Source organism: Chiloscyllium punctatum, chromosome 38 (genome assembly GCF_047496795.1).
Source record: "Chiloscyllium punctatum isolate Juve2018m chromosome 38, sChiPun1.3, whole genome shotgun sequence".
In the NCBI taxonomy this organism is placed as follows: Eukaryota; Metazoa; Chordata; class Chondrichthyes; order Orectolobiformes; family Hemiscylliidae; genus Chiloscyllium; species Chiloscyllium punctatum.
In genome coordinates, this window is record NC_092776.1 from 64,981,329 (window position 1) to 65,125,507 (window position 144,179).

Consider the following 144,179-nt stretch of genomic DNA (forward strand, 5'->3'; position numbering starts at 1 on the left):
TGATGTCCATTCAATGCGTAGAGCATTCAATGTGTCAATCTTATCGCTTTCATTCAATGAAATAATCTGCATTAATTGAATCATTTAATTCAACTACAATCAATGATTCAATCATTCAATCCTTATTCCTTGTTTCAATGGAACAAACCTATCTCCTTTACTTAGTGAACCAAACTGCACACGCTCATTTAATGAAAAAGGCTGCACTTGTCTATTCAATGAGTACTCTCGATCATTCAATGGCACAAGTTTCACGCACTGTCTCTATCAAACTGCGCACTATCACGACATGAACCAAATTGACCGTCTTAATTCAATGAGTAGAGGTAATCTCATACATTCAATGTGTAACGCTCACCGTTTTCATTTAACGAAACAAACTGCATTCTTGATTCATTGAATCAAACTTTAAAGATTGATTCAGTGAATCCAACGTTATTCAATCTTTCAATGAAACAAACTTAACACGCTTATTTCGTGAACGAATCTGCAAGCGTTCATTCAATGAAAGAGGCTGCAATTGTCTATTCAATGAGAAGAGCTCATTTCATTCACTCAATGTGTCAAGCATAAGGCTCTCATTCAATGAAACAAACTGCATTCATTGAATCATTAAATCAAACTAAAATCATTGATTCAATGCATCAAACCTTATTCCTTGGGTCAATGAAACAAATCTATCTCCCTTATTTTGTGAACCAAGCTGCATACGTTCACTCAATGCAAGAGGCTGCATGTTTCTATTCATTGAGCAGAGCTTCTCTCGTTCATTCAATGAGTGTCTTTAATTCAATCAATTTAATGAAACAAACTGCATTCATTGAATCATTGAATCAAACTACAATAATTGATTCAATGATTCAAACCTTATTCCTTGTTTCAAACGAAAAAAACCTAACTCACTTATTTAGTGAATCCTACTGCACTCGTTCATTCAATGAAAGAGGCTGCTCTTGTCTATTCAATAAGTAGAGCAACTTTCATTCATTCAATGTGTCAAGCTTAACGCTTTCATTCAATGAAACAAACTGCATTCATTGAATCGTTGAATCGAACGAAAATCAGTGATTCAATGAATCAAACCTTATCCCCTGTTTCAATGAAATAAAGCTATCTCCCTTATTTTGTAAACCAAACTGCATATACGTTCATTCAATAAAAGAGGCTGCACTCATACATTCAATGAGTAGAGCTACTCTCATTCATTTAATGCACAATTTTCACGCATTGTCTCTATCAAATTGCACATGTTCACGACATGAAACAAACTGTCCGTCTTAATTCAATGAGCAGAGCTTTCTCTCATTCATTCAATTTGTCAGTTTAATTCATTCAATTTAATGAAACAATCTGCATTAATTGAAGCAATGAATCAAGCTGCAATGATTGATTCAATGAATCAAACATTATTCCTTGTTTCAATCGAACAAATCTAACTCACTTATTTAGTGAATCCTACTGCACTCGTCCATTCAATGAAACAGACTACAGATGATAATTCAATGAGTAGAGGTAGTCTTAACATATTGATTCAATCAAACAAATTGCACACTTTTAGATCATGAAGCAAACTACATTTGTCAATTCAATGAATACAGCTACTCATTCATTAAATGTCACAAAAGCTTCACTCATGTCTCAATCAAATTGAACACATTCACTCCATGAACCAAACTTGTAGGTCTTCATTCAATGAGTAGAGCTTCTATCATTCATTCGATGTTTCAAGCATAACGCTTTCATTCAATAAAACAATTCGCATTCTTGATTCATTGAATCAAGCTTTAATGATTGTTTCAATGCATCAAACGTTATTCAATGTTTCAATGAAACAAACTTTAACACGCTGATTTAGTGAATGAAACTGTACACGTTCTTTCAATGAAAGAGGCTGCACTGTCAATTCAATGAGTAGAGCTACTCTCATTCATTCATTGTGTCAAGCTTATCGCTTTCATTCAATGAAACAATCTGCATTCGTTGAATCACTTAATCAATCTACAATCAATAATACAATGATTCAAACCTTATTCCTTGCAACAATCCAACAAACTAACTCACTTATTTCGTGAATTCAACTACACTCGTTCATTCTATGAAACAGACTGCACATGATATTTCAATGAGTAGAGTTACTCTTAAAGCATTGATTCAATCAAACAATTGCGCATATTTACTTCATGAAGCAAACTAGATTGGTCAATTCAATGAATACAGCCAGTCATTCATTCACTGTCACAAGCTTCACACATTGTCTCAATCAAACTGCACACATTCACTCCATCAAGCAAACTGATGTCCATTCAATGCGTAGAGCATTCAATGTGTCAATCTTATCGCTTTCATTCAATGAAATAATCTGCATTAATTGTATCATTTAATTCAACTACAATCAATGATTCAATCATTCAATCCTTATTCCTTGTTTCAATGGAACAAACCTATCTCCTTTACTTAGTGAACCAAACTGCACACGCTCATTTAATGAAAAAGGCTACACTTGTCTATTCAATGAGTACTCTCGATCATTCAATGGCACAAGTTTCACGCACTGTCTCTATCAAACTGCGCACTATCACGACATGAACCAAATTGACCGTCTTAATTCAATGAGTAGAGGTAATCTCATACATTCAATGTGTAACGCTCACCGTTTTCATTTAACGAAACAAACTGCATTCTTGATTCATTGAATCAAACTTTAATGATTGATTCAGTGAATCCAACGTTATTCAATCTTTCAATGAAACAAACTTAACACGCTTATTTCGTGAACGAATCTGCAAGCGTTCATTCAATGAAAGAGGCTGCAATTGTCTATTCAATGAGAAGAGCTCATTTCATTCACTCAATGTGTCAAGCAGAAGGCTCTCATTCAATGAAACAAACTGCATTCATTGAATCATTAAATCAAACTAAAATCATTGATTCAATGCATCAAACCTTATTCCTTGGGTCAATGAAACAAATCTATCTCCCTTATTTTGTGAACCAAGCTGCATACGTTCACTCAATGCAAGAGGCTGCATGTTTCTATTCATTGAGCAGAGCTTCTCTCGTTCATTCAATGAGTGTCTTTAATTCAATCAATTTAATGAAACAAACTGCATTCATTGAATCATTGAATCAAACTACAATAATTGATTCAATGATTCAAACCTTATTCCTTGTTTCAAACGAACAAACCTAACTCACTTATTTAGTGAATCCTACTGCACTCGTTCATTCAATGAAAGAGGCTGCTCTTGTCTATTCAATAAGTAGAGCAACTTTCATTCATTCAATGTGTCAAGCTTAACGCTTTCATTCAATGAAACAAACTGCATTCATTGAATTGTTGAATCGAACGAAAATCAGTGATTCAATGAATCAAACCTTATCCCCTGTTTCAATGAAATAAAGCTATCTCCCTTATTTTGTAAACCAAACTGCATATACGTTCATTCAATAAAAGAGTCTGCACTCATACATTCAATGAGTAGAGCTACTCTCATTCATTTAATGCACAATTTTCACGCATTGTTTCTATCAAATTGCACATGTTCACGACATGAAACAAACTGTCCGTCTTAATTCAATGAGCAGAGCTTTCTCTCATTCATTCAATTTGTCAGTTCAATTCATTCAATTTAATGAAACAATCTGCATTCATTGAAGCAATGAATCAAGCTGCAATGATTGATTCAATGAATCAAACATTATTCCTTGTTTCAATCGAACAAATCTAACTCACTTATTTAGTGAATCCTACTGCACTCGTCCATTCAATGAAACAGACTACAGATGATAATTCAATGAGTAGAGGTAGTCTTAACATATTGATTCAATCAAACAAATTGCACACGTTTAGATCATGAAGCAAACTACATTTGTCAATTCAATGAATACAGCTACTCATTCATTCAATGTCACAAAAGCTTCACTCATGTCTCAATCAAATTGAACACACTCACTCCATGGACCAAACTTGTAGGTCTTCATTCAATGAGTAGAGCTTCTATCATTCATTCGATGTTTCAAGCATAACGCTTTCATTCAATAAAACAATTCGCATTCTTGATTCATTGAATCAAGCTTTAATGATTGTTTCAATGCATCAAACGTTATTCAATGTTTCAATGAAAGAAACTTTAACACGCTGATTTAGTGAATGAAACTGTACACGTTCTTTCAATGAAAGAGGCTGCACTGTCAATTCAATGAGTAGAGCTACTCTCATTCATTCATTGTGTCAAGCTTATCGCTTTCATTCAATGAAACAATCTGCATTCGTTGAATCACTTAATCAATCTACAATCAATAATTCAATGATTCAAACCTTATTCCTTGCAACAATCCAACAAACTAACTCACTTATTTCGTGAATTCAACTACACTCGTTCATTCTATGAAACAGACTGCACATGATATTTCAATGAGTAGAGTTACTCTTAAAGCATTGATTCAATCAAACAATTGCGCATATTTACTTCATGAAGCAAACTAGATTGGTCAATTCAATGAATACAGCCAGTCATTCATTCACTGTCACAAGCTTCACACATTGTCTCAATCAAACTGCACACATTCACTCCATCAAGCAAACTGATGTCCATTCAATGCGTAGAGCATTCAATGTGTCAATCTTATCGCTTTCATTCAATGAAATAATCTGCATTAATTGTATCATTTAATTCAACTACAATCAATGATTCAATCATTCAATCCTTATTCCTTGTTTCAATGGAACAAACCTATCTCCTTTACTTAGAGAACCAAACTGCACACGCTCATTTAATGAAAAAGGCTACACTTGTCTATTCAATGAGTACTCTCGATCATTCAATGGCACAAGTTTCACGCACTGTCTCTATCAAACTGCGCACTATCACGACATGAACCAAATTGACCGTCTTAATTCAATGAGTAGAGGTAATCTCATACATTCAATGTGTAACGCTCACCGTTTTCATTTAACGAAACAAACTGCATTCTTGATTGATTGAATCAAGCTTTAATGATTGATTCAGTGAATCCAACGTTATTCAATCTTTCAATGAAACAAACTTAACACGCTTATTTCGTGAACGAATCTGCAAGCGTTCATTCAATGAAAGAGGCTGCAATTGTCTATTCAATGAGAAGAGCTCATTTCATTCAGTCAATGTGTCAAGCATAAGGCTCTCATTCAATGAAACAAACTGCATTCATTGAATCATTAAATCAAACTAAAATCATTGATTCAATGCATCAAACCTTATTCCTTGGGTCAATGAAACAAATCTATCTCCCTTATTTTGTGAACCAAGCTGCATACGTTCACTCAATGCAAGACGCTGCATGTTTCTATTCATTGAGCAGAGCTTCTCTCGTACATTCAATGAGTGTATTTAATTCAATCAATTTAATGAAACAAACTGCATTCATTGAATCATTGAATCAAACTACAATAATTGATTCAATGATTCAAACCTTATTCCTTCTTTCAATCGAACAAACCTAACTCACTTATTTAGTGAATCCTACTGCACTCGTTCATTCAATGAAACAGACTGCAGATGATAATTCAATGAGTAGAGTTACTCTTAACACATTGATTCAATCAAACAAATTGCACACGTTTAATTCATGAAGCAAACTACATTTGTCAATTCAATGAATACAGCTACTCATGCATTCAATGTCACAAAAGCTTCACTCATGTCTCAATCAAATTGAACACATTCACTCCATGAACCAAACTTGTAGGTGTTCATTCAATGAGTAGAGCTTCGATCATTCATTCAATGTTTCAAGCATAACGCTTTCATTCAATGAAACAATTCGCATTCTTGATTCATTGAATCAAGCTTTAATGATCGTTTCAATGCATCAAACGTCATTCAATGTTTGAATGAAACAAACTTTAACACGCTGATTTAGTGAATGAAACTGTACACGTTCTTTCAATGAAAGAGGCTGCACTGTCAATTCAATGAGTAGAGCTACTCTCATTCATTCATTGTGTCAAGCTTATCGCTTTCATTCAATGAAACAATCTGCATTCGTTGAATCACTTAATCAATCTACAATCAATAATTCAATGATTCAATCCTTATTCCTTGTTTCAATGGAACAAAACTTTCTCACTTGTTTAATGAACCAAATACGTTCACTTAATGAAAGAGGCTGCACTTTTCTATTCATTGAGTAGAGCTACTCTCATTCATTCAATGGCAAAACTTTCACGCATTGTCTTAATTCAATGAGCAGAGCTTCTCTCATTAATTCAATGTGTCAATTTAATTCATTCAATTAAATAAAAACAAACTGCATTCTTGATTCATTGAATCACACTTTAATGATTGTTTCAGTCAATCAAATGTTATTCAATGTTTCAATGAAACAAACTTAACACGCTTATTTCGTGAATGAAAGTGCAAGCGTTCATTCAATGAAAGAGGCTGCTCTTGTCTATTCAATAAGTAGAGCAACTTTCATTCATTCAATGTGTCAAGCTTTACGTTTTCATTCAATGAAACAAACTGCATTCATTGAATCGTTGAATCGAACGAAAATCAGTGATTCAATGAATCAAACCTTATCCCTTGTTTCAATGAAATAAAGCTATCTCCCTTATTTTGTAAACCAAACTGCATATACGTTCATTCAATAAAAGAGGCTGCACTCATACATTCAATGAGTAGAGCTACTCTCATTCATTTAATGCACAATTTTCACGCATTGTCTCTATCAAATTGCACATGTTCATGACATGAACCAAACTGTCCGTCTTAATTCAATGAGCAGAGCTTTCTCTCATTCATTCAATTTGTCAGTTTAATTCATTCAATTTAATGAAACAATCTGCATTCATTGAAGCAATGAATCAAGCTGCAATGATTGATTCAATGATTCAAACCTTATTCCTTGTTTCAAACGAACAAACGTAACTCACTTATTTAGTGAATCCTACTGCACTCGTTCATTCAATGAAACAGACTGCAGATGATAATTCAATGAGTAGAGTTACTCTTAACACATTGATTCAATCAAACAAATTGCACACGTTTAATTCATGAAGCAAACTACATTTGTCAATTCAATGAATACAGCTACTCATGCATTCAATGTCACAAAAGCTTCACTCATGTCTCAATCAAATTGAACACATTCACTCCATGAACCAAACTTGTAGGTGTTCATTCAATGAGTAGAGCTTCTATCATTCATTCAATGTTTCAAGCATAACGCTTTCATTCAATGAAACAATTCGCATTCTTGATTCATTGAATCAAGCTTTAATGATCGTTTCAATGCATCAAACGTCATTCAATGTTTGAATGAAACAAACTTTAACACGCTGATTTAGTGAATGAAACTGTACACGTTCTTTCAATGAAAGAGGCTGCACTGTCAATTCAATGAGTAGAGCTACTCTCATTCATTCATTGTGTCAAGCTTATCGCTTTCATTCAATGAAACAATCTGCATTCGTTGAATCACTTAATCAATCTACAATCAATAATTCAATGATTCAATCCTTATTCCTTGTTTTAATGGAACAAAAGTTTCTCACTTGTTTAATGAACCAAATACGTTCACTAAATGAAAGAGGCTGCACTTTTCTATTCATTGAGCAGAGCTACTCTCATTCATTCAATGGCAAAACTTTCACGCATTGTCTTAATTCAATGAGCAGAGCTTCTCTCATTAATTCAATGTGTCAATTTAATTCATTCAATTAAATAAAAACAAACTGCATTCTTGATTCATTGAATCAAACTTTAATGATTGTTTCAGTCAATCAAATGTTATTCAATGTTTCAATGAAACAAACTTAACACGCTTATTTCGTGAATGAAAGTGCAAGCGTTCATTCAATGAAAGAGGCTGCTCTTGTCTATTCAATAAGTAGAGCAACTTTCATTCATTCAATGTGTCAAGCTTTACGTTTTCATTCAATGAAACAAACTGCATTCATTGAATCGTTGAATCGAACGAAAATCAGTGATTCAATGAATCAAACCTTATCCCTTGTTTCAATGAAATAAAGCTATCTCCCTTATTTTGTAAACCAAACTGCATATACGTTCATTCAATAAAAGAGGCTGCACTCATACATTCAATGAGTAGAGATACTCTCATTCATTTAATGCACAATTTTCACGCATTGTCTCTATCAAATTGCACATGTTCATGACATGAACCAAACTGTCCGTCTTAATTCAATGAGCAGAGCTTTCTCTCATTCATTCAATTTGTCAGTTTAATTCATTCAATTTAATGAAACAATCTGCATTCATTGAAGCAATGAATCAAGCTGCAATGATTGATTCAATGATTCAAACCTTATTCCTTGTTTCAAACGAACAAACGTAACTCACTTATTTAGTGAATCCTACTGCACTCGTTCATTCAATGAAACAGACTGCAGATGATAATTCAATGAGTAGAGTTACTCTTAACACATTGATTCAATCAAACAAATTGCACACGTTTAATTCATGAAGCAAACTACATTTGTCAATTCAATGAATACAGCTACTCATGCATTCAATGTCACAAAAGCTTCACTCATGTCTCAATCAAATTGAACACATTCACTCCATGAACCAAACTTGTAGGTGTTCATTCAATGAGTAGAGCTTCTATCATTCATTCAATGTTTCAAGCATAACGCTTTCATTCAATGAAACAATTCGCATTCTTGATTCATTGAATCAAGCTTTAATGATCGTTTCAATGCATCAAACGTCATTCAATGTTTGAATGAAACAAACTTTAACACGCTGATTTAGTGAATGAAACTGTACACTTTCTTACAATGAAAGAGGCTGCACTGTCAATTCAATGAGTAGAGCTACTCTCATTCATTCATTGTGTCAAGCTTATCTCTTTCATTCAATGAAACAATCTGCATTCGTTAAATCACTTAATCAATCTACAATCAATAATTCAATGATTCAATCCTTATTCCTTGTTTTAATGGAACAAAAGTTTCTCACTTGTTTAATGAACCAAATACGTTCACTTAATGAAAGAGGCTGCACTTTTCTATTCATTGAGCAGAGCTACTCTCATTCATTCAATGGCAAAACTTTCACGCATTGTCTTAATTCAATGAGCAGAGCTTCTCTCATTAATTCAATGTGTCAATTTAATTCATTCAATTAAATAAAAACAAACTGCATTCTTGATTCATTGAATCAAACTTTAATGATTGTTTCAGTCAATCAAATGTTATTCAATGTTTCAATGAAACAAACTTAACACGCTTATTTCGTGAATGAAAGTGCAAGCGTTCATTCAATGAAAGAGGCTGCTCTTGTCTATTCAATAAGTAGAGCAACTTTCATTCATTCAATGTGTCAAGCTTTACGCTTTCATTCAATGAAACAAACTGCATTCATTGAATCGTTGAATCGAACGAAAATCAGTGATTCAATGAATCAAACCTTATCCCTTGTTTCAATGAAATAAAGCTATCTCCCTTATTTTGTAAACCAAACTGCATATACGTTCATTCAATAAAAGAGGCTGCACTCATACATTCAATGAGTAGAGCTACTCTCATTCATTCAATGCACAATTTTCACGCATTGTCTCTATCAAATTGCACATGTTCACGACATGAACCAAACTGCCCGTCTTAATTCAATGAGCAGAGCTTTCTCACATTCATTCAATTTGTCAGTTTAATTCATTCAATTTAATGAAACAATCTGCTTTCATTGAAGCATTGAATCAAGCTGCAATGATTGATTCAATGAATCAAACATTATTCCTTGTTTCAATTGAACAAACCTAACTCATTTAGTGAATCCTACTACACTCGTTCATTCTATGAAACAGACTGCACATGATATTTCAATGAGTAGAGTTACTCTTTAAGCATTGATTCAATCAAACAAATTGCGCATATTTACTTCATGAAGCAAACTGGATTGGTCAATTCAATGAATACAGCCAGTCATTCATTCACTGTCACAAGCTTCACACATTGTCTCAATCAAACTGCACACATTCATTCCATCAAGCAAACTGATGTCCATTCAATGCGTAGAGCATTCAATGTGTCAATCTTATCGCTTTCATTCAATGAAATAATCTGCATTAATTGAATCATTTAATTCAACTACAATCAATGATTCAATCATTCAATCCTTATTCCTTGTTTCAATGGAACAAACCTATCTCCTTTACTTAGTGAACCAAACTGCACACGTTCATTTAATGAAAAAGGCTGCACTTGTCTATTCAATGAGTACTCTCGATCATTCAATGGCACAAGTTTCACGCACTGTCTCTATCAAACTGCGCACTATCACGACATGAACCAAATTGACCGTCTTAATTCAATGAGTAGAGGTAATCTCATACATTCAATGTGTAACGCTCACCGTTTTCATTTAACGAAACAAACTGCATTCTTGATTGATTGAATCAAGCTTTAATGATTGATTCAGTGAATCCAACGTTATTCAATCTTTCAATGAAACAAACTTAACACGCTTATTTCGTGAACGAATCTGCAAGCGTTCATTCAATGAAAGAGGCTGCAATTGTCTATTCAATGAGAAGAGCTCATTTCATTCAATCAATGTGTCAAGCATAAGGCTCTCATTCAATGAAACAAACTGCATTCATTGAATCATTAAATCAAACTAAAATTTTTGATTCAATGCATCAAACCTTATTCCTTGGGTCAATGAAACAAATCTATCTCCCTTATTTTGTGAACCAAGCTGCATACGTTCACTCAATGCAAGACGCTGCATGTTTCTATTCATTGAGCAGAGCTTCTCTCGTTCATTCAATGAGTGTATTTAATTCAATCAATTTAATGAAACAAACTGCATTCATTGAATCATTGAATCAAACTACAATAATTGATTCAATGATTCAATCCTTATTCCTTGTTTCAAACGAACAAACCTAACTCACTTATTTAGTGAATCCTACTGCACTCGTTCATTCAATGAAAGAGGCTGCTCTTGTCTATTCAATAAGTAGAGCAACTTTCATTCTTTCAATGTGTCAAGCTTAACGCTTTCATTCAATGAAACAAACTGCATTCATTGAATCGTTGAATCGAACGAAAATCAGTGATTCAATGAATCAAACCTTATCCCTTGTTTCAATGGAATAAAGCTATCTCCCTTATTTTGTAAACCAAACTGCATATACGTTCATTCAATAAAAGAGGCTGCACTCATACATTCAATGAGTAGAGCTACTCTCATTCATTCAATGCACAATTTTCACGCATTGTCTCTATCAAATTGCACATGTTCACGACATGAACCAAACTGCCCGTCTTAAGTCAATGAGCAGAGCTTTCTCTCATTCATTCAATTTCTCAGTTTAATTCATTCAATTTAATGAAACAATCTGCATTCATTGAAGCAATGAATCAAGCTGCAATGATTGATTCAATGAATCAAACATTATTCCTTGTTTCAATCGAACAAACCTAACTCACTTATTTCGTGAATCCTACTGCACTCGTTCATTCAATGAAACAGACTACAGATGATAATTCAATGAGTAGAGTTACTCTTAACATATTGATTCAATCAAACAAATTGCACACGTTTAGATCATGAAGCAAACTACATTTGTCAATTCAATGAATACAGCTACTCATTCATTCAATGTCACAAAAGCTTCACTCATGTCTCAATCAAATTGAACACATTCACTCCATGAACCAAACTTGTAGGTCTTCATTCAATGAGTAGAGCTTCTATCATTCATTCGATGTTTCAAGCATAACGCTTTCATTCAATAAAACAATTCGCATTCTTGATTCATTGAATCAAGCTTTAATGATCGTTTCAATGCATCAAACGTCATTCAATGTTTGAATGAAACAAACTTTAACACGCTGATTTAGTGAATGAAACTGTACACGTTCTGTCAATGAAAGAGGCTGCACTGTCAATTCAATGAGTAGAGCTACTCTCATTCATTCATTGTGTCAAGCTTATCGCTTTCATTCAATGAAACAATCTGCATTCGTTGAATCACTTAATCAATCTACAATCAATAATTCAATGATTCAATCCTTATTCCTTGTTTCAATGGAACAAAACTTTCTCACTTGTTTAATGAACCAAATACGTTCACTTAATGAAAGAGGCTGCACTTTTCTATTCATTGAGCAGAGCTACTCTCATTCATTCAATGGCAAAACTTTCACGCATTGTCTTAATTCATTGAGCAGAGCTTCTCTCATTAATTCAATGTGTCAATTTAATTCATTCAATTAAATAAAAACAAACTGCATTCTTGATTCATTGAATCAAACTTTAATGATTGTTTCAGTCAATCAAATGTTATTCAATGTTTCAATGAAACAAACTTAACACGCTTATTTCGTGAATGAAAGTGCAAGCGTTCATTCAATGAAAGAGGCTGCTCTTGTCTATTCAATAAGTAGAGCAACTTTCATTCATTCAATGTGTCAAGCTTTACGCTTTCATTCAATGAAACAAACTGCATTCATTGAATCGTTGAATCGAACGAAAATCAGTGATTCAATGAATCAAACCTTATCCCTTGTTTCAATGAAATAAAGCTATCTCCCTTATTTTGTAAACCAAACTGCATATACGTTCATTCAATAAAAGAGGCTGCACTCATACATTCAATGAGTAGAGCTACTCTCATTCATTCAATGCACAATTTTCACGCATTGTCTCTATCAAATTGCACATGTTCACGACATGAACCAAACTGCCCGTCTTAATTCAATGAGCAGAGCTTTCTCACATTCATTCAATTTGTCAGTTTAATTCATTCAATTTAATGAAACAATCTGCTTTCATTGAAGCATTGAATCAAGCTGCAATGATTGATTCAATGAATCAAACATTATTCCTTGTTTCAATTGAACAAACCTAACTCACATATTTAGTGAATCCTACTACACTCGTTCATTCTATGAAACAGACTGCACATGATATTTCAATGAGTAGAGTTACTCTTTAAGCATTGATTCAATCAAACAAATTGCGCATATTTACTTCATGAAGCAAACTGGATTGGTCAATTCAATGAATACAGCCAGTCATTCATTCACTGTCACAAGCTTCACACATTGTCTCAATCAAACTGCACACATTCACTCCATCAAGCAAACTGATGTCCATTCAATGCGTAGAGCATTCAATGTGTCAATCTTATCGCTTTCATTCAATGAAATAATCTGCATTAATTGAATCATTTAATTCAACTACAATCAATGATTCAATCATTGAATCCTTATTCCTTGTTTCAATGGAACAAACCTATCTCCTTTACTTAGTGAACCAAACTGCACACGTTCATTTAATGAAAAAGGCTGCACTTGTCTATTCAATGAGTACTCTCGATCATTCAATGGCACAAGTTTCACGCACTGTCTCTATCAAACTGCGCACTATCACGACATGAACCAAATTGACCGTCTTAATTCAATGAGTAGAGGTAATCTCATACATTCAATGTGTAACGCTCACCGTTTTCATTTAACGAAACAAACTGCATTCTTGATTGATTGAATCAAGCTTTAATGATTGATTCAGTGAATCCAACGTTATTCAATCTTTCAATGAAACAAACTTAACACGCTTATTTCGTGAACGAATCTGCAAGCGTTCATTCAATGAAAGAGGCTGCAATTGTCTATTCAATGAGAAGAGCTCATTTCATTCAATCAATGTGTCAAGCATAAGGCTCTCATTCAATGAAACAAACTGCATTCATTGAATCATTAAATCAAACTAAAATTTTTGATTCAATGCATCAAACCTTATTCCTTGGGTCAATGAAACAAATCTATCTCCCTTATTTTGTGAACCAAGCTGCATACGTTCACTCAATGCAAGACGCTGCATGTTTCTATTCATTGAGCAGAGCTTCTCTCGTTCATTCAATGAGTGTATTTAATTCAATCAATTTAATGAAACAAACTGCATTCATTGAATCATTGAATCAAACTACAATAATTGATTCAATGATTCAAACCTTATTCCTTGTTTCAAACGAACAAACCTAACTCACTTATTTAGTGAATTCTACTGCACTCGTTCATTCAATGAAAGAGGCTGCTCTTGTCTATTCAATAAGTAGAGCAAATTTCATTCTTTCAATGTGTCAAGCTTAACGCTTTCATTCAATGAAACAAACTGCATTCATTGAATCGTTGAATCGAACGAAAATCAGTGATTCAATGAATCAAACCTTAACCCTTGTTTCAATGGAATAAAGCTATCTCCCTTATTTTGTAAACCAAACTGCATATACGTTCATTCAATAAAAGAGGCTGCACTCATACATTCAATGAGTAGAGCTACTCTCATTCATTCAATGCACAATTTTCACGCATTGTCTCTATCAAATTGCACATGTTCACGACATGAACCAAACTGTCCGTCTTAATTCAATGAGCAGAGCTTTCTCTCATTCATTCAATTTGTCAGTTTAATTCATTCAATTTAATGAAACAATCTGTATTCATTGAAGCAATGAATCAAGCTGCAATGATTGATTCAATGAATCAAACATTATTCCTTGTTTCAATCGAACAAACCTAACTCACTTATTTCGTGAATCCTACTGCACTCGTTCATTCAATGAAACAGACTACAGATGATAATTCAATGAGTAGAGTTACTCTTAACATATTGATTCAATCAAACAAATTGCACACGTTTAGATCATGAAGCAAACTACATTTGTCAATTCAATGAATACAGCTACTCATTCATTCAATGTCACAAAAGCTTCACTCATGTCTCAATCAAATTGAACACACTCACTCCATGAACCAAACTTGTAGGTCTTCATTCAATGAGTAGAGCTTCTATCATTCATTCGATGTTTCAAGCATAACGCTTTCATTCAATAAAACACTTCGCATTCTTGATTCATTGAATCAAGCTTTAATGATTGTTTCAATGCATCAAACGTTATTCAATGTTTCAATGAAACAAACTTTAACACGCTGATTTAGTGAATGAAACTGTACACGTTCTTTCAATGAAAGAGGCTGCACTGTCAATTCAATGAGTAGAGCTACTCTCATTCATTCATTGTGTCAAGCTTATCGCTTTCATTCAATGAAACAATCTGCATTCGTTGAATCACTTAATCAATGTACAATCAATAATTCAATGATTCAAACCTTATTCCTTGCAACAATCCAACAAACCTAACTAAATTATTTAGTGAATTCAACTACACTCGTTCATTCTATGAAACAGACTGCACATGATATTTCAATGAGTAGAGTTACTCTTAAAGCATTGATTCAATCAAACAAATTGCGCATATTTACTTCATGAAGCAAACTAGATTGGTCAATTCAATGAATACAGCCAGTCATTCATTCACTGTCACAAGCTTCACACATTGTCTCAATCAAACTGCACACATTCACTCCATCAAGCAAACTGATGTCCATTCAATGCGTAGAGCATTCAATGTGTCAATCTTATCGCTTTCATTCAATGAAATAATCTGCATTAATTGAATCATTTAATTCAACTACAATCAATGATTCAATCATTCAATCCTTATTCCTTGTTTCAATGGAACAAACCTATCTCCTTTACTTAGTGAACCAAACTGCACACGCTCATTTAATGAAAAAGGCTGCACTTGTCTATTCAATGAGTACTCTCGATCATTCAATGGCACAAGTTTCACGCACTGTCTCTATCAAACTGCGCACTATCACGACATGAACCAAATTGACCGTCTTAATTCAATGAGTAGAGGTAATCTCATACATTCAATGTGTAACGCTCACCGTTTTCATTTAACGAAACAAACTGCATTCTTGATTGATTGAATCAAACTTTAATGATTGATTCAGTGAATCCAACGTTATTCAATCTTTCAATGAAACAAACTTAACACGCTTATTTCGTGAACGAATCTGCAAGCGTTCATTCAATGAAAGAGGCTGCAATTGTCTATTCAATGAGAAGAGCTCATTTCATTCACTCAATGTGTCAAGCATAAGGCTCTCATTCAATGAAACAAACTGCATTCATTGAATCATTAAATCAAACTAAAATCATTGATTCAATGCATCAAACCTTATTCCTTGGGTCAATGAAACAAATCTATCTCCCTTATTTTGTGAACCAAGCTGCATACGTTCACTCAATGCAAGACGCTGCATGTTTCTATTCATTGAGCAGAGCTTCTCTCGTTCATTCAATGAGTGTATTTAATTCAATCAATTTAATGAAACAAACTGCATTCATTGAATCATTGAATCAAACTACAATAATTGATTCAATGATTCAAACCTTATTCCTTGTTTCAATCGAACAAACCTAACTCACTTATTTAGTGAATCCTACTGCACTCGTTCATTCAATGAAACAGACTGCAGATGATAATTCAATGAGTAGAGTTACTCTTAACACATTGATTCAATCAAACAAATTGCACACGTTTAATTCATGAAGCAAACTACATTTGTCAATTCAATGAATACAGCTACTCATGCATTCAATGTCACAAAAGCTTCACTCATGTCTCAATCAAATTGAACACATTCACTCCATGAACCAAACTTGTAGGTGTTCATTCAATGAGTAGAGCTTCGATCATTCATTCAATGTTTCAAGCATAACGCTTTCATTCAATGAAACAATTCGCATTCTTGATTCATTGAATCAAGCTTTAATGATCGTTTCAATGCATCAAACGTCATTCAATGTTTGAATGAAACAAACTTTAACACGCTGATTTAGTGAATGAAACTGTACACGTTCTTTCAATGAAAGAGGCTGCACTGTCAATTCAATGAGTAGAGCTACTCTCATTCATTCATTGTGTCAAGCTTATCGCTTTCATTCAATGAAACAATCTGCATTCGTTGAATCACTTAATCAATCTACAATCAATAATTCAATGATTCAATCCTTATTCCTTGTTTCAATGGAACAAAACTTTCTCACTTGTTTAATGAACCAAATACGTTCACTTAATGAAAGAGGCTGCACTTTTCTATTCATTGAGTAGAGCTACTCTCATTCATTCAATGGCAAAACTTTCACGCCTTGTCTTAATTCAATGAGCAGAGCTTCTCTCATTAATTCAATGTGTCAATTTAATTCATTCAATTAAATAAAAACAAACTGCATTCTTGATTCATTGAATCAAACTTTAATGTTTGTTTCAGTCAATCAAATGTTATTCAATGTTTCAATGAAACAAACTTAACACGCTTATTTCGTGAATGAAAGTGCAAGCGTTCATTCAATGAAAGAGGCTGCTCTTGTCTATTCAATAAGTAGAGCAACTTTCATTCATTCAATGTGTCAAGCTTTACGCTTTCATTCAATGAAACAAACTGCATTCATTGAATCGTTGAATCGAACGAAAATCAGTGATTCAATGAATCAAACCTTATCCCTTGTTTCAATGAAATAAAGCTATCTCCCTTATTTTGTAAACCAAACTGCATATACGTTCATTCAATAAAAGAGGCTGCACTCATACATTCAATGAGTAGAGCTACTCTCATTCATTTAATGCACAATTTTCACGCATTGTCTCTATCAAATTGCACATGTTCATGACATGAACCAAACTGTCCGTCTTAATTCAATGAGCAGAGCTTTCTCTCATTCATTCAATTTGTCAGTTTAATTCATTCAATTTAATAAACAATCTGCATTCATTGAAGCAATGAATCAAGCTGCAATGATTGATTCAATGATTCAAACCTTATTCCTTGTTTCAATCGAACAAACCTAACTCACTTATTTAGTGAATCCTACTGCACTCGTTCATTCAATGAAACAGACTGCAGATGATAATTCAATGAGTAGAGTTACTCTTAACACATTGATTCAATCAAACAAATTGCACACGTTTAGATCATGAAGCAAACTACATTTGTCAATTCAATGAATACAGCTACTCATGCATTCAATGTCACAAAAGCTTCACTCATGTCTCAATCAAATTGAACACATTCACTCCATGAACCAAACTTGTAGGTGTTCATTCAACGAGTAGAGCTTCGATCATTCATTCAATGTTTCAAGCATAACGCTTTCATTCAATGAAACAATTCGCATTCTTGATTCATTGAATCAAGCTTTAATGATCGTTTCAATGCATCAAACGTCATTCAATGTTTGAATGAAACAAACTTTAACACGCTGATTTAGTGAATGAAACTGTACACGTTCTTTCAATGAAAGAGGCTGCACTGTCAATTCAATGAGTAGAGCTACTCTCATTCATTCATTGTGTCAAGCTTATCGCTTTCATTCAATGAAACAATCTGCATTCGTTGAATCACTTAATCAATCTACAATCAATAATTCAATGATTCAATCCTTATTCCTTGTTTCAATGGAACAAAACTTTCTCACTTGTTTAATGAACCAAATACGTTCACTTAATGAAAAAGGCTGCACTTTTCTATTCATTGAGTAGAGCTACTCTCATTCATTCAATGGCAAAACTTTCACGCATTGTCTTAATTCAATGAGCAGAACTTCTCTCATTAATTCAATGTGTCAATTTAATTCATTCAATTAAATAAAAACAAACTGCATTCTTGATTCATTGAATCAAACTTTAATGATTGTTTCAGTCAATCAAATGTTATTCAATGTTTCAATGAAACAAACTTAACACGCTTATTTCGTGAATGAAAGTGCAAGCGTTCATTCAATGAAAGAGGCTGCTCTTGTCTATTCAATAAGTAGAGCAACTTTCATTCATTCAATGTGTCAAGCTTAACGCTTTCATTCAATGAAACAAACTGCATTAATTGAATCGTTGAATCGAACGAAAATCAGTGATTCAATGAATCAAACCTTATCCCTTGTTTCAATGAAATAAAGCTATCTCCCTTATTTTGTAAACCAAACTGCATATACGTTCATTCAATAAAAGAGGCTGCACTCATACATTCAATGAGTAGAGCTACTCTCATTCATTTAATGCACAATTTTCACGCATTGTCTCTATCAAATTGCACATGTTCATGACATGAACCAAACTGTCCGTCTTAATTCAATGAGCAGAGCTTTCTCTCATTCATTCAATTTGTCAGTTTAATTCATTCAATTTAATGAAACAATCTGCATTCATTGAAGCAATGAATCAAGCTGCAATGATTGATTCAATGAATCAAACATTATTCCTTGTTTCAATCGAACAAACCTAACTCACTTATTTAGTGAATCCTACTACACTCGTTCATTCAATGAAACAGACTGCAGATGATAATTCAATGAGTAGAGTTACTCTTAACATATTGATTCAATCAAACAAATTGCACACGTTTAGATCACGAAGCAAACTACATTTGTCAATTCAATGAATACAGCTACTCATTCATTCAATGTCACAAAAGCTTCACTCATGTCTCAATCAAATTGAACACATTCACTCCATGAACCAAACTTGTAGGTCTTCATTCAATGAGTAGAGCTTCTATCATTCATTCAATGTTTCAAGCATAACGCTTTCATTCAATGAAACAATTCGCATTCTTGATTCATTGAATCAAGCTTTAATGATTGTTTCAATGCATCAAACGTTATTCAATGTTTCAATGAAACAAACTTTAACCCGCTGATTTAGTGAATGAAACTGTACACGTTCTTTCAATGAAAGAGGCTGCACTGTCAATTCAATGAGTAGAGCTACTCTCATTCATTCATTGTGTCAAGCTTATCGCTTTCATTCAATGAAACAATCTGCATTCGTTGAATCACTTAATCAATCTACAATCAATAATTCAATGATTCAAACCTTATTCCTTGCAAAAATCCAACAAACGTAACTCACTTATTTAGTGAATTCAACTACACTCGTTCATTCTATGAAACAGACTGCACATGATATTTCAATGAGTAGAGTTACTCTTAAAGCATTGATTCAATCAAACAAATTGCGCATATTTACTTCATGAAGCAAACTAGATTGGTCAATTCAATGAATACAGCCAGTCATTCATTCACTGTCACAAGCTTCACACATTGTCTCAATCAAACTGCACACATTCACTCCATCAAGCAAACTGATGTCCATTCAATGCGTAGAGCATTCAATGTGTCAATCTTATCGCTTTCATTCAATGAAATAATCTGCATTAATTGAATCATTTAATTCAACTACAATCAATGATTCAATCATTCAATCCTTATTCCTTGTTTCAATGGAACAAACCTATCTCCTTTACTTAGTGAACCAAACTGCACACGCTCATTTAATGAAAAAGGCTGCACTTGTCTATTCAATGAGTACTCTCGATCATTCAATGGCACAAGTTTCACGCACTGTCTCTATCAAACTGCGCACTATCACGACATGAACCAAATTGACCGTCTTAATTCAATGAGTAGAGGTAATCTCATACATTCAATGTGTAACGCTCACCGTTTTCATTTAACGAAACAAACTGCATTCTTGATTCATTGAATCAAACTTTAATGATTGATTCAGTGAATCCAACGTTATTCAATCTTTCAATGAAACAAACTTAACACGCTTATTTCGTGAACGAATCTGCAAGCGTTCATTCAATGAAAGAGGCTGCAATTGTCTATTCAATGAGAAGAGCTCATTTCATTCACTCAATGTGTCAAGCAGAAGGCTCTCATTCAATGAAACAAACTGCATTCATTGAATCATTAAATCAAACTAAAATCATTGATTCAATGCATCAAACCTTATTCCTTGGGTCAATGAAACAAATCTATCTCCCTTATTTTGTGAACCAAGCTGCATACGTTCACTCAATGCAAGACGCTGCATGTTTCTATTCATTGAGCAGAGCTTCTCTCGTTCATTCAATGAGTGTATTTAATTCAATCAATTTAATGAAACAAACTGCATTCATTGAATCATTGAATCAAACTACAATAATTGATTCAATGATTCAAACCTTATTCCTTGTTTCAATCGAACAAACCTAACTCACTTATTTAGTGAATCCTACTGCACTCGTTCATTCAATGAAACAGACTGCAGATGATAATTCAATGAGTAGAGTTACTCTTAACACATTGATTCAATCAAACAAATTGCACACGTTTAATTCATGAAGCAAACTACATTTGTCAATTCAATGAATACAGCTACTCATGCATTCAATGTCACAAAAGCTTCACTCATGTCTCAATCAAATTGAACACATTCACTCCATGAACCAAACTTGTAGGTGTTCATTCAATGAGTAGAGCTTCGATCATTCATTCAATGTTTCAAGCATAACGCTTTCATTCAATGAAACAATTCGCATTCTTGATTCATTGAATCAAGCTTTAATGATCGTTTCAATGCATCAAACGTCATTCAATGTTTGAATGAAACAAACTTTAACACGCTGATTTAGTGAATGAAACTGTACACGTTCTTTCAATGAAAGAGGCTGCACTGTCAATTCAATGAGTAGAGCTACTCTCATTCATTCATTGTGTCAAGCTTATCGCTTTCATTCAATGAAACAATCTGCATTCGTTGAATCACTTAATCAATCTACAATCAATAATTCAATGATTCAATCCTTATTCCTTGTTTCAATGGAACAAAACTTTCTCACTTGTTTAATGAACCAAATACGTTCACTTAATGAAAGAGGCTGCACTTTTCTATTCATTGAGTAGAGCTACTCTCATTCATTCAATGGCAAAACTTTCACGCATTGTCTTAATGCAATGAGCAGAGCTTCTCTCATTAATTCAATGTGTCAATTTAATTCATTCAATTAAATAAAAACAAACTGCATTCTTGATTCATTGAATCAAACTTTAATGATTGTTTCAGTCAATCAAATGTTATTCAATGTTTCAATGAAACAAACTTAACACGCTTATTTCGTGAATGAAAGTGCAAGCGTTCATTCAATGAAAGAGGCTGCTCTTGTCTATTCAATAAGTAGAGCAACTTTCATTCATTCAATGTGTCAAGCTTAACGCTTTCATTCAATGAAACAAACTGCATTCATTGAATCGTTGAATCGAACGAAAATCAGTGATTCAATGAATCAAACCTTATCCCTTGTTTCAATGAAATAAAGCTATCTCCCTTATTTTGTAAACCAAACTGCATATACGTTCATTCAATAAAAGAGGCTGCACTCATACATTCAATGAGTAGAGCTACTCTCATTCATTTAATGCACAATTTTCACGCATTGTCTCTATCAAATTGCACATGTTCATGACATGAACCAAACTGTCCGTCTTAATTCAATGAGCAGAGCTTTCTCTCATTCATTCAATTTGTCTGTTTAATTCATTCAATTTAATGAAACAATCTGCATTCATTGAAGCAATGAATCAAGCTGCAATGATTGATTCAATGATTCAAACCTTATTCCTTGTTTCAAACGAACAAACGTAACTCACTTATTTAGTGAATCCTACTGCACTCGTTCATTCAATGAAACAGACTGCAGATGATAAGTCAATGAGTAGAGTTACTCTTAACACATTGATTCAATCAAACAAATTGCACACGTTTAATTCATGAAGCAAACTACATTTGTCAATTCAATGAATACAGCTACTCATGCATTCAATGTCACAAAAGCTTCACTCATGTCTCAATCAAATGGAACACATTCACTCCATGAACCAAACTTGTAGGTGTTCATTCAATGAGTAGAGCTTCTATCATTCATTCAATGTTTCAAGCATAACGCTTTCATTCAATGAAACAATTCGCATTCTTGATTCATTGAATCAAGCTTTAATGATCGTTTCAATGCATCAAACGTCATTCAATGTTTGAATGAAACAAACTTTAACACGCTGATTTAGTGAATGAAACTGTACACGTTCTTTCAATGAAAGAGGCTGCACTGTCAATTCAATGAGTAGAGCTACTCTCATTCATTCATTGTGTCAAGCTTATCGCTTTCATTCAATGAAACAATCTGCATTCGTTGAATCACTTAATCAATCTACAATCAATAATTCAATGATTCAATCCTTATTCCTTGTTTTAATGGAACAAAAGTTTCTCACTTGTTTAATGAACCAAATACGTTCACTTAATGAAAGGGGCTGCACTTTTCTATTCATTGAGCAGAGCTACTCTCATTCATTCAATGGCAAAACTTTCACGCATTGTCTTAATTCAATGAGCAGAGCTTCTCTCATTAATTCAATGTGTCAATTTAATTCATTCAATTAAATAAAAACAAACTGCATTCTTGATTCATTGTGAATCAAACTTTAATGATTGTTTCAGTCAATCAAATGTTATTCAATGTTTCAATGAAACAAACTTAACACGCTTATTTCGTGAATGAAAGTGCAAGCGTTCATTCAATGAAAGAGGCTGCTCTTGTCTATTCAATAAGTAGAGCAACTTTCATTCATTCATTGTGTCAAGCTTAACGCTTTCATTCAATGAAACAAACTGCATTCATTGAATCGTTGAATCGAACGAAAATCAGTGATTCAATGAATCAAACCTTATCCCTTGTTTCAATGAAATAAAGCTATCTCCCTTATTTTGTAAACCAAACTGCATATACGTTCATTCAATAAAAGAGGCTGCACTCATACATTCAATGAGTAGAGCTACTCTCATTCATTTAATGCACAATTTTCACGCATTGTCTCTATCAAATTGCGCATGTTCACGACATGAACCAAACTGTCCGTCTTAATTCAATGAGCAGAGCTTTCTCTCATTCATTCAATTTGTCAGTTTAATTCATTCAATTTAATGAAACAATCTGCATTCATTGAAGCAATGAATCAAGCTGCAATGATTGATTCAATGAATCAAACATTATTCCTTGTTTCAAACGAACAAACCTAACTCACTTATTTAGTGAATCCTACTGCACTCGTTCATTCAATGAAACAGACTGCAGATGATAATTCAATGAGTAGAGTTACTCTTAACACATTGATTCAATCAAACAAATTGCACACGTTTAATTCATGAAGCAAACTACATTTGTCAATTCAATGAATACAGCTACTCATGCATTCAATGTCACAAAAGCTTCACTCATGTCTCAATCAAATTGAACACATTCACTCCATGAACCAAACTTGTAGGTGTTCATTCAATGAGTAGAGCTTCTATCATTCATTCAATGTTTCAAGCATAACGCTTTCATTCAATGAAACAATTCGCATTCTTGATTCATTGAATCAAGCTTTAATGATCGTTTCAATGCATCAAACGTCATTCAATGTTTGAATGAAACAAACTTTAACACGCTGATTTAGTGAATGAAACTGTACACGTTCTTTCAATGAAAGAGGCTGCACTGTCAATTCAATGAGTAGAGCTACTCTCATTCATTCATTGTGTCAAGCTTATCGCTTTCATTCAATGAAACAATCTGCATTCGTTGAATCACTTAATCAATCTACAATCAATAATTCAATGATTCAATCCTTATTCCTTGTTTTAATGGAACAAAAGTTTCTCACTTGTTTAATGAACCAAATACGTTCACTTAATGAAAGAGGCTGCACTTTTCAATTCATTGAGCAGAGCTACTCTCATTCATTCAATGGCAAAACTTTCACGCATTGTCTTAATTCAATGAGCAGAGCTTCTCTCATTAATTCAATGTGTCAATTTAATTCATTCAATTAAATAAAAACAAACTGCATTCTTGATTCATTGTGAATCAAACTTTAATGATTGTTTCAGTCAATCAAATGTTATTCAATGTTTCAATGAAACAAACTTAACACGCTTATTTCGTGAATGAAAGTGCAAGCGTTCATTCAATGAAAGAGGCTGCTCTTGTCTATTCAATAAGTAGAGCAACTTTCATTCATTCAATGTGTCAAGCTTAACGCTTTCATTCAATGAAACAAACTGCATTCATTGAATCGTTGAATCGAACGAAAATCAGTGATTCAATGAATCAAACCTTATCCCTTGTTTCAATGAAATAAAGCTATCTCCCTTATTTTGTAAACCAAACTGCATATACGTTCATTCAATAAAAGAGGCTGCACTCATACATTCAATGAGTAGAGCTACTCTCATTCATTTAATGCACAATTTTCACGCATTGTCTCTATCAAATTGCACATGTTCACGACATGAACCAAACTGTCCGTCTTAATTCAATGAGCAGAGCTTTCTCTCATTCATTCAATTTGTCAGTTTAATTCATTCAATTTAATGAAACAATCTGCATTCATTGAAGCAATGAATCAAGCTGCAATGATTGATTCAATGAATCAAACATTATTCCTTGTTTAAAACGAACAAACCTAACTCACTTATTTAGTGAATCCTACTGCACTCGTTCATTCAATGAAACAGACTGCAGATGATAATTCAATGAGTAGAGTTACTCTTAACACATTGATTCAATCAAACAAATTGCACACGTTTAATTCATGAAGCAAACTACATTTGTCAATTCAATGAATACAGCTACTCATGCATTCAATGTCACAAAAGCTTCACTCATGTCTCAATCAAATTGAACACATTCACTCCATGAACCAAACTTGTAGGTGTTCATTCAATGAGTAGAGCTTCTATCATTCATTCAATGTTTCAAGCATAACGCTTTCATTCAATGAAACAATTCGCATTCTTGATTCATTGAATCAAGCTTTAATGATCGTTTCAATGCATCAAACGTCATTCAATGTTTGAATGAAACAAACTTTAACACGCTGATTTAGTGAATGAAACTGTACACGTTCTTTCAATGAAAGAGGCTGCACTGTCAATTCAATGAGTAGAGCTACTCTCATTCATTCATTGTGTCAAGCTTATCGCTTTCATTCAATGAAACAATCTGCATTCGTTGAATCACTTAATCAATCTACAATCAATAATTCAATGATTCAATCCTTATTCCTTGTTTTAATGGAACAAAAGTTTCTCACTTGTTTAATGAACCAAATACGTTCACTTAATGAAAGAGGCTGCACTTTTCTATTCATTGAGCAGAGCTACTCTCATTCATTCAATGGCAAAACTTTCACGCATTGTCTTAATTCAATGAGCAGAGCTTCTCTCATTAATTCAATGTGTCAATTTAATTCATTCAATTAAATAAAAACAAACTGCATTCTTGATTCATTGTGAATCAAACTTTAATGATTGTTTCAGTCAATCAAATGTTATTCAATGTTTCAATGAAACAAACTTAACACGCTTATTTCGTGAATGAAAGTGCAAGCGTTCATTCAATGAAAGAGGCTGCTCTTGTCTATTCAATAAGTAGAGCAACTTTCATTCATTCAATGTGTCAAGCTTAACGCTTTCATTCAATGAAACAAACTGCATTCATTGAATCGTTGAATCGAACGAAAATCAGTGATTCAATGAATCAAACCTTATCCCTTGTTTCAATGAAATAAAGCTATCTCCCTTATTTTGTAAACCAAACTGCATATACGTTCATTCAATAAAAGAGGCTGCACTCATACATTCAATGAGTAGAGCTACTCTCATTCATTTAATGCACAATTTTCACGCATTGTCTCTATCAAATTGCACATGTTCACGACATGAACCAAACTGTCCGTCTTAATTCAATGAGCAGAGCTTTCTCTCATTCATTCAATTTGTCAGTTTAATTCATTCAATTTAATGAAACAATCTGCATTCATTGAAGCAATGAATCAAGCTGCAATGATTGATTCAATGAATCAAACATTATTCCTTGTTTCAAACGAACAAACCTAACTCACTTATTTAGTGAATCCTACTGCACTCGTTCATTCAATGAAACAGACTGCAGATGATAATTCAATGAGTAGAGTTACTCTTAACACATTGATTCAATCAAACAAATTGCACACGTTTAATTCATGAAGCAAACTACATTTGTCAATTCAATGAATACAGCTACTCATGCATTCAATGTCACAAAAGCTTCACTCATGTCTCAATCAAATTGAACACATTCACTCCATGAACCAAACTTGTAGGTGTTCATTCAATGAGTAGAGCTTCTATCATTCATTCAATGTTTCAAGCATAACGCTTTCATTCAATGAAACAATTCGCATTCTTGATTCATTGAATCAAGCTTTAATGATCGTTTCAATGCATCAAACGTCATTCAATGTTTGAATGAAACAAACTTTAACACGCTGATTTAGTGAATGAAACTGTACACGTTCTTTCAATGAAAGAGGCTGCACTGTCAATTCAATGAGTAGAGCTACTCTCATTCATTCATTGTGTCAAGCTTATCGCTTTCATTCAATGAAACAATCTGCATTCGTTGAATCACTTAATCAATCTACAATCAATAATTCAATGATTCAATCCTTATTCCTTGTTTTAATGGAACAAAAGTTTCTCACTTGTTTAATGAACCAAATACGTTCACTTAATGAAAGAGGCTGCACTTTTCAATTCATTGAGCAGAGCTACTCTCATTCATTCAATGGCAAAACTTTCACGCATTGTCTTAATTCAATGAGCAGAGCTTCTCTCATTAATTCAATGTGTCAATTTAATTCATTCAATTAAATAAAAACAAACTGCATTCTTGATTCATTGTGAATCAAACTTTAATGATTGTTTCAGTCAATCAAATGTTATTCAATGTTTCAATGAAACAAACTTAACACGCTTATTTCGTGAATGAAAGTGCAAGCGTTCATTCAATGAAAGAGGCTGCTCTTGTCTATTCAATAAGTAGAGCAACTTTCATTCATTCAATGTGTCAAGCTTAACGCTTTCATTCAATGAAACAAACTGCATTCATTGAATCGTTGAATCGAACGAAAATCAGTGATTCAATGAATCAAACCTTATCCCTTGTTTCAATGAAATAAAGCTATCTCCCTTATTTTGTAAACCAAACTGCATATACGTTCATTCAATAAAAGAGGCTGCACTCATACATTCAATGAGTAGAGCTACTCTCATTCATTTAATGCACAATTTTCACGCATTGTCTCTATCAAATTGCACATGTTCACGACATGAACCAAACTGTCCGTCTTAATTCAATGAGCAGAGCTTTCTCTCATTCATTCAATTTGTCAGTTTAATTCATTCAATTTAATGAAACAATCTGCATTCATTGAAGCAATGAATCAAGCTGCAATGATTGATTCAATGAATCAAACATTATTCCTTGTTTAAAACGAACAAACCTAACTCACTTATTTAGTGAATCCTACTGCACTCGTTCATTCAATGAAACAGACTGCAGATGATAATTCAATGAGTAGAGTTACTCTTAACACATTGATTCAATCAAACAAATTGCACACGTTTAATTCATGAAGCAAACTACATTTGTCAATTCAATGAATACAGCTACTCATGCATTCAATGTCACAAAAGCTTCACTCATGTCTCAATCAAATTGAACACATTCACTCCATGAACCAAACTTGTAGGTGTTCATTCAATGAGTAGAGCTTCTATCATTCATTCAATGTTTCAAGCATAACGCTTTCATTCAATGAAACAATTCGCATTCTTGATTCATTGAATCAAGCTTTAATGATCGTTTCAATGCATCAAACGTCATTCAATGTTTGAATGAAACAAACTTTAACACGCTGATTTAGTGAATGAAACTGTACACGTTCTTTCAATGAAAGAGGCTGCACTGTCAATTCAATGAGTAGAGCTACTCTCATTCATTCATTGTGTCAAGCTTATCGCTTTCATTCAATGAAACAATCTGCATTCGTTGAATCACTTAATCAATCTACAATCAATAATTCAATGATTCAATCCTTATTCCTTGTTTTAATGGAACAAAAGTTTCTCACTTGTTTAATGAACCAAATACGTTCACTTAATGAAAGAGGCTGCACTTTTCTATTCATTGAGCAGAGCTACTCTCATTCATTCAATGGCAAAACTTTCACGCATTGTCTTAATTCAATGAGCAGAGCTTCTCTCATTAATTCAATGTGTCAATTTAATTCATTCAATTAAATAAAAACAAACTGCATTCTTGATTCATTGAATCAAACTTTAATGATTGTTTCAGTCAATCAAATGTTATTCAATGTTTCAATGAAACAAACTTAACACGCTTATTTCGTGAATGAAAGTGCAAGCGTTCATTCAATGAAAGAGGCTGCTCTTGTCTATTCAATAAGTAGAGCAACTTTCATTCATTCAATGTGTCAAGCTTAACGCTTTCATTCAATGAAACAAACTGCATTCATTGAATCGTTGAATCGAACGAAAATCAGTGATTCAATGAATCAAACCTTATCCCTTGTTTCAATGAAATAAAGCTATCTCCCTTATTTTGTAAACCAAACTGCATATACGTTCATTCAATAAAAGAGGCTGCACTCATACATTCAATGAGTAGAGCTACTCTCATTCATTTAATGCACAATTTTCACGCATTGTCTCTATCAAATTGCACATGTTCACGACATGAACCAAACTGCCCGTCTTAATTCAATGAGCAGAGCTTTCTCACATTCATTCAATTTGTCAGTTTAATTCATTCAATTTAATGAAACAATCTGCTTTCATTGAAGCATTGAATCAAGCTGCAATGATTGATTCAATGAATCAAACATTATTCCTTGTTTCAATTGAACAAACCTAACTCACTTATTTAGTGAATCCTACTACACTCGTTCATTCTATGAAACAGACTGCACATGATATTTCAATGAGTAGAGTTACTCTTTAAGCATTGATTCAATCAAACAAATTGCGCATATTTACTTCATGAAGCAAACTGGATTGGTCAATTCAATAAATACAGCCAGTCATTCATTCACTGTCACAAGCTTCACACATTGTCTAAATCAAACTGCACACATTCACTCCATCAAGCAAACTGATGTCCATTCAATGCGTAGAGCATTCAATGTGTCAATCTTATCACTTTCATTCAATGAAATAATCTGCATTAATTGAATCATTTAATTCAACTACAATCAATGATTCAATCATTCAATCCTTATTCCTTGTTTCAAACGAACAAACGTAACTCACTTATTTAGTGAATCCTACTGCACTCGTTCATTCAATGAAACAGACTGCAGATGATAAGTCAATGAGTAGAGTTACTCTTAACACATTGATTCAATCAAACAAATTGCACACGTTTAATTCATGAAGCAAACTACATTTGTCAATTCAATGAATACAGCTACTCATGCATTCAATGTCACAAAAGCTTCACTCATGTCTCAATCAAATGGAACACATTCACTCCATGAACCAAACTTGTAGGTGTTCATTCAATGAGTAGAGCTTCTATCATTCATTCAATGTTTCAAGCATAACGCTTTCATTCAATGAAACAATTCGCATTCTTGATTCATTGAATCAAGCTTTAATGATCGTTTCAATGCATCAAACGTCATTCAATGTTTGAATGAAACAAACTTTAACACGCTGATTTAGTGAATGAAACTGTACACGTTCTTTCAATGAAAGAGGCTGCACTGTCAATTCAATGAGTAGAGCTACTCTCATTCATTCATTGTGTCAAGCTTATCGCTTTCATTCAATGAAACAATCTGCATTCGTTGAATCACTTAATCAATCTACAATCAATAATTCAATGATTCAATCCTTATTCCTTGTTTTAATGGAACAAAAGTTTCTCACTTGTTTAATGAACCAAATACGTTCACTTAATGAAAGGGGCTGCACTTTTCTATTCATTGAGCAGAGCTACTCTCATTCATTCAATGGCAAAACTTTCACGCATTGTCTTAATTCAATGAGCAGAGCTTCTCTCATTAATTCAATGTGTCAATTTAATTCATTCAATTAAATAAAAACAAACTGCATTCTTGATTCATTGTGAATCAAACTTTAATGATTGTTTCAGTCAATCAAATGTTATTCAATGTTTCAATGAAACAAACTTAACACGCTTATTTCGTGAATGAAAGTGCAAGCGTTCATTCAATGAAAGAGGCTGCTCTTGTCTATTCAATAAGTAGAGCAACTTTCATGCATTCATTGTGTCAAGCTTAACGCTTTCATTCAATGAAACAAACTGCATTCATTGAATCGTTGAATCGAACGAAAATCAGTGATTCAATGAATCAAACCTTATCCCTTGTTTCAATGAAATAAAGCTATCTCCCTTATTTTGTAAACCAAACTGCATATACGTTCATTCAATAAAAGAGGCTGCACTCATACATTCAATGAGTAGAGCTACTCTCATTCATTTAATGCACAATTTTCACGCATTGTCTCTATCAAATTGCACATGTTCACGACATGAACCAAACTGCCCGTCTTAATTCAATGAGCAGAGCTTTCTCACATTCATTCAATTTGTCAGTTTAATTCATTCAATTTAATGAAACAATCTGCTTTCATTGAAGCATTGAATCAAGCTGCAATGATTGATTCAATGAATCAAACATTATTCCTTGTTTCAATTGAACAAACCTAACTCACTTATTTAGTGAATCCTACTACACTCGTTCATTCTATGAAACAGACTGCACATGATATTTCAATGAGTAGAGTTACTCTTTAAGCATTGATTCAATCAAACAAATTGCGCATATTTACTTCATGAAGCAAACTGGATTGGTCAATTCAATAAATACAGCCAGTCATTCATTCACTGTCACAAGCTTCACACATTGTCTAAATCAAACTGCACACATTCACTCCATCAAGCAAACTGATGTCCATTCAATGCGTAGAGCATTCAATGTGTCAATCTTATCACTTTCATTCAATGAAATAATCTGCATTAATTGAATCATTTAATTCAACTACAATCAATGATTCAATCATTCAATCCTTATTCCTTGTTTCAAACGAACAAACGTAACTCACTTATTTAGTGAATCCTACTGCACTCGTTCATTCAATGAAACAGACTGCAGATGATAAGTCAATGAGTAGAGTTACTCTTAACACATTGATTCAATCAAACAAATTGCACACGTTTAATTCATGAAGCAAACTACATTTGTCAATTCAATGAATACAGCTACTCATGCATTCAATGTCACAAAAGCTTCACTCATGTCTCAATCAAATGGAACACATTCACTCCATGAACCAAACTTGTAGGTGTTCATTCAATGAGTAGAGCTTCTATCATTCATTCAATGTTTCAAGCATAACGCTTTCATTCAATGAAACAATTCGCATTCTTGATTCATTGAATCAAGCTTTAATGATCGTTTCAATGCATCAAACGTCATTCAATGTTTGAATGAAACAAACTTTAACACGCTGATTTAGTGAATGAAACTGTACACGTTCTTTCAATGAAAGAGGCTGCACTGTCAATTCAATGAGTAGAGCTACTCTCATTCATTCATTGTGTCAAGCTTATCGCTTTCATTCAATGAAACAATCTGCATTCGTTGAATCACTTAATCAATCTACAATCAATAATTCAATGATTCAATCCTTATTCCTTGTTTTAATGGAACAAAAGTTTCTCACTTGTTTAATGAACCAAATACGTTCACTTAATGAAAGGGGCTGCACTTTTCTATTCATTGAGCAGAGCTACTCTCATTCATTCAATGGCAAAACTTTCACGCATTGTCTTAATTCAATGAGCAGAGCTTCTCTCATTAATTCAATGTGTCAATTTAATTCATTCAATTAAATAAAAACAAACTGCATTCTTGATTCATTGTGAATCAAACTTTAATGATTGTTTCAGTCAATCAAATGTTATTCAATGTTTCAATGAAACAAACTTAACACGCTTATTTCGTGAATGAAAGTGCAAGCGTTCATTCAATGAAAGAGGCTGCTCTTGTCTATTCAATAAGTAGAGCAACTTTCATGCATTCATTGTGTCAAGCTTAACGCTTTCATTCAATGAAACAAACTGCATTCATTGAATCGTTGAATCGAACGAAAATCAGTGATTCAATGAATCAAACCTTATCCCTTGTTTCAATGAAATAAAGCTATCTCCCTTATTTTGTAAACCAAACTGCATATACGTTCATTCAATAAAAGAGGCTGCACTCATACATTCAATGAGTAGAGCTACTCTCATTCATTTAATGCACAATTTTCACGCATTGTCTCTATCAAATTGCACATGTTCACGACATGAACCAAACTGTCCGTCTTAATTCAATGAGCAGAGCTTTCTCTCATTCATTCAATTTGTCAGTTTAATTCATTCAATTTAATGAAACAATCTGCATTCATTGAAGCAATGAATCAAGCTGCAATGATTGATTCAATGAATCAAACATTATTCCTTGTTTCAAACGAACAAACCTAACTCACTTATTTAGTGAATCCTACTGCACTCGTTCATTCAATGAAACAGACTGCAGATGATAATTCAATGAGTAGAGTTACTCTTAACACATTGATTCAATCAAACAAATTGCACACGTTTAGATCATGAAGCAAACTACATTTGTCAATTCAATGAATACAGCTACTCATGCATTCAATGTCACAAAAGCTTCACTCATGTCTCAATCAAATTGAACACATTCACTCCATGAACCAAACTTGTAGGTGTTCATTCAACGAGTAGAGCTTCGATCATTCATTCAATGTTTCAAGCATAACGCTTTCATTCAATGAAACAATTCGCATTCTTGATTCATTGAATCAAGCTTTAATGATCGTTTCAATGCATCAAACGTCATTCAATGTTTGAATGAAACAAACTTTAACACGCTGATTTAGTGAATGAAACTGTACACGTTCTTTCAATGAAAGAGGCTGCACTGTCAATTCAATGAGTAGAGCTACTCTCATTCATTCATTGTGTCAAGCTTATCGCTTTCATTCAATGAAACAATCTGCATTCGTTGAATCACTTAATCAATCTACAATCAATAATTCAATGATTCAATCCTTATTCCTTGTTTCAATGGAACAAAACTTTCTCACTTGTTTAATGAACCAAATACGTTCACTTAATGAAAAAGGCTGCACTTTTCTATTCATTGAGTAGAGCTACTCTCATTCATTCAATGGCAAAACTTTCACGCATTGTCTTAATTCAATGATCAGAACTTCTCTCATTAATTCAATGTGTCAATTTAATTCATTCAATTAAATAAAAACAAACTGCATTCTTGATTCATTGAATCAAACTTTAATGATTGTTTCAGTCAATCAAATGTTATTCAATGTTTCAATGAAACAAACTTAACACGCTTATTTCGTGAATGAAAGTGCAAGCGTTCATTCAATGAAAGAGGCTGCTCTTGTCTATTCAATAAGTAGAGCAACTTTCATTCATTCAATGTGTCAAGCTTAACGCTTTCACTCAATGAAACAAACTGCATTCATTGAATCGTTGAATCGAACGAAAATCAGTGATTCAATGAATCAAACCTTATCCCTTGTTTCAATGAAATAAAGCTATCTCCCTTATTTTGTAAACCAAACTGCATATACGTTCATTCAATAAAAGAGGCTGCACTCATACATTCAATGAGTAGAGCTACTCTCATTCATTTAATGCACAATTTTCACGCATTGTCTCTATCAAATTGCACATGTTCACGACATGAACCAAACTGTCCGTCTTAATTCAATGAGCAGAGCTTTCTCTCATTCATTCAATTTGTCAGTTTAATTCATTCAATTTAATGAAACAATCTGCATTCATTGAAGCAATGAATCAAGCTGCAATGATTGATTCAATGAATCAAACATTATTCCTTGTTTCAATCGAACAAACCTAACTCACTTATTTCGTGAATCCTACTTCATTCAATGAAACAGACTGCAGATGATAATTCAATGAGTAGAGTTACTCTTAACATATTGATTCAATCAAACAAATTGCACACGTTTAGATCATGAAGCAAACTACGTTTGTCAATTCAATGAATACAGCTACTCATTCATTCAATGTCACAAAAGCTTCACTCATGTCTCAATCAAATTGAACACATTCACTCCATGAACCAAACTTGTAGGTGTTCATTCAATGAGTAGAGCTTCTATCATTCATTCGATGTTTCAAGCATAACGCTTTCATTCAATAAAACAATTCGCATTCTTGATTCATTGAATCAAGCTTTAATGATTGTTTCAATGCATCAAACGTTATTCAATGTTTCAATGAAACAAACTTTAACACGCTGATTTAGTGAATAAAACTGTACACGTTCTTTCAATGAAAGAGGCTGCACTGTCAACTCAATGAGTAGAGCTACTCTCATTCATTCATTGTGTCAAGCTTATCGCTTTCATTCAATGAAACAATCTGCATTCGTTGAATCACTTAATCAATCTACAATCAATAATTCAATGATTCAAACCTTATTCCTTGCAACAATCCAACAAACCTAACTCACTTATTTAGTGAATTCAACTACACTCGTTCATTCTATGAAACAGACTGCACATGATATTTCAATGAGTAGAGTTACTCTTTAAGCATTGATTCAATCAAACAAATTGCGCATATTTACTTCATGAAGCAAACTAGATTGGTCAATTCAATGAATACATTGAATTCATTCAAGTCATTCATTCACTGTCACAAGCTTCACACATTGTCTCAATCAAACTGCACACATTCACTCCATCAAGCAAACTGATGTCCATTCAATGCGTAGAGCATTCAATGTGTCAATCTTATCGCTTTCATTCAATGAAATAATCTGCATTAATTGAATCATTTAATTCAACTACAATCAATGATTCAATCATTCAATCCTTATTCCTTGTTTCAATGGAACAAACTTATCTCCTTTACTTAGTGAACCAAACTGCACACGCTCATTTAATGAAAAAGGCTGCACTTGTCTATTCAATGAGTACTCTCGATCATTCAATGGCACAAGTTTCACGCACTGTCTCTATCAAACTGCGCACTATCACGACATGAACCAAATTGACCGTCTTAATTCAATGAGTAGAGGTAATCTCATACATTCAATGTGTAACGCTCACCGTTTTCATTTAACGAAACAAACTGCATTCTTGATTGATTGAATCAAGCTTTAATGATTGATTCAGTGAATCCAACGTTATTCAATCTTTCAATGAAACAAACTTAACACGCTTATTTCGTGAACGAATCTGCAAGCGTTCATTCAATGAAAGAGGCCGCAATTGTCTATTCAATGAGAAGAGCTCATTTCATTCAGTCAATGTGTCAAGCATAAGGCTCTCATTCAATGAAACAAACTGCATTCATTGAATCATTAAATCAAACTAAAATCATTGATTCAATGCATCAAACCTTATTCCTTGGGTCAATGAAACAAATCTATCTTCCTTATTTTGTGAACCAAGCTGCATACGTTCACTCAATGCAAGACGCTGCATGTTTCTATTCATTGAGCAGAGCTTCTCTCGTACATTCAATGAGTGTATTTAATTCAATCAATTTAATGAAACAAACTGCATTCATTGAATCATTGAATCAAACTACAATAATTGATTCAATGATTCAAACCTTATTCCTTGTTTCAATCGAACAAACGTAACTCACTTATTTAGTGAATCCTACTGCACTCGTTCATTCAATGAAACAGACTGCAGATGATAATTCAATGAGTAGAGTTACTCTTAACACATTGATTCAATCAAACAAATTGCACACGTTTAATTCATGAAGCAAACTACATTTGTCAATTCAATGAATACAGCTACTCATGCATTCAATGTCACAAAAGCTTCACTCATGTCTCAATCAAATTGAACACATTCACTCCATGAACCAAACTTGTAGGTGTTCATTCAACGAGTAGAGCTTCGATCATTCATTCAATGTTTCAAGCAAACGCTTTCATTCAATGAAACAATTCGCATTCTTGATTCATTGAATCAAGCTTTAATGATCGTTTCAATGCATCAAACGTCATTCAATGTTTGAATGAAACAAACTTTAACACGCTGATTTAGTGAATGAAACTGTAAACGTTCTTTCAATGAAAGAAGCTGCACTGTCAATTCAATGAGTAGAGCTACTCTCATTCATTCATTGTGTCAAGCTTATCGCTTTCATTCAATGAAACAATCTGCATTCGTTGAATCACTTAATCAATCTACAATCAATAATTCAATGATTCAATCCTTATTCCTTGTTTCAATGGAACAAAACTTTCTCACTTGTTTAATGAACCAAATACGTTCACTTAATGAAAAAGGCTGCACTTTTCTATTCATTGAGTAGAGCTACTCTCATTCATTCAATGGCAAAACTTTCACGCATTGTCTTAATTCAATGAGCAGAACTTCTCTCATTAATTCAATGTGTCAATTTAATTCATTCAATTAAATAAAAACAAACTGCATTCTTGATTCATTGAATCAAACTTTAATGATTGTTTCAGTCAATCAAATGTTATTCAATGTTTCAATGAAACAAACTTAACACGCTTATTTCGTGAATGAAAGTGCAAGCGTTCATTCAATGAAAGAGGCTGCTCTTGTCTATTCAATAAGTAGAGCAACTTTCATTCATTCAATGTGTCAAGCTTAACGCTTTCATTCAATGAAACAAACTGCATTCATTGAATCGTTGAATCGAACGAAAATCAGTGATTCAATGAATCAAACCTTGTTTCAATGAAATAAAGCTATCTCCCTTATTTTGTAAACCAAACTGCATATACGTTCATTCAATAAAAGAGGCTGCACTCATACATTCAATGAGTAGAGCTACTCTCATTCATTTAATGCACAATTTTCACGCATTGTCTCTATCAAATTGCACATGTTCACGACATGAACCAAACTGTCCGTCTTAATTCAATGAGCAGAGCTTTCTCTCATTCATTCAATTTGTCAGTTTAATTCATTCAATTTAATGAAACAATCTGCATTCATTGAAGCAATGAATCAAGCTGCAATGATTGATTCAATGAATCAAACATTATTCCTTGTTTCAATCGAACAAACCTAACTCACTTATTTAGTGAATCCTACTACACTCGTTCATTCAATGAAACAGACTGCAGATGATAATTCAATGAGTAGAGTTACTCTTAACATATTGATTCAATCAAACAAATTGCACACGTTTAGATCATGAAGCAAACTACATTTGTCAATTCAATGAATACAGCTACTCATTCATTCAATGTCACAAAAGCTTCACTCATGTCTCAATCAAATTGAACACATTCACTCCATGAACCAAACTTGTAGGTGTTCATTCAATGAGTAGAGCTTCTATCATTCATTCGATGTTTCAAGCATAACGCTTTCATTCAATAAAACAATTCGCATTCTTGATTCATTGAATCAAGCTTTAATGATTGTTTCAATGCATCAAACGTTATTCAATGTTTCAATGAAACAAACTTTAACACGCTGATTTAGTGAATACAACTGTACACGTTCTTTCAATGAAAGAGGCTGCACTGTCAACTCAATGAGTAGAGCTACTCTCATTCATTCATTGTGTCAAGCTTATCGCTTTCATTCAATGAAACAATCTGCATTCGTTGAATCACTTAATCAATCTACAATCAATAATTCAATCATTCAAACCTTATTCCTTGCAACAATCCAACAAACCTAACTCACTTATTTAGTGAATTCAACTACACTCGTTCATTCTATGAAACAGACTGCACATGATATTTCAATGAGTAGAGTTACTCTTTAAGCATTGATTCAATCAAACAAATTGCGCATATTTACTTCATGAAGCAAACTAGATTGGTCAATTCAATGAATACATTGAATTCATTCAAGTCATTCATTCATTGTCACAAGCTTCACACATTGTCTCAATCAAACTGCACACATTCACTCCATCAAGCAAACTGATGTCCATTCAATGCGTAGAGCATTCAATGTGTCAATCTTATCGCTTTCATTCAATGAAATAATCTGCATTAATTGAATCATTTAATTCAACTACAATCAATGATTCAATCATTCAATCCTTATTCCTTGTTTCAATGGAACAAACTTATCTCCTTTACTTAGTGAACCAAACTGCACACGCTCATTTAATGAAAAAGGCTGCACTTGTCTATTCAATGAGTACTCTCGATCATTCAATGGCACAAGTTTCACGCACTGTCTCTATCAAACTGCGCACTATCACGACATGAACCAAATTGACCGTCTTAATTCAATGAGTAGAGGTAATCTCATACATTCAATGTGTAACGCTCACCGTTTTCATTTAACGAAACAAACTGCATTCTTGATTGATTGAATCAAGCTTTAATGATTGATTCAGTGAATCCAACGTTATTCAATCTTTCAATGAAACAAACTTAACACGCTTATTTCGTGAACGAATCTGCAAGCGTTCATTCAATGAAAGAGGCCGCAATTGTCTATTCAATGAGAAGAGCTCATTTCATTCAGTCAATGTGTCAAGCATAAGGCTCTCATTCAATGAAACAAACTGCATTCATTGAATCATTAAATCAAACTAAAATCATTGATTCAATGCATCAAACCTTATTCCTTGGGTCAATGAAACAAATCTATCTTCCTTATTTTGTGAACCAAGCTGCATACGTTCACTCAATGCAAGACGCTGCATGTTTCTATTCATTGAGCAGAGCTTCTCTCGTACATTCAATGAGTGTATTTAATTCAATCAATTTAATGAAACAAACTGCATTCATTGAATCATTGAATCAAACTACAATAATTGATTCAATGATTCAAACCTTATTCCTTGTTTCAATCGAACAAACGTAACTCACTTATTTAGTGAATCCTACTGCACTCGTTCATTCAATGAAACAGACTGCAGATGATAATTCAATGAGTAGAGTTACTCTTAACACATTGATTCAATCAAACAAATTGCACACGTTTAATTCATGAAGCAAACTACATTTGTCAATTCAATGAATACAGCTACTCATGCATTCAATGTCACAAAAGCTTCACTCATGTCTCAATCAAATTGAACACATTCACTCCATGAACCAAACTTGTAGGTGTTCATTCAACGAGTAGAGCTTCGATCATTCATTCAATGTTTCAAGCAAACGCTTTCATTCAATGAAACAATTCGCATTCTTGATTCATTGAATCAAGCTTTAATGATCGTTTCAATGCATCAAACGTCATTCAATGTTTGAATGAAACAAACTTTAACACGCTGATTTAGTGAATGAAACTGTAAACGTTCTTTCAATGAAAGAAGCTGCACTGTCAATTCAATGAGTAGAGCTACTCTCATTCATTCATTGTGTCAAGCTTATCGCTTTCATTCAATGAAACAATCTGCATTCGTTGAATCACTTAATCAATCTACAATCAATAATTCAATGATTCAATCCTTATTCCTTGTTTCAATGGAACAAAACTTTCTCACTTGTTTAATGAACCAAATACGTTCACTTAATGAAAAAGGCTGCACTTTTCTATTCATTGAGTAGAGCTACTCTCATTCATTCAATGGCAAAACTTTCACGCATTGTCTTAATTCAATGAGCAGAACTTCTCTCATTAATTCAATGTGTCAATTTAATTCATTCAATTAAATAAAAACAAACTGCATTCTTGATTCATTGAATCAAACTTTAATGATTGTTTCAGTCAATCAAATGTTATTCAATGTTTCAATGAAACAAACTTAACACGCTTATTTCGTGAATGAAAGTGCAAGCGTTCATTCAATGAAAGAGGCTGCTCTTGTCTATTCAATAAGTAGAGCAACTTTCATTCATTCAATGTGTCAAGCTTAACGCTTTCATTCAATGAAACAAACTGCATTCATTGAATCGTTGAATCGAACGAAAATCAGTGATTCAATGAATCAAACCTTGTTTCAATGAAATAAAGCTATCTCCCTTATTTTGTAAACCAAACTGCATATACGTTCATTCAATAAAAGAGGCTGCACTCATACATTCAATGAGTAGAGCTACTCTCATTCATTTAATGCACAATTTTCACGCATTGTCTCTATCAAATTGCACATGTTCACGACATGAACCAAACTGTCCGTCTTAATTCAATGAGCAGAGCTTTCTCTCATTCATTCAATTTGTCAGTTTAATTCATTCAATTTAATGAAACAATCTGCATTCATTGAAGCAATGAATCAAGCTGCAATGATTGATTCAATGAATCAAACATTATTCCTTGTTTCAATCGAACAAACCTAACTCACTTATTTAGTGAATCCTACTACACTCGTTCATTCAATGAAACAGACTGCAGATGATAATTCAATGAGTAGAGTTACTCTTAACATATTGATTCAATCAAACAAATTGCACACGTTTAGATCATGAAGCAAACTACATTTGTCAATTCAATGAATACAGCTACTCATTCATTCAATGTCACAAAAGCTTCACTCATGTCTCAATCAAATTGAACACATTCACTCCATGAACCAAACTTGTAGGTCTTCATTCAATGAGTAGAGCTTCTATCATTCATTCAATGTTTCAAGCATAACGCTTTCATTCAATAAAACAATTCGCATTCTTGATTCATTGAATCAAGCTTTAATGATTGTTTCAATGCATCAAACGTTATTCAATGTTTCAATGAAACAAACTTTAACCCGCTGATTTAGTGAATGAAACTGTACACGTTCTTTCAATGAAAGAGGCTGCACTGTCAATTCAATGAGTAGAGCTACTCTCATTCATTCATTGTGTCAAGCTTATCGCTTTCATTCAATGAAACAATCTGCATTCGTTGAATCACTTAATCAATCTACAATCAATAATTCAATCATTCAAACCTTATTCCTTGCAACAATCCAACAAACCTAACTCACTTATTTAGTGAATTCAACTACACTCGTTCATTCTATGAAACAGACTGCACATGATATTTCAATGAGTAGAGTTACTCTTAAAGCATTGATTCAATCAAACAAATTGCGCATATTTACTTCATGAAGCAAACTAGATTGGTCAATTCAATGAATACAGCCAGTCATTCATTCACTGTCACAAGCTTCACACATTGTCTCAATCAAACTGCACACATTCACTCCATCAAGCAAACTGATGTCCATTCAATGCGTAGAGCATTCAATGTGTCAATCTTATCGCTTTCATTCAATGAAATAATCTGCATTAATTGAATCATTTAATTCAACTACAATCAATGATTCAATCATTCAATCCTTATTCCTTGTTTCAATGGAACAAACTTATCTCCTTTACTTAGTGAACCAAACTGCACACGCTCATTTAATGAAAAAGGCTGCACTTGTCTATTCAATGAGTACTCTCGATCATTCAATGGCACAAGTTTCACGCACTGTCTCTATCAAACTGCGCACTATCACGACATGAACCAAATTGACCGTCTTAATTCAATGAGTAGAGGTAATCTCATACATTCAATGTGTAACGCTCACCGTTTTCATTTAACGAAACAAACTGCATTCTTGATTGATTGAATCAAGCTTTAATGATTGATTCAGTGAATCCAACGTTATTCAATCTTTCAATGAAACAAACTTAACACGCTTATTTCGTGAACGAATCTGCAAGCGTTCATTCAATGAAAGAGGCTGCAATTGTCTATTCAATGAGAAGAGCTCATTTCATTCAGTCAATGTGTCAAGCATAAGGCTCTCATTCAATGAAACAAACTGCATTCATTGAATCATTAAATCAAACTAAAATCATTGATTCAATGCATCAAACCTTATTCCTTGGGTCAATGAAACAAATCTATCTCCCTTATTTTGTGAACCAAGCTGCATACGTTCACTCAATGCAAGACGCTGCATGTTTCTATTCATTGAGCAGAGCTTCTCTCGTACATTCAATGAGTGTATTTAATTCAATCAATTTAATGAAACAAACTGCATTCATTGAATCATTGAATCAAACTACAATAATTGATTCAATGATTCAAACCTTATTCCTTGTTTCAATCGAACAAACGTAACTCACTTATTTAGTGAATCCTACTGCACTCGTTCATTCAATGAAACAGACTGCAGATGATAATTCAATGAGTAGAGTTACTCTTAACACATTGATTCAATCAAACAAATTGCACACGTTTAATTCATGAAGCAAACTACATTTGTCAATTCAATGAATACAGCTACTCATGCATTCAATGTCACAAAAGCTTCACTCATGTCTCAATCAAATTGAACACATTCACTCGATGAACCAAACTTGTAGGTGTTCATTCAATGAGTAGAGCTTCTATCATTCATTCAATGTTTCAAGCATAACGCTTTCATTCAATGAAACAATTCGCATTCTTGATTCATTGAATCAAGCATTAATGATCGTTTCAATGCATCAAACGTCATTCAATGTTTCAATGAAACAAATTTAACACGCTGATTTAATGAATGAAACTGTACACGTTCTTTCAATGAAAGAGGCTGCACTGTCAATTCAATGAGTAGAGCTACTCTCATTCATTCATTGTGTCAAGCTTATCGCTTTCATTCAATGAAACAATCTGCATTCGTTGAATCACTTAATCAATCTACAATCAATAATTCAATGATTCAATCCTTATTCCTTGTTTTAATGGAACAAAAGTTTCTCACTTGTTTAATGAACCAAATACGTTCACTTAATGAAAGAGGCTGCACTTTTCTATTCATTGAGTAGAGCTACTCTCATTCATTCAATGGCAAAACTTTCACGCATTGTCTTAATTCAATGAGCAGAGCTTCTCTCATTAATTCAATGTGTCAATTTAATTCATTCAATTAAATAAAAACAAACTGCATTCTTGATTCATTGAATCAAACTTTAATGATTGTTTCAGTCAATCAAATGTTATTCAATGTTTCAATGAAACAAACTTAACACGCTTATTTCGTGAATGAAAGTGCAAGCGTTCATTCAATGAAAGAGGCTGCTCTTGTCTATTCAATAAGTAGAGCAACTTTCATTCATTCAATGTGTCAAGCTTAACGCTTTCACTCAATGAAACAAACTGCATTCATTGAATCGTTGAATCGAACGAAAATCAGTGATTCAATGAATCAAACCTTATCCCTTGTTTCAATGAAATAAAGCTATCTCCCTTATTTTGTAAACCAAACTGCATATACGTTCATTCAATAAAAGAGGCTGCACTCATACATTCAATGAGTAGAGCTACTCTCATTCATTTAATGCACAATTTTCACGCATTGTCTCTATCAAATTGCACATGTTCACGACATGAACCAAACTGTCCGTCTTAATTCAATGAGCAGAGCTTTCTCTCATTCATTCAATTTGTCAGTTTAATTCATTCAATTTAATGAAACAATCTGCATTCATTGAAGCAATGAATCAAGCTGCAATGATTGATTCAATGAATCAAACATTATTCCTTGTTTCAATCGAACAAACCTAACTCACTTATTTCGTATATCCTACTGCATTCAATGAAACAGACTGCAGATGATAATTCAATGAGTAGAGTTACTCTTAACATATTGATTCAATCAAACAAATTGCACACGTTTAGATCATGAAGCAAACTACGTTTGTCAATTCAATGAATACAGCTACTCATTCATTCAATGTCACAAAAGCTTCACTCATGTCTCAATCAAATTGAACACATTCACTCCATGAACCAAACTTGTAGGTGTTCATTCAATGAGTAGAGCTTCTATCATTCATTCGATGTTTCAAGCATAACGCTTTCATTCAATAAAACAATTCGCATTCTTGATTCATTGAATCAAGCTTTAATGATTGTTTCAATGCATCAAACGTTATTCAATGTTTCAATGAAACAAACTTTAACACGCTGATTTAGTGAATAAAACTGTACACGTTCTTTCAATGAAAGAGGCTGCACTGTCAACTCAATGAGTAGAGCTACTCTCATTCATTCATTGTGTCAAGCTTATCGCTTTCATTCAATGAAACAATCTGCATTCGTTGAATCACTTAATCAATCTACAATCAATAATTCAATGATTCAAACCTTATTCCTTGCAACAATCCAACAAACCTAACTCACTTATTTAGTGAATTCAACTACACTCGTTCATTCTATGAAACAGACTGCACATGATATTTCAATGAGTAGAGTTACTCTTTAAGCATTGATTCAATCAAACAAATTGCGCATATTTACTTCATGAAGCAAACTAGATTGGTCAATTCAATGAATACATTGAATTCATTCAAGTCATTCATTCATTGTCACAAGCTTCACACATTGTCTCAATCAAACTGCACACATTCACTCCATCAAGCAAACTGATGTCCATTCAATGCGTAGAGCATTCAATGTGTCAATCTTATCGCTTTCATTCAATGAAATAATCTGCATTAATTGAATCATTTAATTCAACTACAATCAATGATTCAATCATTCAATCCTTATTCCTTGTTTCAATGGAACAAACTTATCTCCTTTACTTAGTGAACCAAACTGCACACGCTCATTTAATGAAAAAGGCTGCACTTGTCTATTCAATGAGTACTCTCGATCATTCAATGGCACAAGTTTCACGCACTGTCTCTATCAAACTGCGCACTATCACGACATGAACCAAATTGACCGTCTTAATTCAATGAGTAGAGGTAATCTCATACATTCAATGTGTAACGCTCACCGTTTTCATTTAACGAAACAAACTGCATTCTTGATTGATTGAATCAAGCTTTAATGATTGATTCAGTGAATCCAACGTTATTCAATCTTTCAATGAAACAAACTTAACACGCTTATTTCGTGAACGAATCTGCAAGCGTTCATTCAATGAAAGAGGCCGCAATTGTCTATTCAATGAGAAGAGCTCATTTCATTCAGTCAATGTGTCAAGCATAAGGCTCTCATTCAATGAAACAAACTGCATTCATTGAATCATTAAATCAAACTAAAATCATTGATTCAATGCATCAAACCTTATTCCTTGGGTCAATGAAACAAATCTATCTTCCTTATTTTGTGAACCAAGCTGCATACGTTCACTCAATGCAAGACGCTGCATGTTTCTATTCATTGAGCAGAGCTTCTCTCGTACATTCAATGAGTGTATTTAATTCAATCAATTTAATGAAACAAACTGCATTCATTGAATCATTGAATCAAACTACAATAATTGATTCAATGATTCAAACCTTATTCCTTGTTTCAATCGAACAAACGTAACTCACTTATTTAGTGAATCCTACTGCACTCGTTCATTCAATGAAACAGACTGCAGATGATAATTCAATGAGTAGAGTTACTCTTAACACATTGATTCAATCAAACAAATTGCACACGTTTAATTCATGAAGCAAACTACATTTGTCAATTCAATGAATACAGCTACTCATGCATTCAATGTCACAAAAGCTTCACTCATGTCTCAATCAAATTGAACACATTCACTCCATGAACCAAACTTGTAGGTGTTCATTCAACGAGTAGAGCTTCGATCATTCATTCAATGTTTCAAGCAAACGCTTTCATTCAATGAAACAATTCGCATTCTTGATTCATTGAATCAAGCTTTAATGATCGTTTCAATGCATCAAACGTCATTCAATGTTTGAATGAAACAAACTTTAACACGCTGATTTAGTGAATGAAACTGTAAACGTTCTTTCAATGAAAGAAGCTGCACTGTCAATTCAATGAGTAGAGCTACTCTCATTCATTCATTGTGTCAAGCTTATCGCTTTCATTCAATGAAACAATCTGCATTCGTTGAATCACTTAATCAATCTACAATCAATAATTCAATGATTCAATCCTTATTCCTTGTTTCAATGGAACAAAACTTTCTCACTTGTTTAATGAACCAAATACGTTCACTTAATGAAAAAGGCTGCACTTTTCTATTCATTGAGTAGAGCTACTCTCATTCATTCAATGGCAAAACTTTCACGCATTGTCTTAATTCAATGAGCAGAACTTCTCTCATTAATTCAATGTGTCAATTTAATTCATTCAATTAAATAAAAACAAACTGCATTCTTGATTCATTGAATCAAACTTTAATGATTGTTTCAGTCAATCAAATGTTATTCAATGTTTCAATGAAACAAACTTAACACGCTTATTTCGTGAATGAAAGTGCAAGCGTTCATTCAATGAAAGAGGCTGCTCTTGTCTATTCAATAAGTAGAGCAACTTTCATTCATTCAATGTGTCAAGCTTAACGCTTTCATTCAATGAAACAAACTGCATTCATTGAATCGTTGAATCGAACGAAAATCAGTGATTCAATGAATCAAACCTTGTTTCAATGAAATAAAGCTATCTCCCTTATTTTGTAAACCAAACTGCATATACGTTCATTCAATAAAAGAGGCTGCACTCATACATTCAATGAGTAGAGCTACTCTCATTCATTTAATGCACAATTTTCACGCATTGTCTCTATCAAATTGCACATGTTCACGACATGAACCAAACTGTCCGTCTTAATTCAATGAGCAGAGCTTTCTCTCATTCATTCAATTTGTCAGTTTAATTCATTCAATTTAATGAAACAATCTGCATTCATTGAAGCAATGAATCAAGCTGCAATGATTGATTCAATGAATCAAACATTATTCCTTGTTTCAATCGAACAAACCTAACTCACTTATTTAGTGAATCCTACTACACTCGTTCATTCAATGAAACAGACTGCAGATGATAATTCAATGAGTAGAGTTACTCTTAACATATTGATTCAATCAAACAAATTGCACACGTTTAGATCATGAAGCAAACTACATTTGTCAATTCAATGAATACAGCTACTCATTCATTCAATGTCACAAAAGCTTCACTCATGTCTCAATCAAATTGAACACATTCACTCCATGAACCAAACTTGTAGGTCTTCATTCAATGAGTAGAGCTTCTATCATTCATTCAATGTTTCAAGCATAACGCTTTCATTCAATAAAACAATTCGCATTCTTGATTCATTGAATCAAGCTTTAATGATTGTTTCAATGCATCAAACGTTATTCAATGTTTCAATGAAACAAACTTTAACCCGCTGATTTAGTGAATGAAACTGTACACGTTCTTTCAATGAAAGAGGCTGCACTGTCAATTCAATGAGTAGAGCTACTCTCATTCATTCATTGTGTCAAGCTTATCGCTTTCATTCAATGAAACAATCTGCATTCGTTGAATCACTTAATCAATCTACAATCAATAATTCAATCATTCAAACCTTATTCCTTGCAACAATCCAACAAACCTAACTCACTTATTTAGTGAATTCAACTACACTCGTTCATTCTATGAAACAGACTGCACATGATATTTCAATGAGTAGAGTTACTCTTAAAGCATTGATTCAATCAAACAAATTGCGCATATTTACTTCATGAAGCAAACTAGATTGGTCAATTCAATGAATACAGCCAGTCATTCATTCACTGTCACAAGCTTCACACATTGTCTCAATCAAACTGCACACATTCACTCCATCAAGCAAACTGATGTCCATTCAATGCGTAGAGCATTCAATGTGTCAATCTTATCGCTTTCATTCAATGAAATAATCTGCATTAATTGAATCATTTAATTCAACTACAATCAATGATTCAATCATTCAATCCTTATTCCTTGTTTCAATGGAACAAACTTATCTCCTTTACTTAGTGAACCAAACTGCACACGCTCATTTAATGAAAAAGGCTGCACTTGTCTATTCAATGAGTACTCTCGATCATTCAATGGCACAAGTTTCACGCACTGTCTCTATCAAACTGCGCACTATCACGACATGAACCAAATTGACCGTCTTAATTCAATGAGTAGAGGTAATCTCATACATTCAATGTGTAACGCTCACCGTTTTCATTTAACGAAACAAACTGCATTCTTGATTGATTGAATCAAGCTTTAATGATTGATTCAGTGAATCCAACGTTATTCAATCTTTCAATGAAACAAACTTAACACGCTTATTTCGTGAACGAATCTGCAAGCGTTCATTCAATGAAAGAGGCTGCAATTGTCTATTCAATGAGAAGAGCTCATTTCATTCAGTCAATGTGTCAAGCATAAGGCTCTCATTCAATGAAACAAACTGCATTCATTGAATCATTAAATCAAACTAAAATCATTGATTCAATGCATCAAACCTTATTCCTTGGGTCAATGAAACAAATCTATCTCCCTTATTTTGTGAACCAAGCTGCATACGTTCACTCAATGCAAGACGCTGCATGTTTCTATTCATTGAGCAGAGCTTCTCTCGTACATTCAATGAGTGTATTTAATTCAATCAATTTAATGAAACAAACTGCATTCATTGAATCATTGAATCAAACTACAATAATTGATTCAATGATTCAAACCTTATTCCTTGTTTCAATCGAACAAACGTAACTCACTTATTTAGTGAATCCTACTGCACTCGTTCATTCAATGAAACAGACTGCAGATGATAATTCAATGAGTAGAGTTACTCTTAACACATTGATTCAATCAAACAAATTGCACACGTTTAATTCATGAAGCAAACTACATTTGTCAATTCAATGAATACAGCTACTCATGCATTCAATGTCACAAAAGCTTCACTCATGTCTCAATCAAATTGAACACATTCACTCGATGAACCAAACTTGTAGGTGTTCATTCAATGAGTAGAGCTTCTATCATTCATTCAATGTTTCAAGCATAACGCTTTCATTCAATGAAACAATTCGCATTCTTGATTCATTGAATCAAGCATTAATGATCGTTTCAATGCATCAAACGTCATTCAATGTTTCAATGAAACAAATTTAACACGCTGATTTAATGAATGAAACTGTACACGTTCTTTCAATGAAAGAGGCTGCACTGTCAATTCAATGAGTAGAGCTACTCTCATTCATTCATTGTGTCAAGCTTATCGCTTTCATTCAATGAAACAATCTGCATTCGTTGAATCACTTAATCAATCTACAATCAATAATTCAATGATTCAATCCTTATTCCTTGTTTTAATGGAACAAAAGTTTCTCACTTGTTTAATGAACCAAATACGTTCACTTAATGAAAGAGGCTGCACTTTTCTATTCATTGAGTAGAGCTACTCTCATTCATTCAATGGCAAAACTTTCACGCATTGTCTTAATTCAATGAGCAGAGCTTCTCTCATTAATTCAATGTGTCAATTTAATTCATTCAATTAAATAAAAACAAACTGCATTCTTGATTCATTGAATCAAACTTTAATGATTGTTTCAGTCAATCAAATGTTATTCAATGTTTCAATGAAACAAACTTAACACGCTTATTTCGTGAATGAAAGTGCAAGCGTTCATTCAATGAAAGAGGCTGCTCTTGTCTATTCAATAAGTAGAGCAACTTTCATTCATTCAATGTGTCAAGCTTAACGCTTTCACTCAATGAAACAAACTGCATTCATTGAATCGTTGAATCGAACGAAAATCAGTGATTCAATGAATCAAACCTTATCCCTTGTTTCAATGAAATAAAGCTATCTCCCTTATTTTGTAAACCAAACTGCATATACGTTCATTCAATAAAAGAGGCTGCACTCATACATTCAATGAGTAGAGCTACTCTCATTCATTTAATGCACAATTTTCACGCATTGTCTCTATCAAATTGCACATGTTCACGACATGAACCAAACTGTCCGTCTTAATTCAATGAGCAGAGCTTTCTCTCATTCATTCAATTTGTCAGTTTAATTCATTCAATTTAATGAAACAATCTGCATTCATTGAAGCAATGAATCAAGCTGCAATGATTGATTCAATGAATCAAACATTATTCCTTGTTTCAATCGAACAAACCTAACTCACTTATTTCGTATATCCTACTGCATTCAATGAAACAGACTGCAGATGATAATTCAATGAGTAGAGTTACTCTTAACATATTGATTCAATCAAACAAATTGCACACGTTTAGATCATGAAGCAAACTACGTTTGTCAATTCAATGAATACAGCTACTCATTCATTCAATGTCACAAAAGCTTCACTCATGTCTCAATCAAATTGAACACATTCACTCCATGAACCAAACTTGTAGGTGTTCATTCAATGAGTAGAGCTTCTATCATTCATTCGATGTTTCAAGCATAACGCTTTCATTCAATAAAACAATTCGCATTCTTGATTCATTGAATCAAGCTTTAATGATTGTTTCAATGCATCAAACGTTATTCAATGTTTCAATGAAACAAACTTTAACACGCTGATTTAGTGAATAAAACTGTACACGTTCTTTCAATGAAAGAGGCTGCACTGTCAACTCAATGAGTAGAGCTACTCTCATTCATTCATTGTGTCAAGCTTATCGCTTTCATTCAATGAAACAATCTGCATTCGTTGAATCACTTAATCAATCTACAATCAATAATTCAATGATTCAAACCTTATTCCTTGCAACAATCCAACAAACCTAACTCACTTATTTAGTGAATTCAACTACACTCGTTCATTCTATGAAACAGACTGCACATGATATTTCAATGAGTAGAGTTACTCTTTAAGCATTGATTCAATCAAACAAATTGCGCATATTTACTTCATGAAGCAAACTAGATTGGTCAATTCAATGAATACATTGAATTCATTCAAGTCATTCATTCATTGTCACAAGCTTCACACATTGTCTCAATCAAACTGCACACATTCACTCCATCAAGCAAACTGATGTCCATTCAATGCGTAGAGCATTCAATGTGTCAATCTTATCGCTTTCATTCAATGAAATAATCTGCATTAATTGAATCATTTAATTCAACTACAATCAATGATTCAATCATTCAATCCTTATTCCTTGTTTCAATGGAACAAACTTATCTCCTTTACTTAGTGAACCAAACTGCACACGCTCATTTAATGAAAAAGGCTGCACTTGTCTATTCAATGAGTACTCTCGATCATTCAATGGCACAAGTTTCACGCACTGTCTCTATCAAACTGCGCACTATCACGACATGAACCAAATTGACCGTCTTAATTCAATGAGTAGAGGTAATCTCATACATTCAATGTGTAACGCTCACCGTTTTCATTTAACGAAACAAACTGCATTCTTGATTGATTGAATCAAGCTTTAATGATTGATTCAGTGAATCCAACGTTATTCAATCTTTCAATGAAACAAACTTAACACGCTTATTTCGTGAACGAATCTGCAAGCGTTCATTCAATGAAAGAGGCCGCAATTGTCTATTCAATGAGAAGAGCTCATTTCATTCAGTCAATGTGTCAAGCATAAGGCTCTCATTCAATGAAACAAACTGCATTCATTGAATCATTAAATCAAACTAAAATCATTGATTCAATGCATCAAACCTTATTCCTTGGGTCAATGAAACAAATCTATCTTCCTTATTTTGTGAACCAAGCTGCATACGTTCACTCAATGCAAGACGCTGCATGTTTCTATTCATTGAGCAGAGCTTCTCTCGTACATTCAATGAGTGTATTTAATTCAATCAATTTAATGAAACAAACTGCATTCATTGAATCATTGAATCAAACTACAATAATTGATTCAATGATTCAAACCTTATTCCTTGTTTCAATCGAACAAACGTAACTCACTTATTTAGTGAATCCTACTGCACTCGTTCATTCAATGAAACAGACTGCAGATGATAATTCAATGAGTAGAGTTACTCTTAACACATTGATTCAATCAAACAAATTGCACACGTTTAATTCATGAAGCAAACTACATTTGTCAATTCAATGAATACAGCTACTCATGCATTCAATGTCACAAAAGCTTCACTCATGTCTCAATCAAATTGAACACATTCACTCCATGAACCAAACTTGTAGGTGTTCATTCAACGAGTAGAGCTTCGATCATTCATTCAATGTTTCAAGCAAACGCTTTCATTCAATGAAACAATTCGCATTCTTGATTCATTGAATCAAGCTTTAATGATCGTTTCAATGCATCAAACGTCATTCAATGTTTGAATGAAACAAACTTTAACACGCTGATTTAGTGAATGAAACTGTAAACGTTCTTTCAATGAAAGAAGCTGCACTGTCAATTCAATGAGTAGAGCTACTCTCATTCATTCATTGTGTCAAGCTTATCGCTTTCATTCAATGAAACAATCTGCATTCGTTGAATCACTTAATCAATCTACAATCAATAATTCAATGATTCAATCCTTATTCCTTGTTTCAATGGAACAAAACTTTCTCACTTGTTTAATGAACCAAATACGTTCACTTAATGAAAAAGGCTGCACTTTTCTATTCATTGAGTAGAGCTACTCTCATTCATTCAATGGCAAAACTTTCACGCATTGTCTTAATTCAATGAGCAGAACTTCTCTCATTAATTCAATGTGTCAATTTAATTCATTCAATTAAATAAAAACAAACTGCATTCTTGATTCATTGAATCAAACTTTAATGATTGTTTCAGTCAATCAAATGTTATTCAATGTTTCAATGAAACAAACTTAACACGCTTATTTCGTGAATGAAAGTGCAAGCGTTCATTCAATGAAAGAGGCTGCTCTTGTCTATTCAATAAGTAGAGCAACTTTCATTCATTCAATGTGTCAAGCTTAACGCTTTCATTCAATGAAACAAACTGCATTCATTGAATCGTTGAATCGAACGAAAATCAGTGATTCAATGAATCAAACCTTGTTTCAATGAAATAAAGCTATCTCCCTTATTTTGTAAACCAAACTGCATATACGTTCATTCAATAAAAGAGGCTGCACTCATACATTCAATGAGTAGAGCTACTCTCATTCATTTAATGCACAATTTTCACGCATTGTCTCTATCAAATTGCACATGTTCACGACATGAACCAAACTGTCCGTCTTAATTCAATGAGCAGAGCTTTCTCTCATTCATTCAATTTGTCAGTTTAATTCATTCAATTTAATGAAACAATCTGCATTCATTGAAGCAATGAATCAAGCTGCAATGATTGATTCAATGAATCAAACATTATTCCTTGTTTCAATCGAACAAACCTAACTCACTTATTTAGTGAATCCTACTACACTCGTTCATTCAATGAAACAGACTGCAGATGATAATTCAATGAGTAGAGTTACTCTTAACATATTGATTCAATCAAACAAATTGCACACGTTTAGATCATGAAGCAAACTACATTTGTCAATTCAATGAATACAGCTACTCATTCATTCAATGTCACAAAAGCTTCACTCATGTCTCAATCAAATTGAACACATTCACTCCATGAACCAAACTTGTAGGTCTTCATTCAATGAGTAGAGCTTCTATCATTCATTCAATGTTTCAAGCATAACGCTTTCATTCAATAAAACAATTCGCATTCTTGATTCATTGAATCAAGCTTTAATGATTGTTTCAATGCATCAAACGTTATTCAATGTTTCAATGAAACAAACTTTAACCCGCTGATTTAGTGAATGAAACTGTACACGTTCTTTCAATGAAAGAGGCTGCACTGTCAATTCAATGAGTAGAGCTACTCTCATTCATTCATTGTGTCAAGCTTATCGCTTTCATTCAATGAAACAATCTGCATTCGTTGAATCACTTAATCAATCTACAATCAATAATTCAATCATTCAAACCTTATTCCTTGCAACAATCCAACAAACCTAACTCACTTATTTAGTGAATTCAACTACACTCGTTCATTCTATGAAACAGACTGCACATGATATTTCAATGAGTAGAGTTACTCTTAAAGCATTGATTCAATCAAACAAATTGCGCATATTTACTTCATGAAGCAAACTAGATTGGTCAATTCAATGAATACAGCCAGTCATTCATTCACTGTCACAAGCTTCACACATTGTCTCAATCAAACTGCACACATTCACTCCATCAAGCAAACTGATGTCCATTCAATGCGTCGAGCATTCAATGTGTCAATCTTATCGCTTTCATTCAATGAAATAATCTGCATTAATTGAATCATTTAATTCAACTACAATCAATGATTCAATCATTCAATCCTTATTCCTTGTTTCAATGGAACAAACCTATCTCCTTTACTTAGTGAACCAAACTGCACACGCTCATTTAATGAAAAAGGCTGCACTTGTCTATTCAATGAGTACTCTCGATCATTCAATGGCACAAGTTTCACGCACTGTCTCTATCAAACTGCGCACTATCACGACATGAACCAAATTGACCGTCTTAATTCAATGAGTAGAGGTAATCTCATACATTCAATGTGTAACGCTCACCGTTTTCATTTAACGAAACAAACTGCATTCTTGATTGATTGAATCAAGCTTTAATGATTGATTCAGTGAATCCAACGTTATTCAATCTTTCAATGAAACAAACTTAACACGCTTATTTCGTGAACGAATCTGCAAGCGTTCATTCAATGAAAGAGGCCGCAATTGTCTATTCAATGAGAAGAGCTCATTTCATTCAGTCAATGTGTCAAGCATAAGGCTCTCATTCAATGAAACAAACTGCATTCATTGAATCATTAAATCAAACTAAAATCATTGATTCAATGCATCAAACCTTATTCCTTGGGTCAATGAAACAAATCTATCTTCCTTATTTTGTGAACCAAGCTGCATACGTTCACTCAATGCAAGACGCTGCATGTTTCTATTCATTGAGCAGAGCTTCTCTCGTACATTCAATGAGTGTATTTAATTCAATCAATTTAATGAAACAAACTGCATTCATTGAATCATTGAATCAAACTACAATAATTGATTCAATGATTCAAACCTTATTCCTTGTTTCAATCGAACAAACGTAACTCACTTATTTAGTGAATCCTACTGCACTCGTTCATTCAATGAAACAGACTGCAGATGATAATTCAATGAGTAGAGTTACTCTTAACACATTGATTCAATCAAACAAATTGCACACGTTTAATTCATGAAGCAAACTACATTTGTCAATTCAATGAATACAGCTACTCATGCATTCAATGTCACAAAAGCTTCACTCATGTCTCAATCAAATTGAACACATTCACTCCATGAACCAAACTTGTAGGTGTTCATTCAACGAGTAGAGCTTCGATCATTCATTCAATGTTTCAAGCAAACGCTTTCATTCAATGAAACAATTCGCATTCTTGATTCATTGAATCAAGCTTTAATGATCGTTTCAATGCATCAAACGTCATTCAATGTTTGAATGAAACAAACTTTAACACGCTGATTTAGTGAATGAAACTGTAAACGTTCTTTCAATGAAAGAAGCTGCACTGTCAATTCAATGAGTAGAGCTACTCTCATTCATTCATTGTGTCAAGCTTATCGCTTTCATTCAATGAAACAATCTGCATTCGTTGAATCACTTAATCAATCTACAATCAATAATTCAATGATTCAATCCTTATTCCTTGTTTCAATGGAACAAAACTTTCTCACTTGTTTAATGAACCAAATACGTTCACTTAATGAAAAAGGCTGCACTTTTCTATTCATTGAGTAGAGCTACTCTCATTCATTCAATGGCAAAACTTTCACGCATTGTCTTAATTCAATGAGCAGAACTTCTCTCATTAATTCAATGTGTCAATTTAATTCATTCAATTAAATAAAAACAAACTGCATTCTTGATTCATTGAATCAAACTTTAATGATTGTTTCAGTCAATCAAATGTTATTCAATGTTTCAATGAAACAAACTTAACACGCTTATTTCGTGAATGAAAGTGCAAGCGTTCATTCAATGAAAGAGGCTGCTCTTGTCTATTCAATAAGTAGAGCAACTTTCATTCATTCAATGTGTCAAGCTTAACGCTTTCACTCAATGAAACAAACTGCATTCATTGAATCGTTGAATCGAACGAAAATCAGTGATTCAATGAATCAAACCTTATCCCTTGTTTCAATGAAATAAAGCTATCTCCCTTATTTTGTAAACCAAACTGCATATACGTTCATTCAATAAAAGAGGCTGCACTCATACATTCAATGAGTAGAGCTACTCTCATTCATTTAATGCACAATTTTCACGCATTGTCTCTATCAAATTGCACATGTTCACGACATGAACCAAACTGTCCGTCTTAATTCAATGAGCAGAGCTTTCTCTCATTCATTCAATTTGTCAGTTTAATTCATTCAATTTAATGAAACAATCTGCATTCATTGAAGCAATGAATCAAGCTGCAATGATTGATTCAATGAATCAAACATTATTCCTTGTTTCAATCGAACAAACCTAACTCACTTATTTCGTATATCCTACTGCATTCAATGAAACAGACTGCAGATGATAATTCAATGAGTAGAGTTACTCTTAACATATTGATTCAATCAAACAAATTGCACACGTTTAGATCATGAAGCAAACTACGTTTGTCAATTCAATGAATACAGCTACTCATTCATTCAATGTCACAAAAGCTTCACTCATGTCTCAATCAAATTGAACACATTCACTCCATGAACCAAACTTGTAGGTGTTCATTCAATGAGTAGAGCTTCTATCATTCATTCGATGTTTCAAGCATAACGCTTTCATTCAATAAAACAATTCGCATTCTTGATTCATTGAATCAAGCTTTAATGATTGTTTCAATGCATCAAACGTTATTCAATGTTTCAATGAAACAAACTTTAACACGCTGATTTAGTGAATAAAACTGTACACGTTCTTTCAATGAAAGAGGCTGCACTGTCAACTCAATGAGTAGAGCTACTCTCATTCATTCATTGTGTCAAGCTTATCGCTTTCATTCAATGAAACAATCTGCATTCGTTGAATCACTTAATCAATCTACAATCAATAATTCAATGATTCAAACCTTATTCCTTGCAACAATCCAACAAACCTAACTCACTTATTTAGTGAATTCAACTACACTCGTTCATTCTATGAAACAGACTGCACATGATATTTCAATGAGTAGAGTTACTCTTTAAGCATTGATTCAATCAAACAAATTGCGCATATTTACTTCATGAAGCAAACTAGATTGGTCAATTCAATGAATACATTGAATTCATTCAAGTCATTCATTCATTGTCACAAGCTTCACACATTGTCTCAATCAAACTGCACACATTCACTCCATCAAGCAAACTGATGTCCATTCAATGCGTAGAGCATTCAATGTGTCAATCTTATCGCTTTCATTCAATGAAATAATCTGCATTAATTGAATCATTTAATTCAACTACAATCAATGATTCAATCATTCAATCCTTATTCCTTGTTTCAATGGAACAAACTTATCTCCTTTACTTAGTGAACCAAACTGCACACGCTCATTTAATGAAAAAGGCTGCACTTGTCTATTCAATGAGTACTCTCGATCATTCAATGGCACAAGTTTCACGCACTGTCTCTATCAAACTGCGCACTATCACGACATGAACCAAATTGACCGTCTTAATTCAATGAGTAGAGGTAATCTCATACATTCAATGTGTAACGCTCACCGTTTTCATTTAACGAAACAAACTGCATTCTTGATTGATTGAATCAAGCTTTAATGATTGATTCAGTGAATCCAACGTTATTCAATCTTTCAATGAAACAAACTTAACACGCTTATTTCGTGAACGAATCTGCAAGCGTTCATTCAATGAAAGAGGCCGCAATTGTCTATTCAATGAGAAGAGCTCATTTCATTCAGTCAATGTGTCAAGCATAAGGCTCTCATTCAATGAAACAAACTGCATTCATTGAATCATTAAATCAAACTAAAATCATTGATTCAATGCATCAAACCTTATTCCTTGGGTCAATGAAACAAATCTATCTTCCTTATTTTGTGAACCAAGCTGCATACGTTCACTCAATGCAAGACGCTGCATGTTTCTATTCATTGAGCAGAGCTTCTCTCGTACATTCAATGAGTGTATTTAATTCAATCAATTTAATGAAACAAACTGCATTCATTGAATCATTGAATCAAACTACAATAATTGATTCAATGATTCAAACCTTATTCCTTGTTTCAATCGAACAAACGTAACTCACTTATTTAGTGAATCCTACTGCACTCGTTCATTCAATGAAACAGACTGCAGATGATAATTCAATGAGTAGAGTTACTCTTAACACATTGATTCAATCAAACAAATTGCACACGTTTAATTCATGAAGCAAACTACATTTGTCAATTCAATGAATACAGCTACTCATGCATTCAATGTCACAAAAGCTTCACTCATGTCTCAATCAAATTGAACACATTCACTCCATGAACCAAACTTGTAGGTGTTCATTCAACGAGTAGAGCTTCGATCATTCATTCAATGTTTCAAGCAAACGCTTTCATTCAATGAAACAATTCGCATTCTTGATTCATTGAATCAAGCTTTAATGATCGTTTCAATGCATCAAACGTCATTCAATGTTTGAATGAAACAAACTTTAACACGCTGATTTAGTGAATGAAACTGTAAACGTTCTTTCAATGAAAGAAGCTGCACTGTCAATTCAATGAGTAGAGCTACTCTCATTCATTCATTGTGTCAAGCTTATCGCTTTCATTCAATGAAACAATCTGCATTCGTTGAATCACTTAATCAATCTACAATCAATAATTCAATGATTCAATCCTTATTCCTTGTTTCAATGGAACAAAACTTTCTCACTTGTTTAATGAACCAAATACGTTCACTTAATGAAAAAGGCTGCACTTTTCTATTCATTGAGTAGAGCTACTCTCATTCATTCAATGGCAAAACTTTCACGCATTGTCTTAATTCAATGAGCAGAACTTCTCTCATTAATTCAATGTGTCAATTTAATTCATTCAATTAAATAAAAACAAACTGCATTCTTGATTCATTGAATCAAACTTTAATGATTGTTTCAGTCAATCAAATGTTATTCAATGTTTCAATGAAACAAACTTAACACGCTTATTTCGTGAATGAAAGTGCAAGCGTTCATTCAATGAAAGAGGCTGCTCTTGTCTATTCAATAAGTAGAGCAACTTTCATTCATTCAATGTGTCAAGCTTAACGCTTTCATTCAATGAAACAAACTGCATTCATTGAATCGTTGAATCGAACGAAAATCAGTGATTCAATGAATCAAACCTTGTTTCAATGAAATAAAGCTATCTCCCTTATTTTGTAAACCAAACTGCATATACGTTCATTCAATAAAAGAGGCTGCACTCATACATTCAATGAGTAGAGCTACTCTCATTCATTTAATGCACAATTTTCACGCATTGTCTCTATCAAATTGCACATGTTCACGACATGAACCAAACTGTCCGTCTTAATTCAATGAGCAGAGCTTTCTCTCATTCATTCAATTTGTCAGTTTAATTCATTCAATTTAATGAAACAATCTGCATTCATTGAAGCAATGAATCAAGCTGCAATGATTGATTCAATGAATCAAACATTATTCCTTGTTTCAATCGAACAAACCTAACTCACTTATTTAGTGAATCCTACTACACTCGTTCATTCAATGAAACAGACTGCAGATGATAATTCAATGAGTAGAGTTACTCTTAACATATTGATTCAATCAAACAAATTGCACACGTTTAGATCATGAAGCAAACTACATTTGTCAATTCAATGAATACAGCTACTCATTCATTCAATGTCACAAAAGCTTCACTCATGTCTCAATCAAATTGAACACATTCACTCCATGAACCAAACTTGTAGGTCTTCATTCAATGAGTAGAGCTTCTATCATTCATTCAATGTTTCAAGCATAACGCTTTCATTCAATAAAACAATTCGCATTCTTGATTCATTGAATCAAGCTTTAATGATTGTTTCAATGCATCAAACGTTATTCAATGTTTCAATGAAACAAACTTTAACCCGCTGATTTAGTGAATGAAACTGTACACGTTCTTTCAATGAAAGAGGCTGCACTGTCAATTCAATGAGTAGAGCTACTCTCATTCATTCATTGTGTCAAGCTTATCGCTTTCATTCAATGAAACAATCTGCATTCGTTGAATCACTTAATCAATCTACAATCAATAATTCAATCATTCAAACCTTATTCCTTGCAACAATCCAACAAACCTAACTCACTTATTTAGTGAATTCAACTACACTCGTTCATTCTATGAAACAGACTGCACATGATATTTCAATGAGTAGAGTTACTCTTAAAGCATTGATTCAATCAAACAAATTGCGCATATTTACTTCATGAAGCAAACTAGATTGGTCAATTCAATGAATACAGCCAGTCATTCATTCACTGTCACAAGCTTCACACATTGTCTCAATCAAACTGCACACATTCACTCCATCAAGCAAACTGATGTCCATTCAATGCGTCGAGCATTCAATGTGTCAATCTTATCGCTTTCATTCAATGAAATAATCTGCATTAATTGAATCATTTAATTCAACTACAATCAATGATTCAATCATTCAATCCTTATTCCTTGTTTCAATGGAACAAACCTATCTCCTTTACTTAGTGAACCAAACTGCACACGCTCATTTAATGAAAAAGGCTGCACTTGTCTATTCAATGAGTACTCTCGATCATTCAATGGCACAAGTTTCACGCACTGTCTCTATCAAACTGCGCACTATCACGACATGAACCAAATTGACCGTCTTAATTCAATGAGTAGAGGTAATCTCATACATTCAATGTGTAACGCTCACCGTTTTCATTTAACGAAACAAACTGCATTCTTGATTGATTGAATCAAGCTTTAATGATTGATTCAGTGAATCCAACGTTATTCAATCTTTCAATGAAACAAACTTAACACGCTTATTTCGTGAACGAATCTGCAAGCGTTCATTCAATGAAAGAGGCCGCAATTGTCTATTCAATGAGAAGAGCTCATTTCATTCAGTCAATGTGTCAAGCATAAGGCTCTCATTCAATGAAACAAACTGCATTCATTGAATCATTAAATCAAACTAAAATCATTGATTCAATGCATCAAACCTTATTCCTTGGGTCAATGAAACAAATCTATCTTCCTTATTTTGTGAACCAAGCTGCATACGTTCACTCAATGCAAGACGCTGCATGTTTCTATTCATTGAGCAGAGCTTCTCTCGTACATTCAATGAGTGTATTTAATTCAATCAATTTAATGAAACAAACTGCATTCATTGAATCATTGAATCAAACTACAATAATTGATTCAATGATTCAAACCTTATTCCTTGTTTCAATCGAACAAACGTAACTCACTTATTTAGTGAATCCTACTGCACTCGTTCATTCAATGAAACAGACTGCAGATGATAATTCAATGAGTAGAGTTACTCTTAACACATTGATTCAATCAAACAAATTGCACACGTTTAATTCATGAAGCAAACTACATTTGTCAATTCAATGAATACAGCTACTCATGCATTCAATGTCACAAAAGCTTCACTCATGTCTCAATCAAATTGAACACATTCACTCCATGAACCAAACTTGTAGGTGTTCATTCAACGAGTAGAGCTTCGATCATTCATTCAATGTTTCAAGCAAACGCTTTCATTCAATGAAACAATTCGCATTCTTGATTCATTGAATCAAGCTTTAATGATCGTTTCAATGCATCAAACGTCATTCAATGTTTGAATGAAACAAACTTTAACACGCTGATTTAGTGAATGAAACTGTAAACGTTCTTTCAATGAAAGAAGCTGCACTGTCAATTCAATGAGTAGAGCTACTCTCATTCATTCATTGTGTCAAGCTTATCGCTTTCATTCAATGAAACAATCTGCATTCGTTGAATCACTTAATCAATCTACAATCAATAATTCAATGATTCAATCCTTATTCCTTGTTTCAATGGAACAAAACTTTCTCACTTGTTTAATGAACCAAATACGTTCACTTAATGAAAAAGGCTGCACTTTTCTATTCATTGAGTAGAGCTACTCTCATTCATTCAATGGCAAAACTTTCACGCATTGTCTTAATTCAATGAGCAGAACTTCTCTCATTAATTCAATGTGTCAATTTAATTCATTCAATTAAATAAAAACAAACTGCATTCTTGATTCATTGAATCAAACTTTAATGATTGTTTCAGTCAATCAAATGTTATTCAATGTTTCAATGAAACAAACTTAACACGCTTATTTCGTGAATGAAAGTGCAAGCGTTCATTCAATGAAAGAGGCTGCTCTTGTCTATTCAATAAGTAGAGCAACTTTCATTCATTCAATGTGTCAAGCTTAACGCTTTCATTCAATGAAACAAACTGCATTCATTGAATCGTTGAATCGAACGAAAATCAGTGATTCAATGAATCAAACCTTGTTTCAATGAAATAAAGCTATCTCCCTTATTTTGTAAACCAAACTGCATATACGTTCATTCAATAAAAGAGGCTGCACTCATACATTCAATGAGTAGAGCTACTCTCATTCATTTAATGCACAATTTTCACGCATTGTCTCTATCAAATTGCACATGTTCACGACATGAACCAAACTGTCCGTCTTAATTCAATGAGCAGAGCTTTCTCTCATTCATTCAATTTGTCAGTTTAATTCATTCAATTTAATGAAACAATCTGCATTCATTGAAGCAATGAATCAAGCTGCAATGATTGATTCAATGAATCAAACATTATTCCTTGTTTCAATCGAACAAACCTAACTCACTTATTTAGTGAATCCTACTACACTCGTTCATTCAATGAAACAGACTGCAGATGATAATTCAATGAGTAGAGTTACTCTTAACATATTGATTCAATCAAACAAATTGCACACGTTTAGATCATGAAGCAAACTACATTTGTCAATTCAATGAATACAGCTACTCATTCATTCAATGTCACAAAAGCTTCACTCATGTCTCAATCAAATTGAACACATTCACTCCATGAACCAAACTTGTAGGTCTTCATTCAATGAGTAGAGCTTCTATCATTCATTCAATGTTTCAAGCATAACGCTTTCATTCAATAAAACAATTCGCATTCTTGATTCATTGAATCAAGCTTTAATGATTGTTTCAATGCATCAAACGTTATTCAATGTTTCAATGAAACAAACTTTAACCCGCTGATTTAGTGAATGAAACTGTACACGTTCTTTCAATGAAAGAGGCTGCACTGTCAATTCAATGAGTAGAGCTACTCTCATTCATTCATTGTGTCAAGCTTATCGCTTTCATTCAATGAAACAATCTGCATTCGTTGAATCACTTAATCAATCTACAATCAATAATTCAATCATTCAAACCTTATTCCTTGCAACAATCCAACAAACCTAACTCACTTATTTAGTGAATTCAACTACACTCGTTCATTCTATGAAACAGACTGCACATGATATTTCAATGAGTAGAGTTACTCTTAAAGCATTGATTCAATCAAACAAATTGCGCATATTTACTTCATGAAGCAAACTAGATTGGTCAATTCAATGAATACAGCCAGTCATTCATTCACTGTCACAAGCTTCACACATTGTCTCAATCAAACTGCACACATTCACTCCATCAAGCAAACTGATGTCCATTCAATGCGTCGAGCATTCAATGTGTCAATCTTATCGCTTTCATTCAATGAAATAATCTGCATTAATTGAATCATTTAATTCAACTACAATCAATGATTCAATCATTCAATCCTTATTCCTTGTTTCAATGGAACAAACCTATCTCCTTTACTTAGTGAACCAAACTGCACACGCTCATTTAATGAAAAAGGCTGCACTTGTCTATTCAATGAGTACTCTCGATCATTCAATGGCACAAGTTTCACGCACTGTCTCTATCAAACTGCGCACTATCACGACATGAACCAAATTGACCGTCTTAATTCAATGAGTAGAGGTAATCTCATACATTCAATGTGTAACGCTCACCGTTTTCATTTAACGAAACAAACTGCATTCTTGATTCATTGAATCAAACTTTAATGATTGATTCAGTGAATCCAACGTTATTCAATCTTTCAATGAAACAAAATAACACGCTTATTTCGTGAACGAATCTGCAAGCGTTCATTCAATGAAAGAGGCTGCAATTGTCTATTCAATGAGAAGAGCTCATTTCATTCAGTCAATGTGTCAAGCATAAGGCTCTCATTCAATGAAACAAACTGCATTCATTGAATCATTAAATCAAACTAAAATCATTGATTCAATGCATCAAACCTTATTCCTTGGGTCAATGAAACAAATCTATCTCCCTTATTTTGTGAACCAAGCTGCATACGTTCACTCAATGCAAGACGCTGCATGTTTCTATTCATTGAGCAGAGCTTCTCTCGTTCATTCAATGAGTGTATTTAATTCAATCAATTTAATGAAACAAACTGCATTCATTGAATCATTGAATCAAACTACAATAATTGATTCAATGATTCAAACCTTATTCCTTGTTTCAATCGAACAAACCTAACTCACTTATTTAGTGAATCCTACTGCACTCGTTCATTCAATGAAACAGACTGCAGATGATAATTCAATGAGTAGAGTGACTCTTAACACATTGATTCAATCAAACAAATTGCACACGTTTAGATCATGAAGCAAACTACATTTGTCAATTCAATGAATACAGCTACTCATGCATTCAATGTCACAAAAGCTTCACTCATGTCTCAATCAAATTGAACACATTCACTCCATGAACCAAACTTGTAGGTGTTCATTCAACGAGTAGAGCTTCGATCATTCATTCAATGTTTCAAGCATAACGCTTTCATTCAATGAAACAATTCGCATTCTTGATTCATTGAATCAAGCTTTAATGATCGTTTCAATGCATCAAACGTCATTCAATGTTTGAATGAAACAAACTTTAACACGCTGATTTAGTGAATGAAACTGTACACGTTCTTTCAATGAAAGAGGCTGCACTGTCAATTCAATGAGTAGAGCTACTCTCATTCATTCATTGTGTCAAGCTTATCGCTTTCATTCAATGAAACAATCTGCATTCGTTGAATCACTTAATCAATCTACAATCAATAATTCAATGATTCAATCCTTATTCCTTGTTTCAATGGAACAAAACTTTCTCACTTGTTTAATGAACCAAATACGTTCACTTAATGAAAAAGGCTGCACTTTTCTATTCATTGAGTAGAGCTACTCTCATTCATTCAATGGCAAAACTTTCACGCATTGTCTTAATTCAATGAGCAGAACTTCTCTCATTAATTCAATGTGTCAATTTAATTCATTCAATTAAATAAAAACAAACTGCATTCTTGATTCATTGAATCAAACTTTAATGATTGTTTCAGTCAATCAAATGTTATTCAATGTTTCAATGAAACAAACTTAACACGCTTATTTCGTGAATGAAAGTGCAAGCGTTCATTCAATGAAAGAGGCTGCTCTTGTCTATTCAATAAGTAGAGCAACTTTCATTCATTCAATGTGTCAAGCTTAACGCTTTCATTCAATGAAACAAACTGCATTCATTGAATCGTTGAATCGAACGAAAATCAGTGATTCAATGAATCAAACCTTGTTTCAATGAAATAAAGCTATCTCCCTTATTTTGTAAACCAAACTGCATATACGTTCATTCAATAAAAGAGGCTGCACTCATACATTCAATGAGTAGAGCTACTCTCATTCATTTAATGCACAATTTTCACGCATTGTCTCTATCAAATTGCACATGTTCATGACATGAACCAAACTGTCCGTCTTAATTCAATGAGCAGAGCTTTCTCTCATTCATTCAATTTGTCAGTTTAATTCATTCAATTTAATGAAACAATCTGCATTCATTGAAGCAATGAATCAAGCTGCAATGATTGATTCAATGAATCAAACATTATTCCTTGTTTCAATCGAACAAACCTAACTCACTTATTTAGTGAATCCTACTACACTCGTTCATTCAATGAAACAGACTGCAGATGATAATTCAATGAGTAGAGTTACTCTTAACATATTGATTCAATCAAACAAATTGCACACGTTTAGATCATGAAGCAAACTACATTTGTCAATTCAATGAATACAGCTACTCATTCATTCAATGTCACAAAAGCTTCACTCATGTCTCAATCAAATTGAACACATTCACTCCATGAACCAAACTTGTAGGTCTTCATTCAATGAGTAGAGCTTCTATCATTCATTCAATGTTTCAAGCATAACGCTTTCATTCAATAAAACAATTCGCATTCTTGATTCATTGAATCAAGCTTTAATGATTGTTTCAATGCATCAAACGTTATTCAATGTTTCAATGAAACAAACTTTAACCCGCTGATTTAGTGAATGAAACTGTACACGTTCTTTCAATGAAAGAGGCTGCACTGTCAATTCAATGAGTAGAGCTACTCTCATTCATTCATTGTGTCAAGCTTATCGCTTTCATTCAATGAAACAATCTGCATTCGTTGAATCACTTAATCAATCTACAATCAATAATTCAATCATTCAAACCTTATTCCTTGCAACAATCCAACAAACCTAACTCACTTATTTAGTGAATTCAACTACACTCGTTCATTCTATGAAACAGACTGCACATGATATTTCAATGAGTAGAGTTACTCTTAAAGCATTGATTCAATCAAACAAATTGCGCATATTTACTTCATGAAGCAAACTAGATTGGTCAATTCAATGAATACAGCCAGTCATTCATTCACTGTCACAAGCTTCACACATTGTCTCAATCAAACTGCACACATTCACTCCATCAAGCAAACTGATGTCCATTCAATGCGTAGAGCATTCAATGTGTCAATCTTATCGCTTTCATTCAATGAAATAATCTGCATTAATTGAATCATTTAATTCAACTACAATCAATGATTCAATCATTCAATCCTTATTCCTTGTTTCAATGGAACAAACTTATCTCCTTTACTTAGTGAACCAAACTGCACACGCTCATTTAATGAAAAAGGCTGCACTTGTCTATTCAATGAGTACTCTCGATCATTCAATGGCACAAGTTTCACGCACTGTCTCTATCAAACTGCGCACTATCACGACATGAACCAAATTGACCGTCTTAATTCAATGAGTAGAGGTAATCTCATACATTCAATGTGTAACGCTCACCGTTTTCATTTAACGAAACAAACTGCATTCTTGATTGATTGAATCAAGCTTTAATGATTGATTCAGTGAATCCAACGTTATTCAATCTTTCAATGAAACAAACTTAACACGCTTATTTCGTGAACGAATCTGCAAGCGTTCATTCAATGAAAGAGGCTGCAATTGTCTATTCAATGAGAAGAGCTCATTTCATTCAGTCAATGTGTCAAGCATAAGGCTCTCATTCAATGAAACAAACTGCATTCATTGAATCATTAAATCAAACTAAAATCATTGATTCAATGCATCAAACCTTATTCCTTGGGTCAATGAAACAAATCTATCTCCCTTATTTTGTGAACCAAGCTGCATACGTTCACTCAATGCAAGACGCTGCATGTTTCTATTCATTGAGCAGAGCTTCTCTCGTACATTCAATGAGTGTATTTAATTCAATCAATTTAATGAAACAAACTGCATTCATTGAATCATTGAATCAAACTACAATAATTGATTCAATGATTCAAACCTTATTCCTTGTTTCAATCGAACAAACGTAACTCACTTATTTAGTGAATCCTACTGCACTCGTTCATTCAATGAAACAGACTGCAGATGATAATTCAATGAGTAGAGTTACTCTTAACACATTGATTCAATCAAACAAATTGCACACGTTTAATTCATGAAGCAAACTACATTTGTCAATTCAATGAATACAGCTACTCATGCATTCAATGTCACAAAAGCTTCACTCATGTCTCAATCAAATTGAACACATTCACTCCATGAACCAAACTTGTAGGTGTTCATTCAATGAGTAGAGCTTCTATCATTCATTCAATGTTTCAAGCATAACGCTTTCATTCAATGAAACAATTCGCATTCTTGATTCATTGAATCAAGCATTAATGATCGTTTCAATGCATCAAACGTCATTCAATGTTTCAATGAAACAAATTTAACACGCTGATTTAATGAATGAAACTGTACACGTTCTTTCAATGAAAGAGGCTGCACTGTCAATTCAATGAGTAGAGCTACTCTCATTCATTCATTGTGTCAAGCTTATCGCTTTCATTCAATGAAACAATCTGCATTCGTTGAATCACTTAATCAATCTACAATCAATAATTCAATGATTCAATCCTTATTCCTTGTTTTAATGGAACAAAAGTTTCTCACTTGTTTAATGAACCAAATACGTTCACTTAATGAAAGAGGCTGCACTTTTCTATTCATTGAGTAGAGCTACTCTCATTCATTCAATGGCAAAACTTTCACGCATTGTCTTAATTCAATGAGCAGAGCTTCTCTCATTAATTCAATGTGTCAATTTAATTCATTCAATTAAATAAAAACAAACTGCATTCTTGATTCATTGAATCAAACTTTAATGATTGTTTCAGTCAATCAAATGTTATTCAATGTTTCAATGAAACAAACTTAACACGCTTATTTCGTGAATGAAAGTGCAAGCGTTCATTCAATGAAAGAGGCTGCTCTTGTCTATTCAATAAGTAGAGCAACTTTCATTCATTCAATGTGTCAAGCTTAACGCTTTCATTCAATGAAACAAACTGCATTCATTGAATCGTTGAATCGAACGAAAATCAGTGATTCAATGAATCAAACCTTATCCCTTGTTTCAATGAAATAAAGCTATCTCCCTTATTTTGTAAACCAAACTGCATATACGTTCATTCAATAAAAGAGGCTGCACTCATACATTCAATGAGTAGAGCTACTCTCATTCATTTAATGCACAATTTTCACGCATTGTCTCTATCAAATTGCACATGTTCACGACATGAACCAAACTGTCCGTCTTAATTCAATGAGCAGAGCTTTCTCTCATTCATTCAATTTGTCAGTTTAATTCATTCAATTTAATGAAACAATCTGCATTCATTGAAGCAATGAATCAAGCTGCAATGATTGATTCAATGAATCAAACATTATTCCTTGTTTCAATCGAACAAACCTAACTCACTTATTTAGTGAATCCTACTACACTCGTTCATTCAATGAAACAGACTGCAGATGATAATTCAATGAGTAGAGTTACTCTTAACATATTGATTCAATCAAACAAATTGCACACGTTTAGATCATGAAGCAAACTACGTTTGTCAATTCAATGAATACAGCTACTCATTCATTCAATGTCACAAAAGCTTCACTCATGTCTCAATCAAATTGAACACATTCACTCCATGAACCAAACTTGTAGGTGTTCATTCAATGAGTAGAGCTTCTATCATTCATTCGATGTTTCAAGCATAACGCTTTCATTCAATAAAACAATTCGCATTCTTGATTCATTGAATCAAGCTTTAATGATTGTTTCAATGCATCAAACGTTATTCAATGTTTCAATGAAACAAACTTTAACACGCTGATTTAGTGAATAAAACTGTACACGTTCTTTCAATGAAAGAGGCTGCACTGTCAACTCAATGAGTAGAGCTACTCTCATTCATTCATTGTGTCAAGCTTATCGCTTTCATTCAATGAAACAATCTGCATTCGTTGAATCACTTAATCAATCTACAATCAATAATTCAATGATTCAAACCTTATTCCTTGCAACAATCCAACAAACCTAACTCACTTATTTAGTGAATTCAACTACACTCGTTCATTCTATGAAACAGACTGCACATGATATTTCAATGAGTAGAGTTACTCTTTAAGCATTGATTCAATCAAACAAATTGCGCATATTTACTTCATGAAGCAAACTAGATTGGTCAATTCAATGAATACATTGAATTCATTCAAGTCATTCATTCACCGTCACAAGCTTCACACATTGTCTCAATCAAACTGCACACATTCACTCCATCAAGCAAACTGATGTCCATTCAATGCGTAGAGCATTCAATGTGTCAATCTTATCGCTTTCATTCAATGAAATAATCTGCATTAATTGAATCATTTAATTCAACTACAATCAATGATTCAATCATTCAATCCTTATTCCTTGTTTCAATGGAACAAACTTATCTCCTTTACTTAGTGAACCAAACTGCACACGCTCATTTAATGAAAAAGGCTGCACTTGTCTATTCAATGAGTACTCTCGATCATTCAATGGCACAAGTTTCACGCACTGTCTCTATCAAACTGCGCACTATCACGACATGAACCAAATTGACCGTCTTAATTCAATGAGTAGAGGTAATCTCATACATTCAATGTGTAACGCTCACCGTTTTCATTTAACGAAACAAACTGCATTCTTGATTGATTGAATCAAGCTTTAATGATTGATTCAGTGAATCCAACGTTATTCAATCTTTCAATGAAACAAACTTAACACGCTTATTTCGTGAACGAATCTGCAAGCGTTCATTCAATGAAAGAGGCCGCAATTGTCTATTCAATGAGAAGAGCTCATTTCATTCAGTCAATGTGTCAAGCATAAGGCTCTCATTCAATGAAACAAACTGCATTCATTGAATCATTAAATCAAACTAAAATCATTGATTCAATGCATCAAACCTTATTCCTTGGGTCAATGAAACAAATCTATCTTCCTTATTTTGTGAACCAAGCTGCATACGTTCACTCAATGCAAGACGCTGCATGTTTCTATTCATTGAGCAGAGCTTCTCTCGTACATTCAATGAGTGTATTTAATTCAATCAATTTAATGAAACAAACTGCATTCATTGAATCATTGAATCAAACTACAATAATTGATTCAATGATTCAAACCTTATTCCTTGTTTCAATCGAACAAACGTAACTCACTTATTTAGTGAATCCTACTGCACTCGTTCATTCAATGAAACAGACTGCAGATGATAATTCAATGAGTAGAGTTACTCTTAACACATTGATTCAATCAAACAAATTGCACACGTTTAATTCATGAAGCAAACTACATTTGTCAATTCAATGAATACAGCTACTCATGCATTCAATGTCACAAAAGCTTCACTCATGTCTCAATCAAATTGAACACATTCACTCCATGAACCAAACTTGTAGGTGTTCATTCAACGAGTAGAGCTTCGATCATTCATTCAATGTTTCAAGCAAACGCTTTCATTCAATGAAACAATTCGCATTCTTGATTCATTGAATCAAGCTTTAATGATCGTTTCAATGCATCAAACGTCATTCAATGTTTGAATGAAACAAACTTTAACACGCTGATTTAGTGAATGAAACTGTAAACGTTCTTTCAATGAAAGAAGCTGCACTGTCAATTCAATGAGTAGAGCTACTCTCATTCATTCATTGTGTCAAGCTTATCGCTTTCATTCAATGAAACAATCTGCATTCGTTGAATCACTTAATCAATCTACAATCAATAATTCAATGATTCAATCCTTATTCCTTGTTTCAATGGAACAAAACTTTCTCACTTGTTTAATGAACCAAATACGTTCACTTAATGAAAAAGGCTGCACTTTTCTATTCATTGAGTAGAGCTACTCTCATTCATTCAATGGCAAAACTTTCACGCATTGTCTTAATTCAATGAGCAGAACTTCTCTCATTAATTCAATGTGTCAATTTAATTCATTCAATTAAATAAAAACAAACTGCATTCTTGATTCATTGAATCAAACTTTAATGATTGTTTCAGTCAATCAAATGTTATTCAATGTTTCAATGAAACAAACTTAACACGCTTATTTCGTGAATGAAAGTGCAAGCGTTCATTCAATGAAAGAGGCTGCTCTTGTCTATTCAATAAGTAGAGCAACTTTCATTCATTCAATGTGTCAAGCTTAACGCTTTCATTCAATGAAACAAACTGCATTCATTGAATCGTTGAATCGAACGAAAATCAGTGATTCAATGAATCAAACCTTGTTTCAATGAAATAAAGCTATCTCCCTTATTTTGTAAACCAAACTGCATATACGTTCATTCAATAAAAGAGGCTGCACTCATACATTCAATGAGTAGAGCTACTCTCATTCATTTAATGCACAATTTTCACGCATTATCTCTATCAAATTGCACATGTTCACGACATGAACCAAACTGTCCGTCTTAATTCAATGAGCAGAGCTTTCTCTCATTCATTCAATTTGTCAGTTTAATTCATTCAATTTAATGAAACAATCTGCATTCATTGAAGCAATGAATTAAGCTGCAATGATTGATTCAATGAATCAAACATTATTCCTTGTTTCAATCGAACAAACCTAACTCACTTATTTAGTGAATCCTACTACACTCGTTCATTCAATGAAACAGACTGCAGATGATAATTCAATGAGTAGAGTTACTCTTAACATATTGATTCAATCAAACAAATTGCACACGTTTAGATCATGAAGCAAACTACATTTGTCAATTCAATGAATACAGCTACTCATTCATTCAATGTCACAAAAGCTTCACTCATGTCTCAATCAAATTGAACACATTCACTCCATGAACCAAACTTGTAGGTCTTCATTCAATGAGTAGAGCTTCTATCATTCATTCAATGTTTCAAGCATAACGCTTTCATTCAATAAAACAATTCGCATTCTTGATTCATTGAATCAAGCTTTAATGATTGTTTCAATGCATCAAACGTTATTCAATGTTTCAATGAAACAAACTTTAACCCGCTGATTTAGTGAATGAAACTGTACACGTTCTTTCAATGAAAGAGGCTGCACTGTCAATTCAATGAGTAGAGCTACTCTCATTCATTCATTGTGTCAAGCTTATCGCTTTCATTCAATGAAACAATCTGCATTCGTTGAATCACTTAATCAATCTACAATCAATAATTCAATCATTCAAACCTTATTCCTTGCAACAATCCAACAAACCTAACTCACTTATTTAGTGAATTCAACTACACTCGTTCATTCTATGAAACAGACTGCACATGATATTTCAATGAGTAGAGTTACTCTTAAAGCATTGATTCAATCAAACAAATTGCGCATATTTACTTCATGAAGCAAACTAGATTGGTCAATTCAATGAATACAGCCAGTCATTCATTCACTGTCACAAGCTTCACACATTGTCTCAATCAAACTGCACACATTCACTCCATCAAGCAAACTGATGTCCATTCAATGCGTAGAGCATTCAATGTGTCAATCTTATCGCTTTCATTCAATGAAATAATCTGCATTAATTGAATCATTTAATTCAACTACAATCAATGATTCAATCATTCAATCCTTATTCCTTGTTTCAATGGAACAAACTTATCTCCTTTACTTAGTGAACCAAACTGCACACGCTCATTTAATGAAAAAGGCTGCACTTGTCTATTCAATGAGTACTCTCGATCATTCAATGGCACAAGTTTCACGCACTGTCTCTATCAAACTGCGCACTATCACGACATGAACCAAATTGACCGTCTTAATTCAATGAGTAGAGGTAATCTCATACATTCAATGTGTAACGCTCACCGTTTTCATTTAACGAAACAAACTGCATTCTTGATTGATTGAATCAAGCTTTAATGATTGATTCAGTGAATCCAACGTTATTCAATCTTTCAATGAAACAAACTTAACACGCTTATTTCGTGAACGAATCTGCAAGCGTTCATTCAATGAAAGAGGCTGCAATTGTCTATTCAATGAGAAGAGCTCATTTCATTCAGTCAATGTGTCAAGCATAAGGCTCTCATTCAATGAAACAAACTGCATTCATTGAATCATTAAATCAAACTAAAATCATTGATTCAATGCATCAAACCTTATTCCTTGGGTCAATGAAACAAATCTATCTCCCTTATTTTGTGAACCAAGCTGCATACGTTCACTCAATGCAAGACGCTGCATGTTTCTATTCATTGAGCAGAGCTTCTCTCGTACATTCAATGAGTGTATTTAATTCAATCAATTTAATGAAACAAACTGCATTCATTGAATCATTGAATCAAACTACAATAATTGATTCAATGATTCAAACCTTATTCCTTGTTTCAATCGAACAAACGTAACTCACTTATTTAGTGAATCCTACTGCACTCGTTCATTCAATGAAACAGACTGCAGATGATAATTCAATGAGTAGAGTTACTCTTAACACATTGATTCAATCAAACAAATTGCACACGTTTAATTCATGAAGCAAACTACATTTGTCAATTCAATGAATACAGCTACTCATGCATTCAATGTCACAAAAGCTTCACTCATGTCTCAATCAAATTGAACACATTCACTCCATGAACCAAACTTGTAGGTGTTCATTCAATGAGTAGAGCTTCTATCATTCATTCAATGTTTCAAGCATAACGCTTTCATTCAATGAAACAATTCGCATTCTTGATTCATTGAATCAAGCATTAATGATCGTTTCAATGCATCAAACGTCATTCAATGTTTCAATGAAACAAATTTAACACGCTGATTTAATGAATGAAACTGTACACGTTCTTTCAATGAAAGAGGCTGCACTGTCAATTCAATGAGTAGAGCTAATCTCATTCATTCATTGTGTCAAGCTTATCGCTTTCATTCAATGAAACAATCTGCATTCGTTGAATCACTTAATCAATCTACAATCAATAATTCAATGATTCAATCCTTATTCCTTGTTTTAATGGAACAAAAGTTTCTCACTTGTTTAATGAACCAAATACGTTCACTTAATGAAAGAGGCTGCACTTTTCTATTCATTGAGTAGAGCTACTCTCATTCATTCAATGGCAAAACTTTCACGCATTGTCTTAATTCAATGAGCAGAGCTTCTCTCATTAATTCAATGTGTCAATTTAATTCATTCAATTAAATAAAAACAAACTGCATTCTTGATTCATTGAATCAAACTTTAATGATTGTTTCAGTCAATCAAATGTTATTCAATGTTTCAATGAAACAAACTTAACACGCTTATTTCGTGAATGAAAGTGCAAGCGTTCATTCAATGAAAGAGGCTGCTCTTGTCTATTCAATAAGTAGAGCAACTTTCATTCATTCAATGTGTCAAGCTTAACGCTTTCATTCAATGAAACAAACTGCATTCATTGAATCGTTGAATCGAACGAAAATCAGTGATTCAATGAATCAAACCTTATCCCTTGTTTCAATGAAATAAAGCTATCTCCCTTATTTTGTAAACCAAACTGCATATACGTTCATTCAATAAAAGAGGCTGCACTCATACATTCAATGAGTAGAGCTACTCTCATTCATTTAATGCACAATTTTCACGCATTGTCTCTATCAAATTGCACATGTTCACGACATGAACCAAACTGTCCGTCTTAATTCAATGAGCAGAGCTTTCTCTCATTCATTCAATTTGTCAGTTTAATTCATTCAATTTAATGAAACAATCTGCATTCATTGAAGCAATGAATCAAGCTGCAATGATTGATTCAATGAATCAAACATTATTCCTTGTTTCAATCGAACAAACCTAACTCACTTATTTAGTGAATCCTACTACACTCGTTCATTCAATGAAACAGACTGCAGATGATAATTCAATGAGTAGAGTTACTCTTAACATATTGATTCAATCAAACAAATTGCACACGTTTAGATCATGAAGCAAACTACGTTTGTCAATTCAATGAATACAGCTACTCATTCATTCAATGTCACAAAAGCTTCACTCATGTCTCAATCAAATTGAACACATTCACTCCATGAACCAAACTTGTAGGTGTTCATTCAATGAGTAGAGCTTCTATCATTCATTCAATGTTTCAAGCATAACGCTTTCATTCAATAAAACAATTCGCATTCTTGATTCATTGAATCAAGCTTTAATGATTGTTTCAATGCATCAAACGTTATTCAATGTTTCAATGAAACAAACTTTAACACGCTGATTTAGTGAACAAAACTGTACACGTTCTTTCAATGAAAGAGGCTGCACTGTCAACTCAATGAGTAGAGCTACTCTCATTCATTCATTGTGTCAAGCTTATCCGCTTTCATTCAATGAAACAATCTGCATTCGTTGAATCACTTAATCAATCTACAATCAATAATTCAATGATTCAATCCTTATTCCTTGTTTCAATGGAACAAAACTTTCTCACTTGTTTAATGAACCAAATACGTTCACTTAATGAAAAAGGCTGCACTTTTCTATTCATTGAGTAGAGCTACTCTCATTCATTCAATGGCAAAACTTTCACGCATTGTCTTAATTCAATGAGCAGAACTTCTCTCATTAATTCAATGTGTCAATTTAATTCATTCAATTAAATAAAAACAAACTGCATTCTTGATTCATTGAATCAAACTTTAATGATTGTTTCAGTCAATCAAATGTTATTCAATGTTTCAATGAAACAAACTTAACACGCTTATTTCGTGAATGAAAGTGCAAGCGTTCATTCAATGAAAGAGGCTGCTCTTGTCTATTCAATAAGTAGAGCAACTTTCATTCATTCAATGTGTCAAGCTTAACGCTTTCATTCAATGAAACAAACTGCATTCATTGAATCGTTGAATCGAACGAAAATCAGTGATTCAATGAATCAAACCTTGTTTCAATGAAATAAAGCTATCTCCCTTATTTTGTAAACCAAACTGCATATACGTTCATTCAATAAAAGAGGCTGCACTCATACATTCAATGAGTAGAGCTACTCTCATTCATTTAATGCACAATTTTCACGCATTATCTCTATCAAATTGCACATGTTCACGACATGAACCAAACTGTCCGTCTTAATTCAATGAGCAGAGCTTTCTCTCATTCATTCAATTTGTCAGTTTAATTCATTCAATTTAATGAAACAATCTGCATTCATTGAAGCAATGAATCAAGCTGCAATGATTGATTCAATGAATCAAACATTATTCCTTGTTTCAATCGAACAAACCTAACTCACTTATTTAGTGAATCCTACTACACTCGTTCATTCAATGAAACAGACTGCAGATGATAATTCAATGAGTAGAGTTACTCTTAACATATTGATTCAATCAAACAAATTGCACACGTTTAGATCATGAAGCAAACTACATTTGTCAATTCAATGAATACAGCTACTCATTCATTCAATGTCACAAAAGCTTCACTCATGTCTCAATCAAATTGAACACATTCACTCCATGAACCAAACTTGTAGGTCTTCATTCAATGAGTAGAGCTTCTATCATTCATTCAATGTTTCAAGCATAACGCTTTCATTCAATAAAACAATTCGCATTCTTGATTCATTGAATCAAGCTTTAATGATTGTTTCAATGCATCAAACGTTATTCAATGTTTCAATGAAACAAACTTTAACCCGCTGATTTAGTGAATGAAACTGTACACGTTCTTTCAATGAAAGAGGCTGCACTGTCAATTCAATGAGTAGAGCTACTCTCATTCATTCATTGTGTCAAGCTTATCGCTTTCATTCAATGAAACAATCTGCATTCGTTGAATCACTTAATCAATCTACAATCAATAATTCAATCATTCAAACCTTATTCCTTGCAACAATCCAACAAACCTAACTCACTTATTTAGTGAATTCAACTACACTCGTTCATTCTATGAAACAGACTGCACATGATATTTCAATGAGTAGAGTTACTCTTAAAGCATTGATTCAATCAAACAAATTGCGCATATTTACTTCATGAAGCAAACTAGATTGGTCAATTCAATGAATACAGCCAGTCATTCATTCACTGTCACAAGCTTCACACATTGTCTCAATCAAACTGCACACATTCACTCCATCAAGCAAACTGATGTCCATTCAATGCGTAGAGCATTCAATGTGTCAATCTTATCGCTTTCATTCAATGAAATAATCTGCATTAATTGAATCATTTAATTCAACTACAATCAATGATTCAATCATTCAATCCTTATTCCTTGTTTCAATGGAACAAACTTATCTCCTTTACTTAGTGAACCAAACTGCACACGCTCATTTAATGAAAAAGGCTGCACTTGTCTATTCAATGAGTACTCTCGATCATTCAATGGCACAAGTTTCACGCACTGTCTCTATCAAACTGCGCACTATCACGACATGAACCAAATTGACCGTCTTAATTCAATGAGTAGAGGTAATCTCATACATTCAATGTGTAACGCTCACCGTTTTCATTTAACGAAACAAACTGCATTCTTGATTGATTGAATCAAGCTTTAATGATTGATTCAGTGAATCCAACGTTATTCAATCTTTCAATGAAACAAACTTAACACGCTTATTTCGTGAACGAATCTGCAAGCGTTCATTCAATGAAAGAGGCTGCAATTGTCTATTCAATGAGAAGAGCTCATTTCATTCAGTCAATGTGTCAAGCATAAGGCTCTCATTCAATGAAACAAACTGCATTCATTGAATCATTAAATCAAACTAAAATCATTGATTCAATGCATCAAACCTTATTCCTTGGGTCAATGAAACAAATCTATCTCCCTTATTTTGTGAACCAAGCTGCATACGTTCACTCAATGCAAGACGCTGCATGTTTCTATTCATTGAGCAGAGCTTCTCTCGTACATTCAATGAGTGTATTTAATTCAATCAATTTAATGAAACAAACTGCATTCATTGAATCATTGAATCAAACTACAATAATTGATTCAATGATTCAAACCTTATTCCTTGTTTCAATCGAACAAACGTAACTCACTTATTTAGTGAATCCTACTGCACTCGTTCATTCAATGAAACAGACTGCAGATGATAATTCAATGAGTAGAGTTACTCTTAACACATTGATTCAATCAAACAAATTGCACACGTTTAATTCATGAAGCAAACTACATTTGTCAATTCAATGAATACAGCTACTCATGCATTCAATGTCACAAAAGCTTCACTCATGTCTCAATCAAATTGAACACATTCACTCCATGAACCAAACTTGTAGGTGTTCATTCAATGAGTAGAGCTTCGATCATTCATTCAATGTTTCAAGCATAACGCTTTCATTCAATGAAACAATTCGCATTCTTGATTCATTGAATCAAGCATTAATGATCGTTTCAATGCATCAAACGTCATTCAATGTTTCAATGAAACAAATTTAACACGCTGATTTAATGAATGAAACTGTACACGTTCTTTCAATGAAAGAGGCTGCACTGTCAATTCAATGAGTAGAGCTAATCTCATTCATTCATTGTGTCAAGCTTATCGCTTTCATTCAATGAAACAATCTGCATTCGTTGAATCACTTAATCAATCTACAATCAATAATTCAATGATTCAATCCTTATTCCTTGTTTTAATGGAACAAAAGTTTCTCACTTGTTTAATGAACCAAATACGTTCACTTAATGAAAGAGGCTGCACTTTTCTATTCATTGAGTAGAGCTACTCTCATTCATTCAATGTCAAAACTTTCACGCATTGTCTTAATTCAATGAGCAGAGCTTCTCTCATTAATTCAATGTGTCAATTTAATTCATTCAATTAAATAAAAACAAACTGCATTCTTGATTCATTGAATCAAACTTTAATGATTGTTTCAGTCAATCAAATGTTATTCAATGTTTCAATGAAACAAACTTAACACGCTTATTTCGTGAATGAAAGTGCAAGCGTTCATTCAATGAAAGAGGCTGCTCTTGTCTATTCAATAAGTAGAGCAACTTTCATTCATTCAATGTGTCAAGCTTAACGCTTTCATTCAATGAAACAAACTGCATTCATTGAATCGTTGAATCGAACGAAAATCAGTGATTCAATGAATCAAACCTTATCCCTTGTTTCAATGAAATAAAGCTATCTCCCTTATTTTGTAAACCAAACTGCATATACGTTCATTCAATAAAAGAGGCTGCACTCATACATTCAATGAGTAGAGCTACTCTCATTCATTTAATGCACAATTTTCACGCATTGTCTCTATCAAATTGCACATGTTCACGACATGAACCAAACTGTCCGTCTTAATTCAATGAGCAGAGCTTTCTCTCATTCATTCAATTTGTCAGTTTAATTCATTCAATTTAATGAAACAATCTGCATTCATTGAAGCAATGAATCAAGCTGCAATGATTGATTCAATGAATCAAACATTATTCCTTGTTTCAATCGAACAAACCTAACTCACTTATTTAGTGAATCCTACTACACTCGTTCATTCAATGAAACAGACTGCAGATGATAATTCAATGAGTAGAGTTACTCTTAACATATTGATTCAATCAAACAAATTGCACACGTTTAGATCATGAAGCAAACTACGTTTGTCAATTCAATGAATACAGCTACTCATTCATTCAATGTCACAAAAGCTTCACTCATGTCTCAATCAAATTGAACACATTCACTCCATGAACCAAACTTGTAGGTGTTCATTCAATGAGTAGAGCTTCTATCATTCATTCAATGTTTCAAGCATAACGCTTTCATTCAATAAAACAATTCGCATTCTTGATTCATTGAATCAAGCTTTAATGATTGTTTCAATGCATCAAACGTTATTCAATGTTTCAATGAAACAAACTTTAACACGCTGATTTAGTGAACAAAACTGTACACGTTCTTTCAATGAAAGAGGCTGCACTGTCAACTCAATGAGTAGAGCTACTCTCATTCATTCATTGTGTCAAGCTTATCCGCTTTCATTCAATGAAACAATCTGCATTCGTTGAATCACTTAATCAATCTACAATCAATAATTCAATGATTCAAACCTTATTCCTTGCAACAATCCAACAAACGTAACTCACTTATTTAGTGAATTCAACTACACTCGTTCATTCTATGAAACAGACTGCACATGATATTTCAATGAGTAGAGTTACTCTTTAAGCATTGATTCAATCAAACAAATTGCGCATATTTACTTCATGAAGCAAACTAGATTGGTCAATTCAATGAATACATTGAATTCATTCAAGTCATTCATTCACTGTCACAAGCTTCACACATTGTCTCAATCAAACTGCACACATTCACTCCATCAAGCAAACTGATGTCCATTCAATGCGTAGAGCATTCAATGTGTCAATCTTATCGCTTTCATTCAATGAAATAATCTGCATTAATTGAATCATTTAATTCAACTACAATCAATGATTCAATCATTCAATCCTTATTCCTTGTTTCAATGGAACAAACTTATCTCCTTTACTTAGTGAACCAAACTGCACACGCTCATTTAATGAAAAAGGCTGCACTTGTCTATTCAATGAGTACTCTCGATCATTCAATGGCACAAGTTTCACGCACTGTCTCTATCAAACTGCGCACTATCACGACATGAACCAAATTGACCGTCTTAATTCAATGAGTAGAGGTAATCTCATACATTCAATGTGTAACGCTCACCGTTTTCATTTAACGAAACAAACTGCATTCTTGATTGATTGAATCAAGCTTTAATGATTGATTCAGTGAATCCAACGTTATTCAATCTTTCAATGAAACAAACTTAACACGCTTATTTCGTGAACGAATCTGCAAGCGTTCATTCAATGAAAGAGGCTGCAATTGTCTATTCAATGAGAAGAGCTCATTTCATTCAGTCAATGTGTCAAGCATAAGGCTCTCATTCAATGAAACAAACTGCATTCATTGAATCATTAAATCAAACTAAAATCATTGATTCAATGCATCAAACCTTATTCCTTGGGTCAATGAAACAAATCTATCTTCCTTATTTTGTGAACCAAGCTGCATACGTTCACTCAATGCAAGACGCTGCATGTTTCTATTCATTGAGCAGAGCTTCTCTCGTACATTCAATGAGTGTATTTAATTCAATCAATTTAATGAAACAAACTGCATTCATTGAATCATTGAATCAAACTACAATAATTGATTCAATGATTCAAACCTTATTCCTTGTTTCAATCGAACAAACGTAACTCACTTATTTAGTGAATCCTACTGCACTCGTTCATTCAATGAAACAGACTGCAGATGATAATTCAATGAGTAGAGTTACTCTTAACACATTGATTCAATCAAACAAATTGCACACGTTTAATTTATGAAGCAAACTACATTTGTCAATTCAATGAATACAGCTACTCATGCATTCAATGTCACAAAAGCTTCACTCATGTCTCAATCAAATTGAACACATTCACTCCATGAACCAAACTTGTAGGTGTTCATTCAATGAGTAGAGCTTCTATCATTCATTCAATGTTTCAAGCATAACGCTTTCATTCAATGAAACAATTCGCATTCTTGATTCATTGAATCAAGCATTAATGATCGTTTCAATGCATCAAACGTCATTCAATGTTTCAATGAAACACATTTAACACGCTGATTTAATGAATGAAACTGTACACGTTCTTTCAATGAAAGAGGCTGCACTGTCAATTCAATGAGTAGAGCTACTCTCATTCATTCATTGTGTCAAGCTTATCGCTTTCATTCAATGAAACAATCTGCATTCGTTGAATCACTTAATCAATCTACAATCAATAATTCAATGATTCAATCCTTATTCCTTGTTTTAATGGAACAAAAGTTTCTCACTTGTTTAATGAACCAAATACGTTCACTTAATGAAAGAGGCTGCACTTTTCTATTCATTGAGCAGAGTTACTCTCATTCATTCAATGGCAAAACTTTCACGCATTGTCTTAATTCAATGAGCAGAGCTTCTCTCATTAATTCAATGTGTCAATTTAATTCATTCAATTAAATAAAAACAAACTGCATTCTTGATTCATTGAATCAAACTTTAATGATTGTTTCAGTCAATCAAATGTTATTCAATGTTTCAATGAAACAAACTTAACACGCTTATTTCGTGAATGAAAGTGCAAGCGTTCATTCAATGAAAGAGGCTGCTCTTGTCTATTCAATAAGTAGAGCAACTTTCATTCATTCAATGTGTCAAGCTTAACGCTTTCATTCAATGAAACAAACTGCATTCATTGAATCGTTGAATCGAACGAAAATCAGTGATTCAATGAATCAAACCTTATCCCTTGTTTCAATGAAATAAAGCTATCTCCCTTATTTTGTAAACCAAACTGCATATACGTTCATTCAATAAAAGAGGCTGCACTCATACATTCAATGAGTAGATCTACTCTCATTCATTTAATGCACAATTTTCACGCATTGTCTCTATCAAATTGCACATGTTCACGACATGAACCAAACTGTCCGTCTTAATTCAATGAGCAGAGCTTTCTCTCATTCATTCAATTTGTCAGTTTAATTCATTCAATTTAATGAAACAATCTGCATTCATTGAAGCAATGAATCAAGCTGCAATGATTGATTCAATGAATCAAACATTATTCCTTGTTTCAATCGAACAAACCTAACTCACTTATTTCGTATATCCGACTGCACTCGTTCATTCAATGAAACAGACTGCAGATGATAATTCAATGAGTAGAGTTACTCTTAACATATTGATTCAATCAAACAAATTGCACACGTTTAGATCATGAAGCAAACTACGTTTGTCAATTCAATGAATACAGCTACTCATTCATTCAATGTCACAAAAGCTTCACTCATGTCTCAATCAAATTGAACACATTCACTCCATGAACCAAACTTGTAGGTGTTCATTCAATGAGTAGAGCTTCTATCATTCATTCAATGTTTCAAGCATAACGCTTTCATTCAATAAAACAATTCGCATTCTTGATTCATTGAATCAAGCTTTAATGATTGTTTCAATGCATCAAACGTTATTCAATGTTTCAATGAAACAAACTTTAACCCGCTGATTTAGTGAATGAAACTGTACACGTTCTTTCAATGAAAGAGGCTGCACTGTCAATTCAATGAGTAGAGCTACTCTCATTCATTCATTGTGTCAAGCTTATCGCTTTCATTCAATGAAACAATCTGCATTCGTTGAATCACTTAATCAATCTACAATCAATAATTCAATCATTCAAACCTTATTCCTTGCAACAATCCAACAAACCTAACTCACTTATTTAGTGAATTCAACTACACTCGTTCATTCTATGAAACAGACTGCACATGATATTTCAATGAGTAGAGTTACTCTTAAAGCATTGATTCAATCAAACAAATTGCGCATATTTACTTCATGAAGCAAACTAGATTGGTCAATTCAATGAATACAGCCAGTCATTCATTCACTGTCACAAGCTTCACACATTGTCTCAATCAAACTGCACACATTCACTCCATCAAGCAAACTGATGTCCATTCAATGCGTAGAGCATTCAATGTGTCAATCTTATCGCTTTCATTCAATGAAATAATCTGCATTAATTGAATCATTTATTTCAACTACAATCAATGATTCAATCATTCAATCCTTATTCCTTGTTTCAATGGAACAAACTTATCTCCTTTACTTAGTGAACCAAACTGCACACGCTCATTTAATGAAAAAGGCTGCACTTGTCTATTCAATGAGTACTCTCGATCATTCAATGGCACAAGTTTCACGCACTGTCTCTATCAAACTGCGCACTATCACGACATGAACCAAATTGACCGTCTTAATTCAATGAGTAGAGGTAATCTCATACATTCAATGTGTAACGCTCACCGTTTTCATTTAACGAAACAAACTGCATTCTTGATTGATTGAATCAAGCTTTAATGATTGATTCAGTGAATCCAACGTTATTCAATCTTTCAATGAAACAAACTTAACACGCTTATTTCGTGAACGAATCTGCAAGCGTTCATTCAATGAAAGAGGCTGCAATTGTCTATTCAATGAGAAGAGCTCATTTCATTCAGTCAATGTGTCAAGCATAAGGCTCTCATTCAATGAAACAAACTGCATTCATTGAATCATTAAATCAAACTAAAATCATTGATTCAATGCATCAAACCTTATTCCTTGGGTCAATGAAACAAATCTATCTTCCTTATTTTGTGAACCAAGCTGCATACGTTCACTGAATGCAAGACGCTGCATGTTTCTATTCATTGAGCAGAGCTTCTCTCGTACATTCAATGAGTGTATTTAATTCAATCAATTTAATGAAACAAACTGCATTCATTGAATCATTGAATCAAACTACAATAATTGATTCAATGATTCAAACCTTATTCCTTGTTTCAATCGAACAAACGTAACTCACTTATTTAGTGAATCCTACTGCACTCGTTCATTCAATGAAACAGACTGCAGATGATAATTCAATGAGTAGAGTTACTCTTAACACATTGATTCAATCAAACAAATTGCACACGTTTAATTCATGAAGCAAACTACATTTGTCAATTCAATGAATACAGCTACTCATGCATTCAATGTCACAAAAGCTTCACTCATGTCTCAATCAAATTGAACACATTCACTCCATGAACCAAACTTGTAGGTGTTCATTCAATGAGTAGAGCTTCTATCATTCATTCAATGTTTCAAGCATAACGCTTTCATTCAATGAAACAATTCGCATTCTTGATTCATTGAATCAAGCATTAATGATTGTTTCAATGCATCAAACGTTATTCAATGTTTCAATGAAACAAACTTTAACACGCTGATTTAGTGAACAAAACTGTACACGTTCTTTCAATGAAAGAGGCTGCACTGTCAACTCAATGAGTAGAGCTACTCTCATTCATTCATTGTGTCAAGCTTATCCGCTTTCATTCAATGAAACAATCTGCATTCGTTGAATCACTTAATCAATCTACAATCAATAATTCAATGATTCAAACCTTATTCCTTGCAACAATCCAACAAACCTAACTCACTTATTTAGTGAATTCAACTACACTCGTTCATTCTATGAAACAGACTGCACATGATATTTCAATGAGTAGAGTTACTCTTTAAGCATTGATTCAATCAAACAAATTGCGCATATTTACTTCATGAAGCAAACTAGATTGGTCAATTCAATGAATACATTGAATTCATTCAAGTCATTCATTCACTGTCACAAGCTTCACACATTGTCTCAATCAAACTGCACACATTCACTCCATCAAGCAAACTGATGTCCATTCAATGCGTAGAGCATTCAATGTGTCAATCTTATCGCTTTCATTCAATGAAATAATCTGCATTAATTGAATCATTTAATTCAACTACAATCAATGATTCAATCATTCAATCCTTATTCCTTGTTTCAATGGAACAAACTTATCTCCTTTACTTAGTGAACCAAACTGCACACGCTCATTTAATGAAAAAGGCTGCACTTGTCTATTCAATGAGTACTCTCGATCATTCAATGGCACAAGTTTCACGCACTGTCTCTATCAAACTGCGCACTATCACGACATGAACCAAATTGACCGTCTTAATTCAATGAGTAGAGGTAATCTCATACATTCAATGTGTAACGCTCACCGTTTTCATTTAACGAAACAAACTGCATTCTTGATTGATTGAATCAAGCTTTAATGATTGATTCAGTGAATCCAACGTTATTCAATCTTTCAATGAAACAAACTTAACACGCTTATTTCGTGAACGAATCTGCAAGCGTTCATTCAATGAAAGAGGCTGCAATTGTCTATTCAATGAGAAGAGCTCATTTCATTCAGTCAATGTGTCAAGCATAAGGCTCTCATTCAATGAAACAAACTGCATTCATTGAATCATTAAATCAAACTAAAATCATTGATTCAATGCATCAAACCTTATTCCTTGGGTCAATGAAACAAATCTATCTTCCTTATTTTGTGAACCAAGCTGCATACGTTCACTCAATGCAAGACGCTGCATGTTTCTATTCATTGAGCAGAGCTTCTCTCGTACATTCAATGAGTGTATTTAATTCAATCAATTTAATGAAACAAACTGCATTCATTGAATCATTGAATCAAACTACAATAATTGATTCAATGATTCAAACCTTATTCCTTGTTTCAATCGAACAAACGTAACTCACTTATTTAGTGAATCCTACTGCACTCGTTCATTCAATGAAACAGACTGCAGATGATAATTCAATGAGTAGAGTTACTCTTAACACATTGATTCAATCAAACAAATTGCACACGTTTAATTCATGAAGCAAACTACATTTGTCAATTCAATGAATACAGCTACTCATGCATTCAATGTCACAAAAGCTTCACTCATGTCTCAATCAAATTGAACACATTCACTCCATGAACCAAACTTGTAGGTGTTCATTCAATGAGTAGAGCTTCTATCATTCATTCAATGTTTCAAGCATAACGCTTTCATTCAATGAAACAATTCGCATTCTTGATTCATTGAATCAAGCATTAATGATCGTTTCAATGCATCAAACGTCATTCAATGTTTCAATGAAACAAATTTAACACGCTGATTTAATGAATGAAACTGTACACGTTCTTTCAATGAAAGAGGCTGCACTGTCAATTCAATGAGTAGAGCTACTCTCATTCATTCATTGTGTCAAGCTTATCGCTTTCATTCAATGAAACAATCTGCATTCGTTGAATCACTTAATCAATCTACAATCAATAATTCAATGATTCAATCCTTATTCCTTGTTTTAATGGAACAAAAGTTTCTCACTTGTTTAATGAACCAAATACGTTCACTTAATGAAAGAGGCTGCACTTTTCTATTCATTGAGCAGAGCTACTCTCATTCATTCAATGGCAAAACTTTCACGCATTGTCTTAATTCAATGAGCAGAGCTTCTCTCATTAATTCAATGTGTCAATTTAATTCATTCAATTAAATAAAAACAAACTGCATTCTTGATTCATTGAATCAAACTTTAATGATTGTTTCAGTCAATCAAATGTTATTCAATGTTTCAATGAAACAAACTTAACACGCTTATTTCGTGAATGAAAGTGCAAGCGTTCATTCAATGAAAGAGGCTGCTCTTGTCTATTCAATAAGTAGAGCAACTTTCATTCATTCAATGTGTCAAGCTTAACGCTTTCATTCAATGAAACAAACTGCATTCATTGAATCGTTGAATCGAACGAAAATCAGTGATTCAATGAATCAAACCTTATCCCTTGTTTCAATGAAATAAAGCTATCTCCCTTATTTTGTAAACCAAACTGCATATACGTTCATTCAATAAAAGAGGCTGCACTCATACATTCAATGAGTAGAGCTACTCTCATTCATTTAATGCACAATTTTCACGCATTGTCTCTATCAAATTGCGCATGTTCACGACATGAACCAAACTGTCCGTCTTAATTCAATGAGCAGAGCTTTCTCTCATTCATTCAATTTGTCAGTTTAATTCATTCAATTTAATGAAACAATCTGCATTCATTGAAGCAATGAATCAAGCTGCAATGATTGATTCAATGAATCAAACATTATTCCTTGTTTCAATCGAACAAACCTAACTCACTTATTTAGTGAATCCTACTGCACTCGTTCATTCAATGAAACAGACTGCAGATGATAATTCAATGAGTAGAGTTACTCTTAACATATTGATTCAATCAAACAAATTGCACACGTTTAGATCATGAAGCAAACTACGTTTGTCAATTCAATGAATACAGCTACTCATTCATTCAATGTCACAAAAGCTTCACTCATGTCTCAATCAAATTGAACACATTCACTCCATGAACCAAACTTGTAGGTGTTCATTCAATGAGTAGAGCTTCTATCATTCATTCAATGTTTCAAGCATAACGCTTTCATTCAATAAAACAATTCGCATTCTTGATTCATTGAATCAAGCTTTAATGATTGTTTCAATGCATCAAACGTTATTCAATGTTTCAATGAAACAAACTTTAACACGCTGATTTAGTGAACAAAACTGTACACGTTCTTTCAATGAAAGAGGCTGCACTGTCAACTCAATGAGTAGAGCTACTCTCATTCATTCATTGTGTCAAGCTTATCGCTTTCATTCAATGAAACAATCTGCATTCGTTGAATCACTTAATCAATCTACAATCAATAATTCAATGATTCAAACCTTATTCCTTGCAACAATCCAACAAACGTAACTCACTTATTTAGTGAATTCAACTACACTCGTTCATTCTATGAAACAGACTGCACATGATATTTCAATGAGTAGAGTTACTCTTTAAGCATTGATTCAATCAAACAAATTGAGCATATTTACTTCATGAAGCAAACTAGATTGGTCAATTCAATGAATACATTGAATTCATTCAAGTCATTCATTCACTGTCACAAGCTTCACACATTGTCTCAATCAAACTGCACACATTCACTCCATCAAGCAAACTGATGTCCATTCAATGCGTAGAGCATTCAATGTGTCAATCTTATCGCTTTCATTCAATGAAATAATCTGCATTAATTGAATCATTTAATTCAACTACAATCAATGATTCAATCATTCAATCCTTATTCCTTGTTTCAATGGAACAAACTTATCTCCTTTACTTAGTGAACCAAACTGCACACGCTCATTTAATGAAAAAGGCTGCACTTGTCTATTCAATGAGTACTCTCGATCATTCAATGGCACAAGTTTCACGCACTGTCTCTATCAAACTGCGCACTATCACGACATGAACCAAATTGACCGTCTTAATTCAATGAGTAGAGGTAATCTCATACATTCAATGTGTAACGCTCACCGTTTTCATTTAACGAAACAAACTGCATTCTTGATTGATTGAATCAAGCTTTAATGATTGATTCAGTGAATCCAACGTTATTCAATCTTTCAATGAAACAAACTTAACACGCTTATTTCGTGAACGAATCTGCAAGCGTTCATTCAATGAAAGAGGCTGCAATTGTCTATTCAATGAGAAGAGCTCATTTCATTCAGTCAATGTGTCAAGCATAAGGCTCTCATTCAATGAAACAAACTGCATTCATTGAATCATTAAATCAAACTAAAATCATTGATTCAATGCATCAAACCTTATTCCTTGGGTCAATGAAACAAATCTATCTTCCTTATTTTGTGAACCAAGCTGCATACGTTCACTCAATGCAAGACGCTGCATGTTTCTATTCATTGAGCAGAGCTTCTCTCGTACATTCAATGAGTGTATTTAATTCAATCAACTTAATGAAACAAACTGCATTCATTGAATCATTGAATCAAACTACAATAATTGATTCAATGATTCAAACCTTATTCCTTGTTTCAATCGAACAAACGTAACTCACTTATTTAGTGAATCCTACTGCACTCGTTCATTCAATGAAACAGACTGCAGATGTTAATTCAATGAGTAGAGTTACTCTTAACACATTGATTCAATCAAACAAATTGCACACGTTTAATTCATGAAGCAAACTACATTTGTCAATTCAATGAATACAGCTACTCATGCATTCAATGTCACAAAAGCTTCACTCATGTCTCAATCAAATTGAACACATTCACTCCATGAACCAAACTTGTAGGTGTTCATTCAATGAGTAGAGCTTCTATCATTCATTCAATGTTTCAAGCATAACGCTTTCATTCAATGAAACAATTCGCATTCTTGATTCATTGAATCAAGCATTAATGATCGTTTCAATGCGTCAAACGTCATTCAATGTTTCAATGAAACAAATTTAACACGCTGATTTAATGAATGAAACTGTACACGTTCTTTCATTGAAAGAGGCTGCACTGTCAATTCAATGAGTAGAGCTACTCTCATTCATTCATTGTGTCAAGCTTATCGCTTTCATTCAATGAAACAATCTGCATTCGTTGAATCACTTAATCAATCTACAATCAATAATTCAATGATTCAAACCGTATTCCTTGTTTCAATGGAACAAAACTTCTCACTTGTTTAATGAACCAAATACGTTCATTTAATGAAAGAGGCTGCACTTTTCTATTCATTGAGTAGAGCTACTCTCATTCATTCAATGGCAAAACTTTCACGCATTGTCTTAATTCAATGAGCAGAGCTTCTCTCATTAATTCAATGTGTCAATTTAATTCATTCAATTAAATAAAAACAAACTGCATTCTTGATTCATTGAATCAAACTTTAATGATTGTTTCAGTCAATCAAATGTTATTCAATGTTTCAATGAAACAAACTTAACACGCTTATTTCGTGAATGAAAGTGCAAGCGTTCATTCAATGAAAGAGGCTGCTCTTGTCTATTCAATAAGTAGAGCAACTTTCATTCATTCAATGTGTCAAGCTTAACGCTTTCATTCAATGAAACAAACTGCATTCATTGAATCGTTGAATCGAACGAAAATCAGTGATTCAATGAATCAAACCTTATCCCTTGTTTCAATGAAATAAAGCTATCTCCCTTATTTTGTAAACCAAACTGCATATACATTCATTCAATAAAAGAGGCTGCACTCATACATTCAATGAGTAGAGCTACTCTCATTCATTTAATGCACAATTTTCACGCATTGTCTCTATCAAATTGCACATGTTCACGACATGAACCAAACTGTCCGTCTTAATTCAATGAGCAGAGCTTTCTCTCATTCATTCAATTTGTCAGTTTAATTCATTCAATTTAATGAAACAATCTGCATTCATTGAAGCAATGAATCAAGCTGCAATGATTGATTCAATGATTCAAACCTTATTCCTTGTTTCAAACGAACAAACGTAACTCACTTATTTAGTGAATCCTACTGCACTCGTTCATTCAATGAAACAGACTGCAGATGATAATTCAATGAGTAGAGTTACTCTTAACATATTGATTCAATCAAACAAATTGCACACGTTTAGATCATGAAGCAAACTACGTTTGTCAATTCAATGAATACAGCTACTCATTCATTCAATGTCACAAAAGCTTCACTCATGTCTCAATCAAATTGAACACATTCACTCCATGAACCAAACTTGTAGGTGTTCATTCAATGAGTAGAGCTTCTATCATTCATTCGATGTTTCAAGCATAACGCTTTCATTCAATAAAACAATTCGCATTCTTGATTCATTGAATCAAGCTTTAATGATTGTTTCAATGCATCAAACGTTATTCAATGTTTCAATGAAACAAACTTTAACACGCTGATTTAGTGAATAAAACTGTACACGTTCTTTCAATGAAAGAGGCTGCACTGTCAATTCAATGAGTAGAGCTACTCTCATTCATTCATTGTGTCAAGCTTATCGCTTTCATTCAATGAAACAATCTGCATTCGTTGAATCACTTAATCAATCTACAATCAATAATTCAATGATTCAAACCTTATTCCTTGCAACAATCCAACAAACGTAACTCACTTATTTAGTGAATTCAACTACACTCGTTCATTCTATGAAACAGACTGCACATGATATTTCAATGAGTAGAGTTACTCTTTAAGCATTGATTCAATCAAACAAATTGCGCATATTTACTTCATGAAGCAAACTAGATTGGTCAATTCAATGAATACATTGAATTCATTCAAGTCATTCATTCACTGTCACAAGCTTCACACATTGTCTCAATCAAACTGCACACATTCACTCCATCAAGCAAACTGATGTCCATTCAATGCGTAGAGCATTCAATGTGTCAATCTTATCGCTTTCATTCAATGAAATAATCTGCATTAATTGAATCATTTAATTCAACTACAATCAATGATTCAATCATTCAATCCTTATTCCTTGTTTCAATGGAACAAACTTATCTCCTTTACTTAGTGAACCAAACTGCACACGCTCATTTAATGAAAAAGGCTGCACTTGTCTATTCAATGAGTACTCTCGATCATTCAATGGCACAAGTTTCACGCACTGTCTCTATCAAACTGCGCACTATCACGACATGAACCAAATTGACCGTCTTAATTCAATGAGTAGAGGTAATCTCATACATTCAATGTGTATCGCTCACCGTTTTCATTTAACGAAACAAACTGCATTCTTGATTGATTGAATCAAGCTTTAATGATTGATTCAGTGAATCCAACGTTATTCAATCTTTCAATGAAACAAACTTAACACGCTTATTTCGTGAACGAATCTGCAAGCGTTCATTCAATGAAAGAGGCTGCAATTGTCTTTTCAATGAGAAGAGCTCATTTCATTCAGTCAATGTGTCAAGCATAAGGCTCTCATTCAATGAAACAAACTGCATTCATTGAATCATTAAATCAAACTAAAATCATTGATTCAATGCATCAAACCTTATTCCTTGGGTCAATGAAACAAATCTATCTTCCTTATTTTGTGAACCAAGCTGCATACGTTCACTCAATGCAAGACGCTGCATGTTTCTATTCATTGAGCAGAGCTTCTCTCGTACATTCAATGAGTGTATTTAATTCAATCAATTTAATGAAACAAACTGCATTCATTGAATCATTGAATCAAACTACAATAATTGATTCAATGATTCAAACCTTATTCCTTGTTTCAATCGAACAAACGTAACTCACTTATTTAGTGAATCCTACTGCACTCGTTCATTCAATGAAACAGACTGCAGATGATAATTCAATGAGTAGAGTTACTCTTAACACATTGATTCAATCAAACAAATTGCACACGTTTAATTCATGAAGCAAACTACATTTGTCAATTCAATGAATACAGCTACTCATGCATTCAATGTCACAAAAGCTTCACTCATGTCTCAATCAAATTGAACACATTCACTCCATGAACCAAACTTGTAGGTGTTCATTCAATGAGTAGAGCTTCTATCATTCATTCAATGTTTCAAGCATAACGCTTTCATTCAATGAAACAATTCGCATTCTTGATTCATTGAATCAAGCATTAATGATCGTTTCAATGCATCAAACGTCATTCAATGTTTCAATGAAACAAATTTAACACGCTGATTTAATGAATGAAACTGTACACGTTCTTTCAATGAAAGAGGCTGCACTGTCAATTCAATGAGTAGAGCTACTCTCATTCATTCATTGTGTCAAGCTTATCGCTTTCATTCAATGAAACAATCTGCATTCGTTGAATCACTTAATCAATCTACAATCAATAATTCAATGATTCAATCCTTATTCCTTGTTTTAATGGAACAAAAGTTTCTCACTTGTTTAATGAACCAAATACGTTCACTTAATGAAAGAGGCTGCACTTTTCTATTCATTGAGCAGAGCTACTCTCATTCATTCAATGGCAAAACTTTCACGCATTGTCTTAATTCAATGAGCAGAGCTTCTCTCATTAATTCAATGTGTCAATTTAATTCATTCAATTAAATAAAAACAAACTGCATTCTTGATTCATTGAATCAAACTTTAATGATTGTTTCAGTCAATCAAATGTTATTCAATGTTTCAATGAAACAAACTTAACACGCTTATTTCGTGAATGAAAGTGCAAGCGTTCATTCAATGAAAGAGGCTGCTCTTGTCTATTCAATAAGTAGAGCAACTTTCATTCATTCAATGTGTCAAGCTTAACGCTTTCATTCAATGAAACAAACTGCATTCATTGAATCGTTGAATCGAACGAAAATCAGTGATTCAATGAATCAAACCTTATCCCTTGTTTCAATGAAATAAAGCTATCTCCCTTATTTTGTAAACCAAACTGCATATACGTTCATTCAATAAAAGAGGCTGCACTCATACATTCAATGAGTAGAGCTACTCTCATTCATTTAATGCACAATTTTCACGCATTGTCTCTATCAAATTGCGCATGTTCACGACATGAACCAAACTGTCCGTCTTAATTCAATGAGCAGAGCTTTCTCTCATTCATTCAATTTGTCAGTTTAATTCATTCAATTTAATGAAACAATCTGCATTCATTGAAGCAATGAATCAAGCTGCAATGATTGATTCAATGAATCAAACATTATTCCTTGTTTCAATCGAACAAACCTAACTCACTTATTTAGTGAATCCTACTGCACTCGTTCATTCAATGAAACAGACTGCAGATGATAATTCAATGAGTAGAGTTACTCTTAACATATTGATTCAATCAAACAAATTGCACACGTTTAGATCATGAAGCAAACTACGTTTGTCAATTCAATGAATACAGCTACTCATTCATTCAATGTCACAAAAGCTTCACTCATGTCTCAATCAAATTGAACACATTCACTCCATGAACCAAACTTGTAGGTGTTCATTCAATGAGTAGAGCTTCTATCATTCATTCAATGTTTCAAGCATAACGCTTTCATTCAATAAAACAATTCGCATTCTTGATTCATTGAATCAAGCTTTAATGATTGTTTCAATGCATCAAACGTTATTCAATGTTTCAATGAAACAAACTTTAACACGCTGATTTAGTGAATGAAACTGTACACGTTCTTTCAATGAAAGAGGCTGCACTGTCAATTCAATGAGTAGAGCTACTCTCATTCATTCATTGTGTCAAGCTTATCGCTTTCATTCAATGAAACAATCTGCATTCGTTGAATCACTTAATCAATCTACAATCAATAATTCAATAATTCAAACCTTATTCCTTGCAACAATCCAACAAACCTAACTCACTTATTTAGTGAATTCAACTACACTCGTTCATTCTATGAAACAGACTGCACATGATATTTCAATGAGTAGAGTTACTCTTAAAGCATTGATTCAATCAAACAAATTGCGCATATTTACTTCATGAAGCAAACTAGATTGGTCAATTCAATGAATACAGCCAGTCATTCATTCACTGTCACAAGCTTCACACATTGTCTCAATCAAACTGCACACATTCACTCCATCAAGCAAACTGATGTCCATTCAATGCGTCGAGCATTCAATGTGTCAATCTTATCGCTTTCATTCAATGAAATAATCTGCATTAATTGAATCATTTAATTCAACTACAATCAATGATTCAATCATTCAATCCTTATTCCTTGTTTCAATGGAACAAACCTATCTCCTTTACTTAGTGAACCAAACTGCACACGCTCATTTAATGAAAAAGGCTGCACTTGTCTATTCAATGAGTACTCTCGATCATTCAATGGCACAAGTTTCACGCACTGTCTGTATCAAACTGCGCACTATCACGACATGAACCAAATTGACCGTCTTAATTCAATGAGTAGAGGTAATCTCATACATTCAATGTGTAACGCTCACCGTTTTCATTTAACGAAACAAACTGCATTCTTGATTGATTGAATCAAGCTTTAATGATTGATTCAGTGAATCCAACGTTCTTCAATCTTTCAATGAAACAAACTTAACACGCTTATTTCGTGAACGAATCTGCAAGCGTTCATTCAATGAAAGAGGCTGCAATTGTCTATTCAATGAGAAGAGCTCATTTCATTCAGTCAATGTGTCAAGCATAAGGCTCTCATTCAATGAAACAAACTGCATTCATTGAATCATTAAATCAAACTAAAATCATTGATTCAATGCATCAAACCTTATTCCTTGGGTCAATGAAACAAATCTATCTCCCTTATTTTGTGAAACAAGCTGCATACGTTCACTCAATGCAAGACGCTGCATGTTTCTATTCATTGAGCAGAGCTTCTCTCGTACATTCAATGAGTGTATTTAATTCAATCAATTTAATGAAACAAACTGCATTCATTGAATCATTGAATCAAACTACAATAATTGATTCAATGATTCAAACCTTATTCCTTGTTTCAATCGAACAAACGTAACTCACTTATTTAGTGAGTAGAGGTAATCTCATACATTCAATGTGTAACGCTCACCGTTTTCATTCAATGAAACAGACTGCAGATGATAATTCAATGAGTAGAGTTACTCTTAACACATTGATTCAATCAAACAAATTGCACACGTTTAATTCATGAAGCAAACTACATTTGTCAATTCAATGAATACAGCTACTCATGCATTCAATGTCACAAAAGCTTCACTCATGTCTCAATCAAATTGAACACATTCACTCCATGAACCAAACTTGTAGGTGTTCATTCAATGAGTAGAGCTTCCACCATTCATTCAATGTTTCAAGCACAACGCTTTCATTCAATGAAACAATTCGCATTCTTGATTCATTGAATCAAGCTTTAATGATCGTTTCAATGCATCAAACGTCATTCAATGTTTGAATGAAACAAACTTTAACACGCTGATTTAGTGAATGAAACTGTACACGTTCTTTCAATGAAAGAGGCTGCACTGTGAATTCAATGCGTAGAGCTACTCTCATTCATTCATTGTGTCAAGCTTATCGCTTTCATTCAATGAAACAATCTGCATTCGTTGAATCACTTAATCAATCTACAATCAATAATTCAATGATTCAATCCTTATTCCTTGTTTCAATGGAACAAAACTTTCTCACTTGTTTAATGAACCAAATACGTTCACTTAATGAAAGAGGCTGCACTTTTCTATTCATTGAGTAGAGCTACTCTCATTCATTCAATGGCAAAACTTTCACGCATTGTCTTAATTAAATGAGCAGAGCTTCTCTCATTAATTCAATGTGTCAATTTAATTCATTCAATTAAATAAAAACAAACTGCATTCTTGATTCATTGAATCAAACTTTAATGATTGTTTCAGTCAATCAAATGTTATTCAATGTTTCAATGAAACAAACTTAAAACGCTTATTTCGTGAATGAAAATGCAAGCGTTCATTCAATGAAAGAGGCTGCTCTTGTCTATTCAATAAGTAGAGCAACTTTTATTCATTCAATGTGTCAAGCTTTACGCTTTCATTCAATGAAACAAACTGCATTCATTGAATCGTTGAATCGAACGAAAATCAGTGATTCAATGAATCAAACCTTATCCCTTGTTTCAATGAAATAAAGCTATCTCCCTTATTTTGTAAACCAAACTGCATATACGTTCATTAAATAAAAGAGGCTGCACTCATACATTCAATGAGTAGAGCTACTCTCATTCATTTAATGCACAATTTTCACGCATTGTCTCTATCAAATTGCACATGTTCACGACATGAACCAAACTGTCCGTCTTAATTCAATGAGCAGAGCCTTCTCTCATTCATTCAATTTCTCAGTTTAATTCATTCAATTTAATGAAACAATCTGCATTCATTGAAGCAATGAATCAAGCTGCAAAGATTGATTGAATGAATCAAACATTATTCCTTGTTTCAATCGAACAAACCTAACTCACTTATTTAGTGAATCCTACTGCACTCGTTCATTCAATGAAACAGACTGCAGATGATAATTCAATGAGTAGAGTTACTCTTAACATATTGATTCAATCAAACAAATTGCACACGTTTAGATCATGAAGCAAACTACATTTGTCAATTCAATGAATACAGCTACTCATTCATTCAATGTCACAAAAGCTTCACTCATGTCTCAATCAAATTGAACACATTCACTCCATGAACCAAACTTGTAGGTCTTCATTCAATGAGTAGAGCTTCTATCATTCATTCGATATTTCAAGCATAACGCTTTCATTCAATAAAACAATTCGCATTCTTGATTCATTGAATTAAGCTTTAATGATTGTTTCAATGCATCAAACGTTATTCAATGTTTCAATGAAACAAACTTTAACACGCTGATTTAGTGAATGAAACTGTACACGTTCTTTCAATGAAAGAGGCTGCACTGTCAATTCAATGAGTAGAGCTACTCTCATTCATTCATTGTGTCAAGCTTATCGCTTTCATTCAATGAAACAATCTGCATTCGTTGAATCACTTAATCAATCTACAATCAATAATTCAATGATTCAAACCTTATTCCTTGCAACAATCCAACAAACCTAACTCACTTATTTAGTGAATTCAACTACACTCGTTCATTCTATGAAACAGACTGCACATGATATTTCTATGAGTAGAGTTACTCTTAAAGCATTGATTCAATCAAACAAATTGCGCATATTTACTTCATGAAGCAAACTAGAATTGTCAATTCAATGAATACAGCCAGTCATTCATTCACTGTCACAAGCTTCACACATTGTCTCAATCAAACCGCACACATTCACTCCATCAAGCAAACTGATGTCCATTCAATGCGCAGAGCATTCAATGTGTCAATCTTATCGCTTTCATTCAATGAAATAATCTGCATTAATTGAATCATTTAATTCAACTATAATCAATGATTCAATCATTCAATCCTTATTCCTTGTTTCAATGGAACAAACCTATCTCCTTTACTTAGTGAACCAAACTGCACACGCTCATTTAATGAAAAAGGCTGCACTTGTCTATTCAATGAGTACTCTCGATCATTCAATGGCACAAGTTTCACGCACTGTCTCTATCAAACTGCGCACTATCACGACATGAACCAAATTGACCGTCTTAATTCAATGAGTAGAGGTAATCTCATACTTTCAATGTGTAACGCTCACCGTTTTCATTTAACGAAACAAACTGCATTCTTGATTGATTGAATCAAGCTTTAATGATTGATTCAGTAAATCCAACGTTCTTCAATCTTTCAATGAAACAAACTTAACACGCTTATTTAGTGAACGAATCTGCAAGCGTTCATTCAATGAAAGAGGCTGCAATTGTCTATTCAATGAGAAGAGCTCATTTCATTCAGTCAATGTGTCCAGCATAAGGCTCTCATTCAATGAAACAAACTGCATTCATTGAATCATTAAATCAAACTAAAATCATTGATTCAATGCATCAAACCTTATTCCTTGGGTCAATGAAACAAATCTATCTCCCTTATTTTGTGAACCAAGCTGCATACGTTCACTCAATGCAAGACGCTGCATGTTTCTATTCATTGAGCAGAGCTTCTCTCGTACATTCAATGAGTGTATTTAATTCAATCAATTTAATGAAACAAACTGCATTCATTGAATCATTGAATCAAACTACAATAATTGATTCAATGATTCAAACCTTATTCCTTGTTTCAATCGAACAAACCTAACTCACTTATTTAGTGAATCCTACTGCACTCGTTCATTCAATGAAACAGACTGCAGATGATAATTCAATGAGTAGAGTTACTCTTAACACATTGATTCAATCAAACAAATTGCACACGTTTAATTCATGAAGCAAACTACATTTGTCAATTCAATGAATACAGCTACTCATGCATTCAATGTCACAAAAGCTTCACTCATGTCTCAATCAAATTGAACACATTCACTCCATGAACCAAACTTGTAGGTGTTCATTCAATGAGTAGAGCTTCGATCATTCATTCAATGTTTCAAGCATAACGCTTTCATTCAATGAAACAATTCGCATTCTTGATTCATTGAATCAAGCTTTAATGATCGTTTCAATGCATCAAACGTCATTCAATGTTTGAATGAAACAAACTTTAACACGCTGATTTAGTGAATGAAACTGTACACGTTCTTTCAATGAAAGAGGCTGCACTGTCAATTCAATGAGTAGAGCTACTCTCATTCATTCATTGTGTCAAGCTTATCGCTTTCATTCAATGAAACAATCTGCATTCGTTGAATCACTTAATCAATCTACAATCAATAATTCAATCATTCAAACCTTATTCCTTGCAACAATCCAACAAACCTAACTCACTTATTTAGTGAATTCAACTACACTCGTTCATTGTATGAAACAGACTGCACATGATATTTCAATGAGTAGAGTTACTCTTAAAGCATTGATTCAATCAAACAAATTGCGCATATTTACTTCATGAAGCAAACTAGATTGGTCAATTCAATGAATACATTGAATTCATTCAAGTCATTCATTCACTGTCAAAAGCTTCACACATTGTCTCAATCAAACTGCACACATTCACTCCATCAAGCAAACTGATGTCCATTCAATGCGTAGAGCATTCAATGTGTCAATCTTATCGCTTTCATTCAATGAAATAATCTGCATTAATTGAATCATTTAATTCAACTACAATCAATGATTCAATCATTCAATCCTTATTCCTTGTTTCAATGGAACAAACTTATCTCCTTTACTTAGTGAACCAAACTGCACACGCTCATTTAATGAAAAAGGCTGCACTTGTCTATTCAATGAGTACTCTCGATCATTCAATGGCACAAGTTTCACGCACTGTCTCTATCAAACTGCGCACTATCACGACATGAACCAAATTGACCGTCTTAATTCAATGAGTAGAGGTAATCTCATACATTCAATGTGTAACGCTCACCGTTTTCATTTAACGAAACAAACTGCATTCTTGATTCATTGAATCAAACTTTAATGATTGATTCAGTGAATCCAACGTTATTCAATCTTTCAATGAAACAAACTTAACACGCTTATTTCGTGACCGAATCTGCAAGCGTTCATTCAATGAAAGAGGCTGCAATTGTCTATTCAATGAGAAGAGCTCATTTCATTCACTCAATGTGTCAAGCATAAGGCTCTCATTCAATGAAACAAACTGCATTCATTGAATCATTAAATCAAACTAAAATCATTGATTCAATGCATCAAACCTTATTCCTTGGGTCAATGAAACAAATCTATCTCCCTTATTTTGTGAACCAAGCTGCATACGTTCACTCAATGCAAGACGCTGCATGTTTCTATTCATTGAGCAGAGCTTCTCTCGTTCATTCAATGAGTGTATTTAATTCAATCAATTTAATGAAACAAACTGCATTCATTGAATCATTGAATCAAACTACAATAATTGATTCAATGATTCAAACCTTATTCCTTGTTTCAATCGAACAAACCTAACTCACTTATTTAGTGAATCCTACTGCACTCGTTCATTCAATGAAACAGACTGCAGATGATAATTCAATGAGTAGAGTTACTCTTAACACATTGATTCAATCAAACAAATTGCACACGTTTAATTCATGAAGCAAACTACATTTGTCAATTCAATGAATACAGCTACTCATGCATTCAATGTCACAAAAGCTTCACTCATGTCTCAATCAAATTGAACACATTCACTCCATGAACCAAACTTGTAGGTGTTCATTCAATGAGTAGAGCTTCGATCATTCATTCAATGTTTCAAGCATAACGCTTTCATTCAATGAAACAATTCGCATTCTTGATTCATTGAATCAAGCATTAATGATCGTTTCAATGCATCAAACGTCATTCAATGTTTCAATGAAACAAATTTAACACGCTGATTTAATGAATGAAACTGTACACGTTCTTTCAATGAAAGAGGCTGCACTGTCAATTCAATGAGTAGAGCTACTCTCATTCATTCATTGTGTCAAGCTTATCGCTTTCATTCAATGAAACAATCTGCATTCGTTGAATCACTTAATCAATCTACAATCAATAATTCAATGATTCAATCCTTATTCCTTGTTTTAATGGAACAAAAGTTTCTCACTTGTTTAATGAACCAAATACGTTCACTTAATGAAAGAGGCTGCACTTTTCTATTCATTGAGCAGAGCTACTCTCATTCATTCAATGGCAAAACTTTCACGCATTGTCTTAATTCAATGAGCAGAGCTTCTCTCATTAATTCAATGTGTCAATTTAATTCATTCAATTAAATAAAAACAAACTGCATTCTTGATTCATTGAATCAAACTTTAATGATTGTTTCAGTCAATCAAATGTTATTCAATGTTTCAATGAAACAAACTTAACACGCTTATTTCGTGAATGAAAGTGCAAGCGTTCATTCAATGAAAGAGGCTGCTCTTGTCTATTCAATAAGTAGAGCAACTTTCATTCATTCAATGTGTCAAGCTTAACGCTTTCATTCAATGAAACAAACTGCATTCATTGAATCGTTGAATCGAACGAAAATCAGTGATTCAATGAATCAAACCTTATCCCTTGTTTCAATGAAATAAAGCTATCTCCCTTATTTTGTAAACCAAACTGCATATACGTTCATTCAATAAAAGAGGCTGCACTCATACATTCAATGAGTAGAGCTACTCTCATTCATTTAATGCACAATTTTCACGCATTGTCTCTATCAAATTGCACATGTTCACGACATGAACCAAACTGTCCGTCTTAATTCAATGAGCAGAGCTTTCTCTCATTCATTCAATTTGTCAGTTTAATTCATTCAATTTAATGAAACAATCTGCATTCATTGAAGCAATGAATCAAGCTGCAATGATTGATTCAATGAATCAAACATTATTCCTTGTTTCAATCGAACAAACCTAACTCACTTATTTCGTATATCCTACTGCACTCGTTCATTCAATGAAACAGACTGCAGATGATAATTCAATGAGTAGAGTTACTCTTAACATATTGATTCAATCAAACAAATTGCACACGTTTAGATCATGAAGCAAACTACGTTTGTCAATTCAATGAATACAGCTACTCATTCATTCAATGTCACAAAAGCTTCACTCATGTCTCAATCAAATTGAACACATTCACTCCATGAACCAAACTTGTAGGTCTTCATTCAATGAGTAGAGCTTCTATCATTCATTCGATGTTTCAAGCATAACGCTTTCATTCAATAAAACAATTCGCATTCTTGATTCATTGAATCAAGCTTTAATGATTGTTTCAATGCATCAAACGTTATTCAATGTTTCAATGAAACAAACTTTAACACGCTGATTTAGTGAATAAAACTGTACACGTTCTTTCAATGAAAGAGGCTGCACTGTCAATTCAATGAGTAGAGCTACTCTCATTCATTCATTGTGTCAAGCTTATCGCTTTCATTCAATGAAACAATCTGCATTCGTTGAATCACTTAATCAATCTACAATCAATAATTCAATGATTCAAACCTTATTCCTTGCAACAATCCAACAAACGTAACTCACTTATTTAGTGAATTCAACTACACTCGTTCATTCTATGAAACAGACTGCACATGATATTTCAATGAGTAGAGTTACTCTTTAAGCATTGATTCAATCAAACAAATTGCGCATATTTACTTCATGAAGCAAACTAGATTGGTCAATTCAATGAATACATTGAATTCATTCAAGTCATTCATTCACTGTCACAAGCTTCACACATTGTCTCAATCAAACTGCACACATTCACTCCATCAAGCAAACTGATGTCCATTCAATGCGTCGAGCATTCAATGTGTCAATCTTATCGCTTTCATTCAATGAAATAATCTGCATTAATTGAATCATTTAATTCAACTACAATCAATGATTCAATCATTCAATCCTTATTCCTTGTTTCAATGGAACAAACTTATCTCCTTTACTTAGTGAACTAAACTGCACACGCTCATTTAATGAAAAAGGCTGCACTTGTCTATTCAATGAGTACTCTCGATCATTCAATGGCACAAGTTTCACGCACTGTCTCTATCAAACTGCGCACTATCACGACATGAACCAAATTGACCGTCTTAATTCAATGAGTAGAGGTAATCTCATACATTCAATGTGTAACGCTCACCGTTTTCATTTAACGAAACAAACTGCATTCTTGATTCATTGAATCAAGCTTTAATGATTGATTCAGTGAATCCAACGTTATTCAATCTTTCAATGAAACAAACTTAACACGCTTATTTCGTGAACGAATCTGCAAGCGTTCATTCAATGAAAGAGGCTGCAATTGTCTATTCAATGAAAAGAGCTCATTTCATTCAGTCAATGTGTCAAGCATAAGGCTCTCATTCAATGAAACAAACTGCATTCATTGAATCATTAAATCAAACTAAAATCATTGATTCAATGCATCAAACCTTATTCCTTGGGTCAATGAAACAAATCTATCTCCCTTATTTTGTGAACCAAGCTGCATACGTTCACTCAATGCAAGACGCTGCATGTTTCTATTCATTGAGCAGAGCTTCTCTCGTTCATTCAATGAGTGTATTTAATTCAATCAATTTAATGAAACAAACTGCATTCATTGAATCATTGAATCAAACTACAATAATTGATTCAATGATTCAAACCTTATTCCTTGTTTCAATCGAACAAACGTAACTCACTTATTTAGTGAATCCTACTGCACTCGTTCATTCAATGAAACAGACTGCAGATGATAATTCAATGAGTAGAGTTACACTTAACACATTGATTCAATCAAACAAATTGCACACGTTTAATTCATGAAGCAAACTACATTTGTCAATTCAATGAATACAGCTACTCATGCATTCAATGTCACAAAAGCTTCACTCATGTCTCAATCAAATTGAACACATTCACTCCATGAACCAAACTTGTAGGTGTTCATTCAATGAGTAGAGCTTCTATCATTCATTCAATAATTCAAGCAAAACGCTTTCATTCAATGAAACAATTCGCATTCTTGATTCATTGAATCAAGCATTAATGATCGTTTCAATGCATCAAACGTCATTCAATGTTTCAATGAAACAAATTTAACACGCTGATTTAATGAATGAAACTGTACACGTTCTTTCAATGAAAGAGGCTGCACTGTCAATTCAATGAGTAGAGCTACTCTTATTCATTCATTGTGTCAAGCTTATCGCTTTCATTCAATGAAACAATCTGCATTCGTTGAATCACTTAATCAATCTACAATCAATAATTCAATGATTCAATCCTTATTCCTTGTTTTAATGGAACAAAAGTTTCTCACTTGTTTAATGAACCAAATACGTTCACTTAATGAAAGAGGCTGCACTTTTCTATTCATTGAGCAGAGCTACTCTCATTCATTCAATGGCAAAACTTTCACGCATTGTCTTAATTCAATGAGCAGAGCTTCTCTCATTAATTCAATGTGTCAATTTAATTCATTCAATTAAATAAAAACAAACTGCATTCTTGATTCATTGAATCAAACTTTAATGATTATTTCAGTCAATCAAATGTTATTCAATGTTTCAATGAAACAAACTTAACACGCTTATTTCGTGAATGAAAGTGCAAGCGTTCATTCAATGAAAGAGGCTGCTCTTGTCTATTCAATAAGTAGAGCAACTTTCATTCATTCAATGTGTCAAGCTTAACGCTTTCATTCAATGAAACAAACTGCATTCATTGAATCGTTGAATCGAACGAAAATCAGTGATTCAATGAATCAAACCTTATCCCTTGTTTCAATGAAATAAAGCTATCTCCCTTATTTTGTAAACCAAACTGCATATACGTTCATTCAATAAAAGAGGCTGCACTCATACATTCAATGAGGAGAGCTACTCTCATTCATTTAATGCACAATTTTCACGCATTGTCTCTATCAAATTGCACATGTTCACGACATGAACCAAACTGTCCGTCTTAATTCAATGAGCAGAGCTTTCTCTCATTCATTCAATTTGTCAGTTTAATTCATTCAATTTAATGAAACAATCTGCATTCATTGAAGCAATGAATCAAGCTGCAATGATTGATTCAATGAATCAAACATTATTCCTTGTTTCAATCGAATAAACCTAACTCACTTATTTCGTATATCCTACTGCACTCGTTCATTCAATGAAACAGACTGCAGATGATAATTCAATGAGTAGAGTTACTCTTAACATATTGATTCAATCAAACAAATTGCACACGTTTAGATCATGAAGCAAACTACATTTGTCAATTCAATGAATACAGCTACTCATTCATTCAATGTCACAAAAGCTTCACTCATGTCTCAATCAAATTGAACACATTCACTCCATGAACCAAACTTGTAGGTCTTCATTCAATGAGTAGAGCTTCTATCATTCATTCGATGTTTCAAGCATAACGCTTTCTTTCAATAAAACAATTCGCATTCTTGATTCATTGAATCAAGCTTTAATGATTGTTTCAATGCATCAAACGTTATTCAATGTTTCAATGAAACAAACTTTAACACGCTGATTTAGTGAATGAAACTGTACACGTTCTTTCAATGAAAGAGGCTGCAAATGTCTATTCAATGAGAAGAGCATTTTTCATTCACTCAATGTGTCAAGCATAAGGCTCTCATTCAATGAAACAAACTGCATTCATTGAATCAATAAATCAAACTAAAGTCATTGATTCAATGCATCAAACCTTATTCCTTAGGTCAATGAAACAAATCTATCTCCCTTATTTTGTGAACCAAGCTGCATACGTTCACTCAATGCAAGACGCTGCATGTTTCTATTCATTGAGCAGAGCTTCCCTCGTTCATTCAATGACTGAATGTAATTCATTAAATTTAATGAAACAAACTGCATTCATTGAATCATTGAATCAAACTACAATAATTGATTCAATGATTCAAACCTTATTCCTTATTTCAATCGAACAATCCTAACTCACTTATTTAGTGAATCCTACTGCACTCGTTCATTCAATGAAACAGACTGCAGATGATAATTCAATGAGTAGAGTTACTCTTAACATATTGATTCAATCAAACAAATTGCACACGTTTAGATCATGAAGCAAACTACATTTGTCAATTCAATGAATACAGCTACTCATTCATTCAATGTCACAAAAGCTTCACTCATGTCTCAATCAAATTGAACACATTCACTCCATGAACCAAACTTGTAGGTCTTCATTCAATGAGTAGAGCTTCTATCATTCATTCGATGTTTCAAGCATAACGCTTTCATTCAATAAAACAATTCGCATTCTTGATTCATTGAATCAAGCTTTAATGATTGTTTCAATGCATCAAACGTTATTCAATGTTTCAATGAAACAAACTTTAACACGCTGATTTAGTGAATAAAACTGTACACGTTCTTTCAATGAAAGAGGCTGCACTGTCAATTCAATGAGTAGAGCTACTCTCATTCATTCATTGTGTCAAGCTTATCGCTTTCATTCAATGAAACAATCTGCATTCGTTGAATCACTTAATCAATCTACAATCAATAATTCAATGATTCAAACCTTATTCCTTGCAACAATCCAACAAACGTAACTCACTTATTTAGTGAATTCAACTACACTCGTTCATTCTATGAAACAGACTGCACATGATATTTCAATGAGTAGAGTTACTCTTTAAGCATTGATTCAATCAAACAAATTGCGCATATTTACTTCATGAAGCAAACTAGATTGGTCAATTCAATGAATACATTGAATTCATTCAAGTCATTCATTCACTGTCACAAGCTTCACACATTGTCTCAATCAAACTGCACACATTCACTCCATCAAGCAAACTGATGTCCATTCAATGCGTCGAGCATTCAATGTGTCAATCTTATCGCTTTCATTCAATGAAATAATCTGCATTAATTGAATCATTTAATTCAACTACAATCAATGATTCAATCATTCAATCCTTATTCCTTGTTTCAATGGAACAAACTTATCTCCTTTACTTAGTGAACCAAACTGCACACGCTCATTTAATGAAAAAGGCTGCACTTGTCTATTCAATGAGCACTCTCGATCATTCAATGGCACAAGTTTCACGCACTGTCTCTATCAAACTGCGCACTATCACGACATGAACCAAATTGACCGTCTTAATTCAATGAGTAGAGGTAATCTCATACATTCAATGTGTAACGCTCACCGTTTTCATTTAACGAAACAAACTGCATTCTTGATTGATTGAATCAAGCTTTAATGATTGATTCAGTGAATCCAACGTTATTCAATCTTTCAATGAAACAAACTTAACACGCTTATTTCGTGAACGAATCTGCAAGCGTTCATTCAATGAAAGAGGCTGCAATTGTCTATTCAATGAGAAGAGCTCATTTCATTCAGTCAATGTGTCAAGCATAAGGCTCTCATTCAATGAAACAAACTGCATTCATTGAATCATTAAATCAAACTAAAATCATTGATTCAATGCATCAAACCTTATTCCTTGGGTCAATGAAACAAATCTATCTCCCTTATTTTGTGAACCAAGCTGCATACGTTCACTCAATGCAAGACGCTGCATGTTTCTATTCATTGAGCAGAGCTTCTCTCGTACATTCAATGAGTGTATTTAATTCAATCAATTTAATGAAACAAACTGCATTCATTTAATCATTGAAAAAACTACAATAATTGATTCAATGATTCAAACCTTATTCCTTGTTTCAATCGAACAAACGTAACTCACTTATTTAGTGAATCCTACTGCACTCGTTCATTCAATGAAACAGACTGCAGATGATAATTCAATGAGTAGAGTTACTCTTAACACATTGATTCAATCAAACAAATTGCACACGTTTAATTCATGAAGCAAACTACATTTGTCAATTCAATGAATACAGCTACTCATGCATTCAATGTCACAAAAGCTTCACTCATGTCTCAATCAAATTGAACACATTCACTCCATGAACCAAACTTGTAGGTGTTCATTCAATGAGTAGAGCTTCTATCATTCATTCAATGTTTCAAGCATAACGCTTTCATTCAATGAAACAATTCGCATTCTTGATTCATTGAATCAAGCATTAATGATCGTTTCAATGCATCAAACGTCATTCAATGTTTCAATGAAACAAATTTAACACGCTGATTTAATGAATGAAACTGTACACGTTCTTTCAATGAAAGAGGCTGCACTGTCAATTCAATGAGTAGAGCTACTCTCATTCATTCATTGTGTCAAGCTTATCGCTTTCATTCAATGAAACAATCTGCATTCGTTGAATCACTTAATCAATCTACAATCAATAATTCAATGATTCAATCCTTATTCCTTGTTTTAATGGAACAAAAGTTTCTCACTTGTTTAATGAACCAAATACGTTCACTTAATGAAAGAGGCTGCACTTTTCTATTCATTGAGCAGAGCGACTCTCATTCATTCAATGGCAAAACTTTCACGCATTGTCTTAATTCAATGAGCAGAGCTTCTCTCATTAATTCAATGTGTCAATTTAATTCATTCAATTAAATAAAAACAAACTGCATTCTTGATTCATTGAATCAAACTTTAATGATTGTTTCAGTCAATCAAATGTTATTCAATGTTTCAAGAAACAAACTTAACACGCTTATTTCGTGAATGAAAGTACAAGCGTTCATTCAATGAAAGAGGCTGCTCTTGTCTATTCAATAAGTAGAGCAACTTTCATTCATTCAAAGTGTCAAGCTTAACGCTTTCATTCAATGAAACAAACTGCATTCATTGAATCGTTGAATCGAACGAAAATCAGTGATTCAATGAATCAAACCTTATCCCTTGTTTCAATGAAATAAAGCTATCTCCCTTATTTTGTAAACCAAACTGCATATACGTTCATTCAATAAAAGAGGCTGCACTCATACATTCAATGAGGAGAGCTACTCTCATTCATTTAATGCACAATTTTCACGCATTGTCTCTATCAAATTGCACATGTTCACGACATGAACCAAACTGTCCGTCTTAATTCAATGAGCAGAGCTTTCTCTCATTCATTCAATTTGTCAGTTTAATTCATTCAATTTAATGAAACAATCTGCATTCATTGAAGCAATGAATCAAGCTGCAATGATTGATTCAATGAATCAAACATTATTCCTTGTTTCAATCGAACAAACCTAACTCACTTATTTCGTATATCCTACTGCACTCGTTCATTCAATGAAACAGACTGCAGATGATAATTCAATGAGTAGAGTTACTCTTAACACATTGATTCAATCAAACAAATTGCACACGTTTAGATCATGAAGCAAACTACATTTGTCAATTCAATGAATACAGCTACTCATTCATTCAATGTCACAAAAGCTTCACTCATGTCTCAATCAAATTGAACACATTCACTCCATGAACCAAACTTGTAGGTGTTCATTCAATGAGTAGAGCTTCTATCATTCATTCGATGTTTCAAGCATAACGCTTTCTTTCAATAAAACAATTCGCATTCTTGATTCATTGAATCAAGCTTTAATGATTGTTTCAATGCATCAAACGTTATTCAATGTTTCAATGAAACAAACTTTAACACGCTGATTTAGTGAATGAAACTGTACACGTTCTTTCAATGAAAGAGGCTGCAAATGTCTATTCAATGAGAAGAGCATTTTTCATTCACTCAATGTGTCAAGCATAAGGCTCTCATTCAATGAAACAAACTGCATTCATTGAATCAATAAATCAAACTAAAGTCATTGATTCAATGCATCAAACCTTATTCCTTAGGTCAATGAAACAAATCTATCTCCCTTATTTTGTGAACCAAGCTGCATACGTTCACTCAATGCAAGACGCTGCATGTTTCTATTCATTGAGCAGAGCTTCCCTCGTTCATTCAATGACTGAATGTAATTCATTAAATTTAATGAAACAAACTGCATTCATTGAATCATTGAATCAAACTACAATAATTGATTCAATGATTCAAACCTTATTCCTTGTTTCAATCGAACAATCCTAACACACTTCTTTAGTGAATCCTACTGCACTCGTTCATTCAATGAAACAGACTGCAGATGATAATTCAATGAGTAGAGTTACTCTTAACATATTGATTCAATCAAACAAATTGCACACGTTTAGATCATGAAGCAAACTACATTTGTCAATTCAATGAATACAGCTACTCATTCATTCAATGTCACAAAAGCTTCACTCATGTCTCAATCAAATTGAACACATTCACTCCATGAACCAAACTTGTAGGTCTTCATTCAATGAGTAGAGCTTCTATCATTCATTCGATGTTTCAAGCATAACGCTTTCATTCAATAAAACAATTCGCATTCTTGATTCATTGAATCAAGCTTTAATGATTGTTTCAATGCATCAAACGTTATTCAATGTTTCAATGAAACAAACTTTAACACGCTGATTTAGTGAATAAAACTGTACACGTTCTTTCAATGAAAGAGGCTGCACTGTCAATTCAATGAGTAGAGCTACTCTCATTCATTCATTGTGTCAAGCTTATCGCTTTCATTCAATGAAACAATCTGCATTCGTTGAATCACTTAATCAATCTACAATCAATAATTCAATGATTCAAACCTTATTCCTTGCAACAATCCAACAAACCTAACTCACTTATTTAGTGAATTCAACTACACTCGTTCATTCTATGAAACAGACTGCACATGATATTTCAATGAGTAGAGTTACTCTTTAAGCATTGATTCAATCAAACAAATTGCGCATATTTACTTCATGAAGCAAACTAGATTGGTCAATTCAATGAATACATTGAATTCATTCAAGTCATTCATTCACTGTCACAAGCTTCACACATTGTCTCAATCAAACTGCACACATTCACTCCATCAAGCAAACTGATGTCCATTCAATGCGTCGAGCATTCAATGTGTCAATCTTATCGCTTTCATTCAATGAAATAATCTGCATTAATTGAATCATTTAATTCAACTACAATCAATGATTCAATCATTCAATCCTTATTCCTTGTTTCAATGGAACAAACCTATCTCCTTTACTTAGTGAACCAAACTGCACACGCTTATTTAATGAAAAAGGCTGCATTTGTCTATTCAATGAGTACTCTCGAACATTCAATGGCACAAGTTTCACGCACTGTCTCTATCAAACTGCGCACTATCACGACATGAACCAAATTGACCGTCTTAATGCAATGAGTAGATGTAATCTCATACATTCAATGTGTAAAGCTCACCGTTTTCATTTAACGAAACAAACGGCATTCTTGATTGATTGAATCAAACTTTAATGATTGATTCAGTGAATCCAACGTTATTCAATCTTTCAATGAAACAAACTTAACACGCTTATTTCGTGAACGAATCTGCAAGCGTTCATTCAATGAAAGAGGCTGCAATTGTCTATTCAATGAGAAGAGCTCATTTCATTCACTCAATGTGTCAAGCATAAGGCTCTCATTCAATGAAACAAACTGCATTCATTGAATCATTAAATCAAACTAAAATCATTGATTCAATGCATCAAACCTTATTCCTTGGGTCAATGAAACAAATCTATCTCCCTTATTTTGTGAACCAAGCTGCATACGTTCACTCAATGCAAGACGCTGCATGTTTCTATTCATTGAGCAGAGCTTCTCTCGTTCATTCAATGAGTGAATTTAATTCATTCAATTTAATGAAACAAACTGCATTCATTGAATCATTGAATCAAACTACAATAATTGATTCAATGATTCAAACCTTATTCCTTGTTTCAATCGAACAATCCTAACTCACTTATTTAGTGTATCCTACTGCACTCGTTCATTCAATGAAACAGACTGCAGATGATAATTCAATGAGTAGAGTTACTCTTAACATATTGATTCAATCAAACAAATTGCACACGTTTAGATCATGAAGCAAACTACATTTGTCAATTCAATGAATACAGCTACTCATTCATTCAATGTCACAAAAGCTTCACTCATGTCTCAATCAAATTGAGCACATTCACTCCATGAACCAAACTTGTAGGTGTTCATTCAATGAGTAGAGCTTCTATCATTAATTCAATGTTTCAAGCATAACGCTTTCATTCAATGAAACAATTCGCATTCTTGATTCATTGAATCAAGCTTTAATGATCGTTTCAATGCATCAAACGTTATTCAATGTTTCAATGAAACAAACTTTAACACGCTGATTTAGTGAATGAAACTGTACACGTTCTTTCAATGAAAGAGGCTGCATTGTCAATTCAATGAGTAGAGCTACTCTCATTCATTCATTGTGTCAAGCTTATCGCTTTCATTCAATGAAACAATCTGCATTCGTTGAATCACTTAATCAATCTACAATCAATAATTCAATGTTTCAAACCTTATTCCTTGTTTCAATGGAACAAAACTTTCTCACTTTTTAAATGAACCAAATACGTTCATTTAATGAAAGAGGCTGCACTTTTCTATTCATTGAGTAGAGCTACTCTCATTCATTCAATGGCAAAACTTTCACGCATTGTCTTAATTCAATGAGCAGAGCTTCTCTCATTAATTCAATGTGTCAATTTAATTCATTCAATTAAATAAAAACAAACTGCATTCTTGATTCATTGAATCAAACTTTAATGATTGTTTCAGTCAATCAAATATTGAATCGAACGAAAATCAGTGATTCAATGAATCAAACCTTATCCCTTGTTTCAATGAAATAAAGCAATCTCCCTTATTTTGTAAACCAAACTGCATATACGTTCATTCAATAAAAGAGGCTGCACTCATACATTCAATGAGTAGAGCTACTCTCATTCATTCAATGCACAATTTTCACGCATTGTCTCTATCAAATTGCACATGTTCACGACATGAACCAAACTGCCCGTCTTAATTCAATGAGCAGAGCTTTCTCTCATTCATTCAATTTGTCAGTTTAATTCATTCAATTTAATGAAACAATCTGCTTTCATTGAAGCAATGAATCAAGCTGCAATGATTGATTCAATGAATCAAACATTATTCCTTGTTTCAATCGAACAAACCTAACTCACTTATTTAGTGAATCCTACTACACTCGTTCATTCTATGAAACAGACTGCACATGATATTTCAATGAGTAGAGTTACTCTTTAAGCATTGATTCAATCAAACAAATTGCGCATATTTACTTCATGAAGCAAACTGGATTGGTCAATTCAATGAATACAGCCAGTCATTCATTCACTGTCACAAGCTTCACACATTGTCTCAATCAAACTGCACACATTCACTCCATCAAGCAAACTGATGTCCATTCAATGCGTAGAGCATTCAATGTGTCAATCTTATCGCTTTCATTCAATGAAATAATCTGCATTAATTGAATCATTTAATTCAACTACAATCAATGATTCAATCATTCAATCCTCATTCCTTGTTTAAATGGAACAAACCTATCTCCTTTACTTAGTGAACCAAACTGCACACGCTCATTTAATGAAAAAGGCTGCACTTGTCTATTCAATGAGTACTCTCGATCATTCAATGGCACAAGTTTCACGCACTGTCTCTATCAAACTGCGCACTATCACGACATGAACAAAATTGACCGTCTTAATTCAATGAGTAGAGGTAATCTTATACATTCAATGTGTAAAGCTCACCGTTTTCATTTAACGAAACAAACTGCATTCTTGATTCATTGAATCAAACTTTAATGATTGATTCAGTGAATCCAACGTTATTCAATCTTTCAATGAAACAAACAACACGCTTATTTCGTGAACGAATCTGCAAGCGTTCATTCAATGAAAGAGGCTGCAAATGTCTATTCAATGAGAAGAGCTCATTTCATTCACTCAATGTGTCAAGCATAAGGCTCTCATTCAATGAAACAAACTGCATTCATTGAATCAATAAATCAAACTAAAGTCATTGATTCAATGCATCAAACCTTATTCCTTAGGTCAATGAAACAAATCTATCTCCCTTATTTTGTGAACCAAGCTGCATACGTTCACTCAATGCAAGACGCTGCATGTTTCTATTCATTGAGCAGAGCTTCCCTCGTTCATTCAATGACTGAATGTAATTCATTAAATTTAATGAAACAAACTGCATTCATTGAATCATTGAATCAAACTACAATAATTGATTCAATGATTCAAACCTTATTCCTTGTTTCAATCGAACAATCCTAACTCACTTATTTAGTGAATCCTACTGCACTCGTTCATTCAATGAAACAGACTGCAGATGATAATTCAATGAGTAGAGTTACTCGTAACATATTGATTCAATCAAACAAATTGCACACGTTTAGATCATGAAGCAAACTACATTTGTCAATTCAATGAATACAGCTACTCATTCATTCAATGTCACAAAAGCTTCACTCATGTCTCAATCAAATTGAACACATTCACTCCATGAACCAAACTTGTAGGTCTTCATTCAATGAGTAGAGCTTCTATCATTCATTCGATGTTTCAAGCATAACGCTTTCATTCAATAAAACAATTCGCATTTTTGATTCATTGAATCAAGCTTTAATGATTGATTCAATGCATCAAACGTTATTCAATGTTTCAATGAAACAAACTTTAACACGCTGATTTAGTGAATAAAACTGTACACGTTCTTTCAATGAAAGAGGCTGCACTGTCAATTCAATGAGTAGAGCTACTCTCATTCATTCATTGTGTCAAGCTTATCGCTTTCATTCAATGAAACAATCTGCATTCGTTGAATCACTTAATCAATCTACAATCAATAATTCAATGATTCAAACCTTATTCCTTGCAACAATCCAACAAACGTAACTCACTTATTTAGTGAATTCAACTACACTCGTTCATTCTATGAAACAGACTGCACATGATATTTCAATGAGTAGAGTTACTCTTTAAGCATTGATTCAATCAAACAAATTGCGCATATTTACTTCATGAAGCAAACTAGATTGGTCAATTCAATGAATACATTGAATTCATTCAAGTCATTCATTCACTGTCACAAGCTTCACACATTGTCTCAATCAAACTGCACTCATTCACTCCATCAAGCACACTGATGTCCATTCAATGCGTAGAGCATTCAATGTGTCAATCTTATCGCTTTCATGCAATGAAATAATCTGCATTAATTGAATCGTTGAATCGAACGAAAATCAGTGATTCAATGAATCAAACCTTATCCCTTGTTTCAATGAAATAAAGCAATCTCCCTTATTTTGTAAACCAAACTGCATATACGTTCATTCAATAAAAGAGGCTGCACTCATACATTCAATGAGTAGAGCTACTCTCATTCATTCAATGCACAATTTTCACGCATTGTCTCTATCAAATTGCACATGTTCACGACATGAACCAAACTGCCCGTCTTAATTCAATGAGCAGAGCTTTCTCTCATTCATTCAATTTGTCAGTTTAATTCATTCAATTTAATGAAACAATCTGCTTTCATTGAAGCAATAAATCAAGCTGCAATGATTGATTCAATGAATCAAACATTATTCCTTGTTTCAATCGAACAAACCTAACTCACTTATTTAGTGAATCCTACTACACTCGTTCATTCTATGAAACAGACTGCACATGATATTTCAATGAGTAGAGTTACTCTTTAAGCATTGATTCAATCAAACAAATTGCGCATATTTACTTCATGAAGCAAACTGGATTGGTCAATTCAATGAATACAGCCAGTCATTCATTCACTGTCACAAGCTTCACACATTGTCTCAATCAAACTGCACACATTCACTCCATCAAGCAAACTGATGTCCATTCAATGCGTAGAGCATTCAATGTGTCAATCTTATCGCTTTCATTCAATGAAATAATCTGCATTAATTGAATCATTTAATTCAACTACAATCAATGATTCAATCATTCAATCCTCATTCCTTGTTTAAATGGAACAAACCTATCTCCTTTACTTAGTGAACCAAACTGCACACGGTCATTTAATGAAAAAGGCTGCACTTGTCTATTCAATGAGTACTCTCGATCATTCAATGGCACAAGTTTCACGCACTGTCTCTATCAAACTGCGCACTATCACGACATGAACAAAATTGACCGTCTTAATTCAATGAGTAGAGGTAATCTTATAAATTCAATGTGTAACGCTCACCGTTTTCATTTAACGAAATAAACTGCATTCTTGATTCATTGAATCAAACTTTAATGATTGATTCAGTGAATCCAACGTTATTCAATCTTTCAATGAAACAAACAACACGCTTATTTCGTGAACGAATCTGCAAAAGTTCATTCAATGAAAGAGGCTGCAAATGTCTATTCAATGAGAAGAGCTCATTTCATTCACTCAATGTGTCAAGCATAAGGCTCTCATTCAATGAAACAAACTGCATTCATTGAATCAATAAATCAAACTAAAGTCATTGATTCAATGCATCAAACCTTATTCCTTGGGTCAATGAAACAAATCTATCTCCCTTATTTTGTGAACCAAGCTGCATACGTTCACTCAATGCAAGACGCTGCATGTTTCTATTCATTGAGCAGAGCTTCCCTCGTTCATTCAATAACTGAATGTAATTCATTAAATTTAATGAAACAAACTGCATTCATTGAATCATTGAATCAAACTACAATAATTGATTCAATGATTCAAACCTTATTCCTTGTTTCAAACGAACAAACCTAACTCACTTATTTAGTGAATCCTACTGCACTCGTTCATTCAATGAAACAGACTGCAGATGATAATTCAATGAGTAGAGTTACTCGTAACATATTGATTCAATCAAACAAATTGCACACGTTTAGATCATGAAGCAAACTACATTTGTCAATTTAATGAATACAGCTACTCATTCATTCAATGTCACAAAAGCTTCACTCATGTCTCAATCAAATTGAACACATTCACTCCATGAACCAATCTTGTAGGTCTTCATTCAATGAGTAGAGCTTCTATCATTCATTCGATGTTTCAAGCATAACGCTTTCATTCAATAAAACAATTCGCATTCTTGATTGATTGAATCAAGCTTTAATGATTGTTTCAATGCATCAAACGTTATTCAATGTTTCAATGAAAGAAACTTTAACACGCTGATTTAGTGAATGAAACTGTACACGTTCTTTCAATGAAAGAGGCTGCAAATGTCTATTCAATGAGAAGAGCATTTTTCATTCACTCAATGTGTCAAGCATAAGGCTCTCATTCAATGAAACAAACTGCATTCATTGAATCATTAAATCAAACTAAAGTCATTGATTCAATGCATCAAACCTTATTCCTTGGGTCAATGAAACAAATCTATCTCCCTTATTTTGTGAACCAAGCTGCATACGTTCACTCAATGCAAGACGCTGCATGTTTCTATTCATTGAGCAGAGCTTCCCTCGTTCATTCAATGACTGAATGTAATTCATTAAATTTAATGAAACAAACTGCATTCATTGAATCATTGAATCAAACTACAATAATTGATTCAATGATTCAAACCTTATTCCTTGTTTCAAACGAACAAACCTAACTCACTTATTTAGTGAATCCTACTGCACTCGTTCATTCAATGAAACAGACTGCAGATGATAATTCAATGAGTAGAGTTACTCGTAACATATTGATTCAATCAAACAAATTGCACACGTTTAGATCATGAAGCAAACTGCATTTGTCAATTTAATGAATACAGCTACTCATTCATTCAATGTCACAAAAGCTTCACTCATGTCTCAATCAAATTGAACACATTCACTCCATGAACCAAACTTGTAGGTGTTCATTCAATGAGTAGAGCTTCTATCATTCATTCAATGTTTCAAGCATAACGCTTTCATTCAATGAAACAATTCGCATTCTTGATTCATTGAATCAAGCTTTAATGATCGTTTCAATGCATCAAACGTCATTCAATGTTTGAATGAAACAAACTTTAACACGCTGATTTAGTGAATGAAACTGTACACGTTCTTTCAATGAAAGAGGCTGCACTGTCAATTCAATGAGTAGAGCTACTCTCATTCATTCATTGTGTCAAGCTTATCGCTTTCATTCAATGAAACAATCTGCATTCGTTGAATCACTTAATCAATCTACAATCAATAATTCAATGATTCAAACCTTATTCCTTGCAACAATCCAACAAACCTAACTCACTTATTTAGTGAATTCAACTACACTCGTTCATTCTATGAAACAGACTGCACATGATATTTCAATGAGTCGAGTTACTCTTAAAGCATTGATTCAATCAAACAAATTGCGCATATTTACTTCATGAAGCAAACTAGATTGGTCAATTCAATGAATACATTGAATGCATTCAAGTCATTCATTCACTGGCACAAGCTTCACACATTGTCTCAATCAAACTGCACACATTCACTCCATCAAGCAAACTGATGTCCATTCAATGCGTAGAGCATTCAATGTGTCAATCTTATCGCTTTCATGCAAAGAAATAATCTGCATTAATTAAATCATTTAATTCAACTACAATCAATGATTCAATCATTCAATCCTTATTCCTTGTTTCAATGGAACAAACCTACCTCCTTGACTTAGTGAACCGAACTGCACACGCTCATTTAATGAAAAAGGCTGCACTTGTGTATTCAATGAGTACTCTCGAAAATTCAATGAGTGAATTTAATTCATTCAATTTAATGAAACAAACTGCATTCATTGAATCATTGAATCAAACTACAATAATTGATTCATTGATTCAAACCTTATTCCTTGTTTCAATCGAACAATCCTAACTCACTTATTTAGTGAATCCTACTGCACTCGTTCATTCAATGAAACAGACTGCAGATGATAATTCAATGAGTAGAGTTACTCTTAACATATTGATTCAATCAAACAAATTGCACACGTTTAGTTCATGAAGCAAACTACATTTGTCAATTCAATGAATACAGCTACTCATTCATTCAATGTCACAAAAGCTTCACTCATGTCTCAATCAAATTGAGCACATTCACTCCATGAACCAAACTTGTAGGTGTTCATTCAATGAGTAGAGCTTCTATCATTCATTCAATGTTTCAAGCATAACGCTTTCATTCAATGAAACAATTCGCATTCTTGATTCATTGAATCAAGCTTTAATGATCGTTTCAATGCATCAAACGTTATTCAATGTTTCAATGAAACAAACTTTAACACGCTGATTTAGTGAATGAAACTGTACACGTTCTTTCAATGAAAGAGGCTGCACTGTCAATTCAATGAGTAGAGCTACTCTCATTCATTCATTGTGTCAAGCTTATCGCTTTCATTCAATGAAACAATCTGCATTCGTTGAATCACTTAATCAATCTACAATCAATAATTCAATGTTTCAAACCTTATTCCTTGTTTCAATGGAACAAAACTTTCTCACTTTTTAAATGAACCAAATACGTTCATTTAATGAAAGAGGCTGCACTTTTCTATTCATTGAGTAGTGCTACTCTCATTCATTCAATGGCAAAACTTTCACGCATTGTCTTAATTCAATGAGCAGAGCTTCTCTCATTAATTCAATGTGTCAATTTAATTCATTCAATTAAATAAAAACAAACTGCATTCTTGATTCATTGAATCAAACTTTAATGATTGTTTCAGTCAATCAAATGTTATTCAATGTTTCAATGAAACAAACTTAACACGCTTATTTCGTGAATGAATCTGCAAGCATTCATTCAATGAAAGAGACTGCAATTGTCTATTCAATGAGAAGAGCTCATTTCATTCAGTCAATGTGTCAAGCAAACGGCTCTCATTCAATGAAACAAACTGCATTCATTGAATCATTAAATCAAACTAAAATCATTGATTCAATGCATCAAACCTTATTCCTTGGGTCAATGAAATAAATCTATTTCCCTTATTTTGTGAACCAAGCTGCATACGTTCACTCAATGCAAGACGCTGCATGTTTCTATTCATTGTGCAGAGCTTCTCTCGTTCATTCAATGAGTGAATTTAATTCATTCACTTTAATTAAACAAACTGCATTCATTGAATCATTGAATCAAACTACAATAATTGATTCAATGATTCAAACCTTATTCCTTGTTTCAATCGAACAAACCTAACTCACTTATTTAGTGAATCCTACTGCACTCGTTCATTCAATGAAACAGACTGCAGATGATAATTCAATGAGTAGAGTTACTCTTAACATATTGATTCAATCAAACAAATTGCACACGTTTAGATCATGAAGCAAACTACATTTGTCAATTCAATGAATACAGCTACTCATGCATTCAATGTCACAAAAGCTTCACTCATGTCTCAATCAAATTGAACACATTCACTCCATGAACCAAACTTGTAGGTCTTCATTCAATGAGTAGAGCTTCTATCATTCATTCGATGTTTCAAGCATAACGCTTTCATTCAATAAAACAATTCGCATTCTTGATTCATTGAATCAAGCTTTAATGATTGTTTCAATGCATCAAACGTTATTCAATGTTTCAATGAAACAAACTTTAACACGCTGATTTAGTGAATGAAACTGTACACGTTCTTTCAATGAAAGATGCTGCACTGTCAATTCAATGAGTAGAGCTACTCTCATTCATTCATTGTGTCAAGCTTATCGCTTTCATTCAATGAAACAATCTGCATTCGTTGAATCACTTAATCAATCTACAATCAATAATTCAATGATTCAAACCGTATTCCTTGTTTCAATGGAACAAAACTTTCTCACTTGTTTAATGAACCAAATACGTTCACTTAATGAAAGAGGCTGCACTTTTCTATTTATTGAGTAGAGCTACTCTCATTCATTCAATGGCAAAACTTTCACGCATTGTCTTAATTCAATGAGCAGAGCTTCTCTCATTAATTCAATGTGTCAATTTAATTCATTCAATTAAATAAAAACAAACTGCATTCTTGATTCATTGAATCAAACTTTAATGATTGTTTCAGTCAATCAAATGTTATTCAATGTTTCAATGAAACAAACTTAACACGCTTATTTCGTGAATGAAAGTGCAAGCGTTCATTCAATGAAAGAGGCTGCTCTTGTCTATTCAATAAGTAGAGCAACTTTCATTCATTCAATGTGTCAAGCTTAACGCTTTCATTCAATGAAACAATCTGCATTCGTTGAATCACTTAATCAATCTACAATCAATAATTCAATCATTCAAATCTTATTCCTTACAACAATCCAACAAACCTAACTCACTTATTTAGTGAATTCAACTACACTCGTTCATTCTATGAAACAGACTGCACATGATATTTCAATGAGTAGAGTTACTCTTAAAGCATTGATTCAATCAAACAAATTGCGCATATTTACTTCATGAAGCAAACTGGATTGGTCAATTCAATGAATACAGCCAGTCATTCATTCACTGTCACAAGCTTCACACATTGTCTCAATCAAACTGCACACATTCACTCCATCAAGCAAACTCATGTCCATTCAATGCGTAGAGCATTCAATGTGTCAATCTTATCGCTTTCATTCAATGAAATAATCTGCATTAATTGAATCATTTAATTCAACTACAATCAATGATTCAATCATTCTATCCTTATTCCTTGTTTCAATGGAACAAACCTATCTCCTTTACTTAGTGAACCAAACTGCACACGCTCATTTAATGAAAAAGGCTGCACTTGAGTACTCTCGATCATTCAATGGCACAAGTTTCACGCACTGTCTCTATCAAACTGCGCACTATCACGACATGAACCAAATTGACCGTCTTAATTCAATGAGTAGAGGTAATCTCATACATTCAATGTGTAAAGTCACCGTTTTCATTTAACGAAACAAACTGCATTCTTGATTCATTGAATCAAACTTTAATGATTGTTTCAGTCAATCAAATGTTATTCAATGTTTCAATGAAACAAACTTAACACGCTTATTTCGTGAATGAATCTGCAAGCGTTCATTCAATGAAAGAGGCTGCTCTTGTCTATTCAATAAGTAGAGCATGTTTCATTCATTCAATGTGTCAAGCTTAACGCTTTCATTCAATGAAACAAACTGCATTCATTGAATCGTTGAATCGAACGAAAATCAGTGATTCAATGAATCAAACCTTATCCCTTGTTTCGATGAAATAAAGCTATCTCCCTTATTTTGTAAACCAAACTGCATATACGTTCATTCAATAAAAGAGGCTGCACTCATACATTCAATGAGTAGAGCTACTCTCATTCATTCAATGCACAATTTTCACGCATTGTCTCTATCAAATTGCACATGTTCACGACATGAACCAAACTGCCCGTCTTAATTCAATGAGCAGAGCTTTCTCTCATTCATTCAATTTGTCAGTTTAATTCATTCAATTTAATGAAACAATCTGCATTCATTGAAGCAATGAATCAAGCTGCAGTGATTGATTCAATGAATCAAACATTATTCCTTGTTTCAATCGAACAAACCTAACTCACTTATTTAGTGAATCCTACTACACTCGTTCATTCTATGAATAGGACTGCACATGATATTTCAATGAGTAGAGTTACTCTTTAAGCATTGATTCAATCAAACAAATTGCGCAAATTTACTTCATGAAGCAAACTGGATTGGTCAATTCAATGAATACAGCCAGTCATTCATTCACTGTCACAAGCTTCACACATTGTCTCAATCAAACTGCACACATTCACTCCATCAAGCAAACTGATGTCCATTCAATGCGTAGAGCATTCAATGTGTCAATCTTATCGCTTTCATTCAATGAAATAATCTGCATTAATTGAATCATTCAATTCAACTACAATCAATGATTCAATCATTCAATCCTTATTCCTTGTTTAAATGGAACAAACCTATCTCCTTTACTTAGTGAACCAAACTGCACACGCTCATTTAATGAAAAAGGCTGCACTTGTCTATTCAATGAGTAATATCGATCATTAAATGGCACAAGATTCACGCACTGTCTCTATCAAACTGCGCACTATCACGACATGAACAAAATTGACCGTCTTAATTCAATGAGTAGAGGTAATCTCATACATTCAATGTGTAACGCTCACCGTTTTCATTTAACGAAACAAACTGCATTCTTGATCCATTGAATCAAACTTTAATGATTGATTCAGTGAATCCAACGTTATTCAATCTTTCAATGAAACAAACTTAACACGCTTATTTCGTGAACGAATCTGCAAGCGTTCATTCAATGAAAGAGGCTGCAATTGTCTATTCAATGAGAAGAGCTCATTTCATTCACTCAATGTGTCAAGCATAAGGCTCTCATTCAATGAAACAAACTGCATTCATTGAATCATTAAATCAAACAAAAATCATTGATTCAATGCACTAAACCTTATTCCTTGGGTCTTTGAAACAAATCTATCTCCCATATTTTGTGAAGCAAGCTGCATACGTTCACTCAATGCAAGACGCTGCATGTTTCTATTCATTGAGCAGAGCTTCTCTCGTTCATTCAATGAGTGTATTTAATTCAATCAATTTAATGAAACAAACTGCATTCATTGAATCATTGAATCAAACTACATTAATTGATTCAATGATTCAAACCTTATTCCTTGTTTCAATCGAACAAACCTAACTCACTTATTTTGTGAATCCTACTGCACTCGTTCATTCAATGAAACAGACTGCAAATTTGAATTCAATGAGTAGAGTTACTCTTCACACATTGATTCAATCAAACAAATTGCACACGTTTAGATCATGAAGCAAACTACATTTGTCAATTCAATGAATACAGCTACTCATGCATTCAATGTCACAAAAGCTTAACTCATGTATCAATAAAATTGAACACATTCACTCCATGAACCAAACTTGTAGGTGTTCATTCAATGAGTAGAGCTTCTATCATTCATTCATTGTTTCAAGCATAACGCTTTCATTCAATGAAACAATTCGCATTCTTGATTCATTGAATCAAGCTTTAATGATCGTTTCAATGCATCAAACGTTATTCAAAGTTTCAATGAAACAAACTTTAACGCGCTGATTTAGTGAATGAAACTGTACACGTTCTTTCAATGAAAGAGGCTGCACTGTCAATTCAATGAGTAGAGCTACTCTCATTCATTCATTGTGTCAAGCTTATCGCTTTCATTCAATGAAACAATCTGCATTCGTGGAATCACTTAAGCAATCTACAATCACTAATTCAATGATTCAAACCGTATTCCGTGTTTCAATGGAACAAAACTTTCTCACTTGTTTAATGAATCAAATACGTTCATTTAATGAAAGAGGCTGCACTTTTCTATTCATTGAGTAGAGCTACTCTCATTCATTCAATGGCAAAACTTTCACGCATTGTCTTAATTCAATGAGCCGAGCTTCTCTCATTCATTCAATGTGTCAATTTAATTCATTCAATTAAATAAAAACAAACTGCATTCTTGATTCATTGAATCAAACTTTAATGATTGTTTCAGTCAATCAAATGTTATTCAATGTTTCAATGAAACAAACTTAACACGCTTATTTCGTGAATGAAAGTGCAAGCGTTCATTCAATGAAAGAGGCTGCTCTTGTCTATTCAATAAGTAGAGCAAGTTTCATTCATTCAATGTGTCAAGCTTAACGCTTTCATTCAATGAAACAAACTGCATTCATTGAATCGTTGAATCGAACGAAAATCAGTGATTCAATGAATCAAACCTTATCCCTTGTTTCAATGAAATAAAGCTATCTCCCTTATTTTGTAAACCAAACTGCATATACGTTCATTCAATAAAAGAGGCTGCACTCATACATTCAATCATACATTCAATACACTCATCTCATTCATTCAATGCACAATTTTCACGCATTGTCTCTATCAAATTGCACATGTTCACGACATGAACCAAACTGCCCGTCTTAATTCAATGAGCAGAGCTTTCTCTCATTCATTCAATTTGTCAGTTTAATTCATTCAATTTAATGAAACAATCTGCTTTCAACGAAGCAATGAATCAAGCTGCAATGATTGATTCAATGAATCAAACATTATTCCTTGTTTCAATCGAACAAACCTAACTCACTTATTTAGTGAATCCTACTACACTCGTTCATTCTATGAAACAGACTGCACATGATATTTCAATGAGTAGAGTTACTCTTTAAGCATTGATTCAATCAAACAAATTGCGCATATTTACTTCATGAAGCAAACTTCATTGGTCAATTCAATGAATACAGCCAGTCATTCATTCACTGTCACAAGCTTCACACATTGTCTCAATCAAACTGCACACATTCACTCCATCAAGCAAACTGATGTCCATTCAATGCGTAGAGCATTCAATGTGTCAATCTTATCGCTTTCATTCAACGAAATAATCTGCATTAATTGAATCATTTAATTCAACTACAATCAATGATTCAATCATTCAATCCTCATTCCTTGCTTCAATGGAACAAACCTATCTCCTTAGTGAACCAAACTGCACACGCTCATTTAATGAAAAAGGCTGCACTTGTCTATTCAATGAGAACTCTCGATCATTCAATGGCACAAGTTTCACGCACTGTCTCTATCAAACTGCGCACTATCACGACATGAACCAAATTGACCGTCTTAATTCAATGAGTAGAGGTAATCTCATACATTCAATGTGTAAAGCTCACCGTTTTCATTTAACGAAACAAACTGCATTCTTGATTCATTGAATCAAACTTTAATGATTGATTCAGTGAATCCAACGTTATTCAATCTTTCAATGAAACAAACTTAACACGCTTATTTCGTGAACGAATCTGCAAGCGTTCATTCAATGAAAGAGGCTGCAATTGTCTATTCAATGAGAAGAGCTCATTTCATTCACTCAATGTGTCAAGCATAAGGCTCTCATTCAATGAAACAAACTGCATTCATTGAATCATTAAATCAAACTAAAATCATTGATTCAATGCATCAAACCTTATTCCTTGGGTCAATGAAACAAATCTACCTCCCTTATTTTGTGAACCAAGCTGCATACGTTCACTCAATGCAAGACGCTGCATGTTTCTATTCATTGATCAGAGCTTCTCTCGTTCATTCAATGACTGAATGTAATTCATTAAATTTAATGAAACAAACTGCATTCATTGAATCATTAAATCAAACTACAATAATTGATTCAATGATTCAAACCTTATTCCTTGTTTCAATCGAACAAACCTAACTCACTTATTTAGTGAATCCTACTGCACTCGTTCATTCAATGAAACAGACTGCAGATAATAATTCAATGAGTAGAGTTACTCTTAACATATTGATTCAATCAAACAAATTGCACACATTTAGATCATGAAAAAAACTACATTTGTCAATTCAATGAATACAGCTACTCATTCATTCAATGTCACAAAAGCTTCACTCATGTCTCAATCAAATTGAACACATTCACTCCATGAACCAAACTTGTAGGTCTTCATTCAATGAGTAGAGCTTCTATCATTCATTCGATGTTTCAAGCATAACGCTTTCATTCAATAAAACAATTCGCATTCTTGATTCATTGAATCAAGCTTTAATGATTGTTTCAATGCATCAAACGTTATTCAATGTTTCAATGAAACAAACTTTAACACGCTGATTTAGTGAATGAAACTGTACACGTTCTTTCAATGAAAGAGGCTGCACTGTCAATTCAATGAGTAGAGCTACTCTCATTCATTCATTGTGTCAAGCTTATCGCTTTCATTCAATGAAACAATCTGCATTCGTTGAATCACTTAATCAATCTACAATCAATAATTCAATGATTCAATCCTTATTCCTTGTTTCAATGGAACAAAAGTTTCTCACTTGTTTAATGAACCAAATACGTTCACTGAATGAAAGAGGCTGCACTTTTCTATTCATTGAGTAGAGCTACTCTCATTCATTCAATGGCAAAACTTTCACGCATTGTCTTAATTCAATGAGCAGAGCTTCTCTCATTAATTCAATGTGTCAATTTAATTCATTCAATTAAATAAAAACAAACTGCATTCTTGATTCATTGAATCAAACTTTAATGATTGTTTCAGTCAATCAAATGTTATTCAATGTTTCAATGAAACAAACTTAACACGCTTATTTCGTGAATGAAAATGCAAGCGTTCATTCAATGAAAGAGGCTTCTCTTGTCTATTCAATAAGTAGAGCAACTTTCATTCATTCAATGTGTCAAGCTTAACGCTTTCATTCAATGAAACAAACTGCATTCATTGAATCGTTGAATCGAACTAAAATCAATGATTCAATGAATCAAACCTTATCCCTTGTTTCAATGAAATAAAGCTATCTCCCTTATTTTGTAAACCAAACTGCATATACGTTCATTCAATAAAAGAGGCTGCACTCATACATTCAATGAGTAGAGCTACTCTCATTCATTTAATGCACAATTTTCACGCATTGTCTCTATCAAATTGCGCATGTTCACGACATGAACCAAACTGTCCGTCTTAATTCAATGAGCAGAGCTTTCTCTCATTCATTCAATTTGTCAGTTTAATTCATTCAATTTAATGAAACAATCTGCATTCATTGAAGCAATGAATCAAGCTGCAATGATTGATTCAATGAATCAAACATTATTCCTTGTTTCAATCGAACAAACCTAACTCACTTATTTAGTGAATCCTACTGCACTCGTTCATTCAATGAAACAGACTGCAGATGATAATTCAATGAGTAGAGTTACTCTTAACATATTGATTCAATCAAACAAATTGCACACGTTTAGATCATGAAGCAAACTACATTTGTCAATTCAATGAATACAGCTACTCATTCATTCAATGTCACAAAAGCTTCACTCATGTCTCAATCAAATTGAACACATTCACTCCATGAACCAAACTTGTAGGTGTTCATTCAATGAGTAGAGCTTCTATCATTCATTCGATGTTTCAAGCATAACGCTTTCATTCATAAAACAATTCGCATTCTTGATTCATTGAGTCAAGCTTTCATGATTGTTTCAATGCATCAAACGTTATTCAATGTTTCAATGAAACAAACTTTAACCCGCTGATTTAGTGAATGAAACTTTACACGTTCTTTCAATGAAAGAGGCTGCACTGTCAATTCAATGAGTAGAGCTACTCTCATTCATTCATTGTGTCAAGCTTATCGCTTTCATTCAATGGAACAATCTGCATTCGTTGAATCACTTAATCAATCTACAATCAATAATTCAATGATTCAAACCTTATTCCTTGCAACAATCCAACAAACGTAACTCACTTATTTAGTGAATTCAACTACACTCGTTCATTCTATGAAACAGACTGCACATGATATTTCAATGAGTAGAGTTACTCTTAAAGCATTGATTCAATCAAACAAATTGCGCATATTTACTTCATGAAGCAAACTAGATTGGTCAATTCAATGAATACAGCCAGTCATTCATTCACTGTCACAAGCTTCACACATTGTCTCAATCAAACTGCACACATTCACTCCATCAAGCAAACTGATGTCCATTCAATGCGTAGAGCATTCAATGTGTCATCTTATCGCTTTCATTCAATGAAATAATCTGCATTAATTAAATCATTTAATTCTACTACAATCAATGATTCAATCATTCAATCCTTATTCCTTGTTTCAATGGAACAAACCTATCTCCTTTACTTAGTGAACCAAACTGCACACGCTCATTTAATGAAAAAGGCTGCACTTGTCTATTCAATGAGTACTCTCGATCATTCAATGGCACAAGTTTCACGCACTGTCTCTATCAAACTGCGCACTATCACGACATGAACCAAATTGACCGTCTTAATTCAATGAGTAGAGGTAATCTCATACATTCAATGTGTAAAGCTCACCGTTTTCATTTAACGAAACAAACTGCATTCTTGATTCATTGAATCAAACTTTAATGATTGATTCAGTGAATCCAACGTTATTCAATCTTTCAATGAAACAAACAACACGCTTATTTCGTGAACGAATCTGCAAGCGTTCATTCAATGAAAGAGGCTGCAAATGTCTATTCAATGAGAAGAGCTCATTTCATTCACTCAATGTGTCAAGCATAAGGCTCTCATTCAATGAAACAAACTGCATTCATTGAATCATTAAATCAAACTAAAATCATTGATTCAATGCATCAAACCTTATTCCTTGGGTCAATGAAACAAATCTATTTCCCTTATTTTGTGAACCAAGCCGCATACGTTCACTCAATGCAAGACGCTGCATGTTTCTATTCATTGAGCAGAGCTTCTCTCGTTCATTCAATGACTGAATGTAATTCATTAAATTTAATGAAACAAACTGCATTCATTGAATCATTGGATCAAACTACAATAATTGATTCAATGATTCAAACCTTATTCCTTGTTTCAAACGAACAAACCTAACTCACTTATTTAGTGAATCCTACTGCACTCGTTCATTCAATGAAACAGACTGCAGATGATAATTCAATGAGTAGAGTTACTCTTAACACATTGATTCAATCAAACAAATTGCACACGTTTAATTCATGAAGCAAACTACATTTGTCAATTCAATGAATACAGCTACTCATGCATTCAATGTCACAAAAGCTTCACTCATGTCTCAATCAAATTGAACACATTCACTCCATGAACCAAACTTGTAGGTGTTCATTCAATGAGTAGAGCTTCTATCATTCATTCAATGTTTCAAGCATAACGCTTTCATTCAATGAAACAATTCGCATTCTTGATTCATTGAATCAAGCTTTAATGATCGTTTCAATGCATCAAACGTCATTCAATGTTTGAATGAAACAAACTTTAACACGCTGATTTAGTGAATGAAACTGTACACGTTCTTTCAATGAAAGAGGCTGCACTGTCAATTCAATGAGTAGAGCTACTCTCATTCATTCATTGCGTCAAGCTTATCGCTTTCATTCAATGAAACAATCTGCATTCGTTGAATCACTTAATCAATCTATAATCAATAATTCAATGATTCAATCCTTATTCCTTGTTTCAATGGAACAAAACTTTCTCACTTGTTTAATGAACCAAATACGTTCACTTAATGAAAGAGGCTGCACTTTTCTATTCATTGAGTAGAGCTACTCTCATTCATTCAATGGCAAAACTTTCACGCATTGTCTTAATTCAATGAGCAGAGCTTCTCTCATTAATTCAATGTGTCAATTTAATTCATTCAATTAAATAAAAACAAACTGTATTCTTGATTCATTGAATCAAACTTTAATGATTGTTTCAGTCAATCAAATGTTATTCAATGTTTCAATGAAACAAACTTAACACGCTTATTTCGTGAATGAAAATGCAAGCGTTCATTCAATGAAAGAGGCTGCTCTTGTCTATTCAATAAGTAGAGCAACTTTTATTCATTCAATGTGTCAAGCTTAACGCTTTCATTCAATGAAACAAACTGCATTCATTGAATCGTTGAATCGAACGAAAATCAGTGATTCAATGAATCAAACCTTATCCCTTGTTTCAATGAAATAAAGCTATCTCCCTTATTTTGTAAACCTAACTGCATATACATTCATTCAATAAAAGAGGCTGCACTCATACATTCAATGAGTAGAGCTACTCTCATTCATTCAATGCACAATTTTCACGCATTGTCTCTATAAAATTGCACATGTTCACGACATGAACCAAACTGCCCGTCTTAAGTCAATGAGCAGAGCTTTCTCTCATTCATTCAATTTGTCAGTTTAATTCATTCAATTTAATGAAACAATCTGCTTTCATTGAAGCAATGAATCAAGCTGCAATGATTGATTCAATGAATCAAACATTATTCCTTGTTTCAATCGAACAAACCTAACTCACTTATTTAGTGAATCCTACTACACTCGTTCATTCTATGAAACAGACTGCACATGATATTTCAATGAGTAGAGTTACTCTTTAAGCATTGATTCAATCAAACAAATTGCGCATATTTACTTCATGAAGCAAACTTCATTGGTCAATTCAATGAATACAGCCAGTCATTCATTCACTGTCACAAGCTTCACACATTGTCTCAATCAAACTGCACACATTCACTCCATCAAGCAAACTGATGTCCATTCAATGCGTAGAGCATTCAATGTGTCAATCTTATCGCTTTCATTCAATGAAATAATCTGCATTAATTGAATCATTTAATTCAAATACAATCAATGATTCAATCATTCAATCCTCATTCCTTGTTTCAATGGAACAAACCTATCTCCTTAGTGAACCAAACTGCACACGCTCATTTAATGAAAAAGGCTGCACTTGTCTATTCAATGAGCACTCTCGATCATTCAATGGCACAAGTTTCACGCACTGTCTCTATCAAACTGCGCACTATCACGACATGAACCAAATTGACCGTCTTAATTCAATGAGTAGAGGTAATCTCATACTTTCAATGTGTAAAGCTCACCGTTTTCATTTAACGAAACAAACTGCATTCTTGATTCATTGAATCAAACTTTAATGATTGATTCAGTGAATCCAACGTTATTCAATCTTTCAATGAAACAAACTTAACACGCTTATTTCGTGAACGAATCTGCAAGCGTTCATTCAATGAAAGAGGCTGCAATTGTCTATTCAATGAGAAGAGCTCATTTCATTCACTCAATGTGTCAATCTTATCGCTTTCAATGAAACAAACTGCATTCATTGAATCATTAAATCAAACTAAAATCATTGATTCAATGCATCAAACCTTATTCCTTGGGTCAATGAAACAAATCTACCTCCCTTATTTTGTGAACCAAGCTGCATACGTTCACTCAATGCAAGACGCTACATGTTTCTATTCATTGAGCAGAGCTTCTCTCGTTCATTCAATGACTGAATGTAATTCATTAAATTTAATGAAACAAACTGCATTCATTGAATCATTAAATCAAACTACAATAATTGATTCAATGATTCAAACCTTATTCCTCGTTTCAATCGAACAAACCTAACTCACTTATTTAGTGAATCCTACTGCACTCGTTCATTCAATGAAACAGACTGCAGATAATAATTCAATGAGTAGAGTTACTCTTAACATATTGATTCAATCAAACAAATTGCACACATTTAGATCATGAAGCAAACTACATTTGTCAATTCAATGAATACAGCTACTCATTCATTCAATGTCACAAAAGCTTCACTCATGTCTCAATCAAATTGAACACATTCAATCCATGAACCAAACTTGTAGGTCTTCATTCAATGAGTAGAGCTTCTATCATTCATTCGATGTTTCAAGCATAACGCTTTCATTCAATAAAACAATTCGCATTCTTGATTCATTGAATCAAGCTTTAATGATTGTTTCATTGCATCAAACGTTATTCAATGTTTCAATGAAGCAAACTTTAACACGCTGATTTAGTGAATGAAACTGTACACGTTCTTTCAATGAAAGAGGCTGCACTGTCAATTCAATGAGTAGAGCTACTCTCATTCATTCATTGTGTCAAGCTTATCGCTTTCATTCAATGAAACAATCTGCATTCGTTGAATCACTTAATCAATCTACAATCAATAATTCAATGATTCAATCCTTATTCCTTGGTTCAATGGAACAAAAGTTTCTCACTTGTTTAATGAACCAAATACGTTCACTTAATGAAAGAGGCTGCACTTTTCTATTCATTGAGTAGAGCTACTCTCATTCATTCAATGGCAAAACTTTCACGCATTGTCTTAATTCAATGAGCAGAGCTTCTCTCATTAATTCAATGTGTCAATTTAATTCATTCAATTAAATAAAAACAAACTGCATTCTTGATTCATTGAATCAAACTTTAATGATTGTTTCAGTCAATCAAATGTTATTCAATGTTTCAATGAAACAAACTTAACACGCTTATTTCGTGAATGAAAATGCAAGCGTTCATTCAATGAAAGAGGCTGCTCTTGTCTATTCAATAAGTAGAGCAACTTTCATTCATTCAATGTGTCAAGCTTAACGCTTTCATTCAATGAAACAAACTGCATTCATTGAATCGTTGAATCGAACGAAAATCAATGATTCAATGAATCAAACCTTATCCCTTGTTTCAATGAAATAAAGCTATCTCCCTTATTTTGTAAACCAAACTGCATATACGTTCATTCAATAAAAGAGGCTGCACTCATACATTCAATGAGTAGAGCTACTCTCATTCATTTAATGCACAAATTTCACGCATTGTCTCTATCAAATTGCGCATGTTCACGACATGCACCAAACTGTCCGTCTTAATTCAATGAGCAGAGCTTTCTCTCATTCATTCAATTTGTCAGTTTAATTCATTCAATTTAATGAAACAATCTGCATTCATTGAAGCAATGAATCAAGCTGCAATGATTGATTCAATGAATCAAACATTATACCTTGTTTCAATCGAACAAACCTAACTCACTTATTTAGTGAATCCTACTGCACTCGTTCATTCAATGAAACAGACTGCAGATGATAATTCAATGAGTGGAGTTACTCTTAACATATTGATTCAATCAAACAAATTGCACACGTTTAATTCATGAAGCAAACTACATTTGTCAATTCAATGAATACAGCTACTCATGCATTCAATGTCACAAAAGCTTCACTCATGTCTCAATCAAATTGAACACATTCACTCCATGAACCAAACTTGTAGGTGTTCATTCAATGAGTAGAGCTTCTATCATTCATTCAATGTTTCAAGCATAACGCTTTCATTCAATGAAACAATTCGCATTCTTGATTCATTGAATCAAGCTTTAATGATCGTTTCAATGCATCAAACGTCATTCAATGTTTGAATGAAACAAACTTTAACACGCTGATTTAGTGAATGAAACTGTACACGTTCTTTCAATGAAAGAGGCTGCACTGTCAATTCAATGAGTAGAGCTACTCTCATTCATTCATTGTGTCAAGCTTATCGCTTTCATTCAATGAAACAATCTGCATTCGTTGAATCACTTAATCAATCTACAATCAATAATTCAATGATTCAATCTTTATTCCTTGTTTCAATGGAACAAAACTTTCTCACTTGTTTAATGAACCAAATACGTTCACTTAATGAAAGAGGCTGCACTTTTCTATTCATTGAGTAGAGCTACTCTCATTCATTCAATGGCAAAACTTTCACGCATTGTCTTAATTCAATGAGCAGAGCTTCTCTCATTAATTCAATGTGTCAATTTAATTCATTCAATTAAATAAAAACAAACTGCATTCTTGATTCATTGAATCAAACTTTAATGATTGTTTCAGTCAATCAAATGTTATTCAATGTTTCAATGAAACAAACTTAACACGCTTATTTCGTGAATGAAAATGCAAGCGTTCATTTAATGAAAGAGGCTGCTCTTGTCTATTCAATAAGTAGAGCAACTTTTATTCATTCAATGTGTCAAGCTTAACGCTTTCATTCAATGAAACAAACTGCATTCATTGAATCGTTGAATCGAACGAAAATCAGTGATTCAATGAATCAAACCTTATCCCTTGTTTCAATGAAATAAAGCGATCTCCCTTATTTTGTAAACCAAACTGCATATACGTTCATTCAATAAAAGAGGCTGCACTCATACATTCAATGAGTAGAGCTACTCTCATTCATTTAATGCACAATTTTCACGCATTGTCTCTATCAAATTGCACATGTTCACGACATGAACCAAACTGTCCGTCTTAATTCAATGAGCAGAGCCTTCTCTCATTCATTCAATTTCTCAGTTTAATTCATTCAATTTAATGAAACAATCTGCTTTCATTGAAGCAATGAATCAAGCTGCAATGATTGATTCAATGAATCAAACATTATTCCTTGTTTCAATCGAACAAACCTAACTCACTTATTTAGTGAATCCTACTGCACTCGTTCATTCAATGAAACACACTGCAGATGATAATTCAATGAGTAGAGTTACTCTTAACATATTGATTCAATCAAACAAATTGCACACGTTTAGATCATGAAGCAAACTACATTTGTCAATTCAATGAATACAGCTACTCATTCATTCAATGTCACAAAAGCTTCACTCATGTCTCAATCAAATTGAACACATTCACTCCATGAACCAAACTTGTAGGTCTTCATTCAATGAGTAGAGCTTCTATCATTCATTCGATATTTCAAGCATAACGCTTTCATTCAATAAAACAATTCGAATTCTTGATTCATTGAATTAAGCTTTAATGATTGTTTCAATGCATCAAACGTTATTCAATGTTTCAATGAAACAAACTTTAACACGCTGATTTAGTGAATGAAACTGTACACGTTCTTTCAATAAAAGAGGCTGCACTGTCAATTCAATGAGTAGAGCTACTCTCATTCATTCATTGTGTCAAGCTTATCGCTTTCATTCAATGAAACAATCTGCATTCGTTGAATCACTTAATCAATCTACAATCAATAATTCAATGATTCAAACCTTATTCCTTGCAGCAATCCAACAAACCTAACTCACTTATTTAGTGAATTCAACTACACTCGTTCATTCTATGAAACAGACTGCACATGATATTTCAATGAGTAGAGTTACTCTTAAAGCATTGATTCAATCAAACAAATTGCGCATATTTACTTCATGAAGCAAACTAGATTGGTCAATTCAATGAATACAGCCAGTCATTCATTCACTGTCACAAGCTTCACACATTGTCTCAATCAAACTGCACACATTCACTCCATCAAGCAAACTGATGTCCATTCAATGCGTAGAGCATTCAATGTGTCAATCTTATCGCTTTCATTCAATGAAATAATCAGCATTAATTAAATCATTTAATTCTACTACAATCAATGATTCAATCATTCAATCCTTATTCCTTGTTTCAATGGAACAAACCTATCTCCTTTACTTAGTGAACCAAACTGCACACGCTCATTAATGAAAAAGGCTGCACTTGTCTATTCAATGAGTACTCTCGATCATTCAATGGCACAAGTTTCACGCACTGTCTCTATCAAACTGCGCACTATCACGACATGAACCAAATTGACCGTCTTAATTCAATGAGTAGAGGTAATCTCATACATTCAATGTGTAAAGCTCACCGTTTTCATTTAACGAAACAAACTGCATTCTTGATTCATTGAATCAAACTTTAATGATTGATTCAGTGAATCCAACGTTATTCAATCTTTCAATGAAACAAACAACACGCTTATTTCGTGAACGAATCTGCAAGCGTTCATTCAATGAAAGAGGCTTCAAATGTCTATTCAATGAAAAGAGCTCATTTCATTCACTCAATGTGTCAAGCATAAGGCTCTCATTCAATGAAACAAACTGCTTTCATTGAATCATTAAATCAAACTAAAATCATTGATTCAATGCATCAAACCTTATTCCTTGCGTCAATGAAACAAATCTATTTCCCTTATTTTGTGAACCAAGCCGCATACGTTCACTCAATGCAAGACGCTGCATGTTTCTATTCATTGAGCAGAGCTTCTCTCGTTCATTCAATGACTGAATGTAATTCATTAAATTTAATGAAACAAACTGCATTCATTGAATCATTGAATCAAACTACAATAATTGATTCAATGATTCAAACCTTATTCCTTGTTTCAAACGAACAAACCTAACTCACTTATTTAGTGAATCCTACTGCACTCGTTCATTCAATGAAACAGACTGCAGATGATAATTCAATGAGTAGAGTTACTCTTAACACATTGATTCAATCAAACAAATTGCACACGTTTAATTCATGAAGCAAACTACATTTGTCAATTCAATGAATACAGCTACTCATGCATTCAATGTCACAAAAGCTTCACGCATGTCTCAATCAAATTGAACACATTCACTCCATGAACCAAACTTGTAGGTGTTCATTCAATGAGTAGAGCTTCTATCATTCATTCAATGTTTCAAGCATAACGCTTTCATTCAATGAAACAATTCGCATTCTTGATTCATTGAATCAAGCTTTAATGATCGTTTCAATGCATCAAACGTCATTCAATGTTTGAATGAAACAAACTTTAACACGCTTTCATTCAATGAAACAATCTGCATTCGTTGAATCACTTAATCAATCTATAATCAATAATTCAATGATTCAATCCTTATTCCTTGTTTCAATGGAACAAAACTTTCTCACTTGTTTAATGAACCAAATACGTTCACTTAATGAAAGAGGCTGCACTTTTCTATTCATTGAGTAGAGCTACTCTCATTCATTCAATGGCAAAACTTTCACGCATTGTCTTAATTCAATGAGCAGAGCTTCTCTCATTAATTCAATGTGTCAATTTAATTCATTCAATTAAATAAAAACAAACTGTATTCTTGAATCATTGAATCAAACTTTAATGATTGTTTCAGTCAATCAAATGTTATTCAATGTTTCAATGAAACAAACTTAACACGCTTATTTCGTGAATGAAAATGCAAGCGTTCATTCAATGAAAGAGGCTGCTCTTGTCTATTCAATAAGTAGAGCAACTTTTATTCATTCAATGTGTCAAGCTTAACGCTTTCATTCAATGAAACAAACTGCATTCATTGAATCGTTGAATCGAACGAAAATCAGTGATTCAATGAATCAAACCTTATCCCTTGTTTCAATGAAATAAAGCGATCTCCCTTATTTTGTAAACCAAACTGCATATACGTTCATTCAATAAAAGAGGCTGCACTCATACATTCAATGAGTAGAGCTACTCTCATTCATTCAATGCACAATTTTCACGCATTGTCTCTATCAAATTGCACATGTTCACGACATGAACCAAACTGACCGTCTTAAGTCAATGAGCAGAGCTTTCTCTCATTCATTCAATTTGTCAGTTTAATTCATTCAATTTAATGAAACAATCTGCATTCATTGAAGCAATGAATCAAGCTGCAATGATTGATTCAATGAATCAAACATTATTCCTTGTTTCAATCGAACAAACCTAACTCACTTATTTAGTGAATCCTACTACACTCGTTCATTCTATGAAACAGACTGCACATGATATTTCAATGAGTAGAGTTACTCTTTAAGCATTGATTCAATCAAACAAATTGCGCATATTTACTTCATGAAGCAAACTTCATTGGTCAATTCAATGAATACAGCCAGTCATTCATTCACTGTCACAAGCTTCACACATTGTCTCAATCAAACTGCACACATTCACTCCATCAAGCAAACTGATGTCCATTCAATGCGTAGAGCATTCAATGTGTCAATCTTATCGCTTTCATTCAATGAAATAATCTGTATTAATTGAATCATTTAATTCAAATACAATCAATGATTCAATCATTCAATCCTCATTCCTTGTTTCAATGGAACAAACCTATCTCCTTAGTGAACCAAACTGCACACGCTCATTTAATGAAAAAGGCTGCACTTGTCTATTCAATGAGCACTCTCGATCATTCAATGGCACAAGTTTCACGCACTGTCTCTATCAAACTGCGCACTATCACGACATGAACCAAATTGACCGTCTTAATTCAATGAGTAGAGGTAATCTCAAACTTTCAATGTGTAAAGCTCACCGTTTTCATTTAACGAAACAAACTGCATTCTTGATTCATTGAATCAAACTTTAATGATTGATTCAGTGAATCCAACGTTATTCAATCTTTCAATGAAACAAACTTAACACGCTTATTTCGTGAACGAATCTGCAAGCGTTCATTCAATGAAAGAGGCTGCAATTGTCTATTCAATGAGAAGAGCTCATTTCATTCACTCAATGTGTCAATCTTATCGCTTTCAATGAAACAAACTGCATTCATTGAATCATTAAATCAAACTAAAATCATTGATTCAATGCATCAAACCTTATTCCTTGGGTCAATGAAACAAATCTACCTCCCTTATTTTGTGAACCAAGCTGCATACGTTCACTCAATGCAAGACGCTACATGTTTCTATTCATTGAGCAGAGCTTCTCTCGTTCATTCAATGACTGAATGTAATTCATTAAATTTAATGAAACAAACTGCATTCATTGAATCATTAAATCAAACTACAATAATTGATTCAATGATTCAAACCTTATTCCTCGTTTCAATCGAACAAACCTAACTCACTTATTTAGTGAATCCTACTGCACTCGTTCATTCAATGAAACAGACTGCAGATAATAATTCAATGAGTAGAGTTACTCTTAACATATTGATTCAATCAAACAAATTGCACACATTTAGATCATGAAGCAAACTACATTTGTCAATTCAATGAATACAGCTACTCATTCATTCAATGTCACAAAAGCTTCACTCATGTCTCAATCAAATTGAACACATTCAATCCATGAACCAAACTTGTAGGTCTTCATTCAATGAGTAGAGCTTCTATCATTCATTCGATGTTTCAAGCATAACGCTTTCATTCAATAAAACAATTCGCATTCTTGATTCATTGAATCAAGCTTTAATGATTGTTTCAATGCATTAAACGTTATTCAATGTTTCAATGAAGCAAACTTTAACACGCTGATTTAGTGAATGAAACTGTACACGTTCTTTCAATGAAAGAGGCTGCACTGTCAATTCAATGAGTAGAGCTACTCTCATTCATTCATTGTGTCAAGCTTATCGCTTTCATTCAATTAAACAATCTGCATTCGTTGAATCACTTAATCAATCTACAATCAATAATTCAATGATTCAATCCTTATTCCTTGGTTCAATGGAACAAAAGTTTCTCACTTGTTTAATGAACCAAATACGTTCACTTAATGAAAGAGGCTGCACTTTTCTATTCATTGAGTAGAGCTACTCTCATTCATTCAATGGCAAAACTTTCACGCATTGTCTTAATTCAATGAGCAGAGCTTCTCTCATTAATTCAATGTGTCAATTTAATTCATTCAATTAAATAAAAACAAACTGCATTCTTGATTCATTGAATCAAACTTTAATGATTGTTTCAGTCAATCAAATGTTATTCAATGTTTCAATGAAACAAACTTAACACGCTTATTTCGTGAATGAAAATGCAAGCGTTCATTCAATGAAAGAGGCTGCTCTTGTCTATTCAATAAGTAGAGCAACTTTCATTCATTCAATGTGTCAAGCTTAACGCTTTCATTCAATGAAACAAACTGCATTCATTGAATCGTTGAATCGAACGAAAATCAATGATTCAATGAATCAAACCTTATCCCTTGTTTCAATGAAATAAAGCTATCTCCCTTATTTTGTAAACCAAACTGCATATACGTTCATTCAATAAAAGAGGCTGCACTCATACATTCAATGAGTAGAGCTACTCTCATTCATTTAATGCACAAATTTCACGCATTGTCTCTATCAAATTGCGCATGTTCACGACATGCACCAAACTGTCCGTCTTAATTCAATGAGCAGAGCTTTCTCTCATTCATTCAATTTGTCAGTTTAATTCATTCAATTTAATGAAACAATCTGCATTCATTGAAGCAATGAATCAAGCTGCAATGATTGATTCAATGAATCAAACATTATACCTTGTTTCAATCGAACAAACCTAACTCACTTATTTAGTGAATCCTACTGCACTCGTTCATTCAATGAAACAGACTGCAGATGATAATTCAATGAGTGGAGTTACTCTTAACATATTGATTCAATCAAACAAATTGCACACGTTTAATTCATGAAGCAAACTACATTTGTCAATTCAATGAATACAGCTACTCATGCATTCAATGTCACAAAAGCTTCACTCATGTCTCAATCAAATTGAACACATTCACTCCATGAACCAAACTTGTAGGTGTTCATTCAATGAGTAGAGCTTCTATCATTCATTCAATGTTTCAAGCATAACGCTTTCATTCAATGAAACAATTCGCATTCTTGATTCATTGAATCAAGCTTTAATGATCGTTTCAATGCATCAAACGTCATTCAATGTTTGAATGAAACAAACTTTAACACGCTGATTTAGTGAATGAAACTGTACACGTTCTTTCAATGAAAGAGGCTGCACTGTCAATTCAATGAGTAGAGCTACTCTCATTCATTCATTGTGTCAAGCTTATCGCTTTCATTCAATGAAACAATCTGCATTCGTTGAATCACTTAATCAATCTACAATCAATAATTCAATGATTCAATCTTTATTCCTTGTTTCAATGGAACAAAACTTTCTCACTTGTTTAATGAACCAAATACGTTCACTTAATGAAAGAGGCTGCACTTTTCTATTCATTGAGTCGAGCTACTCTCATTCATTCAATGGCAAAACTTTCACGCATTGTCTTAATTCAATGAGCAGAGCTTCTCTCATTAATTCAATGTGTCAATTTAATTCATTCAATTAAATAAAAACAAACTGCATTCTTGATTCATTGAATCAAACTTTAATGATTGTTTCAGTCAATCAAATGTTATTCAATGTTTCAATGAAACAAACTTAACACGCTTATTTCGTGAATGAAAATGCAAGCGTTCATTTAATGAAAGAGGCTGCTCTTGTCTACTCAATAAGTAGAGCAACTTTTATTCATTCAATGTGTCAAGCTTAACGCTTTCATTCAATGAAACAAACTGCATTCATTGAATCGTTGAATCGAACGAAAATCAGTGATTCAATGAATCAAACCTTATCCCTTGTTTCAATGAAATAAAGCGATCTCCCTTATTTTGTAAACCAAACTGCATATACGTTCATTCAATAAAATAGGCTGCACTCATACATTCAATGAGTAGAGCTACTCTCATTCATTTAATGCACAATTTTCACGCATTGTCTCTATCAAATTGCACATGTTCACGACATGAACCAAACTGTCCGTCTTAATTCAATGAGCAGAGCCTTCTCTCATTCATTCAATTTCTCAGTTTAATTCATTCAATTTAATGAAACAATCTGCTTTCATTGAAGCAATGAATCAAGCTGCAATGATTGATTCAATGAATCAAACATTATTCCTTGTTTCAATCGAACAAACCTAACTCACTTATTTAGTGAATCCTACTGCACTCGTTCATTCAATGAAACAGACTGCAGATGATAATTCAATGAGTAGAGTTACTCTTAACATATTGATTCAATCAAACAAATTGCACACGTTTAGATCATGAAGCAAACTACATTTGTCAATTCAATGAATACAGCTACTCATTCATTCAATGTCACAAAAGCTTCACTCATGTCTCAATCAAATTGAACACATTCACTCCATGAACCAAACTTGTAGGTCTTCATTCAATGAGTAGAGCTTCTATCATTCATTCGATATTTCAAGCATAACGCTTTCATTCAATAAAACAATTCGAATTCTTGATTCATTGAATTAAGCTTTAATGATTGTTTCAATGCATCAAACGTTATTCAATGTTTCAATGAAACAAACTTTAACACGCTGATTTAGTGAATGAAACTGTACACGTTCTTTCAATAAAAGAGGCTGCACTGTCAATTCAATGAGTAGAGCTACTCTCATTCATTCATTGTGTCAAGCTTATCGCTTTCATTCAATGAAACAATCTGCATTCGTTGAATCACTTAATCAATCTACAATCAATAATTCAATGATTCAAACATTATTCCTTGCAGCAATCCAACAAACCTAACTCACTTATTTAGTGAATTCAACTACACTCGTTCATTCTATGAAACAGACTGCACATGATATTTCTATGAGTAGAGTTACTCTTAAAGCATTGATTCAATCAAACAAATTGCGCATATTTACTTCATGAAGCAAACTAGATTGGTCAATTCAATGAATACAGCCAGTCATTCATTCACTGTCACAAGCTTCACACATTGTCTCAATCAAACTGCACACATTCACTCCATCAAGCAAACTGATGTCCATTCAATGCGTAGAGCATTCAATGTGTCAATCTTATCGCTTTCATTCAATGAAATAATCAGCATTAATTAAATCATTTAATTCTACTACAATCAATGATTCAATCATTCAATCCTTATTCCTTGTTTCAATGGAACAAACCTATCTCCTTTACTTAGTGAACCAAACTGCACACGCTCATTTAATGAAAAAGGCTGCACTTGTCTATTCAATGAGAACTCTCGATCATTCAATGGCACAAGTTTCACGCACTGTCTCTATCAAACTGCGCACTATCACGACATGAACCAAATTGACCGTCTTAATTCAATG